The 116,217-nt window shown below is 41.6% G+C and overlaps 1 protein-coding gene across 1 annotated transcript; it reads left to right on the plus strand.

Moving 5' to 3' along the window:
- The first annotated feature begins 5,229 nt into the window (after positions 1-5,229).
- LOC100296901 (probable maltase-glucoamylase 2) lies at positions 5,230-100,406 on the plus strand. Its single transcript, XM_010804619.4, has 48 exons — positions 5,230-5,709; positions 9,482-9,587; positions 12,127-12,206; positions 26,428-26,551; positions 26,656-26,765; positions 27,072-27,226; positions 28,038-28,209; positions 31,037-31,136; positions 32,734-32,846; positions 34,272-34,397; positions 35,126-35,257; positions 35,349-35,447; positions 36,922-37,035; positions 37,616-37,700; positions 40,889-41,006; positions 44,965-45,136; positions 45,911-46,027; positions 50,117-50,274; positions 50,420-50,504; positions 51,385-51,441; positions 51,882-52,006; positions 52,837-52,925; positions 54,473-54,522; positions 59,409-59,576; positions 61,040-61,195; positions 62,485-62,766; positions 65,308-65,462; positions 67,029-67,197; positions 67,747-67,843; positions 68,306-68,418; positions 68,878-69,003; positions 70,559-70,687; positions 72,350-72,457; positions 75,829-75,891; positions 76,710-76,844; positions 78,619-78,703; positions 79,961-80,099; positions 81,421-81,554; positions 81,833-81,867; positions 81,972-82,088; positions 83,249-83,397; positions 83,504-83,588; positions 84,322-84,378; positions 84,780-84,904; positions 86,004-86,092; positions 90,930-90,979; positions 95,731-95,904; positions 96,263-100,406. Exons 2-48 carry the CDS (start codon positions 9,482-9,484, stop codon positions 98,987-98,989), a joined length of 8,154 nt encoding a protein of 2,717 aa, XP_010802921.2. The 5' UTR covers positions 5,230-5,709; the 3' UTR covers positions 98,990-100,406.
- The last annotated feature ends 15,811 nt before the right edge of the window (positions 100,407-116,217 follow it).

Genomic DNA, 116,217 nt, shown 5'->3' on the forward strand with positions numbered 1-116,217 from the left:
CTACAGAAAGATGACATTATTAACCTTAGTGTTCTAATTATCAAAATAAAAAGCTTTTGGATGAGGGCTTGCACTAATTTAGGCAACTGGTGAAACATGGAAATATGGCCACAGGGACCCCTTGATCAAAAAGGTGGGAAATTTGTCAGCCATCCTATGATAAACCCAGGGAGGCTACCAGGAGGAAATAATTATTTACTTGATACTTGAGAAATAGTTCATGTTATCATCAAGGACATATTGGTAGAAATTGGCTCTGTCTGCTACAAAATGCTCAAGAACATTTCTGACTAGAGAATCCTGGTTGCCAAGTTTCTGAGTGAGGCATGGAAGGGTTGGCAACATTTATGGAGTCAAGGACCCTCTCGGCAGTCTAGTGATACCCACGGAACCCCTCCTGAGAGTGATGTTCTTAAATGCATGAAGTTTAATGCACGCTGTTGGAAAAGAATCTTATTATATTAAAATGTGTGTTCAGTCACTCATTCGTGTCTGACTCTTTGTGACCCCATGGACTGTAGCCCTCCAGGCTCCTCTGTCCATGGGATTCTCCAGGCAAGAATATTGGAGTGTGTAGCCATTCCCTTCTCTAGAGGATCTTCCCAACCTAGGGATCAAACCTGTGTCTCCTGCACTGTGGGTGGATTCTTTACTGGTGAGCCACTGGGAAAGCCCTCTTTATAATAAAATACACTTCTGCAAAATGTTTTAAAAGTTTAATATAGTACTACACGAGGTGTTTTAAAATTATTAAATAATAAGATTTAACTGTGGGTCTAATAATGTCAAAGCTTCAATGTGATGAACAATATTTTGAGGTATTTACTACAGTTTCTTAATGTGACATGAAAATATTATTGATTCTGTTTTTGAAAAACTCCTGTGCACTAGTAAAATTACTGTGCCCCTCATAATCTAAGGAACTTCAGTTAGAAATTGGTGAAAAAAGATATATTTTCCCCATCTATGTTTACAGATTTCTAAGTTATACCTTTTGGAGTTCTGGGGACACCAGTTCAAGAACCTCTTGAACTTAAGGCATGCCAGCTTCCCAGACTTTGGTTCAGCAACTCAGACCCTGTGTAATTGTGACTGTTGCAAGACTTCCCAAGCCTTAGTCTGTCACCTTCTCCTGAATTCATGCATCCTTTTGGGTTTTAAGCAGGCATATGGACATGAAGACATTTAGTCTGGAATTAGAAAGATTCTGAATAGCTCTAGAAAAGGAGATCGGTGGGGTATTTGGGTCTCGCTTAGTTTCTCTCTCTGGAGCAGAGGTATTCTTTTCTGAGTTTAAGGTTGATCCCACCTTGCTCCATAACAGGGGTTAGGTCTGCTGATCAGGGCATTTTGTACGGCTTTTGTCTGAGTGAGAAAATCTCAGAAGCAAGCTTTAGGGTCAGGGACTTGGTTAGGTCACGTTATCCCTCTGGGATGCTGTTCACTTCCTTATCTGCAAAATACTGGTGTTAGACTAAAGCAGTGACTTCCAGATGATGGGCTGTGCAGAGCTTTGGGCTCTTTCTTACCTTCTGAGAGTGGGGAGAAGGCAGAGTAGCAGGGTTCTGAGTGCCTAACTCTGGCTTTGGTCATTCACTAGCTTACATACTGGAACTCTAGTTGAACAAAGGATTTTAAATGTATATTTAAATATATTAAATATTATACATATATTTATTTACATACTTAGTATATATTATAGATATTTAAAATCTTTAAGTGGAGTATACATGCATGCATCCTTATATATAGCACATATATCATATATATGTAAAAAATTTGAAAATCAGTGTACCAGATCAGCAGTCCTCAAATATTTTGGTTCCAGCACATCTTTACATTCTTAAAAATGATTGCGGATTCCCAGAGCTTTTGTTCATGGGGTTGTAGCTATTGATAGTTATCATATTGAAAATTAAAGTAACTATATTTTCCAAAATAAAAACATTTAGTCAGAAGAGTTGTATAATTTTGCATTTTTACAAATTTCTTTAAAATCTGGCTCAATGGAGAAAAGAAAGAATTCTCACAGCTGCTTCTACATTCAGTCTTTTGTGATAGCACATTATGTAGCCTCTGGAAAACTCCACCATATGCTCACGACAGAGAGTAAGACAGGCAAATAGCTTCTCGGTGTTTTTATGAAAATAGTTGTACCTCACAAAACTCCTGAAAAGGTCACTAAGACCTCCCAGAGGTTGATCCCTGGCCCACACTTTGAAGACTACCGCACACAGAGCCATACGTTTGTGGCTACCCCAGAGCAGCTCCCCAAACATGGCCCTATGCTTATGACTCCGGTCAGCTATGAGGGAAAAGTCTGGGGTCCTTTTGACATATTCTGTCTTCTACAGGTCATATAATTTCATCTTTTCATGTATGCCAAAATTAAAAATAACAATCCCAAATATTTTTACTTAAAGAGGAAGAAAGTCATTCTTTTCTATTAAGAGCATCCTTGTTATAACATCAGTGACTGTAGATACCTACAAAGACAAGCTTGTGTTGACCTTGGCAGGTACGGTCTGGGTCTCACCAACATCTATCCCCTCCTTGTCTTGGCAGCAATGTCACTGAGAGTTTGGCATCTGGCCTTGGAGGATGGGGTCATACATATTGTTGGTTTCTGATCTGAAGATCCCCACCATCAGTTTGCTTTTATCTCTTTCTGAGAGAAAAGAGTTCTGCCAGTATTCACTTTCCCATGCCTTCTTATTAATAAGCAATGGGAAGATGTTGGCTAACAAGTTTGTCTCTTCCCTTCAAAATGTTTGTTACTTTTTCATTGGTCAGCACAAGCATGTGACCCAGGATCTTGCGGTTGCTAGTTAGCAAAAAGGGATGGCAAAGCTCGTTGTTTTCTGCCCTTTAGGAACAGATGATAGCTGGGATCATCAGTTAACATTTAGCATGAAAGATGTCACCAGTGGGCATGGGACATGGGGAGTGAAGTGTAAATGACCACACAAAGAATAGAAAGATCTTGCGTAATAATAAATCTCTTGGCTTGATCTTTTGCCAGGATATTGTCCCAATTTGAAATGGGATCCAGGTGCTATTTCCTCTAACAAAGGCTCTCCTGTTTTAAAGCAAAAGATAAGGTGTATACGTCATTTCAGGAATTTATAGAGGCAGAAACCAACCAAGTTTCTGTGTGTGTGTGTGTATGTGGGTGTGTACTGGTCACACACTGAACATTTGAAGCAAATAAACTGCTATGGGTACTATATTACTTGTGTGTTGTGTGTGTTCACTCTTTGCAACTCCAGGAGCTGTACTCCACCAAGCTCCTCTCTCCATGAGATTTTCCAGGCAAGAACACTAGAATGGGGTGCCATTTCCTTCTCCAGGGGAATCTTCCTGACCCAGGAATCAGACTCATGTCTCTTGTGCCTCCTGCATTATCAGGCAGATTCTTTACCTGTAGTGCCACCTGGGAAGCCCTTAGTTATATTACTTGGATGCCCTCAAAAGATGGTATACCCCTGTATATTGCTACATAGAGAATATGCAATAGCCTCATATGTTGCTGGCGTAAAGGTAAAATGTTGCCACTACTTTGAAAAACTTCTAGAATTCTTCAAAAAGTTAAAGCTAGAGTTGCCATATGACTCAGAAGTTCCACTCCTAAGTATAACCCCAAGAGAACTGAAAATACACATTTACACAAAACTTGTACATGTATATTCACAGTAGCATTGTTCATAATAGCTAAAAAGTATAACCAACCCAAATTTACATCAACTGATGAGTAAATAAACGGAATGTCGCTACAATCTGTATCATCCAGCCATAAGAAGGAGTGAAGGGGACTTCCTTGGTGGCCCAGTGGTTAAGACTCCATGCTGCCAATGCTGGGGGCATGGGTTCCATCCCTGGTCAGGGACTAATATCCCATATGCTGCATAGTGTAGCCAAAAGAATAAAAAATAATAATAATAAAGTACTGATACCTGCAGGTACTGATATCTGCAACAACATGAATAAACTTTGAAAAAGTTATACTAAGTGAAGTCAAATTGGCCACGTACTGTATGAGTCCGCTTACATGAACTATTCAGAATAGGCAGATCCATCAAAATAGGAAGCAGACCGGCAGTTGCAGGAACACAGGAGAGGGAAGGATAAGGCTTCTTTTCGGTATGAGCAAATGTTCTGGAATTACATAGTTGTGATGATTGCACAACTTTGTGAATATTCTAAAAAATCACTGAACTGTGCACTTTAAAAGGATGAGTGTCATGGTATGCAAATTATATTTCAAATTAAAAAAAAAAACTAGTTAGTGTAAGAAGAAACAAATTTTTAAAAAGATATTAGTGACTCATTGACGCTCCAGGAGGGCTAGAGTATCATGTCTATAAGCTATGTGGTCAGAAAACAGCCACGATTACCTAGTGGGATACTCTATTGCCATTTCTCTTACCACATGTCTGGAAATTTGTACCCCGGATCTGGGCATAGGATTCTACTAGGTCCCTGTTCCTGCTGACTCTGAAATGTGTCTTTCCACCATCTTGGATTCCACATGACACTTCCCTCTTCCCTCTACTTTCTTCAGATCACAGGCATAGACCATTTGCCACACCTAGGCTCCTCGCCTCTACCTTGGCTAGAAGGAAGACTGTGAAAGAGATTGTCTAGCATCTTCTCAAGATGGGAAGCCTGAAATGATACAGAAGCTTTTTAAAAAAATATTATTATTATTTTATTTTTTACCATGCTGCATGGTTTGTGGGATCTTAGTTCCCTGACCGGAGAAAGCAATGGCACCCCACTCCAGTACTCTTGCCTGGAAAACCCATGGACAAAGGAGCCTAGTAGGCTGCAGTCCATGGGTCACTAAGAGTCGGGTACAACTGAGCGACTTCACTTTTACTTTTCACTTTCATGCATTGGAGAAGGAAATAGCAACCCACTCCAGTGTTCTTGCCTGGAGAATCCCAGGGGTGGGGAAGTCTGGTGGACTGCCATCTATGGGGTCGCACAGAGTCGGACACGACTGAAGCAACTTAGCAGCAGCAGCAGTTCCCTGACCAAGGATCGAACCTATGTCCCTGCAGTAGAAGTACTGAGTCTTAACCACTGGACCACCAGGGCCAGATCTCTTGACTAGGCTTATAAAGATGCTGAGCAGTCAGAGAGCATAACAGATATCTAGTAGCAGTGCCTTCCCACTTGAATTAATGAAAAACTGAGTTATACCACGAGAAGCTGGGGAGATAAAAATGGAGAGAGAAACTGATGAACCAAGTATTATTCATTCTTTCGCTTCCTTACTCAACAAAGAGCTGTATATTTAAAAATATCAGTGGACATTGGGTTGAATGCTAAATACAGGAGATACAGAGCTGAAGAGGATGATTGAGACCCCAGCTCTTAGGCTACATGGACAGACAAGCGAGTATAATAGAAGGTGACAAGCAGGAAATCGGATATGAACAGGAACACAGAAAAGACAAACTACTGGAAGAAACCCCGCCTTCCCCCTTTTATTTGCAAAGGGAGCTTTCCTCCTGTCACAAGGAAAATGAGGGACTTTTTATGGTCTTTTGGCAACTGCACTCATCTCCTCCAATTGCCACTCACTTTATAGGGCAATAAATCGATCTTGGCAGAAGCTGACTACATCAGACTGATCACCTTTGCTCAGTGCTCCTCAAGACCCACTGAAGGACAGACACAGCACATAAAAGATACGGCTATGAGGTGGGTGCTTTTCCCTATGCAGGTCATTCTTTGAACAAGCAGTGTCCCTTTCTTCTTGTACTGGCTGGAGAGGAGAGCTGTGTGTGAGAGTCTGTATGTATGTGTGTGTGTGTGTGTGTGTGTGTGTGTGTGTTTGGGGGAGAGTCTCGTGTGAGAGGGTCCTCTCTCCTGGAGAGAAACCAAAGAAAGAATAAACAGATGGGCTCCTTCTGGTCTCTAGCTGAATGTGGTATGGATTGGGAGAAAGGTGAACTTGTCTCTTTGGGCAGAGAGGGAGATGGTTATTCAATCCTTAAGGGTTTTGGGAAAATAGCCAGGATTTTTATTATTCTAAAACGTTGTTTGATACAGAAAAGTAACTTTGGGCTGGGAGGGTATCTAAGCAGGGAAGAATTTCTACCTTCAGGAATCCCTACTCCTACCCTCTGCGTGGATGACAATGGTTCCAATAGCTGGAAAATTCCCAGGGTTGTCCCCAGAGTGTCTGAACCTCTGGGAATTACAGGTGCTGAAACTGCTTCTCCACAAGGATTAAGGAGCTATGGAAGAGGTGCTTGCTTTTGGTTTGAGGAGGCTGGAGAGAAAAAATCTCCCCATGGAGAGAATTAAGAGAGATTTGGAGGAAGAGGCTAACTGATGGATAGTGTGTTCACTGTGGTAGTGAGTCCTGGGCGGAATGGAGGAGGAACTAGTCAGGTTATTGTGAACATGTGGGCTGGGTCATTCAAATTTCTCTTCCTGCCTGAAATTCCACCATCGGAGAGTTGGCCTCTAGAACTTCAAGCTCTTCAGCCTAGGAATCATTGTGGAGAGAGTAAGACTGTGCGTCTGCGCTCTTGGTTGTGTCTGACTCTTTGCAACCCATGGACTGCAGCCTGGCAGGCTCCTCCGTCCCTGGAGCTTTCCAGGCCAGATTACTGGAGTGGGTGGCCATTTTCTTCTCCAGGGGATCTTCCTGACCCAGGGATCTAACCCGAGTCTCCTCTGTCTTCTGCATTGGTAGGTGGATTCTTTACCACTGAGCCAGCTGGGAAGTCTGAGAGTAAGAATATTCAAATTCTAATTTAAGAAGTGGGGCATTTTAGTTTTTACATCAGTTCCACAACTAACTATGATTAGACAAAGTTCCTTAATTTTCCCTTATAAAATAGGAGTCATGACGCCTGCCTGATCAACCTTGACATAAGAATTTTATGGAAACATAGTCATAGGAGATATATCTTATGGGACTGAGAGTAACTCTTTGGATAATTTAGGCCAGTGGCAGACACCTGACAGATCTAGGCAACTAGGAAAGAATGGAGAATAAAGAATCGTTAATAAACCCCAGCTTCAATCCCAAACCCCAGTCCTCAACTCCATGTTGGCAAGTTGGCTGTAGATCTTTGCTCCTCACTCCCATTTCACAGTTAAGGTGCTTCTTTTCTTGGCTTATTAACTATTAACCTAAAGGTAGACTCAGATGAAAAGTGAAGCTATACGCATAAGAAAGTGCTTGCAGAAATGGTCATGGCATTGGGCTGGGGTTGAGAAGAGCAGGGGTGCAAGGGAATGGAAAGTTGAAGGAGAGGCAAAGTTAAAAAGAGAGAATTCTTTATCTCTATCAATTTATAGATTGTCACTGCATAAATGTTGGTTTGGTGCAGCTGAAACCCAGGGAATGAAGAGGCTGGGGGGCTGGGCATGGGAGGCGTCATGAAGACCTTTGGTTACACAGCTAAAGAATTTGTATTGTTTTCTGGAGAATCACTGAAGACTTGAATACAAGAGAATAAAACGATCTTGTTCATACTCTAGAAAGATCAGTCCGGCTGCAGTGTGTTCAACGGATTTCAGAAGCAGGGAGAGCGGAAGTAGGGGGCTATGGGGAAAGTGGTGGTGACAGTTCAGGCCAGAAATGATAGTCTGAATAGAGTGTTCCCAGTAGGAATGGAAAGGAAGGGACATATTTGAAAGATATCGGTAAAGTATTTGACTGAACTTGTAGCTGGTTGGGAGAACTAACGGGAGAGGAGTCAGAAAAAGTTTCCAGGTTTTTGAAGATGTTGTGATTCTGTTCCTTAAGGTATTAACTGTTTGAGAAGGAGCCAATTGGCAGAATTGGTGAAGCTAGGACTGGGCTATGGGGAGAGATGATTTCATGTTTAAACAACTTGAATTTAAGCTTGTGGGAAATCCAAATGAGACATCTAACAAACAGCTGAATATATGAATCCAAATCTCTGAGCTAGAAATACAGGTTGGATTGTCCTCAGATATTATACAAAGTCACAGGAGCAATGAAAATCACTAAAGGAGAGTGAGCAGTGGCTCCACGATGAAATACAGGGAATGTCGCATTTCACAAAATAGGAGACTACAAAGAAAATTGAAGAGAAGCCAGAAGAGTAGGTAGGAAATTAAGATTGAGTGATATCAAACGATCCAAAACCGAAGAATTTTACAGAGGAGGAAGTGGTTGGGAGGGCTGGGTGATTAAGACAGGGCTCTTTGTATTCAGCAGTTAAACCCCTAGTGATCTTGGCAGGAGCAGTTTTAGTGGGATGTGAGAAACAGAATTCATGCCATTAATATGAGAGGAAGGTAATGCAGAATGTGTGGAATTATCATTTTGGAAAGTTGCCAAGAAAGGAAAAAGAAAGCTATAATGGTCTAGAGAAGAATACAGAGTCATCAACAGAGTTTAAGGTGAACTTTTTGCCCAGCCTAATATTTATGAGAGGAAAGAGCAAATTCAGAAGGAGAGGTGGATAACATAAGAGGGAAGACGCGTACCTGGTAGAATAAGAAGTTTGAAAAATTCAAAGGCTCTGAGATCTAGGGAATAGATACTAGGATTATACTGAGACAAGAAGAGGAAAAACTCTTTCATTGCAAAGAGAGAGAAAAGGACCAGAACTTACCCAAATATGGATAATTTTTATAGAAAAGCTCGAGTTGAGAAGCAGGGAGATAAAATAGTTGCTGCAAAATAGTTATCTTGTCTGGAATGTTGGAGATAATATGGGAAATACACATCCAAATAGTTGAAATACCCGTCAGTCAGTATGAAAACTAGGATAAGAATGTGAAGTTCTTTGATTCCTAGTTCAGTTCATACCCTCTAAAATACCAAATATTTTAAAAGTTGTATCTATGCCTGATGTTTAGAACTTGGATCTGGGCTCAATATTTAGAGCTACTGTGAGCCACTACATTTACATGGATTTGTGTGCCCTGACCATACAAGTAAGCATTATATTGAAGATCAGGACTAGTTTCATTTCTGTTACCCTATTCTTAAAAGGCTTAGTGAGCTCTAAACAGTTAAACACCTCAGCATCACCGGCATAGGAATTGGAATAAGAAGACCTGGATTCAGGTTTTGTTACCTTCCCCCTCCCTGAGTGGACCTTCGTTTCTCTGCCCAGGGAGGGTGTGAAGATCAAAGTGGCTTTTGGAGCCATCTCAACCCTTCCTGTCTCTCCCATGCTCTGTTCCACTCCTCCTTCCCTCCCTTTAATTCTTTATGTCTGATGTATTTTTCCTTAGACAGTAATCGATCCCTTTGCAGACAAAAAGGACAAGAGTCCTACATGTGTTGGATGCACTGACCAGAGTTTCTTGGAGACACTGTGATGAGCTGGAACAGATACTTCTGGATTGCATAAAGAGGAATGCTGATAATCATGTCAGCTGGCAAGGAGTTGGAGACTAATCAGGATGCCTACCTATTTTTTGGAATGATGGGGTTTTGCAGTTTACTTTAATCCTGTTGCCTGTGTTCATCTAGATGGCGAGGAAGCTTAGTGCATTGGAAATCCTCCTGATCATCTTCATCATAATTGTACTTGCTGTAGATATCCTCTTTCTGATGCTTCTGTTGGAGAAGCCTTCAGGTAAGGGAGATGCTTGTGGCTATTGGATTGGAAGGAGTGAAACAGAAGTCCCCTCAGGATGCCAAAGACATCCTTTTATTTCTTTATTCCTCAGCATGCCACCACATGGCATTATTCACAGTCTATATCCACAATTAATTTAGATAAATTTCCAAATGCTGTGTTCTTGTTCTACAACTATACCTAAAATGAAATGCTAGTAATATTCAAGGTCTTCCAAGTCCCATTTGATGTAATTTTAGCAAAATGCAAAATGAGACTCATCAGAAGCCTGTCCTTCAACCTAGAGTCATGAATGAAATAAAAAAGTCTTCAAGAAGAATAGTTAACAGTGCCCAGTCCCTTTACATTATGGAGAAAGAAATTGGGCTCCAGTAGAGTTAGGGACTGATTAACTTGACCTAAATATGTCAATTACAATTCGCCTCCAGCCCATGTTCTGATAAATGCCTATGATTTCTTCATGGATACCTTTGAAATTCTTCTCTCATAGAAACATCCCACAGAATGCCTTCTTTCCTTCATCTGAGCCACCAGGGAAGCCTTCCCTGCACACATTGTACTCCAAATAATAATATACACAATACAAAAATCTTTTCTTAAAATGAGTTTGAGGTTTACTCTGCTTGATAAAGCTCACTATATCAATATAGATTTAGTGTGTAGTGAAAAGAACCTGTACCCACAGCATAATCCTACCTATTCATTCTTTTCACCACTCTTCACAGTAAACATTGAGGTATTTTCTAGGAACAACTATGATTTTGTGAGATGATATGAAAATATATACAGGCCTTCTTTCCATGGTGTAGTGGTTATCACATTCACCTTATACATGAAAGTTCCCCCTTCCAAGGTGGCACTAATGGTAAACAATCTGCCTGCCCATGCAGGAGACATGAGAGACGAGGGTTTGATCCCAGGGTCGGGAAGATCCTATGGAGGAGGAAACGGCAACCTACTCCAGTATTCTTGTCTGAAAACTCCCATGGACAGAGGAGCCTGGCAGCCTACAGTGTGTGGGCTCGAAAAGAGTCAGACACGACTGTAGCAAGTAGCACATGAAAACTATAACTCAAAATGGATCAAAGTTCAAAATGTAACAGCCAAAACTATAAAATTCTAAGAAAAACATAGGCATAAATATCAATATTTGTGACCTGGGGTTAGGCAACAGTTTCTTAGATATGATACTCAAAAAAAAAAAAAAGCATAGCATCCAAAAGAAAAAAAAAAGAGCAAATTGGACTTCAAAATAAAAAAATTTTGTGCTTCAAAGAACACTATCAAGGAAGTGAAATGACAATCCACTAAAGGAGGAACATATTTGTGAATGATGTGCATGAAAATGATCTAGCGTTCAGAATACGTAAATCTTATGATTCAAAATTAGAAGAAAAATAATCAAATTTCTAAAATGAGCACAGGAGTTAACAGACATTTCTTCATGGAATGTCTATAAATGGCCAATAAGCCATGAAAATGACAGTCAATATCATCAGTTGTTTGGGAAATTCAAGTCAAATGAAATATCCTTTACACCCACTAAAATGAAAGTGCAAGTTGCTCAGTTGTGTCCAACTCTTTGTGGTCCCATGGACTACACAGTCCATGGAATTCTCCAGGCAAGAGTACTGGAATGGGTTGCCATTCCCTTCTCCAGGGGATCTTCCCAACCCAGGGATCAAACCCAGGTCTCCTGCATTGCAGGCAGATTCTTTACCAGCTGAGCTGCAAAGGAAGCCCCTTCCCTTGTGGAAGGGAACAGTCAGTAAGTTGAAAACAACCCAAATGTACATTAACTGATGAGTAGATTTTAAGGCAGAGAAAGAAATGGCACCCCACTCCAGTACTCTTGCCTGGAAAATCCCATAGACAGAGGAGCCTGGTAGGCTGCAGTCCATGGGGTCGCTAAGAGTCGGACACGACTGAAGCAACTTAGCATAGCATACCATAGCATAGATTTTAAGAAGTGTTATATTCATATCATGAAATATGATCCAGCCACAAAAAAGAATAAAGTACTGTTAAATGCTGCAACATGAATGAACCTTGAAAATATTACACCAGGTAGAAGCCAGATGTAAAAGGCCACATATTTTATGATTCTGTTTATATGAAATGTTCAGAATAGGCAAATCCATAGAGACAGAAAGTAGATTCATGTTTACCAGGAACTGGGAGAAGAGAGAAATGGGAAGTGACTACTAATGAGTATGTGGTTTCTTTTGGAGTGATGAAAATGTTCTGGCATTAGATGGTCATGGTGGGACAACTTTGTAAAATATTATAAGCCGTTGAATCGCACACTTTAAACACGTGAATTTTATGGTATGTGAATTATGTCTCAAAAAACTCCCAGCAAAACAAAAAGTAAACGTGTTGAACCCTTGGAGAAGTGTTAAACATTCTATGCAAATGTAGATCCCAGTTACTAGCGATTAGTGACTGGAGAATTGACTAAAGTCTAGGGCTGTTTCTTCCCTAGGACTGTGAGTACACACCACATTTTCAGTTTTGTCCTTTAATTTCTCTGCAGGTGCTTCATTTGTTCCAGAGTGCCCAGAAATCCCCGAATCAGAAAGGATAGACTGTGCCCCTGGCCAGGAGGTGACAGAGGTCAGAGAAAAATGGTCCTTGCTGTGGGCCTGCTGGGTTTTATTGAAAAGAGGAGTATGTGCCGTGGGGAGAGGGTGGTGATAGAGTGGATTATGGGCCTCTTGACTTATTTGGAGTACTTTCTTTCTTGCCTGATGAAATGAACAGCTGTTGCTGCTGCTGCTAAGTTGCTTCAGTCGTGTCCAACTCTGTGCGACCCCAGCAGCCCACCAGGCAACACCAAGGAAATCAGGGAAGCAGCCAGGGGTAAAAGGAAGAGGAGGAGGAACTAACAAAAGGGTTGGCCATGGGGTCTGAAGTCCAGAGTAGAGGGAGAGTTCTCCATGTTGCTGAATGTATCCTACCGTGATTCCAAGGAGTCATGGAAAGGTTAATGTTTGAGGGCTTGAATTCACATTCCTTGAGAATAGAGGCCATCAAGCATATATAAATGACTGAGTTGTTGTAGAGCCCAAATGACTTGTTATAATAAGAATCTTCTGAAATCATGTTATTGGCAAGTCATCCCAAAGAACATATGTTAGAAAACATAGATTTTCTACTTGAGTAGTTTCCATAAGAATGTCAACTATTGGAAGCCTTCTTAATTGTAACTTAATGACTTTATCATAAAGGTATAGATATTTAGACTGTATTTCTTTATCTCATATTCTATATTCTACATCCCATAATTAGGACTGCATTAAATTTTAGGTTTAATTTAGGTAACAGTGACATAATTTTAAACCTTCTCATTTTAAAAACATGTTCAATACAACCTCTTTTCATTTCAACTCTTTTATACATATATGCATATTTCTCAACTGTTTTCATATATATTTCGTTCAGTTCAGTTCAGTCGCTCAGTCGTGTCCAACTCTTTGCGACCCCATGAATCCCAGCATGCCAGGCCTCCCTGTCCATCACCAACTCCTGGAGTTCACTCAGACTCCTGTCCATCGAGTCAGTGATGCCATCCAGCCATCTCATCCTCTGTCATTCCCTTCTCCTCCTGACCGCAATTCCTCCCAGCATCAGGGTCTTTTCCAATGAATCAACTCTTCCCATGGGGTGGCCAAATTACTGGAGTTTCAGCTTTAGCATCATTCCTTCCAATGAACACTCAGGACTGATCTCCTTTGGAGACAGGGATCAAGACCATCACCATGGAAAAGAAATGCAAAAAAGTAAAATAGCTGTCTGAGGAGGCCTTACAAATAGCTGAGAAAAGAAGAGAAGCAAAAACAAAGGAGAAAAGGAAAGATATAAGCATCTGAATGCAGAGTTCCGAAGAATAGCAAGGAGAGATAAGAAAGCCTTCCTCAGCGATCAATGCAAGGAAACAGGAAAACAACAGAATGGGAAAGATATATTTCATTACAGATGTATTATGAAATATTTTTCCTAGATGTTGCATATACAAGGTTTTTGTTGTAAATATAGTTTATTATATTTGCTAACTGGCGCTTCTTTTATTACTAAAGATTATTTTATTTTTATCAAATATTATTTATAGTAAATATTATATTTATTAAATTTTATTATATATTATATTGATATAATATATTATGCTATAACATATTATATTAATTATACAATTTGACCAACTTAAATTTCTCATTGTTTCTAAAGTGGTTTATATAGCTCATTTTATTGTCATTGAGTATATATTTATATGGGCTTCCCTGGTGATTTAGATGTAAAGAATCTGCCTGCCAATGTAGTAGACCTGGATTCTCCCCTGAGTCGGGGAGATCCCCTGGAGAAGAAATGGCTACCCACTCCAGTATTCTTTCCTGGATAATCCCATGGACAGAGGAGCCTGGCTGGCTATAGTCCATGGGGTCGCAAAGAGTCAGACATAACTGAGAGACTAGTACAGCAACCCTTATAGTTATACCCTAGGCAAATAATTAAACAATGAAAAATCCAGTTCATAGGATTTTTATCTTAATTATCTTCCATGATAATACAAAAATGTTTTCTCAAAGTATTTGTACCAATTTACATTCCCTCCTGAGTTCATTTGCTCTATATCCTAACCTACTCTTTGTATGGTTTTCTTTTTCAATATAACTGTTCTGTGGCTTTAATTTGTTTGTTCCTCATGACTAATGAAGTTAGACACTTTCATACCCTGATTGGCTAGATGGATAATCATATTTGTGAAGGGTCTTTTCCATTTCTTGTTTTTGTCTAGTTTTTTCTATTGGGATGTTCATATTTTTCTTATCACTTTGTAGTATTTACATATTTTGGATGCAAATCTTTTGTCATATAAATTTTAAGTATTTCCTTACACTGTGGTTTGACTTTTAACACTCTTCATGGTGACTTTTGATGAAAAAGTTTTTAATTTTAACAAACCTACTTTATAGTTAGTGAATTTTGTATTCTACTTAAAAATTCTTGCTTACTCCAAGGTTAGAAAAATGTATTTCTATTTTTTTTTCTCTAAAGGCATTGTTGTTTTTATCTTCCACACTGAGATCTTAAAATAAGTCTAGAGTTGACTTTTGTGTATGGTGTCAGGTAGGAGTCCAGAATATTTTTTTCCTTGAATTTCTAATAGACCCATCACTGCTTACTGAAATTACCATCCTTCACCCTCTGCATTGTAATGCCACCTTTACTATAAATCATATATCTTTGTTTATGTTGATTTATTTCTAGAGTCTCTTATTTTGTTCCAGTGTTAGTCTGTCTGCTGTTTTGCTAATTTCACATTACCTTCATTACTGTTAGTCAGTCGTGTCCGACTCTTTGTGACTCCATGGACTGTTGCCCTCCAGGCTCCTTGTCCATGGGATTCTCCAGGCAAGAATACTGAAGTGGGTTGCCATTCCCTTCTCCAGGGGATCTTCTGGATCCAGGGATAAAACCCAGGTCTCCTGCATTGCAGGCAGATTCTTAACCTTCTAAGACACCAGAAAAGCTCTTTATTATAGCTTTATAGTAAATCTTGGAGCTTCCCTGATGGCTCTAATGGTAAAGAATTTGTCTGCAATGTGGGATCAGCAGAGATGCGGCTCGATCCTAGGTCAGGAAGATCCCCTGGAGAAGGAAATGGCTATCCATTCCACTTTTCTTGCCTGAAAAATCCCATGGACAGAGGAGCTTAGTGGGCTATAGTCCATGGGGTCACAAAAGAGTCAGACCAGACTAAGCAACTGAACAACAGCAACATAGTAAGTCTTGACATGTAGTTGAGTAAGTTCTCCAAATCATTATTTTTCTTTAAGATTGCCCTGCTTATTTTTGACCCTTTAGATTTCTGAATTAATTTTAGAATCAGCCTGTCAGCTTCCTCTCAAAACCCACCATAAATTTGATTCTGATCACATAAAATTCATAGATTAATTTTGGGAGAATTGACATCTTTATAAGTGAATATTCTAATCCATGAATGCAATATATTTTTCTACTTATTTATTAAGATTTTGGTTTTGAGATTTTTGGTACAGAAGACATAAGTTTTTTCCAAAATTTTTCTAAGTACTTTATGTTTGATTTTATTTAAATATTATTTTTAATTTTCCATTTAGCTGTTGTTGGCATATAGATTTAAAGTTGATTTTTTAAATATTTGCTGGTCTTAAAACAGAAATCACACTAAATTTACTTATTAATTCTCCTAGTTTGTCTATGGCCTCTTGGATTTTCCTTTTACAACAGTGTTACCTGCAAATAATGACCATTTAAGATTTTTTCAAATGTACATTTTTCTCCTTGTAACACTAAGGATACTTTTTCATTCTAATTTTTCTGTATACTTTGGGATATGCAGCTATAGTAGGTTTTAGAAAATGGAGACTGATTTTAAATAATATAAGAAATAACATTTCAGTAAACATTAAAAGTAAAAGTAAAATGTTAACTCTAAAGAGGAATCTCTGATTTTGAAAGAATTTGGCTACAGATCATTCACAGAATTAAAGCATCCATCAGAGACTCTACTGAAAAAAAAAATCCTTGCCTCAAATGGAAGTTGAATAAGATAATTTCCAAGCCTATTTTCAGTTCTCAAGTTCCATTAGTCAGTAATTTCTGAGGGCAAAATGACATAAAAGTCTATGAGAAAGACAACTGAAGAGTACTCTTTAGAAAAGTTTGGTGCTAAGGAAAGCATAGAGATAGATTTGTTATGAGTCAGTTGCCATAATCCAGGTGTGAGTTTACGAGGATCTGTGTTATTGCATAACTATGGAAACCAAAAAGGCCGTATGTATATCTCAAAGGTTTCACTTCACTTCTGGTGTCTGGGATACAGGAAGTGCCTTAAAACTGAGACAGGAATGTTAGGGCAGACTTCATGCAAAAGTGCTGTGTTTATCTGACTGTATTGGATTTCTTGTCTTACCTGTTTTTTTTTTTTTCTTTTTTTAATAGAGGTTGGTAGACTTTGGAATGATTTATGGCAATGTAACTGATCTTTTGAACTCTAAAGATCTCAGCCTCAGAGGTAGCAGGGCTACTTAAATATCTGTCTCAGATTTAGGAAACTCAACAGCCTAGAAGTTACCCAAAATTCCCAAACTTCTCCACTGATCCCTTCCAACCTATTTTGTATTTAAAGAGGATGAAGCAGGAATATCGGTTATATATTTGGAGAATTAGTAAGTACTTTTAAGGAGATTGTATGGCTATAATCTAATTTTTGTTCCATCTAAGTTGTGTCTGTCCTTTATCAAGCCCATCTTTGCATGAAATGTTCCCTTGGTATCTCTAATTTTCTTGAAGAGATCTCTAGTCTTTCCCATTCTGTTGTTTTCCTCTATTTCTTTGCATTGATCCCTGAGGAAGGCTTTCTTATCTCTCCTTGCTACTCTTTGGAACTCTGCATTCAGATGCTTATATCTTTCCTTTTCTCCTTTGCTTTTGGCTTCTCTTCTTTTCACAGCTAAGGCCTCCTCAGACAGCCATTTTGCTTTTTTGCATTTCTTTTCCATGGGGATGGTCTTGATCCCTGTCTCCTGTACAATGTCACAAACCTCCATCCATAGTTCATCAGGCACTCTGTCTATCAGATCTAGTCCCTTAAATCTATTTCTCACTTCTACTGTATAATCATAAGGGATTTGACTTAGGTCATACCTGAATAGTCTAGTGGTTTTCCCTACTTTCTTCAATTTAAGTCTGAATTTGACAATAAGGAGTTCATGATCTGAGCCACAGTCAGCTGCCAGTCTTGTTTTTGCTGACTGTATAGAGCTTCTCCATCTTTGGCTGCAAAGAATATAATCAATCTGATTTTGGTGTTCACCATCTGGTGATGTCCATGTGTAGAGTCTTCTCTTGTGTTGTTGGAAGAGGGTGTTTGCTATGACCAGTGTGTTCTCTTGGCAAAACTCTATTAGCCTTTGCCCTGCTTCATTCCATACTCCAAGGCCAAATTTGCCTGTTACTCCAGGTGTTTTTTTACTTCCTACTTCAAGAAAATTAGAGATACCAAGGGAACATCTCATGCAAAGATGGGCTCAATAAAGGCAGAAATGGTATGGAGCTAACAGAAGCAGAAGATATTAAGAAGAGGTGGCAAGAATACACAGAACTGTGCAAAAAAGATCTTCACGACCCGGATAATCACAATGGTGTGATCATTCACCTAGAGCCAGACATCCTGGAATGTGAAGTCAAGTGGGCCTTAGAAAGCATCACGACGAACAAAGCTAGTGGAGGTGATGGAATTCCAGTTAAGCTATTTCAAATCCTGGAAGATGATGCTGTGAAACTGCTGCACTCAATATGCCACCAAATTTGGAAAACTCAGCAGTGGCCACAGGACTAGAAAAGGTCAGTTTTCATTCCAATCCCAAAGAAAGGCAATGCCAAAGAATGCTCAAAATACTGCACAATTGCATTCATCTCACACGCTAGTAATGCTCAAAGTTCTCCAAGCCAGGCTTCAGTGATATGTGAACTGTGTACTTTCAGATGTTCAAGCTGGTTTTAGAAAAGGCAGAGGAACCAGAGATCAAATTGCCAACATCTGCTGGATCATGGAACAAGCAAGAGAGTTCCAGAGAAACATCTATTTCTGCTTTATTGACTATGCCAAAGCCTTTGACTGTGTGGATCACAATAAACTGTGGAAAATTCTGAAAGAGATGGGAATACCAGACCACTTGATCTGCCTCTTGAGAAATCTGTATGCAGGTCAGGAAGCAACAGTTAGAACTGGACATGGAACAACAGACTGGTTCCAAATAGGAAAAGGAGTATGTCAAGGCTGTATACTGTCACCCCGCTTATTTAACTTATATGCAGAGTACATCATGAGAAACACTGGGCTGGAAGAAGCACAAGCTGGAATGAAGATTGCCGAGAGAAATACCAATAATCTCAGATATGCAGATGACACCACCCTTATGGCAGAAAGTGAAGAGGAACTAAAAAGCCTTTTGATGAAAGTGAAAGAGGAGAGTGAAAAATTTGGCTTAAAGCTCAACATTCAGAAAATGAAGATCATGGCATCCGGTCCCATCACTTAATGGCAAATAGATGGGGAAACAGTGGAAACAGTGTCAGACTTTATATTTTTGGGCTCCAAAATCACTGCAGATGGTGATTGCAGCCATGAAATTAAAAGACGCTTACTCCTTGGAAGGAAAGTTATGACCAACCTAGATAGCATATTCAAAAGCAGAGACATTACTTTGCCAATAAAGGTCCATCTAGTCAAGGCTATAGTTTTTCCAGTGGTCATGTATGGATGTGAGAGCTGGACTGTGAAGAAAGCTGAGCGTCGAAGAATTTATGCTTTTGAACTGTGATGTTGAAGAAGACTCTTGAGAGTCCCTTGGACTGTAAGGAGATCCAACCAGTCCATTCTAAAGGAGATCAGCCCTGGGTGTTCATTGGAAGGACTGATGCTGAGGCTGAAACTCCAATACTTTGGCTACCTCATGTGAAGAGTTGACTCATTGGAAAAGACTCTGATGCTGGGAGGGATTGGGGGCAGGAGGAGAAGGGGACGACAGAGGATGAGATGGCTGGATGGCATCACTGACTCGATGGATGTGAGTTTGGGTAAACTCTGGGAGTTGGTGATGGACAGGGAGGCCTGAAGTGCTTCGATTCATGGGGTTGCAAAGAGTCGGACACGACTGAGCGACTGAACTGAACTGAACAGAACTGAAGTTGTGTCTGAGTCTTTGTGAGCCCATGGACTGTAGCATGCCAGGCTTCCTTGTCCTTCCCTGTAATTGCTTTGTTTATAATAAGCGTGAAAGATTGATCTGTTATATTTACTTAGTTATTTTAATTTAATTAACTTTTAATTGGAGGATCAGTTCAGTTCAGTTCAGTCGCTCAGTCGTGTCCGACTCTTTGCGACCTCATGAATCGAAGCACACCAGGCCTCCCTGTCCATCACCAACTCCCAGAGTTCACTCAGACTCATGTCCATTGACTCAGTGATGCCATCCAGCCATCTCATCTTCTGTTGTCCCCTTCTCCTCCTGCCCCCAATCCCTCCCAGCATCAGAGTCTTTTCCAGTGAGTCAACTCTTCGCATGAGGTGGCCAAAGTACTGGAGTTTCAGCTTTAGCATCATTCCTTCCAAAGAAATCCCAGGGCTGATCTCCTTTAGAATGGACTGGTTGGATCTCCTTGCAGTCCAAGGGACTCTCAAGAGTCTTCTCCAACATCACAGTTCAAAGGCATCAATTCTTCGGCGCTCAGCCTTCTTCACAGTCCAACTCTCATATCCATACATGACCACAGGAAAAACCATTGGAGAATACTTGCTTACAATATTGCATTGGTTTCTGCCATACATCAACATGAATCAGTCACAGGCATACACATTTATACTGTGATTTTTCAGAGCAATTATAGTAGATGTTGTTGCTGCTGCTGCTGCTAAGTCGCTTCAGTCGTGTCCAACTCTGCTCGACTCCCACCAGGCTCCCCTGTCCCTGGGATTCTCCAGGCAAGACGACTGGAGTGGGCTTCCATTTCCTTCTCCAATGCATGAAAGTGAAAAGTGAAAATGAAGTTGCTCAGTCGTGTCTGAATCTTAGAGACCAGCATCTAAAATACTTGCTAAATGAGTAGTATTGTGACATATTCTTTTGTTTTTTAAATCACAAAATCTATACTTGGATATATTCCTTTAGTATGAAAGATTCAGACATTATAGTTATGTACAAAATAAAAATAGGAAAGTCCATATTTGTAATGCTTTCTCTTTATTTCCAAATCACCTCCCCAGAATCAGGTCAAGAGCTTTGTATGTAGCCTTCCCTTGAATTTTCTAAGCTTTTGCCTATGTTAACACAGGTATTTATATATTTTGTACATATATTTATATATTTTTGGTTTTGTTTTCACCTGAATTTAGTTGTTCTCTATATCTTATTTAATAACTTCCTTTTAAAATTTGGGTCATTTTTATATATTAAAAAGTGCTTGAGATGATTATATAATTTTTTTTTGTCAATGTTGTGAATTATACTAAAAAGATTTTTTAATTTTGAACCACTGTAGCATTCTCTTGAGAATCCTCTCTTGACTATTATGAGTTAATTCTTTTAATACCCTAATGAATTCAGATTGCTAACACTTTATTAAAATTTTACATATCTATCTTTTTATTTTTATTTTTTTCTTTTTTCCCCAGGTTTCCCTTTTCTACCTATAATCCCCTACTGGGACTTTTATAACTACCTGTATAACTATTCTATTCTATCTCCATTACTTGGGCAAGCCTTGAACTCCTTATGCCTCTGTTTTCTCATGTATGAAACGGGTATAATAATAGTGCATATATCATATGTTATTTATACTATTTATATTTCTTAATCCCACATAGTACTTCTCCCCTCTACTGTCTCACCTCTCCCCCTGTCAGAGAGAGAGAGAAAAATTCTCACCACGGTCTTCTTTTTTTTTTTGAAAATATGTACCATGAGGTACTTTAGTTATTTTCAGTATTCATCCCACTTGCATAATATCTAAGACAGAACTATGTCATACCATATTCTTTGTTTTTCTGAAAAATTTCACAATATAATGTTGATAGTTTACCATGAAGAAATTAAGAAAAGAGAATAGTTTCTAATGTTTATCCATGTATTGACTGTTCATAGTGCTCTTTACTCCTTCCTGTATTTCCCAGTTTTGTTTTGATATTATCATCATTCATAAAGGACTTTATCATTTTTTATAGCTCGTGCATGCTTCCTTAGCTTTCATTTCTCTGAAGGTGTTTTCACCCCCATTTCAAAAGATACTTTCAATAAATATCTATTACAGAATTGACAGCTTTAATTTTTCAGCACTTTATTATTTTGTTTTTATTTGATAAATTTAACGCCTTTTATTGCCATACCTCATTTTACTGTGCTTTGCTTTAGTGAGCTTTATAGATACATGTTTTTTTTTTTTTTCCTTGTTAATTTTCTGTTTAGTTGATCTATCCATAAGTGTGAGTGGGGTATTAAAGTCTCCCACTATTATTGTGTTATTGTTAATTTCTCCTTTCATACTTGTTAGGATTTGTCTTACATACTGCGGTGCTCCCATGTTGGGTGGATATATATTTATAATTGTTATATCTTCTTCTTGGATTGATCCTTTGATCATTCTGTAGTGACCTTCTTTGTCTCTTTTCACAGCCTTTGTTTTAAAGTCTAATTTATCTGATATGAGTATTGTGACTCCTGCTTTCTTTTGGTCCCAATTTGCATGGAAAATCTTTTTCCAGCCCTTCACTTTCAGTCTGTATGTGTCCCCTGTTTTGAGGTGGGTCTCTTGTAGACAACATATGTAGGGGTCTTGTTTTTGTATCCATTCAGCCAGTCTTTGTCTTTTGGTTGGGGCATTCAACCCATTTACGTTTAAGGTAATTACTAATAAGTATGATCCCGTTGCCATTTACTTTATTGTTTTGGGTTCGAGTTTACACACCATTTTTGTGTTTCCTGTCTAGAGAATATCCTTTAGTATTTGTTGGAGAGCTGGTTTGGTGGTGCAGAATTCTCTCAGCTTTTGCTTGTCTGAAAAGCTTTTGATTTCTCCTTCATACTTGAATGAGATCCTTGCTGGGTACAATAATCTGGGCTGTAGGTTATTTTCTTTCATCATTTTAAGTATGTCTTGCCATTCCCTCCTGGCTTGAAGAGTTTCTATCTTCAAAAGATACATATCTATCTTTTTAAAGTGAAATTGGCTTTTATATTTTTATTTGATTGTTTGCTTGGCCTCTCCTTATCTAGTTTGTTGCCAGGATTATTCTAGTTTAATAAAATTAATCAGAACGCTTTTTTACCTTGTTCTTAATATATATATATATATATATATATATATATATATATATACACATGAGAATATTCTATTCCTTAAATCATAAGGGCAAAATATAATTGTTTTAGGGAAAGGCCTTTGACTACTTTTTACAATTTTCATGGTTAATGGTCATTTGATTTTTTGTCTCTTCTAATCTAATCTTGATTATCTAATGTTTCACTATTTTAAGATTCAAATTACAGTTTCCCATTCATTGGTAAATATTTGTGCAAACAGTTTTCTCTTAATTCTTATTTATGTTAAGAAATCCTAGTATCTGGTGTCATTCTGCATTTTTTTGTTCCTAATCTTGTTTGCTCCCCTCCCTCTTTGTCAAAATAGGACTTGATAATGTTTTCATATTCTTAGATCTTTTCAAAGAGTCTCCTTTAGGTTTATTGATCTGCCAAACTAACACCAAAACATGTCTTCACACTATAATAATTATCAGTGTGGAATTATAGCAGGAATTGATATGTACACCATTAGAATATAATAAGAAGTCCCTAAACACATATTCATATTCTCATATTTGTACACTTAAATTTAGTTTATAATAAAAATAGAATTTCAAAGCAATAGTAGAAGCTAGGTCTATTTCATGGGGATGTCTGGCTTACTTTACAATGCTCGCTGACAACACAGTAGCACATATTCTTAGATTATTACCTGGAAAAAAAATTTCATGTTTTGAATTGACTGTAGGTACTTGCTTCTTTTCTCTTTCATTAATTACTGCTTTTACTTATTAGTTTTTCATGTAGCTTTTATGGCTTTATTTTGTTCTTTTCCAGTTTCCTGTGTTGTATATTAAGTTGCTCGTGATATATAACATTACTTTCTCTCTTTCCTTGGTTCCCCCTTTCCTCCTCTATTTCTCTTTTCACCCCTTTTGGAATCTTCTAGCTGAATGTTGCTCTGTGAGTCCATTGGCCACTTGACTTACCCTTTCTACTTCCATTTATTTATCTTTGTGTATTATGTTCTTGGATAATCTTGAATTGAATTAAAACTATTTTCTTGCCTTGATGCTTCTTTCTTTTATTGTTTCCTTTTTGTTATTCAGTACAAATACTGAATTTTAAACCTTGCTGTTAGATATCTTCACTTTCAGCACTATTTATTGCTTTTCTTAATGGAAGCAACTGCTGTGTGCCTGTGTCTGAAGGTAGTAATTACATTTATTTTGAAGGCTAATAATATTTTTTCTATCAACTGCTTCCTCCAATTTGTTTATTAAGTTTGGTCCCTTCCTATCATGATGTTCAGTTCAGTCACTCAGTTGTGTCCGACTCTTTGCAACTCCATGGACTGCAGCATGCTAGGCTTCCCTGTCCATCACCAATTCCCAGAGCTTACTCAAACTCATGTCCATTGAGTTGGTGATGACATCCAACCATCTCATCCTCTGTCGTCCCTTCTCCTCCTGCCTTCAATCTTTCCCAGCATCAGGGTGTTTTCAAATGAGTCTGTTCTTCGCATGATGTGGCCAAAGTATTGCAGTTTCAGCTTCAGCATCAATCCTTCCAATGAATATTCAGGACTGATTTCCCTTAGGATAGATTGGTTGCATCTCCTTGAAGTCCAAGGGACTCTTAAGAGTCTTCTCCAACAGCACAGTTCAAAAGCATCAATTCTTCAGTGTTCTTTTTTGGGCTCCAAAATCACTGCAGATGGTGACTGCAGCCATGAAATTAAAAGATGCTTGCTCCTTGGAAGAAAAGTTATGACCAACCTAGATAGCATATTAAAAAGCAAAGACATTACTTTGCCAACAAAAGTCTGTCTAGTCAAAGCTATGGTTTTTCCAGTAGTCATGTATGGATTATGATGTTAGTTTCTCTCAAATGTTGGGTGGCTTGACTGTCATCTTTGTATTTCATTATCTATGACTGCCTGCCCTATTTGCCTTAGCTTATGCTGAGAATTGAGGAGGAGAGGGCTGATGGAGAGAAAAATGGATACTTATCTTGGGGTGGTGCTGGTGGCCTGTGTGGGGGCAGTTTATTAGCTGCTGCGTTGCCATACCTTCTGGCTCCCAGCATGTCTCCTCACTCCCTTACTCAGTCGCTCAGTTATGTCTGACCCTTTGTGACCCCATGGACTATAGGCCACCAGGCTCCTCTGTCTATGGAATTTTCCAGGCAAGAATACTGCAGTGGTTGTCATTTCCTCCTCCAGGGGGATCTTCCTGATCCAAACCTATGTCTCCAGCACATCGTGCATTGGCAGGCAGATTCTTACCACTGAGCCACCTGGGAAGCTCCCTCAGTCCCTTAACCTATGAATAAACACTTTCAGATGCCCACCCATTAGCAGGAGCTAACCAGTAGCTGTGAGAGCTTCCCAATTAATCATCCAGGGCTACATCCCAGGTTTCTCTTCCACTTCTTCACACCTACCCAGCTTGGAGCAGTTCTTTTTCTTCTCTTGTGTTTTAAGCTATAAATATGTGTTTTCCCTAGAGCTGATAAAGTTGATTTTCTGTGTTTCAGGAATTTCATAACTTTTCTGGTCTGCTGTACTGAACTATATTTTGCTGTTTTACAATGGAATTGTAATTTCTTTCTTAATGATACTTCTGTCAATTCATGTAGAATCAGTTGGGTGGAGAGGTGAATACCTGTGCTTATTTCAACATTTTGGTTCAACTTGCCATCCATTTAATTTATTATAACAAAACAAATTTTTATGTAAATTAATCTATCATTGAAACATGTATATTATCATATGTGAAACAGATTGCCAATCCAGGTTTGATGCATGAGCCAGGGTGCTCAGGGCTGGTGCACTGGGATGACCCTGAGGGATGGGATGGGGAGGGAGGTGGGAGGGGGGTTCAGGATGGGCAACACATGAAAAAGAAAATTTGTAGGAACTTTAGAAAATACATCTCACCAAATGATAGTAATTTTTTAAAAATCTATAATCAAGGCACTGTGAAAGACCAAGTGTGGTTTATTTTTTATCTTGTGGACACTGTAAATTTGTTTGACATCACTGTCTATCCTAGTTTGATCTTAACTTTCTCTGTGTTCCTTTGCTTTCCTTTTCTTACTTCTTAGAAATGCATTTCTTCATGCCGTGTGCATGCTAAGTCACTTCAACTGTGTCCAACTCTTTGCGATCTCATGGACTATAGCCCGCCAGTCTCCTCCATCCATGGGATTCTCCAGCCAAGAATACTGGAGTGGGTTGCCGTGCCCTCCTCCAGGGGATTTTCCCAACCCTGGGATCCAACCCAATCTCTTATGTCTCACCTGCATTGGCAGGCAGGTTCTTTACCACTAACTAGCGCCACTTGGGAATCCACATATTGTTAGCTATTTCCATGACTCTTCCTCGTGAGAAAGTCCATAGTGCTTGGTCCAGCATTCAACTCACTGTTGGTATGGATACTGTGAGCCTCCAGTCTCATTTCTCTCCCTTGGTATTCTTGGCACAATGAACTTACAGATTTACTGAGTCTCTTGCGCAATGCTCCTTTCTCTGCTTGGAGTCCTGCTCTGCTGGTCACGTGTCTAACCCCTCCTAGTGAATTAGGGCTGGACTTTCCTTTCACTTACCTGGAATCCCACCCTACACCCATCCCCACCCCAGTCTTCTAGGCTGGACATTGTGGCTGGTGTGTGTGTCCCCTCAGCCCCTGGGCACACCATTGCAGCACTCATCATATTGTAAGTACCTGGATTTACAAGAAGATTGTAAGTTTGCTAAAGGCAAGAACTGGGTCTTATTTATCTGTATTATTATTAATAGCTCCTTGTTGAGTAGGTAATACATGTATATTGGATGGCTGGATAAATGTATGAATAAAAGAAGAATAAATACATGACTGAATGGAATTGTGCCCCATCAGAAATTCTTCTTGGCGTAAAATTTGTTACAAATAAATAGATGACTAGTATTTTCCTTCATTTCATGTAATGCTCATTCTGTGATGTTGTTATAGGATGTCTGCCGACAGAGATATAAGTGCTGCTGGAAACCTGTGCCAGATACTGCCATCCCCTGGTGCTTCTTCCCCAGGAACTGGGGCTACGAAATCAGCAATTTGGTTAAAAATACAAGCACAGGTGAGCACTGCTCTAATGTTGCCCCCGGGATCACTTTATATGGACCAGATAAGTTAACTGCAAAATAAAGACCAAATACTTCTCTCTCCTTCCTTGACCTCTAGAGTATGAGGCCCAGTTGAGAAGGCTGCCATCACCATCTCTGTTTGGATATGATGTAATCGACACCCTCTTCAGAGCTGAATATCAGACATCCAATCGTTTCCATTTTAAGGTTAGCTTGATAGTTATCACTGAAGACATCTCTGCAGAGAGCGGAGCCTCCATGCTGTGTTCAGCTCATTCTCCTTTATAAGCTCTGAAGGCAGGAGGTGCCTTTGATTCTGTCTGCAGGAATTTCCTGATAGGATGGGCAGACTGATGTTTATTTGATGGGGGACTCGTGATTTTTTTATTTCCTTTTCAAATCAGGAAACCAAGGGTCAAGAATTAGAAGTTGTCATTACTGGGGGTTATTTGAGAGTGAAAATTTTTGTAGAAGCTCTAAAAGGAAGTCTCCTTTCTGTTTTCCGTCCGACAGATCACTGATTTCAATAACATGCGCTATGAAGTCCCCCATGAAAATGTTAAGCTCTTTGATGGGAATGCTGATGCTTCCAATTTGAGCTATCATCTAGAAGTCATTCACAAACCCTTCAGCATCAAGATAATGAGGGCCAGCAACAAAAGAGTCTTGTGAGCTTTTCAACCTTCTTTGTGTACCTTTGAATATACCTCCCAGTGAGTGCAATTCATTCTGACTTAATTGCAGGTAGTTGAAGAGATGAGTATGACTTGGGAAAATGTTTGAACCTCAAAAATGTCAAAGCTCTTACCGTAAATCATTAACACTGGTAATCTGTCATGATCGCAGAACAAAGAATACTGAAATGTAATGTGCTCATTTGCTCAGTTATGTAAATACCCTTGTGATTCATGTATGTTTTTAAAAGTGGTAATGTTATTCTTTTAGATTACCATTTACACTGGAACTCAACTTCACTATTTATCATTCCAAAGTATTATTTCCTGAAAAATTTACCAGTGAGCACCTATCAGCAGCTTAAACTTAAACCAGAAAATGTACTGGAGAAAATATAAGGATAATAATGTCAGTGAAATCTATGCAATCTTGTCACACGTGAATTACCACTCAGCTGTGTGATCCTAGGCAAATTACCTCACCTCCTCAGTCTCTGTTTCCTTGGAATCAAAACAGCCACTGCTGCTGTGTGTGCTGAGGTGCTATTTATAAAGCATCCAGAGTGGTGCCTGGCAGGACGCTGATGGAAGTAGATGGGTGAGGTTGCACTGAATAGCTGGCCTCATATCTCCAGGGCTGTGCTCCTTGAGAATCAAAGAATCGGAGACACCCTAGAAGGGCCTTCAAAGGTAGCATATAAGCAGATGATGGTAACACCTGAAACGGCTGTTCCCCGAGTGGACAGGCAGGGAAGCAGAGAGATTGCTGGCACAGACAGCTCTTACTCCATGGCCCTTTCTCCAGGTTGGACACCAGCATTGGGCCCCTCCAGTTTGCCCAGCAGTACCTGCAGCTCTCCATGCGACTGCCCAGTGCCAATGTGTACGGGCTGGGCGAACACGTGCACCAGCAGTACCGCCACAACATGACCTGGAAGACCTGGCCCATCTTCACCCGGGACGCCACCCCTACCGAGGTGAGGCTCCCAGCCTCCTGCCGATGGCTCACAGCAAGCAGTGCTTGCTCTTCTTTCCAGGAAGTAACCCACAAAGTAAAGTAGACCATCAAGTGATGTAACCTACGAAGTTACATTGATATTTTGCCCAGTTTATATAGATCTGTTTGTGTTGAAGAATATTTGTTCATAAGGTTTATAAACTCACAATCAGTCATATACAGATTTTGGAAAGCATCTCACTTTTAAAGGAAAATGTAGTTTTTTATGAGAAAGTTTTCTTACTTATTTATGGCTGCACTGCATGGCATTGGTGAAGGAAATGACAACCCACTCCAGTGTTCTTGCCTGGAGAATCCCAGGGACAGGGGAGCCTGGTGGGCTGCCGTCTATGGGATCGCACAGAGTTGGACACGACTGAAGCAACTTAGCAGCACTGCATGGTATGTGGGAATCTTAGTTTCCCCACCAGGGGGTCAAACCTGTACCCCTGCAATGGAAGCTTGGAATCTTAACCACTGGACTGCCAGGGAAGTCCTAAAGGAAAATATAATTTAATGATTATATTATAGCCTAATGTATACTAGAAAAAACATCTGCAAAATACCTTTGTTTGTCTTCAGTAACTGAGTAGTGTCTAGGGAAAAGCTTCAGCGGGGGCCATTCTCAGTAAAACTTTGTAGACTAAAAAAAAATGCCTCTTTTGGCTGCTTTGTTATGCTGATTGATGTGTATTCCAGAGACAGTGAGGTTGGCATCACCTGGGAGCTTGTTAGAGAAATGCAGAACCTCAGGCCTTAGTCCAGACCTACGAAGCAGAACCTGCATTTCAACAAGACCCACAAGTGAATCACATGCACATTAGAATGGGAGAAAAGCTGGTTTAGAGCAGTAACTTATTTGTAGTACAGGAGCCCTTCCTCCATCCCTCTCTCCCTTCCTTTCTCCTCCCTCTCTCCCCTTCCCTTTCTTTTCTCTTTCTTATCTTCCCTCATCCCCTCCACCTCTCCTTCTTTCTTCTTAATATTTTTAAAAACATAGCCTGTTTTCTCTCCAAGTGAAGCTTCCCTGATGGCTTAGTTGGTAAAAAGTCTGCCTGTAGTGTGGGAGACCCAGGTTCGATCCCTGGGTGGGAAAGATCCCCTGGAAAAGGAAATGGCAACCCACTCCCATTCTTGCCTGGAGAATCCCATGGACAGAGGAGCCTGGTGGGCTGCAGTCCATGGGGTCACAAAGAGTCAGACATGACTGAGTGACTAACACTTTCACTTTCTTTCTATCCAAGCACTGAGTCTTCCTGGCTATAATTTCAAAACCAGCCTAATTTTGCATAGGCCTGCTGGCCTTCCGTCCTTTGCATATCATGCTCACTCTCTTTCTCCTCATTTCCTGGAATTTACTGTAATCAGTTCTGTACCAGGGGCTAAGTTTGCCACATCATACCGGGAGCTTTCATTAAGCTTTCTGTGTGTTATAATCTCAATATCTTCTATTCTTATAGCACTTACATTTATACACAGTCTCTCTTTTTATATCAGTGCTCATCACAGCCTTGTGAGTGATACAGTATCCTTTTTAAAATTTTAAACTTTTGTATGTTATTTATAGAAAAATTGGAAAATAGACATAAAGAAGAAATTCAAAATTGCTCATCATATTCTCTTCTTCTGCCAGCATTTTATTGTGTGTTGTTGCCAGTATTTTCCAATTAAAAAATAATTTGGTGGTGGTTGTTGTTTAGTTGCTCAGTTGTGTTCTGCTCTTTGAGACCCCATGGACTGCAGCACACCAGGCTTCCCTGGCCTTCACCAGGCTTCCCTGGCCTTCACCATCTCCTGGAGTTTGCTCAAACTCATGCCCGTTGAGTCAGTGATGCCATCCAACCGTCTCATCCTCTGTCGTCCCCTTCTCCTCCTGCCTTCTATCTTTCCCAGCATCAGGGTTCTTTTCTAATGAGTCGGCTCTTTGAATCAGGTGGCCAAAGTACTGAAGCTTTAGCTTTAGCGTTAGCCCTTCCAATGAATATTCAGGTTGATTTCCTCGAGATACGATTTATAACATATTTATCTGTTGAGTGTACGGTTTAATAACTTTATAATTTAATAGTTTTAGTTTCAGTGTACAGTTTAATAATTTACTGAGTTGTGCAACCGTCATCATAACCCAGTTTCAGAACATTTTCGTTATCCCAGTAGGATCCTCCTTCTCTTTTAGATTTAATCCCATCCCTATCCCAGTTGCCTGCTCCAGCCCCAGTCACTAATCTGCTTTCTGTCTGGATAGATTTGACTTTGTTGGATGTTTTACATGAATAGAATTGTGTAATATGTGGTCTTTTGTGTCTGTTCTTTTCACTTACCATAGCGTTTACGAGGTTGATGAGACTTCCCAGGTGGTCCCGTGGTTAGGACTCTGCACGTCCACTGCAGGAGGCACAAGTTCAATCCCTGATTGGGGAACTAAGATCCCACATGCTGCACAATGTGGCCAAATAAGTAAAATTAAATTTAAAAAATTCTTTCAGAAAATTAGTTTGGCCTGGCTCGGTCAAAAAGAAAACAACCAAAAAAAAAAAAAAAAAAAACCATTTATGAGGTTGACACTTGTATCATGAATCAGTATTTCAGTTCTTATTTATTACTAATAGCATTCCATTGGATGGACGTACCATATTTTGTCTATCCATTTGCCTGTTGATGTTACCATTGCAAAACCTTTTTGGTACAGTATTAAACTACATCAAATGTTGACAGAGTATCTATTGTGCATGGCTTTTGATTTTATTTTAGGATGAGTAAAAATGCTTTCAACAGGTACTACCATTATTTCTTTTTGTTTTTGTTGTCAGGGCATGATTAATCTATATGGAGCTCACACATTCTTCTTGTGCCTAGAAGACACCAGCGGCTTCTCTTTCGGGGTTTTTCTGATGAACAGTAACGCCATGGGTAGGAAACATCTCTTTATCTTAGCAGCAATATGTCTTGGAATGCTGCTTTTATAAAAATGGTTTTCATAGTGAGATCATTCTTTAAAGTTGAAGGTATTAATATACTAGACCTATAATATATTTCTATAGAAACTGAAACTCAAACATAGATTAACCTGTTTACAAATCCAGTTCAAGCTGGAAGCTATTTTCATTGAAAACTGATTCAGTATTCTCTACTGATGCAAGTTACCCATAATATTTTATAGATAATAGACTCCACTGATAAACACCTTCCAAAGATACCTGTGGATTTCAACATCAAACCATGCTGTCTGTTTGTATACAACAAGGCTGTGTTTGGCAGGGTTTCTCATAGGCCACCCCATCTGTCTCTAGTTTCTGCACTAATGGTACTAGAATAAGAGTTCATTTTTATTTTTTAACTGTAAGCTCATCTAATAAGGTTTTAAAAACTTTTCCTTCAGGCTAAATCACGCACAGATCCCAGGCATTTGTATTTTTATATGGTCAGATAAGAACAGATTTTGTCCTTCTTTCTCTTAAAAAATAAATTCATTAGTATTTTATTCATTTAATATTTTGATATTCTGGTGAACTGAATATTTTGATGAACTGATGAATTGATATTTTTATGGGCTGAATGTTTTGATGAACTGATGAATGCTATTTTGATGATGAATATTTTGATGAACTGAAGAGCCTCTTGATGAAAGTGAAAGGGAAGTGAAAAAGCTGGCTTAAAACTCAACATTCCAAAAGCGAAGATTGTGGCATCCAGTCCCATCACTTCATGGCAAATAGATGGAGAAACAATGGAAACAGTGACAGACTTCATTTTCTTGGACTTCAAAATCACTGCAGATGGTGACTGCAGCCATGAAATTAAAAGACACTTGTTCCTTGGAAGAAAAGCTATGACAAACCTAGATTGCATATTAAACAATAAAGATATTATTTTGCCAACAAAGGTCCATCTGGTCAAAGCTGTGGTTTTTCTAGTAGTCATGAATGGATGTAAGAATTGGACTATAAAGAAAGCTGAGCCTTGAAAAATTGATGCTTTTGAACTGTGGTGTTGGAGAAGACTCTTGAGAGTCCCTTGGACTGAAAGGAGATCCAACCAGTCCATCCTAAAGGAAATCAGTTCTGAATATTCATTGGAAGGACTGATGCTGAAGCTGAAAGCCCAATACTTTGGCCAAGTGATGCGAAGAACTGACTCAGTGGAAAAGACCCTGATGCTAGGAAAGATTGAAGGCAGGGGGAGAAGGGGACAACAGAGGATGAAATGGTTGGATGGTATCACCGACTCGATGGGTGTGGGTTTGAGCAAGTTCCGGGAGTTGGTGATGGACAGGGAAGCCTGGTGTGCAGCAGTCCATGGGGTTGCAAAGAGTTGTTAGACTGAGTGGCTGAACTGAACTGAGTATTTTGGTAAACTTCAGCAACCATCCAAAGAAAAGAACATGTGTGATTTTCAACTCTTTAAAAATGAGACTGAGCCTGTTTTGGATAACTCAGGCATTCATATTCCAGAGATGGGTATATTTCCAACTATAACATTCTAAGAACTCTTATCTTACTGCTTTCAGAGGTCACCCTTCAGCCCGCTCCTGCCGTCACTTACCGCACGATCGGGGGTATTCTTGACTTCTATGTGTTCCTGGGAAATACTCCAGAACAAGTGGTTCAGGAATATCTGGAGGTACGGGCTTGGTGTTTAGATAATTAGAAGGTCGCATGGAGTTGGACACGACTGCAGCAACATAGCACGCCCACATGCACGCACAATCTTTATTGCTGTTATCTCATACATTCATTATAAATTAACAGGAGAACAATTAAAATTGTGAGTGAATTATGGATTCCGAAAGCTGGGACTGCGAGTCTTTCATTAGATGGAAGCATGTTCATTTGTTTGGCTGTACCAGATCTCAGTTGTGTAATGTGGAATCTAGGTCCCTGACCAGGGGTTGAGCTTGGGTCTTCTGCACTGGGAGCTCAGCGTCTTAGCCGTGGGATCACCAGGAAAGTCCCAGCTCTTCATTTATTTTGATGCACATTTATTGAGTGCCTTCTACATGCTGAAGAGGCACTGTGCAAGCCTTGAGAAATGCAAAACTAAGTTAGCTGCCATCCTGTTCCTGTTTTCAAGGAGCTCAGAGTCCATCTTTGTATGATGAATCATTCCAAAGATAAGATCTAAGGCCACAGATCAGCAAAATCTATTCATTCATTCAACAAATAAAAAAAATTAGTGAAAAGAAACTGTGTAAAAGGAACTGTGCTACTTACTTTTGGTTCAAACTGTAGGGCAGGAAGGAATTTTAGACACCATTTAGCCTAAACTTTCTATGCTACAGACAAAAAGCATCAGGTACAGAAAAATGAGGTGATTTGTTCAAAACGGCACAATTTATAATAACAGAGGAGAAATATAACAAAGGCTGAAATAATAGTAATAGGAAACACCTTATAATTAGTGCTACTAATAAGATGCATATACACTGCATGGGGACTCAGCGTGAGAGAGCCTCCCTGCTGAGGCGACTCTCATAAGGAAGGACAAGACAGTGGCTCTCAGGGAACATTTAAGACAGAGCTGTATGTGAGATCTTCTCAGAATGTTGGCTTGAGCAACCTATAGAATTGGATTTTAAACATAGTCCATTATTTCTTCATCCATCCCATTCAATATTAGTCCTGATGCTTTATGCCTAGCACTTATCGCTGTCTGAAATTAGACACTGATGTGAGAGCAGGAATCACTTTTGCTGTATGCCACTATATCCCAAGTGCCTTGTCAATCCTTTGCCACAATATCAACACTTAGAAAAGATTCACTGAATGAATGAATGTTGCTTCTTTCTTTCCCCCAATATTATACTGTGATTCAAGCATTACCTGCAAATCCCACTGTTTTCTGATGTTGCTGTTGTCAGGAATACATTTAGGCAGTTAGGTGAGCTGTAGAATTTTGCAAATTGCCCTAGGAGGTTACTCTTGGCTTCAACATTTTTAGATCTGAGGGCTTAAGAGAAAATGAAGTGAAGGGAGTATTTTCTGTGTCAGATGTGGTGCTACAGTGTGTATTCTAAATGCTTAGACACTTCTTTATTTATTTTTGCAGCTTGTTGGACGACCATTCTTGCCTCCCTACTGGAGTCTTGGGTTCCAGCTTAGTCGCAGGAATTATGGTGGTATTGATGGATTGAAAAATGTTGTAAACCGAACTCGTGAAGCTGAGATCCCTTATGTAAGTTGGAACTTCTCTTATCAACTTAGAAGAACTTCATATGTTTTGGAGTATGTAGTAGGTTGGAGAAAAAATAGCATCTGGAATCCAAGAGCCTATCAACAAAGCCCCAGTCGACCCCCACAGGCTCATGCACCCATGACTTTAAATGTCACTTAACCCCTTCACATTTCAATCTTCTCATTAAGAATAACACCTATTTCTCATAGGATGGTATGCAAACACAAAACATACACATGCATGAGAGTTTGGTTAATTAAAGTTCTATGCTTTTGTTATTTATCTTTGTTAATTATTACTCTGGCAGTTTTAGGGCAAGAAGACCAGTTTCTCCTCTTATCATCTATTCTAGTTCTATGTTTAGGCTCCAAGTTAGAACATGGTTATAACATTACTAATATACTCATTCAAACACACTTTAAAGAGAACTTGTTTTATGTCAAGCATCCAAGTTCTCAAGTTACAAGGATGAACAAGACCCAGTCCCTACCTCAAGTTCTTCTCAATTCCTCATGACACGCTTCTGTTGGTATGAAAAGGCAAACCTGCAATCTGAGAGTGCTGGTAATCTTTCAGAAAGAGTTTCTTTACTCCTAGAATATAGCCAAGTCTGGACAGTTCTGGAATCGTTAAGAACTATGGCTTCAGTTTTAATCATCAAGAACCAGAGCTATAATATCTTCCATCAGCATGATCCTATTTCTCAGTTGGCCAGCCCTGTCTTTCAGGATGTCCAGTACTCTGACATAGACTACATGGATGAAAAGAAGGATTTCACTATTGATGGAGTGGCCTTCCGTGGTCTCTCAGGTTTTGCCGAAGAGTTACATAAAAATGGACTGAAATATGTAATTATTATGGTACGTTCAAACACTTATTCTGTTGCCTAATTTTTCCTTTCAAAGTGGAAAAAGTTACTAAACAGTACTTGTTATTATATTCACTTATTAGAATCCTGGCATCTTAAATAACTCTGACTACCAGCCTTATGCGAATGGAAGCAGAAAGAGAGTGTGGATCTTGGGGGACAAAGGCTTTGTTGTTGGGCAGGTAATTTCTCAAGAAAATTGGAGTAATTATAATCATTTTGGGAAGTTTGTACTTTTGGTATGAAGATGAGTAGATAGAAAACAAGTTACAGTATCATTACTGTTTTAGTGGTTTTTTTATTATTACTTTTAGATCAGTAGATGGAATAATAGAATGATTAAAATTCTGAAGGATTTTTTAGTTGAAATATATATATATATAAATAATATGTATAAGTTTAAAGTATATAACAGGTTGATTTGATCCATTTATATAGTGCAATGTGACTGCTGTTGTAGTAATAATTAGTATTTCTATCACTTCAATATTATGATTTTTTTATTGTGGTGGGAAAAGCAGAGCTAGTCTAATTAAAAAGCTATATCCTGACTCTCCAATACTACAGATGATTGAGAAGAAATACTTTTTAGGATTTATTTGTTTATTCTATTTTTTGGCTGTGGTGAGTCTTCGTAGCTTTGCACGGACTTTAGTTGCAGTGAGTTGGGGCTACTCTTTGTTGCGGTGTGACTTCCACTGACCAACAAATAACACGAATCATTTGATCTAGGATGTTGGCAGAGGTAGTCATAGTGGGGGTGGTTGGGTTCATTATAAAGGCATTCAGTTAGAATAAAGTTTGCTGGCCCTGCTCTGGGTGGAATGTTGCTGCAAGAGACTTCTTTGCCTCATGTCTGTCCCCTGAGGTCCAAAATTATCTCTAATTATGATCTGCTGTCATCACCTAAAACGAAGGACCAGGAGTTCAGTCCACTTAAAGGAAGGACTTCAAGCTCTTATCTTGAGTTTTAAGAAACTTCTGCATTATAAATATATATTAATTGTATACATTATATTACTTGAGCATAAAATTGTCCCTAAATTACAATCTATACATTTGCTGGGGAAATGAGCAAGAAAGTATGCACAAAAGCTTATATCTCATAAATTCATAATTTACAATAATTTGGCTATAGCTGTATCTTTGTGCTACTTGTAGAAAAGGTTCAAAGCTACACTTTGATAGGAATAGATAGGAAGAGAAGATAGGGTGAGAAATAACTGGGCCTGAGTAAGAAGCATGAAGTTCACTTAACCACTTAAAAAAGATTGCTTATATGCTGAAACCAGTGTATTAATAACACATTAGAGAAATTTAATCATTCTCTCCTAAAATATTATCTAGTTAGATTTCCAGTATTTTAAACAGTTTTTCTCCCAACTGGCCTGACATAATGAAATTTTACCTTTTTTTTTAATAGGAAAAAGACATTTGATGGCTTCTTATCTATTTAATGACTTATTTTTCCTTTTCTTTTTTCTTTCCTTGGCTCTTTGCTCCTATTTTACTATTAAATTTTAGGAAGAGAGTCACAAATTTTGATTCTTAAGTGATAAGATGCATGGGGCTTCTTGTAGAAGAAATGGTAGCCAGAAATAAATCCAAAGTGAACCATTGAACAGACTAATTGCCACAGCCTTCTTTCTTCTCTAGGCATATCCTGGCTGGACAGTTTTTCCTGATTTTACTAATCCAGATTGTACTGAGTGGTGGAAAGAGCAGTTCAGTGAATTTTATAAAACTCTGGAGTTTGATGGAGTGTGGATTGTAAGTTGTTATTTCAGGATCAAACTTATTTTGGGAACAAATATTCCAAATTGTGAGATAAACTTTGACTCTGATCTGTAATAAAATAGTTTGCTTGACCTAGTGGTATTTAAAATCCTTTTACTTAATGCTGAATTTATATGCAGTAAGTTAGACTCCTCAAAACTCTGGGAAGTTTAACTCTGGATCTGCCACTAACTGGTTATTTCTTTTTGAGAAAGTCCTTTGTTTTCTCGTGGCTTCAGCTTTTACCTCCATTAACTGTATTTTAACTTAAAAAATACTGTTTTATGAGAAGCTATTAATATAATTATTGTCACACTGATTCATTAAAATTTAAAATTAATTATTAGAGAATTATTTCACGAGCATCTTTTATTTTTTAGGTGGGGATAGCTGGTGGGGATAGTTCTTTGAAATATAAAAAATTAACTGTTTATAAAATCAGGCATCACCTACTTTTAGTCCATATTTAAAGAAGTAGATAGAAAATTTGGGGCTTCTAATTCAGTAAGCATTACTCAACAGCTAACTGTGCATCAGTAACCTTTTCCATTTTGTGTATTTTGTGTTTTTGTAGGAAATGGATGAAGTATCTAGCTTTCTACAAAGTTCTGATCAAGACTGTGAAGTAAACAACTTCAACTTTCCTCCTTTCAAACCTCGTAAGTTTCAACTTGTTTCCTAGTGATGGAGGGATGAGAGGTGTTTAAAAGAACCTCAATAGTACTTGGTGTGGCCAAGAGCAATCTACTTCCTGTTCAAGGGACTCCCCATCCAAACACCCTGACCACCCTGACCACTCTTTTGCTGGGGACCTTACTTCATTGTTTGGTCTCTGATTACCTTTTTGTTGCCATAATCCATACCTCCTGTAGTTGTAGAGTTTTGCATACTTCCACCCTGTTCATTGTCTCCAAACCCTTCATGCAAGTGGTTCAATATTAAACTTTATAATCAGAGAATATCAGAATACATTAAGGTACAGATTACCTGCCATTAAAGTAAATCTTTATTTTGTTAACTTTTTTCTTTTTTTAAAAGTTGTTGTTTATTTATTTTTGGCTGTGCTGGGTCTTCACCGCTGCGTGCGGGTTTTCTCTAGTTGTGGGAGCAGAGGCTGCTCTCCAGTTGTGGTGCATGGGCTTTCAATCGCTGTGGTTACCCTTCTTGCAGAACTCAGGCTCTATGAGTTCAGGCTCGGTAGCTGTGGCACACTGGGCTCAGTTGCCCCATTGCATGTGGGAGCTTCTTGGACTAGGAACTGAATCCTTGTCTCCTACGTTGGCAGACAGATTCTTTACCACTGAGCTACCAGGAAAGCCTTTAAAAAAAAAAAAAAAAAGCTCATTAGCAACAGTTTAGAGTATGATTCCTTTTAGGTCCTTCCTATTTTTAAGGCCTTCTCCTAATGAGTTTTCCAATCTCTGATTTTGAAAGAGTGTAAGTGTGTGAGAGAGATGAAGAGGGAGAAACAGTGTTTAACAGATTATGCTGGAATCTGGAAACAAGTGAACATCTCAGTGGATAAACACAAGTTTATTCACGTAGTACTCTCATGTGGGACGTGTGACTCTCATCCAGCAATGGTTCAGGGATCTAGTTATTTCCACAGTCTGTCTCCCATCCCAGGGTCCTTTGCTTCCAACTTACTGGGTGAAAGAGAGGGTAGAGGGACTCTTATGGACACTCCTGGAAGTGGGGTGTATTTAATATGCTCACATTCCTTTGGCCAGACTCCAATAACGTAGTCTCAGCTTAATGTCAAGTGAAAGCGTGAAATATTCTCCCAGGAAGAGAATGCAGGCCTGCTGAGCCGCTGGCCAACTTCTGCCACTTGATTCTGATTTGTCCACTTCGTGTGCACCCTCGCACCAGGGTTTAGCCGTTTCGTTAGTCCCTTTTGGTCACTGCAGGAGTGGAGAAGTTTTCAGGCAGAGTCTTGACTTTCAACCATTTAACTTTTTGTAAAATCTACTGTTTGCTTCTCTCACTTATTATTTTTCCTTAATTAAAAATTTTTTTAGCCATGCTGGGTCTGCATTGCTGCTCTCGGGCTTTCTCTAGGTGCGGTGAGTGGGGTCTACTGTTGAGTGCCTTTCAACGGGTTTCTCATTGTGATGCTTCTCCTGTTGCAGAGCAGGGGCTCCAGGCAGGCGGGCTTCAGTAGTTGTAGGGTGTGGGTGCAGGAGCTGTGGCGTACAGGCTTGGTTGCCACACTAAGTAAGTGAGGTCTCCCCAGACCAGGGATCAAACCTGCGTCCTCTGCATTGGCAGGCAGATTCTTAACCACTGGACCACCCGGGAAGTCTCACTTCTCCCTAATCTCATCTTCATCCTACTTTGCTCAGTCTATGTTCCCTCAATTTTTCTTCCCACTCTGAATCAGCTTATCATGTTTCCCTTTTAATCTCTTAATTTTTTTCTTGGCCCAAACCGAGTGTTTTCCTCTACAGGAAATGGCAGTCCTATCGCCTTCTACCTGCTTCTGTTGAGCACCACATTCTCTACCGGCTGGAGCTTAGTCGCCCTATGTGTATAACCAGCTGCTTTGTCTCATAGCTGGTTTGCTTCTTGGATTTTCAGGACTGGACAGTATATATTAGTGTGATAAAGATTTAGGTAAATTAACTTTGACCCTGGGAAAATTTTAGGGTCGTTTTTTATAATTGAAGTCGTCGTGAATCTCATTCCACGATCTGAACTGTGCCAGAAACAGAATTTTCTTTATTTCTGAAAAAAACTTTCTGAAACTGTGCCTCATATTGAGGTCCTATGTGCAGACAAGTCTTCATGAAGAAGGGTCCCCAGTCATCAGTCTTCAAGGAGAAGGGAAAAGAAGCAGGTGCATAAATTAGGAGTTTGGGATTAGCAGATACAAATTACTTTGTATAAAATAGGTAGCCAACAAAGTCCTACTGAATAACGGGGAGTTAGATTCAATATCTTGTAATAAACCATAATGGAAAGGAATATATATATACACACATATACACATATATATATCTGAATCACTTTGCTGTATACTAGAAATGAATACAACATCATAAATCAACTATATTCAATAAAAGCTAATAAAGAAAAATTTTTTAAAAAGGCAATTGCAGATAAGGCAGAAAATACTGAGTATCTTAGGCATGAGAAAGGGAAAATACAGAAATAGTAGTGGTTTCTAGAGGCAAGATCTAAATATTTATTCATGAAACCATTCCACTATCTTATCTCACTTTTAAAAGAAAATCTAACTGGGGTGTGAATGTCTACAATATAAAAGTGAAAACGTTCACACTGTCATACCTGTTCTCTATTCTTCTTGACAAAATACATTGTTCATAAATGCAAGTGCTTTGTTTGTATTTAAACTCAGATGAACCATTGCTCTGAACACGTTTTCTCACTTGCCTAAGTAGCATTCTTTGTGAGCTGATGGAAATGCAGATTAATTTTAATGATCTAGCTCAGGGTAGGCCCCCGGTGCGTGTGTGCTCAGTCGTGCCTGACTCTGTGACCCCATGGACTGCAGCCCACCAGGCTCCTCTGTCCATGGGATTCTCTAGGCAAGAATACTGGAGTGGGTTGCCATTTCCTACTCCAGAGGATCTTCCTTACCCAGGGATCGAACCCACATCTCTGGTGTCTCCGGCACTGGCAGGCAGGTTCTTTAGCACCAAGTCACCTAGGAAGCCCAGGCCCCAGGTAGGAAGTACCATTTAGGATATTTAAAATCTGGAAAGGATTTTCTCAGGCGGAGACTGTCAGGGAAGGTCAGTAACCAGGAAACAAGTGGTTGGGTAGCTCTTTTGTTACAGTTGGTGGACAGGGATATGCCTCACAGATGGGTGTTTTCCCACAGGAGTTCTGGATCACTTGCTTTTCGCAAGAACCCTCTGCATGGACACAGAGTTTCATGGGGGCTTTCACTACGATGTCCACAGCTTGTATGGCTACACCATGGCAAAAGCCACAGACTCGTAAGCATGGGTTTCCTCCTAATTCCATCTGGGGAGGTGGGAGGTGAAGCGTTTCTCTTGTCTTTCATCATTGTATATTTCAAATATTTTTGTGGTTATAGGCATATGGAAACTCAGATCTTACAGTACACTTAAGAGGTTTTCCTCATATCCCAGGTTTTTATGCAGGATTTCTTTTGATTGGCTTCATTATTTCAAAGATTGGCTTCATTATTTCAAAGATTGGCTTCATTATTTCAGGAACTTCATTATTTTGAAGACACTCAAAGGCAATAACATACAAGGTATTTAGAGGTCCCAGTTGGACATTAGTACTTTCTTTGGTCCTATTACTGAATGTACTAAGATCACCACTCTAAGGTTGCCTGATTCAGCCAATAAAAATACAGGCTACCCAGTTAAATCTGCACTTGTTGTTATTATTATTCAGTTGCTCAGTCGTTTCTGACTCTGTGACCCCATGGACTACAGCACACCAGGCTTCCCTGTTCTTCACCATCTCCCAGAGTTCGCTCAGACTCATGTCCATTGAGTCTGTGATGCCATCCAACCATCTCATCTTCTGTCATCCCTTCTCTTCCTGCTCTCAATTTTTCCCAACGTCAGGGTCTTCTCCAGTGAGTGACTCTTCACATCAGGTGGCCAGAGTATTGGAGCTTCAGCTTCACCATCAGTCTTTTCAGTGAATATTCAGGGTTGATTTCCTTTAGGATTGACTGCAAGGGACTCTCAAGAGTCTTCTCCAGCAACACAGTTCAAAAGTATCAATTCTTCAGCACTCAGCCTTCTTTACGGTCCAGCTCTTACATCTGAACAAGACTACTAGAAAAACCGTAGGTTTACAATATGCTTAATGTGCCAAAATCTTATTATTTATATATATATATTTTTTTTTTTTCTTGCTGGACTGTCAGTTTTTAAGATTAAAGGTGCCCATGTATCCCTAGTGTACAAACTAAAAACATATTTGTTGAATGAATAAATGCTGGGCCTGAGGAAGAGAAGATCAGGATGGGCCCCTGAGGGACCCAATTCTAGAGGCAGAGTCTGTGTTGACTTTGTCTTCCAGCACCATTTTGCCATCATGACTTTTTATTAATGCTGAATCATCCAGATGAGGGTAGATCCTTGTCTAGTAAATGAAAAAGTGTTTATTTCAATGAAAGATACGCTTCAAGAAGGACACATATTTCTGATTTTCTGTCTTGTCTTTTCTGGCTTCTTTTTCTCTTTCTCTACCTTTCATGAGAAATAAACTAGATGAATAAGACTCAGTTTCCCCATCTTTGAAATGAGAGACTTGGATCAATGTTTTCTGTAGCAGCAATAGTGTTAGTCACTCAGTCATGTCCGACTCTTTGCGACCCCATGGACTGCAGCGCACCAAGCTCCTCTGTGCAAAGAATTCTCTAGGCAAGAATATTGGAGGGGGTTGCCATTTCCTCCTCCAGGAGATCTTCTAGACCCAGGGATTGAACCTGAGTCTTCGGCATTTCAGGCAGATTCTTTATTTACTGTCTGAGCCACCAGGGAAGCCCATGTTTCCTATAGCACCTTCCTAGTTTATCTGTACACTTAGATGTGCCAATCTAAGGATGGAAGGCAAGAGGGAGAGGGCATAAATGGCCAGGGCAAAAAGGAAGAGTAAGGAAGGGTAGTAGGAAGGAAAGAGACTTTAAGTTGCATTATTGTTAGTGTCTCCATGTGACAAAGTGCTTTAACATCATGATGGGGTTGATTAAAACATTCTACTAGCTGTGGTTGAGAGTTAAAAGGTAACTATGACTGAGTAAGGAGTAAGCACCCTTCTAACTTCCCTATGTCAGGCAGAATGACCTAAATTTCCAGAGAACTGTGGAAATAACCATAACTTAGCCTTCAGGTTGGGGGCAGAGATGTCTGGAAAACAAATGGGATCTGGGCATCAGGAGAACTTAAGTCTTGTGGCTTCCCTGGTGGCTCAGAAGGTAAAGAATCTGCCTGCAGTGCAGGAGACCCGAGTTAGATCCCTGAGTTGGGAAGATCCGCTGGAAAAGGGAATGGCTACCCACTCCAGTACTCTTGCCTGGAGAATTCCATGGACAGAGGAGCCTGGTGGGCTGCAGTCCATGGGGTCACAAAGAGTTGGATACAACTAAGCGACTAACACTTTGACTTCCACACTAAGTCTTAGATATAATGAGTATTTGGCTCCATCTTAGCTGGCAGTCCAGTCTGGGGAATGTGTTTGCTGATATACCCAAAGGAGGAAATTCACTTCCATATAGGCTGAAAGCAGAAGACCAGATTCTCTCAGAGATCAGAACCTGATCATAAATAAGTCAAACTTGAATGGTGGGAAAGAGAAATGAAAAGATCTCTGAGCTGGGAAAAAACAGTTATCTCCTCTGTGTTACCTTAATGGCCCAGCTTAAGTAAACTAACTGCAGATAATGTCATCCCTGTTTGAGTTTCACTCTATAAAGCTGAATGTGTTTCTTTCATGACTGATGACTGCAGAAGGCAATAATCCCTCTGACCAACAGCAATAAGGGCAAAGTGTCCGCCAATCTAGATCAAAAGAGAGACAAGGACGAGAATTGAAGAGTGTGTCCTCTCCTCCAACCTACTCCCATCTTTTGGTCATTGAATTGTCAGGATGGAACACGTCTTTTTCATGAGTCAGCCTCCTAATTCAGAATTTTCCTCCTGTTGTCATTATAAGTCATTCTGCATGTAGAGACTCTCCATAAAATCCTTAGGAATGTGAAGTAAGGAAGCATTGGTGGTTGTGTTGGTGTCTATGAGGAATTACTTGATGCCTGGTGATAACTTTTTCTCAGACCATGTGTTGAAAGGAAAGATAAAAGAACTGGCCTGCAAACAGCTAGCAGCAATTGTGTTTCTATCAAGTGTTACTGTCTTACAGTTGTATTATTGTTCATTTTTGGAGTCTAAAGGAAGGTGTGAACTATTTAGTGTGAAAGAAGAAAGATGGCAGAGGCCTTTTAGTAAAGCACCTACGTAAGAAAGTATGCGGAACAGAAGCTAAGAAAATAGCCTACATCTAAAAAAATATATAAATATTTTCCTTGTATTACATATAAAACATGTAATAAAATATTACATATCAAATGAAACTATATAGAAAAGACAGCAAAGGAATTAAAAACAGAATTCAAAGATAATAGCTTCAGGATTTAGGGTGGGATAATATATAGTTAATAATATTAACTATATGCAATTATCTTTCTGAATTCTGTTTTTAATTCCTTTGCTCTCTTTTCTATATAGCTTTATTTGATATGTAATAGTTTATGTGTAATACAAGGAAAATACTTTATATTTTAGTTGTTTTTAACGTTATAAAGAGTGCCATATATCATTTCACTTGTCAGTTCATTTGTTTCAATTATTATTTTGTATAGATTACAAATTTCTTGTATTGGACATTGCTAATGATAAGTTGTGAAGCTTCAGAGGAACCAGGTGCTTGGAGCCCAGCTGGTGTACACACTCTCTTCTTGGGCCAGCAGTGGGTACAGGGTTCCAGCCTGAGCTGGTGTTGTCCTGAACAGGATTACTGATGGGCAGCAAGGCATGGGGCCAAGGAACACTGAAGAAACCTTGTCTAGAGGGAGGAGATAGGGCCAAGAACCCCAAACATGGCGCCAGGGTAGTTTTGACCCAAAAGGCAGAGCACAATGAGTTCCAACAAGATAGAGAAAACATAATCAAGAGGATAGGAGCTTAGAGAAATTCCTTGGTGGGGGGCTGATCTGTAGAGGTTTGTAATGTCATGTGAGATCTGAAACTTTATCCAGAAGAGAGAAAGAAGCTCTTAAACACACTAAACTAGTTTGCTTTCCTGATTCCTGACACTTTGGTGTTTTTCTGAGTTTGATTGGAAAGCCCATTACTGCCCTGGGGGTAGGGGAGTCCTAGTCATTCCAGTTTACTTACCTGTATTCCTTTTAAGGGCCATGGAGAATATCTTCCGCAATAAGAGACGCTTCATCTTATCACGTTCTACTTTTGCGGGATCTGGCAAATTTGCTGCTCATTGGTTGGGGGACAATGCAGCCAGATGGGACGATCTCCGATGGTCCATCCCTGGTATCCTGGAGTTCAACCTATTCGGCATCCCCATGGTGAGTTCCATTCTGAAACAAGGAGCTTTCACCATTTGTCCTTTGACATTGTTTTCATCACCAGACTTTGAGGGTGTCTGAAAACCAAGGAGCATGTATTTCACTGTCATATGTATTGGGAAAAATCAATTTGTTTTTTGGCTGTGCTGCCTCTTCATTGCTGTGTATGGGCTTTCTCTAGTTGCCATGAGTAGAGGCTACTCTCTAGTTGCGGTGCTCGGGCTTCTCATCTCAGTGGTTTCTCATTGCAGAGCACAGACTCTAGGCCCGCAGGCTTCGGTATTTGTGGCTTTCAGGCTCAATAGCTGTGGCGCACAGGCTTCATTGCTCCACGGCATGTGGGATCTTCCTGGACCAGGGAGCAAACCCACGTCTCCTGCATTGGCAGGCAGATTCTTAACCACTAGACCACCAGGGAAGCCTGGGAAAACCAATTTTTATGTGCCTTGTGAGCTGTCTTTGGAAGGTAGAATGGTAAACGTAACACATATTAGTGTCACAGAAAATCCCATCAGCAGAGCATCTATGAATGCCAAACCTTGAAAGTGAAAGCTGAATGTTGAAGAAGAGTCCTTAATAAGACAGTTTCTTCTTGTTAGTAGATTTGCCATGCATACTTGTTTCTTTCTCCCATTTGGCTCCAGCCAAATGGGACTTCCTTATGCATGGAAGGATGGAAATAAGAGATGCTATTTTTCCTTATCATATAGGTACCCAGCCAATGCTCTCTCTTCTCTCACTGACCATGTGCTTGTGTGTGTGTTAATTCTCCAGGTAGGTGCCAACATCTGTGGTTACAGAGAGAATGTCACAGAGGAGCTTTGCAGACGGTGGATGCAGCTGGGAGCATTTTATCCACTGTCGAGGAATCACAACGGGCCTGGGTTCAGGGTAAGGTTCCAAGAGAAATGATGGAGACTTCTTGAATTTTATGATCTACTTATACTCAAAGAGAGATTGAAGAAAATCCTACAGGGTGGCCCTACATGCAGAGGCAGAATAGATAAACCTTAGGTAATAGGCTTCAAAAACAGGGTGTGGGGATGAGAGTATGTGGGGAATAGAATGTATGTAACTAAATGGTTCCATTGCTGGAGACTCACCAGTAAGGTGAGAAGCATCGTGAATGTGTCCATGGCGCTTCTATTGCTTCTGCTGTTTGTTGCTGTTTTGTCTCTAAGTCTCGTCTGACTCTCTTTCGACCCCATAGGCTGTAGCCCTCCAGGCTCTTCGGTCCGTGGGATTTCCCAGGCAAGAATACTGGAGTGAGTTGCCATTTCCTTCTCCAGAGGATTTTTCAGACCCAGGGATCAAACCCACATCTCCTACATTGGCCTGCAGATTCTTTACCCCTGAGCCACCAGGGAAGCCCTATTGCTTCTGTTACTACCTTATATAAGTTGAGACAGAGTCCACTGGGTTTTTCTTCGTTAATACAAGGGAAACTCCTCCAAGATAAGGGACACTGGGGAGGAAGGATTTAGGGAGGGACAGGCCAGGGACTTGAACTTTGTTTTCACCTTGTTACACATTCTGTCTTTCTACGAATGGTTCGTGAGACCACCCCCACTGCTTCTCATGACTCATCATAATTTTAGCCTCTTCTATATAAGGTCCTATTTTTGATGGGCAAGTATAGCTATAGGTTTGAAGTCCCCTTTTTTAAAGTATATTAAATTTTATAATATAATATTATTATAAATAATATAATATAATATCATTATATATTATTATTATTATATGTTGCCATTATATGTTGCTAGACTGTTTTCCGGAATGACTGTAAAATTGACATTTCACCTAGTAGTGTGTCTCCTTTCCCCCTACATTCCACTTTTGTCTTTTTTAAAGGTGGAGTACATTTGATTTACGATGTGGTATTAGTTTCAGGTGCCCAGCAAAGTGGATCTATTATACATATTCATATACCCACTCTTTCTAGAATCTTTTCCCATATAGGTCATTGCACAGTATTGAGTAGAGTTCCCCGTGCTATACAGGAGGTCCTTGCTGCTGCTGCTGCTGCTGCTGCTAAGTCACTTCAGTCGTGTCCAACTCTGTGCGACCCCATAGACGGCAGCCCACCAGGCTCCCCCATCCCTGGGATTGTCCAGGCAAGAACACTGGAGTGGGTTGCCACTTCCTTCTCCAATGCATGAAAGTGAAAAGTGAAAGTGAAGTCGCTCAGTCGAGTCCGACCCTCAGCAACCCCATGGACTGCAGGCTACCAGGCTCCTCCATCCATGGGATTTTCCAGGCAGGCGTGCTGGAGTGGGGTGCCATAGCCTTCTCCTCAGGAGGTCCTTACTAGTTGTCTATTTTATATACAGTGATGTGTATATGTCAGTTCCAATCTCCCAGCTTATCCCTGCCCCCACCCCTTCCCCTCTCATAATCATAAGTTTGTTTTCTACATCTGTGACTCTATTTCTGTTTTGTAAATACATTCTCCAGTACCATTTGCTTAGAATCTACATATAAGCAGTATCATATATTTGTCCTTCTCTTTCTGATGCACTTCACTCCCTGTGACAATCCCTAGATCCATCCATGTTGTTCCAAATGGCATTATTTCATTTTGCTCTGTTTCATGGCTGAGTAATATTCTACTGTGTATATGCACCACATCTTTATCCACTGCTCTGTCGATGGACATTACTCCAAGTGCCCCTTAAGGAGATGTCTTTGGTGATGCTAAGGATGAGTACTGTGGGATGCTCTTTCTTTTAACGACCTCATCCGCAGTTTTCATTTGAGTGGGTTAGCTCTTAATAGACTAATTAGAGTAACGTATTGATGGTCACTTTAGTTTCCATTCTCTATTTTATCCAATGACATGTCTCTAACCTGGGAAAGACTCACAGCCAAGTATTTTATCCCTGGCCTTTCCTAGCTATTGGTGATCCATAGAGAGATAGACTATTTCTGGACTTCTAAGTAAGGGGCTGGGAGCAGGTAGGGTGGGCTCACTTTCTGAAGAGATGGCCTGGAAGCACTTAATACAGAGAAGTGCACTCAGAGCTCTTAGGTTCATGGGTTCCAGAGCCTTTTTCCTTTCCTCTCAACGAGTGCTGTTCCATAGAATAATAATGAGAGCCATACAGCTACCTTTAAGTGTAAATTTTTTTTAAATGAGAAGAAATAGGGTCAATTATTCTTAATATATTTTATATAATTCAATATATCCCTAACATTATAATTTCAATCTGGATTTGACACATAATATTAATGAGCTATTTTATATTCTTTTTTTTCTACTAAGTCTTCAAATTTAAGTGTGCATTTTACATTTGACAGTGCATTCAATTAGGATGCTAACTTTTCAGTAGTTGGAGTTAAGCGTAATCCTACCAAAATAATAATGTTTAATGGAAAAAATATTTTATGTTGATTCCATTTTTAGGTTTATATTTAAATGGGTTAAAATAAAATAAAATGAAAAGTTCTATTCTTCAGTCTTACTAACCACATCGCAAGTGTGGAGTAGCCCCATGTACCATGTAGCCACCATAGTGGATGGTGCAGCTCTGGACTTTCTCTGTTGGAGACCAAACTGATAGAGGCTATGGAGTGTTGTTTTCTTTGGTGTTTCGCCTTAGGATTTTCATGAGTCACACACTGGGGCAACCACACAGAGGTCTCACGGAATAGTTCTATGCGGAAGGAGTGAAATGGGCATCTTAGGGACAAAAGAAAAAATTTAAACAATTTTCTCTAAAGCAAGATGACTGATCTAAATATGGCACTCATATCTTTCACATCTTTCTAGTTATAGTGAGAATGAACATAACGACTGCTCATCATTAATGGAAAATTTCTGTTTCTGGGAAGCAAATTAGATTTTTCATCTAAAGGGTTTTTTGTTTTTGTTTTTTTTTTTGGTCTGTTCTTGGATAAAATCTACTAGGGGCTTCCCAGGTGGCTCAATGAGCTCGCCTGCTCAGCAGGAGACATGGGTTCGATCCCTGGGTCTGGAAGATCCCTGGAGAAGGAAATGGCAACCTACTCCATTGCTCTTGCCTGAGAAATCCCATGGACAGGAGCCTGGCAGGCTTCAGTCCATGGGATCATGAAGAGTTGGACATGACTTAGTGACTAAAAGACAACAATATCTAGTAAAAGCTGTACTCATGATTTTTTTTTAACACATTGTATATTGAAGAACAAACAGAGGTCACTGTCTTTGGAATAGAGAAAATAAAACATATTTTGATGGTGAAAACATTACAGACAAAACCAGGCATAAAGTTTAAAATTGCAAATTTCTAAAACTGTAAGGAAGGGGAGAGAAGGATTGCACATCATGGTGGTAGGCAGTGTGGCTTAAGGCCATTGGTTTCAAATAGTATTTTAGTAGGAGTGGCTCAGATGGGAAAGAATCTACCTGCAATGTGGGGGACTTGGGTTCAATCCCTGGGTTGGGAAGATCTTCTGGAAAAGAGAATGGCAATCCACTCCAGTATTCTTGCCTGGAAAACTCCGTGGACTGATCAGCCTGGCAGGCTATAGTCCATGGGGTCACAAAGAGTCAGTCATGACTGAGCAACTACACTTTCACTTTTCACAACTTTATTGCATTATATGCCAAATGAAGTATTATCAGAAACCTTAATAAATAACATACATTAGAGCAACAACTCTAGGGGAGCAGGGCCCACTTTAGCCCCTTTATCTCCATGGCCACTTTGAGGACCTCTCGATTACCCTGAGGCTGCAGATGCGTCATAGATTGGCAGATCTATCAAATTTAAACTCTGCCACTCGCTTACAATTTGACATTGGGGAAGTCATGTAATCGTTGATTCTATTTTTCCATCTATAAAATGAAGAAGGAGAACCAAGATCCTTGCAGTTCTAGAAATGCTTTGACATCCTCTGAATTGGGAAACATGACTACTTTCACTTGAGAAAGCTTCTTATCCCAAGAGCGCTTCAGAGATTTGATGGAAATATTTAGTAATTGCTTACATTTCCTTCTAGGACCAGGATCCTGCTGCCTTCAGTGAAAACAACGCTATGCTGTTGGAATCCTCCAGATACTATCTGAACATCCGCTACACCCTGCTGCCCTATCTCTACACCCTTTTCTACCGAGCTCATACCCTGGGGGAGACCGTAGCAAGGCCCCTCGTCCACGAGTAAGCCCCCTGACCTGCAAAGACTCCCCTTCGGATCATAGCGTCACTGGCCTTGCTAGTAGCAGCAAGGTCAGCTAGGACCCTGCTGCCCCACCATGTGCGGCTGCTTTGTATTCAGGCTTTACCTGCCTTCTCTGTTTTCCAGGTTCTACCAGGACCCAGCCACCTGGGAGGTGCACGAGCAGTTCCTCTGGGGGCCTGGACTCCTCATCACGCCTGTTTTATATGAAGTGTGTTTATAATCTGAACAATGGGGTGGACTCTCCCACTTGTTCTCGTGGATTTACAGCTGAATAAGCTGGGGCCCGAGTGTCTGTGTTTAAAGATAAATCCGACTACAAATAGGAGGGAGAGAGCACGAAAATTTGGAAATTAGAAAAATAGTAATTATTGATCTCACCCTCAATTTGCCAAGCCAAACAATCTCCATTTTGCAAAATTACCTTAAAGCTTGTTTCCTTAAGCATGTGGCCTTGGTACTGATGGGGGCTTTGAATATCTGAGAGTTCAGGCCGATCATCTGTCTGTGCTTCCTGTTCACCACAGGGGGTGTGTTTCTTAAAGTCAGGGTGGGGGAAGAGAAGAGGTGGGGAGAGGAGTGTGGAGGGAGAGAGGGGTGCTGGGTACGGGGACAGTGTTATTCTAGAGTCCCTGTAGGAAGGACCAAGTAGAATCAAGGGCAGGGGTGAGTAGGGAAGAATAGGAGAGGGGTCAGGATTATGCTGATCTGTTTATAAACATGAGAGATGGCTCATGGACTCAAGTCAAAGGCCCTTGGAGCTGACATTTTAGCCCCAGCATCTCATGGTAGGTCCTGCTGGCTCACAAGTAGTCCTCCTGCAAAGCTCTTCGGAGGGCCTAGCTGCTTCCTTCTCCTCCTATCAGATTACACAAGGGACTCAGGGAATACACTTTCTCTGCTTTTCTCAGCAGTCTCCAAGCAAAACAATCTTCACTTCTAGGAACAGCTCTGTTTTGGTTAATCTGCCCAGTTTTTCTGAGGCAGCTTTCTCTCAGGAGTGTTGCGATGAGGACGTGCCACCATGGGTGAGGGTGTTGTGTAAACTGTAAAGGGTTGTGCCAGTGTTGCTCACCGTTATGTTTCCCCAGGGTTTGAACTATGCAAGAGCATACATACCCGACGCCATCTGGTACGACTATGAAACGGTGAGTGAGTGAGTCCTGGGTGCTTGGGGTAGGCTAATAAAACAAAGTTTTACATTTTGTTGCTTATAGGTATGTTCCTGGGAAGAAGGCCTTTCCTGGGGTACAATGAAATAATTTGAATAACTAGAGTAGGTTTATGGAAATTTTCAGTCGATTTGACTGGCTATTCTGCAGCTATGTGGACTAGTAGTGGGCCTTAGGTTGTGATGATCTATAGAATTAAAACCCGAGTGGGAAATCACACACAGCATAGTGTAGTATAAGGAAATAGGATAGGCTGGAGTCTTGGCTCTGCTATTTCCTATGTGCTTTGGGGAAGTCACTTCACTTTGTGAGGTGTGGTGGCGGGGCTTAAAATGAAGCAACAGAACTAGATAATTCCAATGTCACTTGTAGCCCAAACAACGTATTTTCTGGTCTTTTCCCCTTTTATTGGCTAGCAAGTAGCTATAGAATGGAGGAAACAATTTGTGGAGATGCTGCTGCCAGGTGATAGGATAGGACTTCACCTCCGAGGGGGCTACATCTTTCCCATCCAGCAGCCAAACACGACCACAGAGACCAGGTAAGCTCCTCACTCTTCTGAGGGTGCAGAGTGTTACAGGAAAGAAAAATTGGAACTGAAAGTGTATCAACTAAGGGAAAATAGCTTCAGTAACTCATCTTTCTCACTTCCTCTCAAGGTCAGCCCAAAATTGGCATCTTCATTTAGCAGGGGATAGCTGTAGCCTCAGTTCCTTTACGTTCCCATTGTCTTTCACTTGTAAATTGCATCAAATTGTAAGGATGGTCAAAATAATCACTCATGAGGATTCCCCAGGTCAGAAAGTATCCTCAAGTAGATTTCCTTAGGCATGAGACAATGCAGGTTAATGGAAGGTAAGAGATACCATATGAAAGTCAACATAGGTTTAAGGTCAAGAGCCAGAAAATTTGGGTTCGAGCCTCAGCTCTGCTACATACAAGAAGCGTTACCACGGGCAACTTACTTTGTGCATCTCTGCTCATCATTAGTAAACTGGAGATGATGGTACTTCAACTTCTTAGAGTTATTAAGAGGCTCAGATGAAATAATAGATATGGTTTAAGGCATATAGGATGCTTAGAAGATTGCCTGCCATGTGGAGAGCATCCAGTAAGTACTAATTGTTAGTATTATCACAAGTGCGGTTCTCAGCAGGAACTGCCTCCATCTAATGTTCTTCTTAAGCTCATTCACTACTCGCCTCTGCTGTCTACCCACACCCTGCTTTCCGTGTTTTCAGACAGCATCAGTATCTACTTAATATCTGAGATTGACTCCAAAATGGTCTGTCCCTGGGGCACGAAGGGGGCTGGCTTAAGACCATTCTATCTTTTCTTCATTCTCTGAAACTGAGAATTGCTCCTTTACAGCCGGAAGAACTCTCTGGGACTCATCATTGCCTTGGACTCTAAGCGAGAAGCAAAGGGAGAGCTGTACTGGGATGATGGTGTCTCTAAAGGTAGACTTCCTTATGGTACCATCACTGCGCTTCTCCTTGGCAGTTCATCTCAGCAGACTGTCCAGTATGGCACGAGCTTTGTTACCACTGATGCTCATTTCTGTAGCTTAGAATCAATGCATTCTTAAAGTTCCACTAGCCAAGCACATACATTAAAATAGACTTCAAATGAGCAACTTGTGTGTCATTGACTCTACCAAAGCGAAAGATATGATTGGATTTAGTTTCTTCCTTTCTCTGGATGTCATTATTAATGTCAGAATAATACATTACGTTAATGTGTATATGTGTTCAGTTGCATCTGACTCTTTGTGACCCCATGGCCTATAGCCTGCCAGGCTCCCTTGTCCATAGAATTTCCCAGGCAAGAATACTGGCACAGGTTGCCATTTCCTACTCCAGGGGATCTTCCTGACCCAGGGATCAAACCTGCGGCTCTGGTGTCTCCTGCACTGGCAGGCAGATTTTTTACCACTAGCACCACCTAGGAAGCTACAATTTATTAATAGATTGTAAAATATTGCCTTGGTTGCTATTGAGAGGCAAGTATCTAATTTGTGTGGTGTTTTTTCACACATAAGTACCTCACATAAGCTTTGGGTCTCGTTATATAAAAATCTGCCCTACATAGAATTAGCATTTATTAATAGTTCTTGGCTATTTTTTATTGTGCTATGTGCAGGGCCTAAACTTCCAGGTGACTCAGTGGGTAAAGATCCCACCTGCAAATCCAGGAGATATATGTGATGCAGGTGCAATCCCTGGGTCGAGAAGATCCCCTGGAGGAGGGCATGGCAACCCATTCTAATATTCTTACCCAGAGTATCCCCATGGACAGAGGCACCTGGTGGGCTACAATCCATGGGGTCACAGAGTCAGACACGACTGAAATGACTTAGCACACAAGACATAGCCATTGCCCTTGAGGAAGTCCTGGTCCAGAGAGAGGGAGGGCATGTAGATAACTACAGATACAAGTCAAATGTTTTTTTTTTTTTAATTATTTGTTTATTTATTGTACTGTTTATTTTTGGCTGTGCTGGGTCATCATTGCTGTGTGGGCTTTTTCTCTTGTGACAAACGAGGGTTACTCTCTAGTTGCGGTGCATGGGCTTCTCATGGCGGGGGAGCACAGGCTCTAGGGCACGTGGGCTTCAGTAGTTGTGGCTCCCAGGCTCTAGAGCACAGGCTTAGCAGTTGTGGTGCGTGGGCTTAGTTGCCCCATGGCATGTGGGGTCTTCTGGGACCAAGGATTGAACCCGGATCTCCTGCACTGGCAAGCAGATTCTTTACCACTGAACCACCAGAGAAGCCCCCCAAATGCTTTAAACCTGACAAAATGGTTCCACCTATGCCATGGAGTTCAGAGGAGGGAGTAGTTACTGGCGGTTGGAGTGGTCCAGGAGACCTCTGTGGAGTCTGCAAAAAACCAGGTAGAACTTGGGTGAGCAGAGCTAGTTGACAGAGGTGTTCCCAGTGGAGAGAAAAGGATACCCAACTGTTCTGCTTCCTGTAGTAACTGTCCCTCCTCCATCTTTCTCTTTCAGATGCTGTAACTGGAAATAATTATATTCTGTATAAGTTTTCCATCACCTCTGTAAGTACTGTTTTGGGGGAACCCACAGTGCATGCTCTTTTTTGTGACTGCTTTTTCGAGTTTTGGGTTTTCTGAGTTGCTTGCTTTTGTGGGCAGTGCCTTATTGCCACAGCCCAGAAAGGATTAGCATTAAAATGAAAATTTTTAATCTGTGTTAGAAACATTAACCAATAGAAAATCAGCATGAGTTTGGTGAAGAAATTGTCTGTTTTTCTGGGAAAAAAAAAATCACTGTTTTTGAGTTTTATATGATGAGTCTGGGCTTCCAAGATGTGTCCTTATTTGAGAGAGTACAAGTGGGTTGGGGTGTGGATGGGGGGTGATGAGGTATGTAGAGCCTTTTTGAAGTCGTTCCATCAAGGAACTTCCTTTCTAGCCCCTAAAGCTTGGCCTTGGGCACAGGTATTAAGTGGTGGTTTTGAGAGATTGGGAGATGCAGTGCATTACTTGCCTGGTGTCTGCTTCCCAAGGGGACCAAGAGGAAGAATGGCAGTAAGGCTGGAAGGGAATGGGAGAACCCTGAATTGGTTTTCTTAGATGTCTGTTTGTGCATGGGCAGAACTTTCTTGTGTGGGACTCTCGCTCCCTTATTTGTTCTTTCTTTTAAATTCATATTGCCTTTTATTTTTTAAATGTTTATTTATTTGGCTGCATTTGGCCCTAGTTGCCACGCATGGGCTTAGTTGCTCCATGGCATGTGGGATCTTAGTTCCCTGACCAGGAATCAAGCCCTCATCCCTTGCATTGCAAAACAGATTCTTAATAACTGGACCACCAGGGAAGTCCCACGTGCTGAGTTACTCAGTCCTGTCTGACTCTTTGTGACCCCATGGACTCTAGCCCACCAGACTCCTCTCTCCATGGAGATTCTCCAGGTGAGAATACTGGAGTGGGTTGCCATGCCCTCCACCAGGGGATCTTCCCAACTCAGGGATCGAACCCAGGTCTCCTGCATTGCAGGTGGATTCTTTACCATCTGAGCCACCAGGGAAGTCTGGGAAGTTCCATATTGCTTTTTAAATGATACTTTTTATGTTGACATAATTATAGAGCCCCATTTTATAAGAAATAATACAGAGTTCCCTTGTACTCTTTACCAAGTTTCCCCTAATTGGAACATCTTATAAGACTATAGTACAATTTTACAACAAGAATATTGACGTCTATACTATTGCAAGATTGTTGCTGAGCTGTGAAAGATGCTAGGATTCTTGGCCTCCAGAGGAAAGGAATTCAATCTGGGGCCAATTCGAGGCTTGATCACTTAGAGCTTTTGTGTATTAAAGTTTTATAGAAGTATGAAAGAGATAGAGAAAGCTTCTGACATAGATATCAGAAGGGGGCAGAAAGAGTGCCCTCCCGATAGTCTTTAGCAAGGAGTTATATAGCTACTGCTGCTGCTGCTAAGTCGCTTCAGTCGTGTCCGACTCTGTGCAACCCCATAGACGGCAGCCCACCAGGCTCCCCCGTCCCTGGGATTCTCCAGGCAAGAACACTGCAGTGGGTTGCCATTTCCTTCTCCAATGCATGAAAATGAAAAGTGAAAGGGAAGTCGCTGAGTTGTGTCCAACTCTTAGCGACCCCATGGACTGAGCCCACCAGGCTCCTCCGTCCATGGGATTTTCCAGGCAAGAGTACTAGAGTGGGGTGCCAGCTACTAGCAGTCTGCTAATTAGAGAAAGGAAATGTCTCAAAATTCAAGAGAATGGCACCAGGCCCCTCACCCACAACATGTATTTTGAGATAACATTGGCACAGGTGAGTCATCCCAGGCCATAAAATGATTGACATGAATCTTGAAGAAAGTCAGGTTTTCAAGCAAATACATAGTCTCATTAACATAACTTAAGACAACATTTGCATGAGTAAAACACACTGGTTTGTCAAGTCGGTTCTGAGTCTTAGGCAGAACTAACTTGAAGAAAGACAGAGTCTAGGGTACATACATAGTTCATTAACATAGCTTAAGAAAAACATTTCCATAAGAAAAACCTCATTGGTTACCTCAAGGTTTGAGAAAAGTCAACTTCAGGTGGAACCAGGTGTTGTCATGGCAACACAGAATTTTAAGAGACACCTCCTTTTAATTTTGTATATATAGAGAGACAAAAAAACATCTGACACTTGCAGCCTATTTCCTCCCTTTGGAGACCCCTAGCCTTCATGCATGTTACCCTCTCACTATCAAGATGCAGAATATTTCCATGGCCAGGAGGATCCCTCCTGTTGTCCAATCTCCTTGACTCCACTTGCTCCAAGCCTCAACCTCATCCTTAGTTCTTGGAAACCACTAATTTGCTCTCTATTTCTATAATTTTGTCCTTTCAAAAATATTATGTAAATGTAATCATACAGCATGCAGCCTTGGGGACTGGCTTTTTTTTTTTTTTTTTAGTTTTTTGAATGTTGAGTTTGTTTTTTTTTTTGCCATTGCTTTTATTTATTTTTTTTCTAATTTTATTTTATTTTTAAATTTTACATAATTGTATTAGTTTTGCCAAATATCAAAATGAATCCGCCACAGGTATACACGTGTTCCCCATCCTGAACCCTCCTCCCTCCTCCCTCCCCATACCATCCCTCTGGGTCGTCCCAGTGCACTAGCCCCAAGCATCCAGTATCGTGCATCGAACCTGGAGTGGCAACTCGTTTCTTACATGATATTTTACATGTTTCAATGCCATTCTCCCAAATCTTCCCACCCTCTCCCTCTCCCACAGAGTCCATAAGACTGTTCTATACATCAGTGTCTCTTTTGCTGTCTCGTACACCGGGTTATTGTGGCTTTTTAAATTCAACATAATTTCCTCAGAATTCATCCAAGCTTTTCCATGTCAAAGGTCAGTTTGTTTTTATTGCTGAGCAGCATTCTAAGATATGTTTAACTATGCCCTTAAGTAAGGGCATCTGGGAGTATTTCCAGTCATGGGTTATTACAGATAAAGCTGCTAGGAACAGATTTTTATGTGAACACAAGTTTTCAGAGTGCAGTTGCTGGGTATTATGTAAGTATATGTTTAGTTTTATAATAAACTGCCAAATTCTTTTTCAGAATGGCTATACTATTTTACATTTCCACCACCGATGTATGTCACCCAGTTTCTCTGCATTGTAACCAGCATTTGATGTTGTCACATAAAAAAAAAAAAAAAATAGCCATTTTGATAAATGTGTAGTGATAGCTCTGGAGAAGGCACTGGCGCCCCACTCCAGCACTCTTGCCTGGAAAATCCCATGGACGGAGGAGCCTGGTAGGCTGCAGTCCATGGGGTCGCTAAGAGTTGGACACAACTGACCAACTTCACTTTCACTTTTCACTTTCAGGCATTGGAGAAGGAAATGGCAACCCACTCCAATGTTCTTGCCTGGAGAATCCCAGGGACGGGTGAGCCTGGTGGGCTGCCATCTATGGGATCGCACAGAGTCGGACACGACTGAAGCAACTTAGCAGCAGCAGCAGTGATAGCTCATTGTGGTTTCGATTTGTTTTTCTCTGGCATTTAATGATGTTGACCATCTTTTCCTGTATCTTTTCATTAGCCAGCTGTATACTCTCTAAGATAAAATGTTTCAGTTCTTTTGCCTATTTTCTTTTTTTTTAATTTTTTTATTTTTTTTCTTTTGCCTATTTTCTAATTGGCTTGTTTAACTTATTTTTCTGTTCAGCTTTGAGAGTTCCCTTATTGGCTACATGGTTTGCAAAAATTTTTTTTTTCTTTCAGTCTGTAGGCTGCTCTTTTCATCTTCTTAACAGTCTTTCTCAGAGGAAAAATTTTTAATTTTCAAAGGTCTAATTTATCATTTTTTCCATTTGTAGATCGTGTTTTTGGTGTCTAGTATAAGAACTCTTTATAGTTCTTCAATACTTCCATTTTTTCCTAAAATTTTTATAGTTCTGCCCTTTATATTTAAGTTTATTACCTATTTTGAGGTAATTTTTTTAGATTAAATTTAAAAGAAAACTTTGGGCCACACTGTAGGTCTTGCAGGACTTTAGTTCCCTGATCAGGGACTGAATCCAGGCCATGACAGTGAAAGTGCCAAGTCCTAACCACTAGACCACCAGGGAACTGCCAATTTTCAGTTAATTTTTATATGAGACATGAGGTTTAGGTTGAATTTCGCGTTTTGCCTGTGGATGTCCAATTGCACCAGCATCATCTGTTGAAAAGCCTGTCCTTTCTCCATTACATTGCTTTTGTAAAAAATCATTTGGACATGAATCTGTGGGATGCTTAATTTTTTTAAACATCAAAGTGTCCCTTTTTTTCTTCAGCCATCGGTTCTACCTTCTTTGTCATAGCTCAACTTTGTCACTTTTGAACTGTGGTTCCCTGGATAGGTTTTCTACATGATCCTGGCTTTAGGCTCCTCATCTGAAGAGCGGGGATCATTCGAGCCTCACCCTCATGGTTTGCTGTGAGAATTAAATGAGATGATACATGTAAAATGCTTAGCACAAGGTCTGGCACACAGTGAACATTCATAAATTTTAGCTATCATCATTATCATTAAAAGAAAAAATAATTATTTGGGCATTATTTTGTATGTGTATGAATGTGTATATCTTTGCGTGACTATGGGTCTCCTTTTGTACGTGTGTCATCTTGTCTGTTTGAGAATTCCATGGTGTCAGCAACATATTTTCTGAGCAATAGAATCAATAAAGAACCAGTAAACTAAAACAAATACATAATATTACTAAAAGATTACTTAAAGACTGTTACGAGTCTTACTTGAAAAATTCCCTGGGGATGACCACCTGGCACCATTTAGAACCTCAGAGGTAAGGGATCTCTTGGGATCTCAGAAAGATATGGAATGGTATTTGGACACAATCAGAATGAGATATACCTGCTCTCTAAACTGACTTCTTTTCCCCACAGAACCGTCTACAGGCAACGATTATACATGCTAATTATACAGACCCTGACAAACTCACATTTACAGATATCATGATCTTGGGAATGGACAAGGAACCTACTAATTTTACTGTCTCCCTAAATGATGTGACCACCTCCATTTCAAATGTTGTCTACACAGAATCAACAAAGGTGGGATATTGTTCCTTGTTGCGGTGCCCGTCAACAGCCCTCGCCTGAGCTTCTGATAGCCAGCTCATTCTTGCTCTGTTGACTTTGGGTGGGCACAGAGACAACTGGCTTGCTGGGGAACCATGGGGAGAATGTAGAAGGAGAAATCTGTGCATGCTCGATATGGACCCTGGAGTTTTGCTTGCATTGGGATTCTGAGTGGTAGGAGTTGATACCCTTGAAGAAGGCAGTTCTTCTCTGGGCTATTTAAAAGTAGTTGTTCTAATGTCAGATGTGATAGAGAAAATATGATTCAATGCATTGGCCTCGTTCTGGAGAATATTGACATCTGTGTTCTCTCATTCACATTAAGGACTTTCTTTGAGACAGTTGCTATTTTTCCTTCCTATTCTAAACTATTTTTATACCATTTCAGAAAATGATAACTTAAACACAAGGAGTTTTTATTCTTTTTGTTCTTATGCTTTTGTTCTTATGGAATGCTTCCCTTACACGATAATCTTTGAAAAAGAAAAGTCCCAATCATTAGCTAATATTTCAAGCACTGGGAAATTCACTGTTCCTTATGGCAGACCTTTTTTAATTTTATTTTTTAAAACTTCTTTTGGCCGCACAGTGTAGCATGCATGATCTTAGTTCCTTGATGGGGGATCAAACCCTTGCCCCCTGCATTGGGAGTGCAGAATCTAACCACTGGACCACCAGGGAACTCCCTGCCCCCTTCCACTTTGACAACACATACAGAAAAGGACAACAGCTTGCTTTTTAGGATTAGGCAGAACAGGGTTCTAATCCTAGCTCTGCTGAGCCCTAGCTGTGAGATCTTGAGGAAAACAGTAAACCTCTCTGAACTTCAGTGTTCTGATTTGTAAAACTGAGATAGTTGTATTATATTGAATATATATAATAGTATATATAATATATTATTATTTGTATATTATAATAGTATATATAATATGTATATTATATATATAGTACTGACTATAATATATATAGTCAAATATATTATTATTCATAGCATAGGATTGTTTTACAGGACTCATAGAGATAATGCATATGAAGTGGTTATCATGGTGCTTGACAGACTCAGTAAAGTTTAGCTCTGGTTATTACTGCCATTGTTAGTAAAATGTCTGAGCACCGTACTCAGGGGGCAATGAATCTGAAATGCCCGCCCTGCCTGTGATATGTGTTCCTTAACATGACTGAAGCTCTTTCAATTCAATATGCCACATTGGCTCCATGAGATCAGAAAGGTCTGGAGGAAGACAGATTCATTTTCCTGACAGAGAGGTCGAAAGACCCAGAGGAGAAAAAAGAGGATTACGAATTTTTCACATCAAAGTGGTGTTAGTCAAAGGGCTGGTTTCCCCTGTCCTAACTACATGTCCATCAGAGAATGACATTATCCAGGCAGCTGCACCTCCTCTCGTGTGTCATCATGGCCCTTTCTCTTTCCTCAGGTGGTGAACATCACTGACCTTGAGGGACTGGTACTGGGACAAGCATTCTCCATTCAGTGGGATCTTCCAGTCAGTGACCTGCAGAAGTTCAACTGCTTTCCTGAGCAGCCTGCTGTCTCCGAGGAGAGTTGCAGGGAGCGGGGGTGCCTTTGGGAGGTAAGGACCAGGAGCAGACTGCCTCAGTGAGCAGGAAGCTGTAAAAAGTGTCCCACAGGTAATTGGGCACCCAGGAAACACTTTCCAAATGTTCATAGATTAAACTGTAATCATATTCAGGAAGCAAATGATGCTATAGCAGCTGATGAGGTATTTTTATCAGTTACATGTGATAGGTGATCAGTGTTTCATTCAGAGATCTGAATAAGGATCAACTCACTGAGTCTTTCCTACAATCACAGCATTTCAAATCCCACTTTGTTCTGAACATGGCTGTAATGCAGTGGGAATGCACTGAGTATTTTAAGTGATTTTCCCCCCCATCTATTGGAGAGTCCAAGCAGAAAGGTAAGGTAATGCTGTTTCTCTCCCTTTGAGAAATAGAGAGAATGAAGGCCAGAGAAAATCATTGATTTCCTCGAGATCACAATAAGGGACAGTAAGGACATGGGGAACAGAGCCCTGCCTCAGGACTCAGTTTCCAGATAGGTCTCATGCCAGCCCTTCACCATTAGATGAGGCCTGTGTGTGTGTGTGTGTGTTTATTTTCTTTATTTTTATTTGTTTATTTGGTTGTGCCGGGTCTTAGTCGTGGCACATGAGACTTTTAGCTGTGGCATGTGGGATCAGTTTCTCTGACCAGGGATCAAACCCAGGCCCCCTGTATTGGGCGCTTGGAGTCTTAGCCACTGGACTACCAAGGAAGTCCCTGTGTATGTTTAAATGGATATATTCATTTGCTAGGGCTGCCATAGCCAAGTACAACAAACTGGGTGACTTAGAACAACAGATATTTATTATCTCAGCATCTGGGAGCTGGAAGTCTGATATCAAACTGTCTACAGAGTTGGCGCTTTCTAGGGGCCAAGAGGGAAAATCTGTTTTGTGTCCCTTTCCTGGGCTCTGGTGGTTTGCTGGCAATCTGCAGTGTTCTTTGGTTTGTACAAACATCACCCTGACCTCTTCATCTTCACATGATGTTCTCCCCAGGTGCATGTCTGTGTTCAGTTTCCCCTTTTACTAAGGACACTAGTCATATTGGCTAGCTCCATCCCAATGACCTCATTGAACTTGATCACCTGCAAAGATCCTAGTTCCAAACAAGGCACCAGGTACCTTGTTCACAGGTACCAGGGGTTAGGCCTTACCATGTCTTTGGGGAATATAGTTCAACTTATAGCAATGGACATAGGGTAAGAGACTGAGTCTGGTTTAACCACCTTCTTCTGTAATTAGAGTCTCAAAGCGTGGTGTCAGAGGCTGACCTTGAAGTCCTCCTCTTGTTCCAGCCAACGACTGTTCCTGGGGTGCCCACCTGTTTCTATGACACCATCCCTAATTATGCTGCCAGCAACATTCAGTACCTGCCTACGGGCATCACTGTAGACCTCACCCACCTGACAGCCTCAGAAGCTGGACAAGCTATGGTGCCAGCACCATCATCACAGGACAAGCTATCCCCACCTGCAGCCGCAGCGAAGGCCGCCTCTGCCTCTGACACTCTCTCTGCAACCATCGGCTTTCTCCGCCTGAGCGTGACCTACCACACAGAGAACATGCTGCAGTTCAAGGTAATCCTATGTCTCCATGGTTGGAATTCTTAGCTGACAGCTCCATGCAGTTGGAAGACATTGAAACATCTTTAATCCAAATCCCTCATTCTACAAGTGGGGCTGCTGAGGCCCCAAGAAGTGAAGATCAGAAAGTTAGGAGAGAGTTGGGGTGGGATGTAACCTTAGATCACTGGGGGTGGTAATTTCTTATAACAGTGAGTACTCTAAGTCATGAACATCCTTAAAGAGTCCTTCTTTAGCCCTGAGAAAAGTGTGTCTGCTGTGTGGTAAGTCATATAAGTGGCAACAACCCTCTTCTGACATCAGAGTTATTTCTCTAGCTGTGGTTCTTAAGCTTTAGCACCTGTACCTATATCAGAATCACCTGCAGATCTTGTTAAAAGATGGCTGGCCTGACCCCCCAGAGTTTCCAACCTGAGGATCTGCACTGCTAGCAAGTTTCCAGGTGGTGCTGATGCTGTAAGTTAAGAGGCCACTCTTGGAGACCTACTCAGCTCAGTTCAGTTGCTCAGTCATGTCTAACTCTTTGTGACCCCATGGACTGCAGCATGCCAGGCTTCCCTGTCCATCACCAACTCCTGGAGCTTGCTCAAACTCATGTCCATTAGCTGGTGATGCCATCCAGCCATGTCATCCTCTGTGATCCCCTTCTCCTGCCTTCAATCTTTCCCAGCATCAGGCTCTTTTCCAATGAGTCAGTTCTTCAAATCAGGTGGCCAAAGTATTGGAACTTCAGCTTTAACATCAGTCCTTCCAATGAATATTCAGGGTTGATCTCCTTTAGGATTGACTGGTTTGATCTCCTTGCAGTCCAAGAGACTCTCAAGAGCCTTCTCTCTGCTCTAATAGAAATGCAGTCTGAACCACGGGTCTTCATTGCCACATGTGGGGTCTTTTGTTGTAGTACATGGACTCTCTAGTTGTGGTACAGGGGCTTGGTTCCATGACCAAGGAAGGAACCCACATCCCCTGCATTGCAAGGCAGATTCTTAACCACTGGACCACCAGGGAAGTCCCCACATGTTTTCTAATAACTATAGTTTTAAAAATATATTTGGAAAAAAAGTAATGAAATTTATTTTAGTGACATTTTATTTAACCGATATACTAAAATATTATCACATCACCATGTACTCCAAATACATTTTAACCACACTACGTCTTCAAAATTTGCTGTGTGTTTTGTACTCATAGTGAGTCTCAATTCAGACAGCACATTCAAGTGCTTCAAGGCCACATGTGGTGGGTACTGCCTTGGACAGGTCAGCTCTAGATGTTGCTTTTCACACTTTAGTGTTTGATGAGTCACCTCAGAGATCTTACAAAAATGAAGAGCCAGATTCAGAAAGTCTGGGGTGAGGCTGAGATTCTGTGGTCTTAACAAGTTCCCTGGTGATCCCGTTTAACATTGTGAAAGCTGCTTTTGGCTTGACAAACACAATATTGAGAAGCAAAGCTTTAGAGAAAACTTGTCTGAAACAGGAGGGAAGAGGACAGGGCGTAAGACAATAACAAAACCTGCGGACAGGACATAAACTGATTAGATCCAAATGGGTCCAAAATGGCAGACAAGGCAATTTCCACTAGACTTTGAGCCTCAATATAGGATCCTTGTAACACATCAGCAAGCTAAATGACACCCACAGGCACCATGACAATTCTGAGGCTGACTATAAAGGGCTGAAAAGTGGGCAGTGGCTCAATTCATGGAAATCCCTGCCCATTCCCTGAAATAGTTGGAATAATCCTCCCACTCATTAACCTATGAAATTACCCAGCCCATAAAAACTAACCATGCCATATTTTGAGGTGGTTCTTGCCTTCTGAGGTGGCCCACACTCTGTCTGTAAAGTGTGTTTCTCTCTAAATAAATCCACTTCTTACCTATCAAGAAAAGAGACTTGTCTGAAGTGTAAAAAGTTGACTAATAATATGATAAGGAAGAGGATGCTTGCTCATCCTGGCAATACTCCAGGGCTTCCAACAACACTCTTCCCTTCTCTCATTTTTCCCACACATTTTTCTCTGATTTTCCTACCTGTCAGGTAGATAGGAACAAGCAGTGAGTACAAGAGAGCCATCTTAGGGATGGAAAAACTGTACAACATCTGGAAGTTCCACCAGTAAGAAGTCCTCAGTGTCCATAAGTAAATTCAATTCTCTAATTTCTAACATATACTCATGTGCTCACACATAAGGTACTGTATACACATGCATGTTCCCATACCACACCCTCATAAATACACACACACACACATTCTGTCCATGAGATTCTATATCCTTATATCACAAATTTTTTAGAAGTGCCCTTGCTGGCTTTGAATAGGTCATATTGAGGCATTTTTGGAGTTCAGGCTCCCTCTTGGGCACAGTAGGTGTGTAGGCCTCACAGCTGTTTGTTTCAGGATATTTGATGCCTCCTGATATGATTCAGACCAGCCAGAAAACATGGAAACTGAATTGTATTTGATATAAGCTGGCACAAGGAATTGTAGGCCCGAGATTCCATGAAGAAGCTTCCTTCTCTCTTCTTGGCAGATCTATGATCCCACTAATAAAAGGTACGAGGTCCCAGTGCCTCTGAACACCCCTTCGTCTCCAGTGGGCTCCCCTGAAAACTGTCTGTATGATGTCAAGATTCAGAACAATCCTTTTGGGATCCAGATTCGAAGAAAGAGCTCCAGCACTGTGATGTAAGCACTCTTTATTTGGTTCTAATTAGAGTGGTTCTAGATCTAATTGTAGTGGCTCTCATGAATGCAAGTGAAATATTAATTTTAGAGACTCTATGTCAATATGTTCAATGAAGAATGTATCTATTGCCCCTGCTTCAATAAGGATTTTATTTTCCACTAGACCTTAACAAGAAAAATGAATCAACCAAAGGTTTGCAAAAGCTAATTAAGTGGTGCTTGCTTTTAGAGAAAGGAAAATACATGTTCTATTTTTTGTTCCTGTTAAGTAGGACAGGAAACTCTATTTAATAAGTATGGCATAACCTGTGATAGAAATCAGTTCTATATACCCTCATTAAGAAATAACAGAAGAGTCAGGAGAGAAGGACAAAGGTTACTGTGGAGGGCAAAATGGCTTCTTACAGTCTTTGCTTCTATTGACACTCGAGACTCGAAGCCTCTTCACAGTGTTAAGCATGAAAGGAGTTGTTGTCTCTCATCCCTTGCCCTGCTGCTGAGTGGAATGGAGTGAAGGTCTAGATTTTGCCTGGGGCTGAGGTTCCCCATCCATGTAGAAACTGTGACCTGGGTGTGCATGTGTTCTTTCAGCTCTCTCTGTATGTCTGACTTTATGTCTGTTCCCTTATTTGGTAATGTCAGGCGAGTGTATGCTCCTCGGTTTCTGTCTCGTCCACAACAAAGATTTGGAGTGATGGACATTAAAGCCCTCAGCGTGTCACAGCTCTCGGGTCTTGGACAGACCGGGTTACAGCTCTCAGGTCTCAAACGGACTGTGTTATAGCTCTTAGACAAATCAGTGTTACAGCTCCGTGTTACAGCTCTATTTTAATTAAATAATAGCAGGAAAATCCATCTTCGAGGCGTAAAGGCATGTTGACCCAAAGACGTGAAGAGAAGAACGCCCCAGCACGCAGGAGGAAGAGAGAGAGAGAGAGAGCCCTTTGGCTCCTCTTTTTATATGTTTTTTCCTCCCCCTGGGCCTGCTCTATGCAAATTGGGCTAGCCAGAAGTGCTGTTTGTTCTCCCCGAAGTCCTCACTCTGGTCCTCGGACCTTCCTTTGACCTTCCTTTGTTCTATTTTTGCTGGCTTTTCCCTTCCTTGTCTTTTAGCCACCACCATTTTGGACTCCTGTTTCCTATTCTAACTACCTAACAGTAAGAAGTTCTTTGGCCAATCCAGAAAACCATTCTAAGAGTATCACATTTTCTGCAGAAAAATGTGCTTCTATCTTATCCATTCATTCATGTATTTATTCAAGCTGATATGTTGGGCAAGGAGAAGTAGAAATACAGAGAGGAGGGGGATGTGGTCCTTGTTGTCCAGGAACCCAGGACCAAGTAAAGGAATTCTCAGCCTTGCAAAAGACAGATAACAAATAAACATGCCAGCACAGAAGCTTGGAAGCAAATTATGGCCCTTGTTATGACCTGAGTCGTCTCACAGTATTGAACATGGATCCAGATATTCAGCCACTCAGGAGGCTTCAGAATTGATCCCCATGGAGCTCGTGTTTGTGCTGGCCTGTGTCCAACTCTGAACCAAGGTCTGCTCTCATGTTGCAGTTGGGACTCTCAGCTCCCTGGCTTCACCTTCAGGGACATGTTCCTTTCCATCTCCACACGCCTCCCCTCTCAGTACCTCTATGGCTTTGGGGAAACTGAGCACACAACTTTCAGAAGAAACATAAGCTGGCACACGTGGGGAATGTTTGCCCGAGATGAGCCACCAGCGGTAAGCACAGACTAAGATCATCAATATTTTTACTGTGTATAAATTTAGTTTAATCCCTGTATATTCTGCTCTCAAATGAAATACACCATATTTAAGGTTTTCTTTCCTTTCTCTGTCTAAACTACCTATTTATATATATTTCCTGTGGACTATGGATTTTTTGTATTTCATAAACTTTTATTTAATATGTTCTACATGTCAGGCACACATAGAATGAGACAGTGTCTTATTAAGATACTGTCTTTTTCTCCAGATGCTTATAAACTAGTAAAAGAGAGAAAGAGAGAGAGGCAGAAACAATGGTAATGCAGTGTAACCAGTGCTACAATAGATTTGTATAGTAATAAACAAGGAAGGCATAGGAGGAGAGGGCACTTGGGTTTTCACTTGGGGTGGAAGGAAGGGTCAAGGAAGTCTTCACAAGAGACATGACATTGTACTGAATCTTCAATACTGCACAGGAGTTTGCTGTTTGGGTTATGATGTGAAAATGATTTCTTGGATTTTCTCTTCTTGATTATCCACCTGCTCTTCCCACAACTCTCCTAGTATAAGAAGAACTCCTATGGTGTCCACCCCTACTATATGGCACTGGAGGAGGATGGCAGTGCCCATGGAGTGCTCCTGCTGAACAGCAATGCCATGGGTAAGACAGATACACAATCCCTGTGTACCACCAGAAACATCTGTGACCACTTGGTGATCTGGAATATCAACAGAAATAAGGAAAGTCAAGGGCAAGGGAAATGAGACAGATAAACTCATCTACCATTCATTCATTTATTCAAGTTTTACTAAGAGCACTAGGCCAGGTTTAAGGGGTACAATTTTTACTAAACACAGGGCCTATCTTGTATGACCTTGTTTTACTGTACACTTTAGCTCTTTTTCACAAAGTGATGTAAGATGTTGAGACTGAGATTATGTTTGAGGTACCTGAGTATCCCTCTCTGATTCCACTGCATGGGAAACAGCTTATTAGAGGAGGTGGGCATTAAAATAAGAACATAAGAAAATGAAAATAGCAAAATGTAGGGCAGAGTCCCTGACTGGGTGATTTGTAGTTCCAGGGATACTCCTCACCTTCTTTTTTCTTTCTTTTTAACAGATGTGACATTCCAGCCTACTCCTGCCCTGACATACCGCACCACAGGAGGCATTTTGGACTTTTATATGGTTTTGGGGCCAACCCCTGAGCTTGTAACTCAACAATACACTGAGGTTGGAAGTTATTCTACCCATCAATATATCATCCAATGTTTGCTGGGTATTGCCATGTTCTTAGCACTGAGAAAGGCCATTTCCCCCCACTTAAGACTCTTAGATGTCCCTAGTACATTATTGCTGTCTTTTCTGAAAGTCAGGATTTAGTGTTTAGGGGCTCTACAGACATATTGATATGCCATACTTCTCTTAACTATTTGCCTTTCTGAGAATTTCAAATCAGTGATAATCACTGAGTTCTCAGGTTTCCTAGAGTGGATACTGTTTACAGAGAGACTTTCTATCATTCTGCATCTCTATGGTTAATCCATATTTATTTGACTTTTTTATTTTTCTTGAGTGAGGCCTCTTAGATGAGATAGCTTCATAGAAAAGCTCAAGTTGCTTCAAGTAGAAGCCAATCATCTTTTCTTCCCAAAGAAATGTACTTGAGTCTATTTTTCTTTTTTATTTTAGTTGATTGGTCGGCCAGCAATGATTCCTTACTGGGCCTTGGGATTCCAACTGAGTCGCTATGGATACCAGGATGATTATGAAATCTCCAGTTTGTATGTTGCAATGATGGCTGCTCAGATTCCCTACGTATGATACCCTCATTCAGTCTGTGGTTTAATTAGTGGTGGGAATTTGTGGCTAAGTATAGATTGGAAAATCTTCATAGAAATTCATTCAAGTAGTGATGACTACTTTAGCATGAAGAAAAAATGTAGCTGTGGAGCTAGAAAACATTACCTTTTAAATTCATTTCAGGCAACCCTTTAAAATCAAGGGTTGCAAACTCAGAGTTGCATAAATCCTTCAGCAGTTTGAGGGATGCTTGGGGGATACTGTTCCTGCCTCTTGCCAGGAATATCCTGCAGTAGCCATGGCTGGGCTTTGAGACATGACTTTTGGGGCCTGAAAATCATCTCAAGATTATAGCCATTTTAGGAAATTGTACTGTGGCTATTCTTGGAGAGAGTGGATATAAAAGGACAATGTGAATGAAACCAGTTAATACTAAGCGTTCACTTTTTCTTAAACACACACATACACATAAGCATATCCTACAACTACAATCTACCCCCTAGATAAAACTCTGGAAGTGCAGTCATTTGCTGTCAACAGGCAGAATTCCATAAATAGCGTGCTCTTTATCCTCTTGTAATGATCAGTTTCTCATCACGCAGTTGTTTTGCTCTCAATTCACCTCCTAAGGTTTTGGAGGACAATTAATGATTGGCAGCTGAGAATAAAATAAAGCATTACGATATTCTCATCAAAGATAATTTGAAACATTCATCCAGGCTTAATTTTTCTTTTTATAGACTGCTATTTTAGATACTTATTAAACATAAATTAGAAAAGATGGGAAAATTAAAAGATTTTTAAAAATCCATGGATTTACCTCACAGAGACAATTAATGTTAATAATGTATTGATTCATTCTTTCTGAGTTTTGGCCTATGAACAAAATCTCTCCTCCCTTGAAGAAGTTTTACTTAAAGTCTTAAGGCAATACAGGTGGTTATCACTTTCATCTCCCCACCAGGAACTGAATATTAACCACTTGACGTCATTATCCAACAATCAAGGATTAAGGCAACTTCATGTGCCGAAACCTGAGTTGGCGCTTTATAGAGAAGAGAGAAGACAAGGTTCTCACTCCAAGGCTCATCCAGTCAAATGAAAGTGGCAGAAATAAATACATTCTAGAAAACTAGAAAATAATGTAGTTCTAAATGTGAATAAATTCAGTCAGGTTTACTGGAGGGGAGGGGGAAAGACACAGATATGTTTCTCAGGCAAGTATGGCTTTCTACCCTTGAACATTCAACCAGCATTTTGTTTAATAGTCTCACTGAGTTTGAGATCTGAAGACTGGAAAAGACATAAATTGAGGGAAGGAGAGGGAGGAAATACAGTTGGAGGAGCAGAATGAGAAAGAATGGGGACCGGTGAGCTGGATGTAGGGATCAGAAAGCAATTTCAATCAGCAGAATTGAAAAATCAGTCTAGGAGAGTAACAGAGAAAGATTTCATGGAGGCCTGGTCTGGAGTCTGCAGGCAGCAGGGCCAGAGCCTGGCCAAGCAGTTTGTGTCCCCTGAGGAGCTCCTGCTGCATGGGCCCAAGTATCCTGCTTGCTTCCTTCTACAGGATGTCCAGCATGTCGACATCGACTACATGGACCGGAAGCTGGACTTCACTCTCAGCCCCAGCTTTCAAAATCTTGGCCCCCTGATTGAGCAAATGAAGAAAAATGGCACAAGATTTGTTCTTGTTCTGGTAGGTGTTTAGAAAGATTAGATCTGTTTTCTGCTTCTATAGTTCAAAACTAGTACCGTTGAGGGAATCTGGATGAAAAATACAGAAGACTTCCCTAAACATTTTTTGTAACTTATGAATCTATAATTTTTTAAAGTATTAAAAAGCAAATAAGCAAAGGAAGAATGAATGACAATGGCTTTTAAAGGTGATGGATTGCAATATTTATTTTTCATAACTGTGTTATTGGGAGGTAATTTATTATTACATTCTTTTGGTAGAGTTAGAAAACTGAAATACTAGTTAATAGCCAAAAATACAATAGAGTGTGTAACACTAGATATAGCCTCCAAAAAAAAAAAACAGTAAAGAAGAAAGAGAGTGTGTCTCACTGTTTCAGGCTATGCCTCAGAGAAAATAGCTGTATCTTAATCTCATTTTTCCCTTAGGTGCTCAAAAACCTTTTAAGTTACCATTACCAATACTCAACAATGGTGAGATTTAAGGGACTTATTTCTTCTTAATTAAATTCACAAACAACTGATTTAAGATCCAGAATATCAGTTTATTATTTCATATTGGGGGCTTACCAGGTGGTACAGTGATAAAGAATCTGCCTGCTAATGCAGGAGACAAGAGGCAATGACTTGATCCCTGGATTGGGAAGATCCCCTGGAAGAGGAAATGGCAACTCACTCCAGTATTCTTGCCTGGGAAATCCCATGGGCAGAAGGAGCCTGGAAGGCTACAGTCCCTGGGGTCACAAAGAGTTGGGCTTGACTGAGCAAGTGAGCACACATTTTACATTGCAAGCTGTATCTTGTCAAACACAGAACTAGTTACCTACAAATGATCCTTCCTTCTAGCTTCCAGAAATTACAGCTTTATTTTCTGACTTTTGTTCATTCATTCATTCAAGTATTGACTAAACATTGGGTCTTTGAAAATCACTCTACTAAAAAATGTATTTATAATCTAAGCGAATAAGATGTCCTTTTTCTTACAGAGATTTTATTCTTTTGGAGGGAGACCCCCAATAAATAAACATTAAAAAAAAGATAGTTTCCGATAGGTAGTGACAATTTCTATGACAGTTGTGAAATATGATGCTATTTAGAGAGCAGTTGAGGCAGGTATGAGATAGATTGAACTGGGAAGGGAACTTGAGATAGACAAGCTGGGTCACAGAATAGAAGAAAGGAATTTCATGTTCTTAAGGACTATTGCCATTACATTGTGGAAACACAATCAGTTAGACTTCTCCACTTGAGAGTAATGTTTTATTAGCCTGGTTTATCTCCAGGAATGGTTTTCAAACTTTAGCATACTTTTTTCCTCAAGAATGTTATAGAGAGGGACTTCCCTCGTGGTCCAGTGGTTAAGACTCCACACTTCAATGCAGGGGGCATGGGTTTGATCCCTGGTTGGGGAACTAAGATCCCACATGCCAGCCAAAAAAATAACAGAATAATGTTATAGAGAAACATCAATATAGTTTTTTGCTCTCAGTTATCCATGGGGTGTGTGTGTGTGTCTGTGTCTGTGTGTGTCTGTGTGTGTGTGTGGTGTGTTGTATTTCTTTCTCACCATTTCTTTCTGTACTGTGAATTGCTAAAAATTTAGAGAGGAGATTTCTTGGTGACGTTTTTCTCATGTCTGCTGTTTTGAACCCTTTCGCTGCAGGACCCAGCCATTTCTGGCAATGAGACCCAGTATCTCACATTCACCAGAGGGAAGGAAAGTGATGTGTTCATCAAATGGCCAGACAACAGCGATATTGTCTGGGGAAAGGTAAGATTTTGGATAAGGTGCCTGTAATTAATCAGTATCACAATTGATTAAGAGAGATGCAATAACTCTTGGAAAAATATATTGGGTAATTTATAAATTATGAATGAGTAGAAATCTGTCTGATACTGATTAGCTCAATAAACATTAATAAGGCTGAGGTTTCAGGTCTAATCCTCTAAAATATCAGTGAGCCTTGTTTTATTGTCTGGAAGTATTCCAATGACCCACCCCTTATATATGCCAACTGGTCGTTTAACAAAGATAAAGAATCCCTTTGAAAAGGACTTTGAAATCTGTCTCTCAGTCACCCACTCTCATCTTTGACCCAGGATGCTTAATCTGTATCTAAATAAATCACTGAATGCTATGAATTAATCTCCTTCTCTTATCTCCTTTCATTCCCTTTTGTGGCCTCAATCCTCAAACTCATTGTTCGATTCTTAGCAACAAGATTTTAAGTGGACTTCCTGACTCTGGATGACAGTAGCTCTTAGCCAGGGTTGCTCTGTAAATATCCCATGCTGCTTCATCTTGTTGCCAAAATCTTGGCTCCTTGTCTACCGATGCTGAATAGAAATACAGAGACAACATTTGGAGGAAATAGAAAAGATTAGCTTTATTATTTTTACCAGGCAAAAGGGAAAAACAGCGGACCAGTGACTCAATAATTGTGCCCTGCTCTTTTAGGAATAGGGAGAGGTTTTATATCTTCTTGAATGTCTTAATTTTTTTTTTTTTTTCTGCTGCAAAGTTTCAAAATGGCCACAGCTGGCATCAGGCAACTCAGCAGCCAAGTCTGGTGTCCCTGAAGTTATCAGCCCAGGACCTTCTTTCTGAAATGGAGAATGCTACAGGGAGTTTTGGAGGAGAAGAATGCCAAGTGTATAATCTATATGGAGTCAGAGAGTAATTAGCTTTGTGAAGGACAAGTCCAGCTACAAGTGTCTGTTAGTTCAGTTCAGTTCAGTCTCTCAGTTGTATCTGACTCTGCAACCCCATGGACTGCAGCACACCAGGCCTCTCTGTCCATCACCAACTCCCAGGGTTTACTCAAATGCATGTCCATTGAGTTGGTGATGCCATCCAACCATCTCATCCTCTGTCGTCCCCTTGTCCTCCTGCTTTCAATCTTTCCCAGCATCAGGGTCTTTTCCAATGAGTCAGTTCTTCACATCAGGTGGCCAAAGTATTGGCATTTCAGCTTCAGCATCAGTCCTGCCAATGACTATTCAGGACTGGTTTCCTTTAGGATGGACTGGTTGGATCTCATTGCAGTCCAAGGGACTCTCAGGAGTCTTCTCCAACACCACAGTTCAAAAGCATCAATTTTTCAGTGCTCAGCTTTCTTTATAGTCCAACTCTCACATCCATACATGACTACTGGAAAAACCATAGCTTTGACTAGACAGACCTTTGTTGGCAAAGTAAGGTCTCTGCTTTTTAATATGCTGTCTAGGTTGGTCATAACTTTTCTTCCAAGGAGTAAGTGTCTTTTAATTTCATGGCTGCAGTCACCATCTGCAGTGATTTTGGAGCCCCCTAAAGTAAAGTCTATCAGTTTCCATTGTTTCCCCATCTGTTTGTCATGAAGTGATGGGACCAGATGCCATGATCTTAGTTTTCTGAATGTTGAGTTTTAAGCCAACTTTTTCATTCTCCTCTTTCACTTTCATCATGAGGCTCTTTAGTTCTTCTTCACTTTCTGCCATAAGTGTAGTGTCATCTGCATCTGAGGTTACTGATATTTCTCCCAGCAATCTTGATTTCAGCTTGTGCTTCATCCAGTCCAGCGTTTCTCATGATGTACTCTGCATTTAAGTTAAATAAACAGGGTGACAATATACAGCCTTGACATACTCCTTTCCCTATTTGGAGCCAGTCTGTTGTTCCATGTCCAGTTCTAACTATTGCTTCCTGATCTGCGTACAGGTTTCTCGAGAGTCTGTTAGTAGTAACGGCTAAAGAATAACCAAAACGATTGTAGGCCTGTTTGGCTGGTATGTGCCAAAGGCTGTTCACTTGTTTCTGTTTTGCTGCAATACTCCTGCTCTGGGTTAATGCCCTGTTCAAGTGCCTTTGAATGTTTCCTTCCTAACTTACCCAAATAATACCTGCACTTCAAGGCCAACTTAAATATTCACTCTTAGGAAGCATTCAAAGACCAGCTTTGTTCTCCCTTTTCTATATTGCAACTCTCAGGAAGTGTAACATACAACCTAGTGCTTATGTTCCATCTGTGAACTTGGAGAAAACAAGGCTCAGCATATACAGATTATAGAAGTGAGCCTGGCATATAGTAAATGTTCAGTATTTGTGGAATGAATGAATCAATGTATATAGTTGAAAAGTGAAAGTGAAGTCACTCAGTTGTGTTTGACTCTTCGTGACACCATGGACTAGAGCCTATCAGGTTCCTCTGTCCATGGGATATTTCAGGCAAGAATACTGGAGTGAGTTGCCATTTCCTTCCCCAGGATATCTTCCCGACCCAGGGATTGAACCTGGGTCTCCCTCATTGTAGGCTGACGCTTTATCATTTGAGCCATTAAGGAAGTCCAAACTGTATATAGTTAATGTCCTTCTAATTATGGATGAAATTGGTTGATACTATGAATTTTTTAATGCTGTGTATACTTGGGATCCCTAGTAAGTTGTGATACTGCTTAAAAGCATTGAGGCTAAGCGTATGGGTTGTGAACAGAAATCAATCTTATTCCTTTAGAGTACATACACTTAATATGTATTTTTTATAAGGGGAAATTTGTTGTAAGCCTGTGATAGGCAGATCAGCGAAAAAAATCATCATTTGCAAAGTGATTGTACAGAGGATGTGCTTAGAAGGGATTTAGTTAATAACATTCAAAAGTAAAATTTTGAAAACTGATGGAATGAATCAAGAGATCCCAACCTATATTCACCTAACAAAATTTCATATATTCAGACTTTGCAATTTAATTAATGGCAAATATCCCCCAGAATTATATGGAGATGCGTGTCATTAGGGAGAAGGCAATGGCACCCCACTCCAGTACTCTTGCCTGGGAAATCCCATGGATGGAGGAGCCTGGTAGGCTACAGTCCACGGGGTCGCTGAGAGTCGGACACGACTGAGTGACTTCACTTTCACTTTTCACTTTCATGCATTGGAGAAGGAAATGGCAACCCACTCCAGTGTTCTTGCCTGGAGAATCCCAGGGACGGAGGAGCCTGGTGGGCTACTGTCTATGGGGTTGCACAGAGTTGGACACAACTGACGTGACTTAGCAGCAGCAGCAGGAGCATGTCATTAGAGTCTAACATATGAAACATCTCATGGTCTGTGTGCAATGCCTTTTAAAGGTTTTAATTTTTCTTTTTCTTTTTTTTTCTAGGTTTGGCCAGATCTGCCCAACGTGAATGTGGATGGGTCCCTTGATCACGAAACTCAGGTTAAGGTACAGTAACACATGGATTTTTGTCTACATGGTTCTAAACATCTGGAAACTTATGAGTTTTACCTTGTTGTTTGGTTAAGTAGCTCTGAGTTGAGTATACTTGTCAACAGGTAATTTTCTGGAAGCAAAATTTTCCCCAAATGGAAAACCCAACAGGTAGCTAAACTGGAATTGTATAGAAGGGAATCATGTATGAAAATACCTTTACATGTGCACCTTCAACGGGTTGTATTTTGTTTGAACTTAGTGTTGCTTGAAAAATAATGAAGGAAAGTCTGGAATCTTTCCACTGGCAAGGTTATGAACAGATTGGGTTTTAACGAATCGTCTACATATAAAAGAAAGTGCTGGCCGGTTGAAAGGAGCAATGGCCTTGACTCAGCACTTGATGCCGCATCAGTCTTGGGCCTCCAGCATCCCATCCACACTGCAGCTCACACTTCCCTGCATGGCTGATCTCCTTGATTTGACCAATGGGGAAAAAGCACTGTGCTCTGAAGTTTGACTCTTTAGACACTGACGGTTAATTTTCCTGTTTGTATGATGACATGCCTAATCGTAAAGCGAATCCCATGTTTAAAATGGGACTTAAAGACTATTTAACCTACTAGGAAAAGAGAGAATGGAGTCACCTTCCCTGGTGTGTGTGTGTCCACAGTAAACTCGGTGCAGCTGCAGCCACTGATATGAGGTTAGGGGGAACACCGAGTGAGCAAAGCCTTGCACAAATACCTGCTTGTCTCCCCTTCCCGGTCCTCGTGGACCCCCCTTCCCAGACAGGCTGAGACCCCCCATAAGAGCATGTGTCATCCTTACAGTTGTACAAAGCCCACGTTGCTTTTCCTGACTTCTTGCGGAACAGCACTGCTGCCTGGTGGAAGAGGGAAATAGAAGAGCTCTACAGAAACCCTCGAGAGCCAGAGAAGAGCTTGAAGTTTGATGGATTGTGGATTGTAAGTCATCTTTCATGCCTTTCTTTGAAAATATTAGCAGTCAAAACACAGGGAGATAACTCAGAACCTACTAAAGCAGCAAGCTAGGGCTGGAGGAGTGGAGGAGAGGGATGCTGCTATAGAGCTGAGGTGCTGGGACCACCAGGAAGAGCAGAGAGAATTGTACGTCTGCCCAGGGACATCCTGCCTGGTGGAAGTTGGAGTCCCTGAAGGCAATGAGCCACCGCTCAAGTTGCTGCCTGAAAAAGAAAGAGGGACGCATACCTGACTTCTCTTAGCTCCCACCCTCTAACCTCTTGCCAGTGCTTTCCATTGGCCAGACCTACACAGAGGCCAGTGCTAAAGGAGCCCAGGAGCCCATCATGTGATACAGGGCAGGGCCAGGGGTGGGCAAGGCATGGATCAGAGGCAACAGATATTCATCACAGGGCTGGGAAAACTCTGGCTTCAAAGGTCCATTCCGATGCTTGCTACGCTTGTTGGTTGGGCTTAAGAGCAGGGCTTCCTGAGATGTCTCTGGGACACACATTCAAAGGCTCCTCTATTGGTATTTTTCTAGGAGTGGGAATCATATCAGTGCCCCAGTTTCCTCCTCCACTGTGCATATTCCAGGTCACCTCTGGAGCTGGAGGTGACCTGGAGCAGAGCTTCTCCAGTCTGAGCCAGGCTGAAAGAAGTTTGCCATTGACCCAGAGACAAACCTCTCAGCCCACTGGTGGCCCTGGGGCTTCCCTGGCCACCACCAGGATAGGCAGACCCAGAGCAGGTGCACAAAAGGACACAGATTAACCTAAACTGTGAAGAGATGGGGGGAGCCCTGAGGAACACAGATCCCAACAGCTGTGTGGTATTTGTTCCACTGCGAGAAAGGTGTAGCTGAATAACTCCAGTAGCCAAGAGTCCTCCCAAACAGCTTGCCTTTGCATTTTAGTGTGTCCTACTTAAGATCACCAGGGGCTTCCCTGGTGGCTCAGACAGTAAAAGTGTCTGCCTGCAATGTGGAGACCTGGGTTCGATCCCTGGGTCAGGAAGATCCCCTGGAGAAGGAAATGGCAACCCACTCCAGTACTCTTGCCTGGAAAATCCCATGGATGGAGGAGCCTGGTGGGCTACAGTCCATGGGGTCACAAAGAGTCGGACACGACTTCACTTTCACTTTCACTTAAGATCACCTAATATACAATATTTTAAGTTTTCCATTGGTAATGTAGGCTTTGAATATTCACCTCCGGAACTGCTATTTCTTGCATTTAAGTAATAGATCCCTGCAAGTATTATTTGATTTCTAGATTTGTTTCTGAGTTAACTTTTTAGGACAGTATCTACTGTAGAAAGTTAGAGCTTTCTCCTGGTTTTAGGTCTATGCTGATGTCAGAATCAATAATCTAAACTATTGCTAATGAGGAGATTATGATAACCATTAGCCATGGATAAAAAGTGAGTCATCCACACATAGAAAAGATGGGCTTGTGTGGGGAGATGAATCAAAAGGAGATTTACTTAGGTCATGATTCCAGCCTAATTTCAGTATTTTGTCACTATAAGGCAATCCTCACAAGTCTAAAAATGCCAAGTAAACTAGAGGTTTAACGCTCTTCTTAAACAAAAATGATTTCTTAGAATCCTTTTGGGTTGGGATTACACAGAGTCAGTGATGCAACTAGCTGTCGTAAATTTGACCTCGTCTCCGTGAGGTCAGTGTCATCTATAGGAAGGTCCATGCTGCCTCTGACCCACAGAATTTTTTTTTTTTTTTTTTGCTATCTCATTGCAGAACATGAATGAACCATCGAACTTTGTAAATGGATCTGTCAGGGGCTGCAGTGATGAAATTCTTAATAATCCACCCTATGTGCCATGTATGTAAAATGATGTCTTCACCAAATTACTTCTCTGCTCAAAAGCCTTGCAAATTTTCCTGTTATTGTCAAAGTGAAGCCTAATTTTGGCAAGAAAACACTTTTAAATCTGACATAAAATCCCAAATAGAATAACTTTGAATAAGTGCAAATAAACAACTAATCAAGCATAGAAATAATAGCATGATGTGGTATGAAAGAAACCAAGCAATGATGTGCGTCTGATTATAGTGATGAATATGAACTGGAAACTGAAACTCCAAATCACCCCCTGCACACCACACACACCATACATACATACCACACATTACACTGCACACACACCACACATGCACACATACAGACATGTCACACACCACGCACATCACACACACTGCAACATACTACACATACACCGCAAAGACACACATATACACATACCACACACACACACACACACACACACCCGACATACACACTTCACTCTTTTGATTAGATGATGGAAATCTAGTTCCGTCACTCCTTCTGCCTGTGTTCACAGAACCTACATGAAAGATATTCCTTGTTTGTCCCGTGGTAAAACCAGAAACAGAATATCAATGGACCTTGGGTTTAAAGGTGTCTTAGGAGTTGAACACCTTACAGGTTGAACTCTTTGCTTACCTTGAACTCGTACCTTACTTGAACTCTTGCCTAGGGGAGGAAGTGACTCACTTCATTAAGAGCACTGTCCCAGTAATTTGTGGACTCCACATTTCCTGAATTGTGGGTCACTGCTAGGCTTCCTATGGCTCACTAGCTCCTTCCTGCCTTCCTCTCTCCCTCCCTCCCTTCTTTTCTCCTTCCTTCCTTTCTGCCTTTTTCTCCTTCTTTCCTTAAGTTAGTATCTGTGTATCAGATAAGTGATGACAAATCAGAAAGCTTTAGCCGTATTAGTGCAGTGATGAAATAGGACCTGTTCCCTTGAGAACATTACCATCTAGTGGAAGAGACGATCATAACCACAGAGGGGTTTATTGTGTCCTAACTGGGCTATGGCAGCCCCCGTAGCTATTGGAGTCGGAGCGAACAGAAGAGTGCCCTTCCTGGCTCCATACCCTGTCCTTACCTTTCATTAATTAAGCAGCCACAGGACCCTGATAACAAAAAATTCTTAAAACTGGAGCTGTTATTGGTAACAAGGTTGTTGGCTGAAGTCGAGAAATGTGAAGATGATGGGCATTTCTGGTGAATGTGCAAATCAGGTTTTGTAAGAATTAACTCTGCATTTCCTCCCAGACTTGGAGTCCCGGGACCGGGGCCTGAGCAGCAGGACCCTGTGCATGGAGAGCCAGCAGGTGCTGCCCGATGGCTCACCGGTGCGCCACTACGATGTGCACAGCCTTTATGGCTGGGCCCAGACCAGACCCACGTACGAGTGAGTGTGCTTCTGTCATTGGCCAGCAAGACAATTTTCATTTCTTCCCATGGCTGTAAATGTCTAGAGTTCTGACACAGTCAGAGACAAAGTTCTTTGCATCTCGGGCATCCACCCTTATTCTATGTGTATGTGCTAAGTCACTTCAGTCATGTCTGACTCTGCAACCCTATGGACTGTAGCCTGCCAGGCTCCTCTGTCCATGGGGATTCTCCAGGCAGGAAGACTGGAGTGGTTGCCATGTCCCCCTCCCCGGGATCTTCATAGAACCTGCATCTTCTATGACTCCTGCATTGCAGGAGGATTCTTTACCATTGAGCCACTGGGGATACCCTGCCTTATTTCTTGCCTTCATTACCTCTCACTGGGGTGTGTGTGTGTGTGTGTGTGTGTGTGTGCGCCCATGCATGCCCACACATCCCTGTCCACTTTTGGACTCATGTGAAATATTGGCAGTAACCTAAATGGATTCGTTTCCCCTATAGCTAGCTTCTTTTCCTGGCATCACTTACTGAATACTTTATCTCTGCCTATTGATGTGATGCTTTCTTTAGCAAATATTTGGATTACATCATACACCAACATCTATCAATAGATTTTCTCTTTTGTTCCACTGATTTTTCTCTCATACCTTGTTTTCATTTTTGGGCTAAAGCATTTTACAGAAGACTGACCTTCCATTGATAAATATTTAAACATCTTTTATGTGTATTTGTCCCTCTATGCAAAGTTTTTCTTGCATTTTGAGGATTAGCCTAGTAGACAGCATATTACCAAAGGGAGCTGTAGTTGTATATACTTTTATTTGGGTGCCAGATCTACCTCTTTGCTCTTTAAATGACTGACAAATTATCTCTCTTCGAGTCTCAGTTTCCTGACAGTAAAAGGAGGCCAGGGTTGTGAGACTGCACACGTGAACATGACCGGTACAATACCTGGGGTAGAGTAATTGTTCTATGAATACCTTACACCCCAGCCCTCCTCATACCTAGAAATAGACAGCTAATTAATTTTTTTAAAGAAAAGAAATCCACATATTGTTAATCAACTATATTCCAAAATAAGATAACATTTTTTAATTAAAAAATTTTTTTAAAAGAAAAAGAAATCCATATTTTAGTTGACGCTCTATCTGCAGTTGTTCTGCTGGGAAATTGATTGGGACTCAGCATTACTTAAATAGCAGATGCTTTCTGGTTCAAAATGGAGCAGCGCTCTGCTGCCTTACACTCCAGGCTGCAGCTACTGTTTATGCTAAAGTTCCTCAACTGTCCAGCCTCAAATTCACCCTCAGCTCACCCCCTTGTCCCTCTCTGAGCAGAGCTGTGCAGGAGGTGACGGGACAGCGAGGGATCGTCATCACTCGCTCCACTTTCCCCTCTTCTGGCCGCTGGGGAGGACACTGGCTGGGTGACAACAGGGCCGCGTGGGACCAGCTGAAGAAGTCAATCATTGGTGTGTGGGCTCTCATCCTGGGGCCTCTCCAGGTGGGGAGGGGACTGGAGTGCTCTTCAGCGGGGTTGGTCATGTCTAATCATCGTCCATGTGGTCAGTGAAAGCCACGGGAGCTGAGTGCTCTGTGTGTGTGTGAGTTTTAATGCACACCCGTCTTTTGACGTTTTCACCACGAGCGGCTCAGAGCTTCCAAATGTGGAACAGAAGAGACAGGTCAAACCTACCCTTCCCACGGTCTGCTCTCCTGTGTCCAATGCAGCTGTATCTTCTCCCTACAGGCATGATGGAATTCAGTCTCTTTGGAATCTCTTATGTAAGTCCTACTGAGGCTATGATGAATCCCCTAGTTCAGATTTCAGTGTGTCTGAAACCCACAAAGTCCCACCTAAAATATGCTCTGATTTTGCATCTTCTCAGACAGGAGCAGACATCTGTGGATTCTTTGGAGATGCTGAGTATGAGATGTGTGTTCGCTGGATGCAGCTGGGGGCGTTTTATCCATTTTCCAGGAACCACAACACATTCGGGACCAGGGTGAGGGAAGCAGGTTACGGTGTGGGTGTTTCGTGTCCTCACATCACAACTTCCTCTTATAATTTTATTTGTGTATTTGTTTATTTTTGGCTGTACTGGGCCCTCATTGCCGTGTGGACTTTTCCTCTAGTTGCGGCGAGGAGGGCCTAGTCTCTAGTTGCCGTGTGCAGGCTTCTCATTGCGGTGGCTTCTGTTGTTGTGGAGCACGGGCTCTAGGGCTTGTGGGCGTTAGTGGGTGCAGCAGCTTGGCCTGTGAAGTTTTGGCTCCCGGGCTCTCGAGCACGGGCTCAATAGCTGTGGTGCACCGGCATAGATGTTCTGCAGCATATGGGATCTTCCCAGATCAGGGATTGAACTTGTGTCTCCCAAACTGGCATGTAGATTCTTTACCGCTGAACCATCAGGGAAACCCCACCACTTCTTCTTAACGCTCAAGAACATCGTACTTATTTGTATGATGAAAAATTATAAAATCACCAGCAACTCCATTGCTTAGAAAATCCACAGAGTTCAAAAGCCCAGAGTACCAACCATTTTTCAAGAATATACTTGTTCCCATCTCTTGGGTTATTAATGCCTATGAGGAGAAATGTTTATGGCTCCCTATGGAACCGAAATAAAAAGAGGCTCCCTTTGCTTTTAGAAATGATGGGTTTGTATTTTACTTAAATCTCACTGAGTTATGTCAGTGCTGCATGGAGACCCATTTCTCTCTACACATGTGCAGGGCCAAGGCTAGACCCCATCCTGAAGGGTTCATGAAAAAAAAAAGGAAGCAAGAAACTCCAGTTTATAAAGATGGCAGATGGAGGGAAAGAGGAAGCTAGAAGTTAGAGGAAAAAGGATGTGTAACCTACATATGGGATATGTGCCTGTGAGTGCATGCTTAGTCACTAAATCCGACTCTTTATGACCCCATAGACTGTAGCCTGCCAGGCTTCTCTGTCCATGGGATTTCCCAGGCAAGAATACTGGAGTAAGTTGCCATTTCCTTCTCCAGGGGTTACTCCCAGATTAGCAATCAAACTCATGTCTCCTGTATTGGCAGGGGGATTCTTCACCACTGAGCCACCAGGAAAGCCCATATGTGTGTGCTGGTCCTTTTCTCATACTGCTAGGAAGGAGGAGGTAACCTTCCACCTGCTCCTTTACCCTTTTAGAGACAAGATCCTGTGGCCTGGGACTCAGCCTTTGAGATGTTCTCAAGAAAAGTCCTCCAGACCAGATATACTCTGCTGCCTTACCTCTATACTCTGATGCATAAGGCTCACGCTGAGGGCAGCACTGTGGTCCGACCCCTTCTCCATGAGTGAGTAGAGCTGGCTTCCCCAAGTGACAAGTCTGGGATGTCTTGGGAATAACCCTCTGCAACCGTCATAACAATACAGGCGTACTTTTCACATTTTTCCTTTAAGGTTTACAGAGGAGCGCACAACATGGGATATAGACCATCAGTTCATGCTGGGCCCTGCCGTCTTAATTAGCCCCGTGCTGGAAAATGTGAGTTTTCCACTGGCTCAGATACCCTCCAATCATATCATCTAAAGGACAGGAAGGGCGTTTTATGATCTTTGTGGGTTTTTTTGGCTGTGCTAGGTCATTGTTGTTATGTGGGCTTTTCTCTAGTTGTGAGCGGTGCCCACTCTCCAGCTGTGCTGTGAGGGTTTCTCATTGTGCTGGCCTCTCTTGTGGAGCACGGGCTTTAGGACACGTGGGCTTAGTAGCTGGGCTGCAGAGCACGGGCTCAGTAGCTGTGGCGCACAGACTGAGTTCCTCTGTGCTTAGTGGCAAGTGGGATCTTCCCTGACCAGGCATTGAACCGGTGTCTCCTGCATTGTCAGGTGGATTGGATTCCTTATCCCTGAGCCACAAGGGTAGCCCTACAGGTTGTCTTATCCAGCTCACTGTTTTCAGGCAAATGCATTTCTAGAACGTCTAAGGGAGATCTTGATTGTTTTTCAAGATCTCCATTAATGGAAACTTTACCCCCACAAAAGGATTCTCATTTTGGTGTCTTGTCATGTTGCATCCTTGCATAATCTACCTTTTCATAAATGTTATGTTTCTTTGTGTTTAAAGAAGAATTTCCTAGGATCTTTCTCAATAAAACCTTTCCAACTCTTAAAGTCATTAATCAAGTTCCCTTTTTAATCTTATTTCTACAGAGATATTTTTAAAAATTAAAAGTAAATTATTGGCATATTCGTAATGACATGTTGATTTTGTGTTTCAGAACACTTTTCAGGTCCAGGCTTACTTTCCCAGAGCCCGTTGGTATGACTACAGCACGGTAAGAACTAATGTTGTTTCTGGACCTGGGTTGGTCCCTGCAGGCAGAGAGAGGGGCCTGGAACTTTCTCCTGACTTCCAAGCACATATTTTCTAAGGCAGTAAGTTTCAGTCTTTCAGCCATGCAAAGTTTGCTTAAATAAAAGTATCCATAAAACCATAAATAGTAGAAAATCTGATGCCTACGTTACATTGACTCCTCCCCAACCACCTACCTTTTCTGGACTCTAGAGAAAAAGGCTAGATTTTTAGAGGTTTTAGCAAAGCTGAAAACCAGAGATTTCCTGCTTCGATATGCAGTATTTTGCTGATTTTCTTGGAAAGGAAGGATTTGTGATAAAGCAGGCACTGATTTCATCTATTTTTCTGGTCATCATTCCTTGCCTATTTTCTCCCTTCTAGGGATCTGGCAATGAATCAACAGGTGAGTGGAAAGTCCTGGAGGCTCCCCTGGACCATATCAACCTTCATATCAGAGGAGGCTACATCCTGCCTTGGCAAGAACCTGCGATGAACACTTACTCCAGGTAAGGGAGAGGTGGTGTTTGTTGGCCTCACTTTCCCATAATGAGGCAGCCTTTTAGGAAGTGGCCCCCCCTCAACGGAGGATAAACTAAATATGGACAGTGTCATTAATCTGATTCTGAGAGTACCTTCCAAGAGGGATCTGGGGGAGAATGAGTTCATGAAGTCAGTCTTGGGGAGAACTTTTATCTGTTACAGAAACTACAGAGCTTCTGTGTCAAAGGTTTAAGGTATGTTTTCCCGAGGGTAGCATCATGTACCTTTCTCCACAGTATTTAAAAATTCGGGAATAGGAGTGAGCTCTTTGATTTGTGATGTCTACCCAGAGTTTTAGTACTTACCCTGAGGTCTACTTTGGTGAACTCAAGAGAAATTATACACACACACACACACACACACATACACACTACACAAAATAGAACATGTTATGTCAAGGGAGACGTACATAACAAGAGTAGTAACCACTCAAAGAGGGAAGTTAGCTTTCACTCTTGTGCTATAAAAATCATGGTTTCAGCTCTGGGCTGAGTCTTGAATAATAGAATTTGAATGTATGAAAACAAGAGAAAGGGATATACTGGGAGGATTAAAGAACTAAAGGTGAAAAATGAGCTTAATTTGGAGGACAGTAAACCATTCATGCTGAGTTTAACTGGAGCACTGATAAAGGAGATAAAGTAAATAAAAATCAAGCTGGTTAGTATCAGGCCATGGAAAGTTGTGAATGCAGGAGAAGTACACTGCATTGTTTTCTACAGCAATCTGGAAGCTACTAAATGATTGTTTTTCTGTGGGGGGAGAAGCTTCTTATATTACTTATAATATGTATGTAAGTAACATGTATGTATTTGATTTTTGGAGATTAAAGTTGTATTGAATGTTTCATTAAAATATAAACATTTTATTCTGTTAGCTTTTATTTATTTATTTTTTTATTCTGTTAGCTTTTAAATATATTTTATTTGATCTCATCTGTTTTTAGAATTTTAGGTGTATTTTTAATGCATTTACTTTTTTTCTGGATGACTATAAATTTTCAAAAGAAGCTGTCTTCATCCTTACAACCTGCAGTCTATAGAAAAATAACTTTTCTTTTAATAGCCGACAGAAATATATGGGATTGATTGTTGCTTTGGATGATAATGGGAGAGCTGAAGGTCAGCTGTTCTGGGATGATGGACAAAGCATTGGTGAGTAGGAACTTTCCTGGGTCCACATACAGCATTCAGGAAAGCCATACATGGAGGCTCAGGATATAATTGGCATGAACTGAAAACCTGTTTCTATTACTACTATTAATAAAGCGGTGGTGTTGGGAGGATTTTTGCAACTTTTGTTTCTCATATATATTATGCTGTAATTGTAATAGAAGGGTATAGGGTCCCCAGCTTTGTAAGATCATAAATTTGATATTATAGATTCAGCTGGGGGACTTAATCTCCCTATAACTTTCTTGCTCTGATAAGAGTGTTACTGCAAATATCAAGCTGACCATCCACTCTCATAGATCTGCCTCTATTTGGGCCAAACATCTAGAACCAGGCACCCTTTGCCTCCAAAGTGGTGGCTCAAACAGTAAAGAATCTACCTGCAATGCACGAGACTGGGTTTGATCCCTTGGTTGGGAAGACCCCCTGGAGAAGGAAATGGCAACCCACTCTAGTATCCTTGCCTGGGAAATCCCATAGACAGAGGAGCCTGGCAGGCTACAGTCCAGGGTCTCAAAGAGACAGACATGACTGAGTGACTAACACTTTTTTAACACAGGCCCACTCAGGAAACATATTAGAGCTTAGAAAATTTCTTAGTGTCTCAGAATTTGGGAATTAAAGTTGTCAAAAGAATAATTATGTCAATGAAATATTGCTTTGTGTACTTTTTCTTCCCAGTCTAGGAACACAATAGTTCTACCTTAGATACTTGGTGCTTGCCACTATAACTGGAATACCCTCTTCCTCAGGCATTGTTGTAGATTTACAATCTCTCACCAACTGATGTCTGTTTTCCAATACTTTATTACTGTGGACCAGAACATTCTAATCTTGTAACAGGTAGCAGTTACTGAATTTATAGTTTTTTTTTTTTTCAATAAAGTAAAACATTTTTTCTTTATTTACAAAAGTAAAATATTTCTAAAGGTTTCCTCCTTTTGATTTTATTCATTACAAGGATAAACATATTATCATTAAAGAAAACATTTTAGAGATTAAAAATTAGAAAAAAATTAAAACCAGTTAATATTTTTGCAGTAGCACCTTTTGCTTTCATTTTACTTAAAATAATGGTTAACTTTCAATAACGCTGAAACTATGCATGCTCAGTCACTTCAGTCATATCCAACTCTTTGCAACCCTATGGACCATAACTCCTCAGTCCATGGGATTCTCCAGGCATTAATTCTGGGGTGGGTTGTCATTTCCTCCTCTGGTTGAAAACATGAAGTGAAGTGAAGTGAAGTGAAGTGAAGTCGGTCAGTCGTGTCCAACTCTTTGCGACCCTGTGGACTGTAGCCTATCAGGATCCTCCATTCATAGGATTTTACAGGCAGGAGTACTAGAGTGGGTTGCCATATTTAATTTGTGAATCCTGTTTCTTTGCACTTAAAAATAATGACACAAATATGTCTAGATATTATTTTATATACCTTATCAATATCACACCTTATGATTATCACATTGCATTGAAAGGATATTCCATAATTTATCTTTCTGTAGTTATTCCCTGTGCAGGATGTTTTCAGTTTTTATTGTTATAAAATAACAGAATTGAATATTAACATTTGTTTGTAGTTCAGATTAGTTCCATAGGGTAGATTCCTAAAAGTAAAATTATTGCTTTCTAATTAACTTGATACACCTACATACAGCGTATCCATTTTACAGTTCTATTAATACATGTTTTGACAAATGTATACAATTGTGGTTTGCTACTATCACAATAAATATGTAGAATATTTTTGTAAACACAAAGCCCTTCTACTTCTTTCCAGAAAACTGCCCCCCACTCCCAGTTTATATTTCCAGTCTCTGACAACCGCTGATCTTCTTTCTGACGTTACGAATTAGATTTGTCTTTTCTAGGTTTTGTGTAAATAGAATCCCACAGTATGTCCTCTTTGTGTTTAGCCTCTCCCACCTAGCAAAATATTTTTAAGGATTCATCCATTTTATTGCATATAAGAGTTCATTACTTTTGACTCCTGAATAATCACCTTGTGGGAGTACCACAATTTATCCATTTACTTACTGATAAACATATTAGTTGTTTCATATCTTTTACTATTACCTATAACCTGCCATAGCATATTCAAAAGCAGAGACATTACTTTGCCAACAAAGGTTCGTCTAGTCAAGGCTATGGTTTTTCCTGTGGTCATGTATGGATGTGAGAGTTGGACTGTGAAGAAGGCTGAGTGCCGAAGAATTGATGCTTTTGAACTGTGGTGTTGGAGAAGACTCTTGAGAGTCCCTTGGACTGCAAGGAGATCCAACCAGTCCATTCTGAAAGGAGATCAGCCCTGGGACTTCTTTGGAAGGAATGATGCTAACGCTGAAACTTCAGTACTTTGGCCACCTCATGCGAAGAGTTGACTCACTGGAAAAGACTCTGATGCTGGGAGGGATTGGGGGCAGGAGGAGAAGGGGATGACAGAGGATGAGATGGCTGGATGGCATCACTGACTCGATGGACGTGAGTCTGAGTGAACTCTGGGAGTTGGTGATGGACAGGGAGGCCTGGCATGCTGCGATTCATGGGGTCGCGAAGAGTCGGACACGACTGAGTGATTGAGGGACTGATCTGATCTGATCTGATACACCCCCACCCTTTACCCACTAGATGCTAAAACACTGTTTCCAACTCCAAAATGTAACAACCAATGGGTCTCTAGATAACTGCTACATGTTTCACCATCAGAATTGCTGCTGGTTGAGAACCAATGTTTTAAGTGAATCTGGAATCCTTTCCAGCTTCCCTGATGGCTCAGTGGTAAATAATCCTCCTGCCCGTGCAGGAGACACGGGCTTGATTCCTGGATTGGGAAGGACATGGCAACCCACTCTAGAATTCTTGCCTGGAAAATCCCGTGGACAGAAGAGCCTGGCAGGCTACCATCCACGAGGTTGCAAAAGAGTTGGACATGACTTAGCAACTAAACAACAAGAATCCTTTTATACCGCTTGAGCTGATTAAGACTAGATGATTAATATCATATTGGGTTTATAGCACCAAAGTTAGTATGTAAAATCAGCTCACTATGAGCAATATGTTTCCAAAATAGGAGGGAAAAAACAATTTTATATAAAACTTTGTTGTTGTTTAGTCACTAAGTCACGTCTGACACTTTTTGTGACTCTATGGGCTGTAGCCCGCCAGGCTCCTCTGTCCATGGGATTTCCCGGGCAAGAATACTGGAGTGGGTTGCCACGTCCTTCTCCAATAAAGCTTTAGGTTCCTACAACAAATATATTCTAGCCCTAAAGTTAAAAATTAATACTCCCAGCAAGTTTTAAACTTTTTACACTGTTTAAGGTCTATGCAGAAGCACTTTTCCCTTTTTTGCCAGCCCTAGAAATTAAAATTTAAGATATGAAGATACAAGTATAGATTTAATTTAATTTTTCTCTTGACTGTTTGTAATTATTTTTAAAAATTTACTTAGATTTAAGGAGATTCAATAGTTAGCTCAAAGTTAATCTTAAATAGCTTATATGAACAGAATCTCATTCTTTAAAAATTTTATATTAAAACTGCTAAAATAGGCTATGGTGTTTTCTTATGCTCACTTTCTAGCCAAAGTTCAGTTTTAAAATACGGGTTTACAAGTGTTCATTTCCACAAGAGTGGAGTTAATTTAAAAAACAAAGACTATTATTGGGTTCAGGGAGAGACTATGTTGGCATATTGATTAGGGATGAAATGTTGACTAGGGCCAAGAATAAAACACGAAATGAAACGGACTTTTATGAAACAGGCGTTTAGCCACATAAGGAAAATGAGTAAAGCAGATATCAACTAAAGAGGCTAAAAATCTTGAACATCATGATAAGATATTGAAATTTAATATACTTTATCACTGGTGATTTTGAAAGGACTAGATTCAGTGGGGGAAAACAAAAGAAACACAGGAGCTGAAGAGTGGTGGATATACGGTTGAATTATGAGTTGAACACACAGATGTAACAAGCTGAGGCCGGAGGCCTTAGGATCTGGAACACTGCGGAAGGATGAGCTAAGAGTAGGGAGAGAGGAACTAGGAAGGTAGAGATGATGATGACTTTGATGATGATTGTAAACAACAAATTTTGAGCACTTATCAACACAAGTGGCATGTTGTAGACCTCATTGCCTTGAGCCGGGTATTATTAGCATCTCCAGTCTACAGATGATGAAATGTTAAGTAATTTGCCAGAGTTTTCACAATAATACAAAAGTGGAAATTTGAATCTATGTCAATTTCACTTGAGAGCACAAATTCCTAACCAATCTCCCCAACTCTAAGCCTTTATCATCACAGCCATGTGAATTCTCATGGCTATGTGCTTGCTGTGTGTTAGTTGCTCAGTCGTGTCCCACTCTTTGTGACTGCATGGACTGTAGCCTGCCAAGCTCCTCTGTCCGAAGAATTCTCCAGGCAAGAATTCTGGGGAGTGGGTAGCCATTCCCTTCCCCAGGGGATCTTCCTTACCCAGGGATCAAAGCCAGGTCTCCTGAACTGCAGGCAGATTCTTTGCTGTTGCAATCAGTAGCCTCCATGCTTTTTCACCTATGGTGTCTATTAATCCAGATTCTCTTGTATTTGCAATCTCCTGATGCTCACCTCAAAAATACCCTCTTCCACAAGTACATCCCCACACTAACCTGGGGCAAAATATTCCCTCAACTACTATCTTTAGTGCTGCTCTACAGAGGTCATGATTTATGGATCAGTACTTGTGATCCCAATGAAATATTTTCTGACTGCATGAAAGATTATCTGTTATTGTTGAAACAATGAGCAGTTGCTTATTCTTTTCTTCTTGCTTGCAGATACCTTTGAAAATGGAAACTATTTCTTGGTAAACTTTACAGCAGCTCAGGTAAGACAGTTTTATTGAATTTTATAAATCCTTTCCCAGTTAGCTACAGAGTAAATGTAATCAGTGAACCGTAACATATCCCACATCTTCCTGCCTTTACATTTATAAATCAGATCTACTGACATTAAAATAAGGGAGAAACAGTTCTTATTTTGACAATTGCCCAGTATACCATCACTCTATTAAAAAATTGTTATTCATTTTTTTAATGGGGAAAAAATGAGTCCTTGAATATATGACATATTTATAGGAAGTGAGACACTTTCTGGCTGATAAAAATTTGAAGGATAAATCCTAGATGGCTATCTGTTGCACAAAAATGGTGCATAAAAAACAACCTCATAACTTCAGCAGCATGTAGTAACTAATGCTTATTTAGCTTATAACTTTGCAGTGCTTAGGTGATCTAAGCTGGGCTTGGCTGATCTTGGCTGGCTCACATTCATCTACAATCAGTCATGGGAATGTCAATTGATCCAGTGATCACATATCTGGAGGGGGCGGTCACATGTTGGAGGTCAGCTGCTCTTGGATGATCTAAGATGGTTTTACAGGCAGGTCTGGGCATGACATTTCCATGATTATGCAAGAGGGCAAAAATAGAGGTGGAAAAGCCTATGTGAGTGAGGGCTTTCTGAAATCTCCATTTCTATTAAGTTGTCAATAGGCAAAGTCATATGGCTAACCCCCACAGAGGTTGGATACAATGCCCCATCCAGAGAGGGAGGTCATTGCATAATTGCATGGAAAAGAGTATAGACAGGGAGGGACAAATCACTGGAGGTCATAATACAATCAATCTACTAGGCATGTTAAATGATTCCATGGAAAATCCATATAGTCTTAATTAGAGTAGGAGGATCATTCTCTATCAAACCTATAATCTGCTTCTCTCTAATTTTTACTTGTGGACTTAATTAAGAAATAGTACAACATAAATCTATTGTGTTTTTTCTACATAACAGTGCTTCAAGTGTTTGAAGATATCTGTCACATATTCCTTCTGTCTTCTTGGAATTATATATCTCCAGGCTAACTTCATACTTCCTCTGTTTTGTGCCTACACTGGTTTCCATATTAGCTTATTCTCTTTGGACTACAATTAGTCTAGATTTCTCTTAAAGCGTGGTCCCAGGATTGAGAGATTATCTTAGAGCTGCACTCTAGTATGCAATGATAGTCACTAGCCTCATGTGGCAATCAAGCATTTGAAATATGGCTACCTTAATTTTAAATATTTAAAAAGATTATAAAATATCACATTAATATTTTATGTTAAATGTATGTTAAATAATAATACTTTAAATGTGTGTTAGTCACTCAGTCATGTCCGAATCTTTGTGACACCATGGACTGTAGCTTGCCAGGCTCCTCTGTCCATGGGATTTCCCAGGCAATAATACTGGAATGCGTAACCATTCCCTCCTCCAGGGAATCTTCCTGACCCAGGGATCATACCTGGGTCTCCCTCATTACAGGCATATTCTTTACCATCTGAGCCACCAGGGAAGCCCACTATTTTGGATATATTGGGTTAAAGAAAACATCATCAAAGCATTTTTTCCTTTTTCTCTTGTTAAATTACATATGTGGTTTGCATTATAGTCTATAAGACAGCATGGACTTTCTATTCCAAAACAAAACAAAACAAAAAACTCAAAACCTTAGTGGTATGCAACAATAAATACTTATTTAGTTCATTACCTAACTCTTAGCTCCTTTTAGCTAAACTGTTTTCTTACTGTTATGGCATCACACTATGAAGGCGATGGCACCCCACTCCAGTACTTTTGCCTGGAAAATCCCATGGACAGGGGAGCCTGGTGGGCTGCAGTCCATGGGGTCACTAGAGTCAGACACGACTGAGCGACTTCACTTTCACTTTTCACTTTCATGCACTGGAGAAGGAAATGGCAACCCACTCCAGTGTTCTTGCCTGGAGAATCCCAGGGACGGGGGAGCCTGGTGGGCTGCCGTCCATGGGGTCGCACAGAGTCAGACATGACTGAAGTGACTTAGCAGCAGCAGCAGCATGTATTTTTTTAAACACATGTATCAAATTATCTTCATAGACATTGTTATTGGGTCATGGTGTTGACATCCTGCGTTTGCCCTTCTGAAACAAAATACAAGACTTTGTATACTAATTAAGCATGTAACTTCTCTGTTCTTAGTTTAAGAAAAGAATTGAAGATTATATCATTTTCCTCTGAAAATATTGCTTTTTAATGAAGCTGTTCATCTAGAGGTCCTGGATTTTATTTCTCTTCCTACTGCTAAATAGTTATTCAAGCTAGGGAAGATAGTTCTCCTGTTTCTTGATTATAACATATTAGGTTTCTCATAAATATTAATATCTTCTAATGCTAAAATTCCATTCTTCTGTTATTCCAAGGTAGTGATAAATGGATTCTTATTTCTATGCGATGTTTGATGCAGTTTTTCCTAAGGATCAATGCTTTGACATGAAAGAGAGCTTCCCCTGGGAGTAATTTTTATCAGTGGTGTTCTGGCTGGTATGAGGTTATGGGGGTTGGTGGCTGTTTGCAGCATTTGTTAATTTCTGTGTGTGAAATCTCCCATCACGTTAGTCAATTTCAAGCTATCAACTGGCTTGCAAAATCCCAGACAACTTAAAAATAGGCTCTCCCAAATCATAAGAGTTAGCTCCAAAACATCCATTTACTTCATGTTATATTCCTTTTTCTTAATTTTCTCTTGATTCTTGTTGCTCAATCAGTCACAAAAGTCTGGTTAATTCTCCATAATGCCAACTGAACATCATTTTCTTTCTACTGTTGCTATCAGAGTCTAGGAGTTTATCGTTTCACTCTACTGCAGCTGTCTCCTTAACTGATTGCGTCAAGTCATCATCTTATGTACTTAACCAGTAATTTCTCTGCTTAGTGCCAGCTACAGGAGGCTGTGAACTCAGTGCCTTTGTTCTCTGCCTTTGTCAGGAGTATCTCTGCCTCCCTCCACCCCATTCCCTTTCCTGTTCATTTTGTCTTCATCAGCTCTATCCATCCTCCCAGGACTTCTCACATTCCACGTCTTTCCCAAGTCCTTTCTTGACAACCCTATTCCCATGGTGATTCTTTTTTTCTTTTAACACCCATAACAAATATGCATGATGATTTTCATTTAGGCTTTAATCTTCCAACATCTCATGACTTCACTCACATTATTGTAACCCTTGTGTTGATACTTAAAATAGTTCATAATTTAGATTTGTTGCAAACTATCCTTAGTCTATGCTAAAGCCTTTGACTGTGTGGATCATAACAAACTATGGGAAAATTCTTTAAGACTTGGGAATACCAGACCACCTGACCTGCCTCTTGAGAAATCTGTATGCAGGTAAAGAAGCAACAGTTAGAACCAGGCATGGAACAACAGACTGGTTCCAAATTGCGAAAGGAGTATGTCAAGGCTGTATATTGTCACCCTGCTTATTTAACTTATGTGCAGAGTGCATCATGCTAAATGCTGGGCTGGATGAAGCTCAAACTAGAATCAAGATTGCTGAGGGAAATATCAATAACCTCAGATATGCAGATGACACCACCCTTAGGGCAGAAAGAGAATAAGAACTAAAGAGCCTCTTGATGAAAATGAAAGAGGAGAGGGAAACAGCTGGCTTAAAACTCAACATTCAGAAAACTAAGATCATGCCATCCAGTCCCATCACTTCATGGCAAATGGATGGGGAAACAATGGAAACAGTGACAGACTTTATATTTTTGGGCTCCAAAATCACTGCAGATGATGACTGCAGCCACGAAATTAAAAGATGCTTGCTCCTTGGAAGAAAAGCTAGAACAAACCTAGACAACATATAAAAAGCAGGGACATTACTTTGCCAACAAAGGTCCATCTAGTCAGAGCTATGGTTTTTCCAGTAGTCATGTATGGATGTGAGAATTGGACTATAAAGAAAGCTGAGCACCAAAGAATTGATGCTTTTGAATTGTGGTGTTGGAAAAGACTCTTGGGAGTCCCTTGGACAACAAGGAGATCAAACCAGTCCATCCTAAAGGAAATCAGTCCTGAATAGTCATTGGAAGGACTGATCTCAAACTGAAGCTCCAATACTTTGGCCACCTGATGCCAAGAGCCAACTCACTGGAAAAGACCCTGATGCTAGGAAGGATTGAAGGCAGGAGGAGAAGGGGACAATAGAGGATGAGATGGTTGGATGGCATCACTGACTCAAAGGACATGAATTTTAACAAGCTCTGAGAGTTGGTGATGGACAGGGAAGCCTGGCATGCTACAGTCTATGGGGTCGCAAAGAGTTGGACACGAGTGAGTGAGTGAATTGAATGACTGATCCTTAGCCTAGGGACAAGTTGCCATAATCGTTTATTCTTACTGTGCTAAGTCATACAGTGCTATGCACATAAGTTCATCATGATTCCAACCATATAAATGCCTTTAAGCTATATGACCTTGACCTTCTCATTTTCTCTCCTGGAGCCTCAGTTTTCTCATCTGAGAAACAGACATAGGGATTCTTTCTTTTCAAAATCATTGTAAGAATTAGTAATAATGTAGGTAAAAAAACTTTCATAATGTTGACACACAAACCTGTTTTGAGCACCTCAAATTTATTGTCTTAAGTACTCAGGAAGTATGTCTTCATGAAGTATTTAAGAATAAAACCAGCATTTTTGTTAACATTGTAATATAGAATTTAGTCTATTACCAGATGTATTATGTATCTTTTCCTCTTTATACATTCTTTGCAGAGTGTACTGCAAATCCAAATGATACATAATAATTATTTGAGTGACACTAATTCACTGAAAGTTGGATATATTAGAATCTGGGGCATAAACTCTACTGATATAACACAAGTGACTGTCTCCTATGACAATCAACAATTCATGGTGATGAATTTCAAGAGTGACCCTTACAATCAGGTATGTCTTAAAAGAATGTTATCATATCATACAGTAATTTTATTTTTCTGTAAAGTTATTAGCACTATTGTTATATTTACATATACTTGAAAGGTTATATACATTATATATATACATATATAAATGTTGACTCATATTGTACAGTGCACATTAGTGATCCTTTCAGGAGAGTCCAGGGATCAATGCTCAATGATCTGATGGAATCCTCTCCATATGTTTCCCAAAGAGACTGTGCTGTGTGTTAGATTGGTCTTAATAAGTTGCATTGCACAGTTGTTATACTGTAATGTGAGGTTTAACTTGAATGTGATATTTAACAAATTCTAAAATACCAACTTCATCTCTTCTTTTCTGGCAGACACTAAATATTCAACTGACTGACAAGATTATCAGCCTGGAAAAGTTAACTGAGATTACTTGGATTCACAGTGGTCCTATAGTTTCTACTACAACTATGACGAGTACCTTCCCAATGAGTTCTTTACATCCTCCTACAACTTCTACTACTGCTGCTACTTCTGTTACCACTAGTTCTTCTACTCCAAGTAGCACTAGTACTACTGATAGCAGTAGTGCTGCTCTTCCTATGACAACCACTTCTTTTCCAACAAGTGCCACTGAGGTTTCAACTGGTACTACCGTTCCCAATACCAGTACATCTTTCCCTACAAATACTGCTACTGATAGCACTAGTGTTATTCTTCCCATCACAACCATGCATTACCCGACAAGTGCTACTGAAGTTTCAACTAGTGTTACTGTCCCTAATACCACTATATCTTCACCTATACATACGACTCTGGATAGCACTGATAGTACTCTTCCTATCACAGACACGCCATACACAACAAGTGCTACTCAAGTTTTAACTAGTACTACTGTCCCTAATGCCACTGTATCTTCCCCTATAAATACTACTACTGATACCACTGATATTACTCTTACTATCACAGACACGCCATCCACAACAAGTGCTACTCAAGTTTCAACTAGTACTACTGTCCCTAATGCCACTATATCTTCCCCTATAAATACTACTACTCATAGCACTAATGTTACTCTTCCAGTCACAACCACGCCTTACATAACAACTACTGCTGAAGTTTCAACCAGTACTACTGTCCCTAATGCCACTATATCTTCCCCTATAAATACTACTACTGATAACACTAATGTTACTCTTCCAGTCACAACCATGTCTTACATAACAACTACTGCTGAAGTTTCAACTAGTACTACTGTCCCTAATGCCACTGTATCTTCCCCTATAAATACTACTGCTGATAGCACTAATGTTACTCTTCCAGTCACAACCATGGCTTATACAACAAGTACTGCTGAAGTTTCAACTACTACTACTTTCCTTAATGCCACTATATCTTCTCCTATTTATACTACTCTGGATAGCACTAATGTTACTCTTCATATCACGGACACCCCATACACAACAAGTGCTACTCAAGTTTCAACTAGTACTACTGTCCCTAATGCCACTATATCTTCCCCTATTAATACTACGACCGATAGCACTATTCTTACTCTTTCTGTCACAACCATGCTTTACCCAACAAGTGCTACTGAAGTTTCAACTAGTACTACTTTCCCTAATGCCACTATATCTTCCCCTATAAATACTACTACTGATACCACTGATATTACTCTTCCTATCACAGACACCCCATACACAACAAGTGCTACTCAAGTTTCAACTAGTACTACTGTCCCTAATGCCACTATATCTTCCCCTATAAATACTACTACTGATGGCACTAATGTTACTCTTCCAGTCACAGACATGCTATACACAACAAGTGCTTCTCAAGTTTCAACAAGTACTACTGTCCCTGATGCCACTATATCTTCCCCTATAAATACTACTACTGATACCACTGATATTACTCTTCCTATCACGGACACGCCATACACAACAACTGCTTCTCAAGTTTCAACAAGTACTACTGTCCCTAATGCCACTATATCTTCCCCTATAAATACTACTACTGATACCACTGATATTACTCTTCCTATCACGGACACGCCATACACAACAACTGCTTCTCAAGTTTCAACAAGTACTACTGTCCCTAATGCCACTATATCTTCCCCTATAAATACTACTACTGGTACCACTGATATTACTTTTCCTATCACAGACACGCCATACACAACAACTGCTTCTCAAGTTTCAACAAGTACTACTGTCCCTAATGCCACTATATCTTCCCCTATAAATACTACTACTGATACCACTGATATTACTCTTCCTATCACGGACACGCCATCCACAACAACTGCTTCTCAAGTTTCAACAAGTACTACTGTCCATAATGCCACTATATCTTCCCCTATAAATACTACTACTGATACCACTGATATTACTCTTCCTATCACGGACACGCCATCCACAACAACTGCTTCTCAAGTTTCAACAAGTACTACTGTCCCTAATGCCACTATATCTTCCCCTATAAATACTACTACTGGTACCACTGATATTACTTTTCCTATCACGGACACACCATACACAACAACTGCTTCTCAAGTTTCAACAAGTACTACTGTCCCTAATGCCACTATATCTTCCCCTATAAATACTACTACTGATACCACTGATATTACTCTTCCTATCACAGACACGCCATCCACAACAAGTGCTACTCAAGTTTCAACGAGTACTACTGTCCCTAATGCCACTATATCTTCCCCTATAAATACTACTACTGATAGCACTAATGTTACTCTTCCAGTCACAACCATGCCTTATACAACAAGTACTGCTGAAGTTTCAACTACTACTACTTTCCCTAATGCCACTATATCTTCCCCTATAAATGCTTCTATGGATAGCACTGATATCACTCTTCCTATCACAGACACGCCATACACAAGTGCTACTCAAGTTTCAGCTAGTACTACCGCCTCTAATAATACCACTATATCTTCCACTATAAATACTACTATTGATAGCACTAATGTTACTCTTCCGGTCACAACCATGCCTTTCCCAAAAAGTAGTACTGAAGTTTCAACTAGTACTGCTGTCTCTAATACTACTGTATCTTCCCCTACAAACAGTACTGTCTAGCACTAATAGTTTTCTTCCTGTCACAATCATGCCTTTCCCAGCAAGTGCTATTGAAGTTATTAACACTAATGTTCCTAATTCTACTGTGCCTTTCCCTGCAAATACTACTACTGCTAGAACTAGTGCTACTCTTCCTATCACAGCTACTTCTTTCCCACAAGTACTACTGATACTAGCACTGGTACTACTCTCTTATTACCACTACTCATTCTTCAACAAATACTACTGCTACTAGCACTAATAACACTCACCCATTACCACTGTATTCCTACAGATACTGCTGCTGATACTACTAGCAATAGTTTTCTATTGTGACTAGTTTCTCTGAAAGTATTTATGATAAGAACACTACTTTTGCTACAGTAACCTCTCCTCCTACAGTAACCACTTCTCCAACTGCCAGCCTTGGTAATGATGCTCTGATTACAAATTATCCTTCCCCTACAACACCTGGGGACAATAGTACTAGTAATGCTTTTTCTACAATGACTACTTACCCTTCATAAACTCTTGCCGTTTGCACTAATACTCCTTCTCCTGTGACTACTTTTTTTCTGTATGTAGGGGGGCTGCCAGCAATGGTAATATAATTCCTGATGAGTACTCTTTCTTCTCCAAGTACTGATGCTATTAGTACTTATTTATGAGATAATACTAGATTGTTGCTGTTCCTTCTAATGGTTGAATTAACTTACAAAGTGCTAACTCTTCTACAGACCAGAAATCACCCAGACAGAGATAAGTGTGTAAAGATATGACATAGGGGAGACAATCTCTACCCTGGGATCAGAGTTCATAGTTTTGTTTGCTTTGTCTTCTACTTACCAGCTTTTCCCTTCTTGTTTTACTATCTAGACTCTCCTTCAGTGTGCTAAGACTTTCAGCATGTTCTTGGACTTTCATACCCACAATCACCATTTATTCCTGGTCTATTATTTTCTAAGATCACCCCTGTGCATAGGCTCATGGTCATAACCAAATATTGCCATTTAGGTGCTATTGAAGGCTTAACCCTAGGACAGTATTTTGAAAATGTAGTTTGGGGAACCAGGGGAGACCCCAGAACTCTTTCTGGGGTCTACAAGGTCAAGCCTCTTCTCACATAAATACTCTGTTGTTTTTGACATTTTCACTCATCCTCTCATTGATATACAGTGCCACTTTCCAGAGACTGTGCTCTGTGGTGTCACAATAGATGAATACAGAAACTGATGCAGGAATCCAGCTGTCTTCTATTAAGCCAGACATTAAACAGATTTACAAATTATACAACAATGTCATTCTTCTCACTAACTGTTTTTGCTTTGGAAAATATAGTGGTCTTTCATTAAAAATATATTATTTATGTCAACATGTATTTGATATATTGTTATTTTTAATGAAGAAGAAATAAATATTTTGCAAAACATTTTACAAATGACTCCATTTTTCTTAATGCAGGAAATGTTTGGAGATATAATCCACCCAAACAAAGCACAGGGTCTTCACTAAATTTGAAAGTAAAGAGATCCTGAAACCAAGAAGTTTGAGAATCACTTCTCTAGGACAACAGTGTCCCAGCTTCACTGTCAGGTCCTGGTCACACATAGTGTGAAAACAAAACCAAGCAAAACTCATCATTCTAAACTGTGTCAAGGGACTTGCTCCCAGGCTCCCTCACGTGTATGTTTATTGAGGGAGCTCCAAGACATTTCTCTTGTTGGCACCACGAAACCTGATCCTGGACAAAGAGCTCTGTGTCCCATGGCACACAGGACCCTATGGCCAGGCTGCCACACGGGGGCAGATTCATTGGCCAAAGGCCTCACTTTTTTTTTTGAAGCCCTTGGGACTTGAAACACTGAAGAGGAATTTGTTCAAACAACCATAGTTCTCTAGTTACTGGACTTCAATCCCATTGTGTATATAAATGGATTGTAATTATAAGTATGGAATTTTGAAAAGGTAAGTGCTCCTGAAAAAAGAACAACAGCCCAAACCAACAAATACAGAGCTATATTTAGAACAGACAACCAACAAGTCCTACTGTACAGCAAAGGGAACTCTGCTCAATATTCTTTAATAACCCGAATGGGAAAAGAATTTTAAAAAGAATAGATACACGCATATGTATAATTGAATCACTTTGCACTATACCAGAAATTAACATACTATTGTTAATCAACTAGACTCCAATAAAAAATAAAGTTTTTAATAAAATAAAAAATCATGATCACATAAGCAACAACAACAAAAACAGAAAAAAAAAAAAAAAAAAAAAGACAATCTGGCCTTACTTCAGACATTTGAAGAAACTTGAGAATTGAAACTCCAGTCCATGTACAAGATGTGGTCCTGGAACCAGGTTCAGAAAGCTGGGAGACGCAAGGGGTGAAAGAGAGCATTAGCTTGCTGCTTCTGAGCCTTAGGCTTTGACGACACCTTAGTCGTCATGGTCTTAAGATGACACCTATGCTTACTTCTAAAATGCACGGTCGCCTTCATTGGACTAGTTCTAGAAGCACCACCTGTACAGACTGGTCCAGGGACGACTGCTTCAGGTGGACACCACTGTCTTTTACTTGTCTCAGTTTCCTCATCTACAAGGTTGAGTCAACATTGGAAATGCATTTTCATTCTGTAACACACTATACAAAGTTTTATTATGATGATTATATAATCCCTTGAGTCTTCTTATATCTATTTAAACTTTTTCTCACAGTAGTCAAAATCTCTTGCTTAGAAAAGCTGGCATTTTTCTAAATTGAATTTTTTTCTAGCTAACGCTTTATGTGTCTTTAAAATTTTCTTTTGCTCCATTTTCATACTCTCTTTGTGTAGATCTCATGCTTATTTATTTTTTAAAAAATTAACATTTTTGTTTTGAAATAAGCTTGGAGAAAAGTTGCAAAAATAGCTAAAGACCTTCACTATCCTCTTCACCCGGTTTTCCCAAATATCATCCACAAATTGTAAATTATGTACCATGTTTACTCTCTCTCACACACACACATACTTAGACACACACGCACCTGTGTAATTTGAGAGTTGTAGACACAATGTCTCAACATCACAAAATGCTTTGATATAAATTTCCTAAAACACAAGGACATATTCTCACATAATCACAATATAATCAGACAAGTCAGAAAGTTGATATTCATACAGTGCCACCATATGATGCAGAGACATTAGTCAAATTTTGCCAATCACCCCAATAATGTTCTTTATAAAGAACACTAAACACGGACTTCCCTGGCGGTCCAGTGGGTGTCCACTGACGTGGACATGGGTTCAATCCCTGGTTGGGAAACTAAGATCCTGCATGTCTTGTGGCACAGCCAAAAACATTTTGAAAAAGAAAGGAAAAAAACCTAAACAAGAATGACAAGGCACACATGTTGCATTTGCTTAATAGAATTTTTTTTGTTTTTCAGTCTTCTCTACTGTGGAACTGTTCCTCAGCCCCTCTTTTTCTTCTTTGATTTTGATGATTACAAGTCAGATCTCTGTAGAATATTCCTCACTGGGGGTTTGTCTAATACTTTCTCATGATTATATTGAGGTTGTATATTTCTTGGACAGATATAACATAGGATTGATGTTATGTCCTTGCTGGTATTCCTGTCAGGAGGTAAGTGATGTTTGTCCATGATTGGTGATGCCAACTGGCTGACTTGGTGGAAGTGGTGACTCTCAGTCCTCTCCATGGGAAAGTTACAACTTTTTCTCATCATAATGAATAGCTATATTATGTGGAGATACTTTGAGGCTATGTAGCTATCTGGTTCCTCTTCTAGTAGTTTTTATCACCATCTATTGATGATTCTTATCTGATTCAATTATTACTATGAATTTATTAAGTGGTGATTTTCTAACTTCACATTTTTTTCTGTATTTGTTACTTGGCATTATAAGGGCTCTTCTTTCTTTGCTATTTATTTTTTTAATTAATTTATTTATTTTAATTGGAGGCTAATTACTTTACAACACTGTAGTGGTTTTTGCCATACATTGACATGAATCAGCCATGGGTATACATGTGTTCCCCATCCTGAACCCCCCTCCCACCTCCCTCCTCATCTCATCCCTCAGGGTCATCCCAGTGCACCAGCCCTGAGCACCCTGTCTCATGCATCGAACCTGGGCTGGTGATCTGTTTCACATATGATAGTATACATGTTTCAGTGCTATTTATTTTTTGAGTGATGTTTAGTAAGTAGCCACTTCCCTGAGTCCCCCACATGCACCCCTTCTCTGAGATCCCCATACGCCCTCACAATCTAGCAATTAAAGGTCTAGCTCTTGGAATTCAGGGAGCTTCCAGGGCTCCTCATTGCTGGTGTTCACTCAGACTGGTCAGCCCTTGTGCTGTCACCCCAACATGTGAAGCCAGAGTGGGATTCCTGCCCATTCAGGAAGTTGACTAGTTAAGGGCAGTGGAACTTCTGGTTCAGTGGTCCTCAAGCTCAGGTGCATATTGGGAACACCTGGAGAGTGTAATGATGGATGCTAATGCCTGGACGCTGCCCCCATCACCCGGATGACTCGAACATGCCATCAAGGTTGGCAGCCACTGGGGTGGGGGAGCAATGGAGTTGAGAAGCTTTCTTGCTCAATCTCAGCTATGTATAGCAGGAATTGAGATGTGATGAGAACTCTAGCAAACAGGAGTAACAAACTAAGTTATCAACTTCATGAAGGAGAGGAAGACAAAAAGCCAGGGGAAGGACAAAGAAGTGGGTAGTGGGGGTAGGGGCAAGGAGCAGAGAAAAAGAGAAGAGATGGCAAGAGAGGAGAGAGAAGGAGAGAGAAACAGGGCAAAATGTAAATGCATAAAGCTCGTTTAAAGGGCTTATGGGAATTCTGGTGATGATAAATTTGAAATTGTATCAAAATATTATTCCATGGGAAAGACCAGAATCCTTGTAAACATTATGGGCCCTCTTGTCTTCTAGGGCTTCCCAGGTAGCTCCAGTGGTAAAGAACCCTCCTGCCAATGCAGGAGACACAAGGAGATGCAGGTTTGATCCCTGGGTCAGGAGGGTCCCCTGGAGGGGGGCATGGCAACCCACTCTAGTATCCTTGCTTGGAGAATCCCACAGACAGAGGAGCCCGGTGGGCTACAGCCCATAGGGTCACAAAGAGTCGGACGTGACTGAAGCAACTTAGCACGCATACACCTCTTGTCTTCACACACGAAAAAGCAATGAGGGAATAAATAATTTATTTACCCTCCACATTTAAGATGGAGTTTTGAGTAGAGGAGGTAAGATGGAAAAAAAGTTACAGTCTCAGAGTCACTCAGAACTGACCTGAACTTAGAGACCAACTGAGGGGTGAGGTGTGACAGACACCCAAGTACCAAGATGTTCTAAGGAGGAAGTAGGGGTCATCCTTTTCTACCTCAACACTGAGCCCATCTATTTGGAGTATATCATTAGGCTTTCTGGAAATAGTTACAAAAAATATAAATTGGAAAAAAAAAAAAACTTGAGGTCATACAATTCCCAGCAGTATTGTCTAACGTTCCATCGCCCAGTCGTGTCCGACTCTTTGAGACCCCATGGACTGCAGCATGCCAAGCTTCTCTGTACTGTCTAAAAGTGAAAGTCTCTCAGTTGTGTCCCACTCTTTGCGACCCCACAGATTATACAGTCCATGAGATTCTCCAGGCCAGAATACTGGAGTGGGTAGCCTTTCCCTTCTCCAGGGGACCTTCCCAACCCAGGGATCAAACCCAGGTCTCCCACATTGCAGGTGGATTCTTTACCAGCTAAGCCACAAAGACCCCGGTATAATACATATGCATAAGATAAATGCATCCCCTTTAAATATAGAAGCACGTCACTATCCATAAGTTAATATAAATTATAGTTTCTCTCTGGAGGCAATCAATGGGGAGAAATGGTCCATGTACTAGGAAAGGCTTAGAGGAGTGTGCCCTGAACCCAAGGAAAAAATGGCCAGCCAAGGGCTCCTAGAAGCTTGATCACAGCTCCACAAGGGTGGGGCAGAGGGGCAGGGAAGGTGGTGCTGTCCATTTCCTGTTCATTTCAGTAGCTCCTATTCTGACCTAATGTCAAGCTCACAGGTGGTGCTCAGTGAATATGTACATGATGACTAAATGCTGAGATCAGGAGATGGAGAGGAAAATAAAATGAAAGAAGGAAAACTAAAGTGGGTACAGAGGAGTGCAATAGTGTGAGGGATGTGCACCAGTCTCTGGGCTGGACAGATGGAGCACTGGAAGATTCTGACTGCAGAACTCTGGGGAGGTCACTCAGCTGATTTGAACTTATCAGGACAGACCTGAGAATAAGGCTGCAGCACAGACTGAGGTTTGACATCAGAAACCCATCCAGGAGGTTCTTCTATTTTCTTTTTGTTTTTATCTGAAAGATCGAGGGTGGAAGAATTTGTTTGCAGGGGTTGGGGGTGGGGGCGCTTGAAGTAACACAGTTTTGAATAGAAAGGTCAGACTTTTTTGTGAATTGGGCAGACCAGAGAAAAAAGGTCTGTTTTGCTTTTGTTTAATGTTTATTTATTTGTTTGCTCCAGGTCTTAGTTGTGGTACTATGGATCTTCAGTTGCATCATGTGGGATGAAATCTGTTTCCCTGAGGAGAGATTGAACCCAGGCCGCCTGCAATGGGAGTGCAGAGTCTTAGCCACTGGGCCACCAGGGAGATGCCCAAAAGGTCTGTTTTGATTGTTTAAGTTTCAGTCTAGATTAGTTTTGATCTGTGTGTTTCTTCATGCTGTAGAAAGTAATTTGTGGACCTCAAACTACTGCCAAAGGGCCTTAACCATGTTTTAATATTATTACTTAAAGAAAAGCCTCCATTTCCCTTGAATAGTGACCACAGCAAAGCCCAGTAGTGAACTCTGGCTTCGGGTAAGCCATGTTTTCTGCTTTTCTTGGAAACCCACTCCAGTATTCTTATCCAGAGAACCCCACGGACAGAGGAGTGCAGCTGGCTATGGTCCATAGGGTTGCACAGAGTTGGACATGACTGAAGCGACTTGGCATGCACACACATGAACTCAAGCAGCGGCAAGAAATTTAGAGACCAGATCTCTAAGGCAATTCACAGGCTGGCATGCCCTCGACCTGTTTTCAGAGCCCAGGTCAGCCTCCCTGGGCAAGCAGGCTCTTGACACCTGGTGATCTGAGTGTTGAGAATGTGATACATATTGAGGAACTAAAGATCACCTGGCAGTCAAGGCACAATTGAGGCAAGCGAACGATGCATTTGAAGCTGTGTTTGGGGCAACCGGATCCTCAGATGCCCTCTGGATGCCTCAGCCTAGGCCTTTAAGAGACCACCTTAGTGGTAGCTGCTTCACCTGGACCAAAGGCTCAAAGGAAAGAGATGGCACTGGGAAGTGATTTGAATTCTGTTTAATTTGGAGCCTTAAACTTTGTCCCTTATAAACAGAGCCTCTCCCTTCACCACAAGAAGCACACATGTGGCTGCCTCTGCCTCACAGGGAGGGTTGGACAAAGCTGTCAGCAGAAAAGAGAAACAGGAGCCCCTCCAGGGCCAGCATGAGCTGAGGAGAGTTTACAGGGCTCCCTCTACGCATTCAAGCACCCTCCTCCCCACACAGCATCTCCTTGAGTGAGCCTGGGTACCGGACTGCTCAGAGACCCAGTCCCTCACTCAGCCTTGAATTCAGATTTCGTTAGAGGACGTGTGGTCCTACCAGTGCTTCTAGGATGCTTTGAAGGATGGATTGTCAAGCTTGTCATGGGACAGGCTCTGTGGTCTCTGTGCCATGCCCAGGCCTCCAGTCATGACTGAGGTCATGGGAAGGGGCACAGATGGGGACTTTGGGGGCCAAGGGGGAGTTTGTGTGACGATAAGGGGAGGTATGACCAGGGAAGGGGGCTAAGTATGTAGCTGAGGAGGCGGTATCAGATTCCAGACTGCAGGGTGGCAAGGAGCCAAGACAGGGCCCCCTGCCCAAACAAGAGGGCGGCCAGGGGGAGGCACCTCAGGGTGGCACTGCTGGCCCTTGAGAGGACAATGGGGGCCGCCCTGAAGCCTGCAGGGGTTTTGTCCTGGGGTTCCACTTTGCCTCCAGAGGACTCCAAACAAGGACCCCGGGGAGTAGGGTTGATGTCCTGAATCCAGCCTGTTGTGTTTTCCACTAGCTCCTGCAGAAGAAGGAGGAAAAAGGGTGAAACTAGAAGCGCCCCCACCTCCTTTCATCTTCTAAGACCTTCCTTGGTCACCCCCAGTCCCTGCAGCCTCACAGGCTGACTGGGAGACGCCCACCCACACCCAGAGCAGCATCAGCCCTCCTCTGCTCGCTCAGCTTCTTCTCTGATCCAGCATTCCTGCCATTGTCATCCACACCCCCTTTCTCCTCTTTTCTTTCATCCAAACCATCCCTCACTCCTTTAGCCCTAACCCTGAGAGCGCAGTGTCTCCTGGGACACTTACATCAATGGTCTTTATTATCACTGTCTGCTGGGCCTCCTTGCAGGCCTTCTCAACCTTCTTAATGCTCTCCGGGGTCCACTCCACATTGCTCATGGCCATCATGCCCTCCATGGAGCTGCCAATGGGCAGAAAGAGCAGACACTAGTTCAGGGGTGACTTAAAGCTTTGCCAAAAGGTGTAAAAAGTAGCCTTACTTTTGTTAGCATCAGTTCGATATCGGCGTAAACCATAAGGAATGTCTTACAACTCAGTAAGACAACCGTGAGCATGGCAGAAGGTGAAATCATCAGAATTAGAGATGAGAATTTTTTAAAAGTGAAAAAGAGGAAGTGCTGACTCTTTTAAAGAAGTGTTTCTTGATCTGGGGACCATGAAGTCCAAGAAGGTTGATGGGATGACTTATGGGAACCTATACATGTCCTGAAATTGTCTGTGAAATGGAATGTGTTTGCAAATATGTGCATTTTTCTTGGAAAGGAGCTTCAGCATTTTCATCAGAGCCTCAGGGAGGACCTTAGTCCCAAGTAATTAAAAGGTTACTGCATGCGTGCTCAGTCATTTCCAACTCTTTGTGACTCCATGAACTCGATAGGTCTTGATAAGTATCATGGTGAAGGCATTACATTAGTCAATGATTATCCATTAAAATTATTAATGTGTGAAAAGTGAAAGTTGCTCAGTCATGTCTGACTGTTTGCGACCCTGTGAACTGTAGCCTGCCAGGTTCCTCTGTCCATGGGATTGTCCAGGCAAGAATATTAGAATGGGTTGCCATTTCCTACTCCAGTGGATCTTCCCAATCCTGGAGCTGAAATCGCATCTCTTGTGTTTCCTGCATTGGCAGACAGAATCTTTACCACTGCACCACCTGGAAAGCCCCAATTAAAAGTCATTCCTTGAAAGCAAACAGTGTTCGAAGCAGGTAAATACATGAGAAAAAGGCAAATACTTTGCACACAAGTGATCTAACTTCTAGAAGTCAGTCTTGATCTTATCTTCCAGGATGACTCACTCTGATACCTCCTCCCCCAGCTCGTGGGCCACGTAGATGATGTCCGGGTACCCCTGGCAGCTGGAGACATTGTTTCGGGGATAGTAGAAGAAAAAGATGAGGCACATCTCATTGATGGTGCTGGGACCCCCCTGGAGAAGAAGAGAGAGCTAGCGACAATCTTAGTGAGTCACTGACTGAGAAAATGCGAATCCTGGTACCCATCTTATAGTCATGGGATGTGAGAGCAACCCTAACCATTGGAGAAAGAAACGGGTTTCAACTGGAATCATCTGAGTCATGGGATAGCCAAGACCAGGGGTAAAGCTATTCTGAGGCTTATTGTCATTAACCACGGTGGGGAGATGGGTACTTACAAATGTCAAGGAGTCGCGGTCCAGCGTCTGGTAGCGACACTCTACCAGCAATTCATCCCCCTGTGCAGAGAGAAACAAACGCTGAAAGTAAGAGGCAGAAGGACCGGTCCAGCCTTAGACCTCTTGGCTAACAATAACAAGTGCTGATCCTGCCTTCTCCAGATGTCAGCCATGCCTCCCCCAGCCCGGCTCGCACCGGCTTGATCACCACTCGATAAGGTAAATCTCGAGTCTCCTGTAGGTTGAAGTCGTAGGCATCATCTTTACAGATTACGCGGAGTTGAGTTCCGTTTCTGGAGGGAGACAACGTGGGGAGAGGAGTAAGGTGAGGCCGGTGCGGGGAGGGGGGGGGTCTGTCAACAAAGCAGCAGCATGTGGGCTCATTCTGTGGGCACAGATGGCCTGTAAAACAAAAACCTCCATCCTCCATCATCTCTACTCCAGGAACAGTTCTTGCTTCTCCTGCTCCAACCTCACACTGCAGAATAAACAACTGTTCCTAAAATTTATTTCTAAACACAGAAGGGAGTGCTTCCAATCTGTGTCTTTCTTACCTGTACTGCACTGCCTGTATAGCACGGCCAGCCAAGTGGGTGTGGAGCAGGTAGCCAAAGACCTGGATATCGGGCACTGGAGCCCCGTTCATCTGTGGCAGGGAGGAGACCACCTGGTCCGTTAGGAACTCTCCTCTGCTCTTCGGTTTCCTCCTTTACTATCTGACACCTTCCTCTGAAGATTGGAACATACCCCTTTAGTCTCTGCTGGGCCTCCTGGCCCAGCCATGACTCCCGCCGCCCCTGCACCAGCCAGGTTGGGTCAATTGCCCAAAGCACCAGGTGGTGGCCCTTCTCCAGCTTGGGGACTTGGGCTGCACGCTGGTGGATCACACTAGATCTATGACTGGGAACGGGGAATCTCAGGGGAAGTGGGCGGTGGGGGGAACACCTTCTGGCTTCACCTCTTCAAACTTCTCCGTCTTACACAGTCCGTAGGACATGAAGGACTCAGCGCCGGGGGGGATGAAGTGGATGGGGAAAGTGAAGACGCCCAGCTGCAGGACGCCCATGTCAAACTTGCGCAGGTGTGCGGTGTAGTATACTCGGATCCCTGAGGAGTCGTACAGACCTGGGGCAGGCGGGACCGATCAGAGGAGGCGGGGAACGGGTCACAGGCTGTGGAGAAAGAGGCCTGGGAAGGCAAGGGAGGGGCTGCGAGCAGGAGTCAGCAGGCCTCCTGCATCAGTGCCTAGAGGACTCAGCCAGCCCCATCCACAGGCGCTTCCATAAATGCTCTAGAGGCTCACCAGGCAGATTGTGAAAATTGCTGTAATGAATCTCCAGGCGGATCCACTGGGGGTCCAAGGGCGTCCCAATAGAGATGCCCACGTCATCTGGAAACTGGTAACTCTGGTGGAAGGAGGGAGGTTTGGCAGCAAGAATGGCTGGGAAGTAGATGCTGGGGACCCCCAGGGGCTCACCCGTGTCTTCTCGCCTCCATCCTAGACCTCCCTTGTCTCCATCTTCCACCCATCCACCAATCCCCATTGCCTGACCACACATGTCCCCTTAGCCACCGATTTCCCTCATCACACAGACTCACTGTGCCCCCGACAGCCCAGCCCACGATGACCTGTGTGCAGAGGGAGAAGGCGGGGTCGGCCCCATAGCAGTCGCTGATGCCCGTGGGGAGAGCGCTGGCATTGCCACAGGCGTACACCAGGATGTGGTGCACAATCGTCTCCTTGTGTTGGACCAACTTGGGCTCGAACTGGGCACCGGATGCAAGACACAGCACAGTCAAGATCTTCCGGGTCAAGTCCTTATCCCTCGAGCCCCCACCCCAACCTTGCTTTCTTTTCCCCAAATATTAATAAAACTATGCCCACGTCTCTACCCCTCTTCCATTTCCTCTGTTTCCTCCTTCCCCAACCTGTGATTTCCCTGGCACTCCACCTGACTCCTCTCTTAGCCCTCATTCTTTTTAAAACCCTTTCCTGAGAACACAGCACAGGTCTAGCCAGGAATATCCCAAGACTTCCGATTTTCCTTTAATAACCTCATCAGTTCCCTATATCTGAGCATGTGGCCACAGCTTACTGGAGTCATGTTCTAAAGAAAACCATGGCTCGCACACTTTGGCCATTCACGATAAGGCCACACTTTCATTTATTCAATCAAAACTGTAATCACTCAAATGTGAAATCAGGTGACCGACCCGAGTCTCCTCTAGCCACACTTTGCCGACCTGACAGCCTTTGGCCACGTGTCCCCACCCCCACCCCACGCCCCGCCCACCAACCTGCACTTCCTCCAGGGCTAAAAGAACACATTTCTTGGCCCAGGGTAGGGCTCATCCTTTGGTCTTTGCAGGAACTTAGTAACTAATGACAATCATCAAAATCACTGCTGCACCATGGGACATGGGTAAAACAGTGCTGGGAGCTGTAGCTCTGGGCTCAGGAAATCCTGGAACTGCCACCTCCACCAGACCTGGCCTGGCCCCCAGGTCCTCCTGGACACGTTCATCCTACACCTCTTCAGAGTCAACCGTGCCCACTGCCTGTCTCAACCACCTAGACAACGTCCCGTCGTCTGGTTCACGGTACCTTGTAGATGTGGTGCTTCTTGCTAACGATGGGGAGAGGGAGGAAGGTGCAGGCGTACGTGGTGTCATCCTCTGGGATGAGGAACTAGAGGGGGACACGCAGAGGCTGAATGGGTGGGAGGGAGGCTCCCAGAGAAGCAGGGGAAGGGACAGGTCAGGGAAGGGCGACCACTTGAGGGCCAGTTTGACCATCCTCGGGGACCAAGGGGAGTCAGAGGAGCCTGGGTTCCAGGAATGTACTGAATATTGGGTGCAAGAGGAAGGTCTGGATTGAGTGGAAGGCACGGAGGGGGCTGGAGGTGACTGGGCAGGAAGGAGGGGGTCTTACATCAGTGATCTCCAAGTCATGGATGATGGTGTCCTCAGGGGCATCGAGATCATCAGGGTGGACGATTTGGAGCAGGAAGATGGACTTCACAAAAGTACGTTCCCGATCCATCTTTGGGGTGTCATCCAGGCCGTAGGCAGCCAGTACCCTCACAGTGTCGCTCTGTAGGTGTCAAGGGCATCCAGGTGCTGCCACCCACAAGCAGCACTTTGCACACACCCACACCCAACCACTGACACAAGTCACCGGCTGACAGTGCAACTGATAGGGACAGAGTGAAGGGACAAAGTGGGTGATTAAATAGTTAATCCCACTAAGGGATTAAAAGTATGAGAGACCCCTGTGAATTAAAGATTACTCAAGAAAACAGGTTTGCGTATGCTAAGTCGCTTCATTCATGTTTGACCCTTTGCAACGGTATGGACCAGAGCCTGCCAGGCTTCTCTGTCCATGGGATTCTCCAGGCAGGAACACTGGAGTGGGTTGCCAGTGCTCTCTCTAGGGGATCTTCTGGACCCAGGGATGGAACCTGGGCCTCTTGCATCGCAGGCAGATTCTTTACCATCTGAGCCACCAGGGAAGCCCCTATAGGCCACCAGGGAACTCTGACCAAAGCAGGTTTACTTAGTCACAAAGCCAAAGAGGCTTATTTAGCAACAAAACTGCAGCAGAAGCAGGAGACACGCACCCAAACAATAAAACAATGGTGGTGTGAAACACATCCTGCCGGTGAGATCAGTTAGTTAATGACCACCTAGGACATACTCTCTCCACACACAAAAAACAGTAATTTGTGGAAAGGTGACATGTGAAAGTGAAAGACCCTCATTGTACTGAGACCCAAAACAATTTTTCCATAGCACCATGACAGTCCTGCCTTGACCACGTAGAGACAAGCAAACTCCCCCACCTGATGCGGAGGAGGAACTGAGGATGGAAGTGTGATGTCTACTCAAGAATGAGGCAGAAGGTGGTCTTCCCCCCGCCTTCCCACTTTGCCTTTGATTATAAATCTGTAGTGCACTAGGTTCTCAGGGGCAGCACCCTATCACCCACCCGATGTAAGCGGGTGTCCTCTTCTAGGAAATCCCTTCTCATCTATCACTTTGCCTTTTGCTGAATTTTGTTCTGTGCTGAGACATAAAGAACCAGAGTTCCTTGGAGCTCTCCCCAGAATGCCACGTTGTAGTTTCAGAATGGAGAGGGCTTGAGATTAGGGATCAGAACTAGTTGGGTTCTGGTTCTGCCTAGAGGCTGACCTGTTGGAGATTCTGGGCAAGCCACACCCCCTCTCCCAGCCCATCTCTGAGCCCACAGGTGTTGGCTGTCACAGGTGGTCACCTGTCCACAGGTGGTCACCTGTCCACAGGTGGTTCAAGACACCCTGCAGTTCAAGGAGATCAGGCAAGGTTCTTCAAGAGGCGATGCCAGGGAAGGAGGCATGGGCTGTCAGGGGGAGGCCCGTAGAGGGCTGGTGGAGTCACAGGCGGCAGGATTGGGGGGTGGCCATGCTGGGGAATGCTGAGAGAGATGGCGGCCCTGGGAACCGAGACTGGCTGCCCGACGGGCACGGCCACTCCAGGTTGGGGTGATGTCACCACCCAGGAGGAAAGGCTGCTTGCGACCAAATGCTCGTCTCCCCTCTCTCTTTTACCGTGATGTCTTGGTCGTGAGGGTCGCAGGAGCGGAAGGGCCTGGAGAAGCGCATGGTGGTGTAGACGGCATCTTCTGTTAGCCCCTGCAGTTCTGCATCCTGGCTCCCATCCTCCTCCAGCGTGTTTTCATCCACCAGGTGCTGGTCCTGGGGCCCAGGGAGGGTCACGGGGTGAAAACCAGGAGCCCTAAGTGCTCCCGGCTTTGGAGTAGCCTGAGTCCCTTTAGCCCCACTAAGGTACCAAATCAGCAGAATATACAATATAGTTCACCCCTGGGACAGAGCATGGCGTCAAGGGGGGATTCATGAGGAAGAGGGAAGGCTGGTATCTGATCCCACTTTACTTCTCCCATTTCAAATCTCATTTCCACGAATCCTAATGTTCCTATATCCCCAAGTCTTAAAAACCCACTTATTCTCTGAAAGCTCTATGCTCTTCATCTTTTCAGGGGGCTCTTAACATTGACCCTTCCCCATATAAATGCAGTTCAGAATGAGACTGGGAGACAGGTGAGCTGCTTCTTCATCCATAAAGTGGAAGAATAATCATCTACTTCCTGGTGATGCTGGGAGGTTTAATATGCAAAGATTTGGACCAACCCCTGCTTAACCAAAAGTGCATAATAATTTAAGCTATTATTATTGTGGGCACTGACGTCATTACTAGACTATTTTATGTTGTGGTCTCTCAGCCTAAAGGTAACAGAAGATGACGACTGTATCCTAAACAGCTTGGATTCTCCCCCAGTGACCTGCACTGGGACTGTGGCCCAGGATGCTCTCTCTTTCAGTCCAATGCCTCCATTCCCTGGGCACTGTAGGGACATTCAGTCTGGAAGACCTAGATTCAACCTCTCCAACGGACCATTTCTGTAGGGAGAGGTCAGCCATCAGCTGGTGTTCTGGGCCTATGCTCGAATATGTTTGGAAAATATGGATCCTTCCTGGATTCAGAGTCATCTTCCACCCAGCAAGAGACCCAACATGCTTGGGAGAGAGCCACCCTCAGACTCACCGAGAAATAGACATTGCCGTCAGGCGAGACGCCTCCGACAACCAGGTCGCTTCCCGCTCTGCTGTAGCGATCTGTGACACCCAAACCCACCCAGCCAGCTGTCCGGACCTGGAGCTCGAAAGTGATGATCTCAGCCTCAAAGTCAAAGTCCCAGCGCAGGAAAACAGCGTTAGAAGGGTCTAGAAACCTGGAATAACGCAGACGCGGCATGGGGCCAAGGCGATTGCATTGGGAGGGAGTTGCAAGGGCCGTAAATAGGAGAAGCCAGGAGAGAAGGGCACAGGCCATGGCTTCTGGGGTCTGGAGCACCTCTCCTTAGATGGACACTCAAGAAGTACGGACTTATATGCTCCTGCATCTGCGCCAGGCACCATGCCACGGGGGAGGGGCAGACTGGGGCCCCTCTGATCTGATTATCTCTGGGTTCAGAGTGGAGCCACTTACATAACTCAGGAGGTGTGAGGTGTTCAGAGAGAAGGTGCTCTTGCCCTGGAGTAGGCACCTGGCATGGAATGCTCTGGAATGAATCACTCTGGCTCTCCCCTGCCAACCCGAGGCAAGTGTCCTGCCCATGGGGACTCCGTGGGATCAAGGAGGTTTTGCTTCTCCCTTCCTCACTTTCTCTCCCTCCTTTTTTTATTTTTGCAATGCTTCTCTCCCTTTATTTCTCTCTCTGCCTCCCTCCATTCTTTCCCTTCCTGCCCCCCATCCCTGTATTCCTGGATGTTCTTACTGAGCCCTCCCTCTGCCCTCTGGCACATGTTCCCCACCCCAGTTTTCATGAGCGTTTCTATTTTGTCTTTGCCCAGAAGTGATGCACAGACCGGGAGTGGGGGTGGGACTCCAGCCTCCCTACAGCGCAGGAAGGAGAAGAGGTGCTGGCAGGGGGCGAGGGGAAGGCTTCGATTTCCATCTCCCGGAGGAGTCTTGACTACTAATCCCTGGAAGGACATGTAGAGGTGAGGGAGACATAATCAGCTTTCCAGATGGGCAAGTCTGGGGCAGCTTCAAGTTTCTGCACATCACTGGGGAGAAACAAGGAGGATGAGATGGAGAAAATGGGGAATAAACATGAATTTGCCTTTGGGATGCTCTGCACTTTCCCCTTCTTCCCATGAATTGCCTTTCAGAGAAATCATATTCAGGGACCCTCCACCAGAGGCTTGGCCAGCTTCCCCGCTGGCAGCTGGCAAGCTGTTCAGTGCGATGCAAAAAACAGAAGCCCAGAAGGAATATTATAGCATCGGAACACTGGGATGAAAAAGAACTTCAGATCCACTTGATTTTCCAAGCACCCCAGCCCATTTAATTTTTGGATGAGGAAATGGAATCATCAAGGAGTGACTTGATCAGTGTCTGAGCTTCCATCCAGTCAGTGGCAGAGCAAACATGAGACTCCAGGGGCCCGGGAGAGTGAATACACCCTTAGGTCACCGACAGGCACCAAGAACTCCTCTCCCTGCAGGCATTTCCACCATAGCTTGTCCTGGTGGAGGCAGCTGGTGTCATTCACTGGCTGCTCCTTAGGAAAGGGACAAAAGTCTCTCACCCTAGAGTTCTTTCTTCCATTGTCTGATAGACCCCATCCTCACCTGACCCTCAGTGTTCTTCCGTCAGACAATGGAGAGGATCTGAAAAAACAAAACAAGGCTAGCCTGGAAGGCCTCCTCCATCAGAGTCCAGGCCACACATTTCTACAGGAATTCAGCTTAAATGAGGGTGGATAGACACTGGAGCCTCTTTCTGAGCCTCCAGATAGGGCAGATGATTCTTCTCATCACCTGCTGAGCTCATCAAAGCTGGTAAGAACCTAGCTGAGGTTGTTTGC

This window comes from Bos taurus, chromosome 4 (assembly GCF_002263795.3).
Source record: "Bos taurus isolate L1 Dominette 01449 registration number 42190680 breed Hereford chromosome 4, ARS-UCD2.0, whole genome shotgun sequence".
Lineage (NCBI taxonomy): Eukaryota > Metazoa > Chordata > Mammalia > Artiodactyla > Bovidae > Bos > Bos taurus.

Excerpts from the sequence above, each read along its gene's own strand:
- LOC100296901 (XM_010804619.4), top strand. The coding sequence starts at position 9,482 with ATGGCGAGGAAGCTTAGTGCATTGGAAATCCTCCTGATCATCTTCATC. Across the intron at positions 26,552-26,655 it reads GGTTAAAAATACAAGCACAG|AGTATGAGGCCCAGTTGAGA; the intron begins GTGAGCACTGCT and ends CTTGACCTCTAG. Across the intron at positions 27,227-28,037 it reads GCCAGCAACAAAAGAGTCTT|GTTGGACACCAGCATTGGGC; the intron begins GTGAGCTTTTCA and ends CCCTTTCTCCAG.